Source organism: Pelmatolapia mariae, linkage group LG14 (assembly GCF_036321145.2).
Source record: "Pelmatolapia mariae isolate MD_Pm_ZW linkage group LG14, Pm_UMD_F_2, whole genome shotgun sequence".
NCBI lineage: Eukaryota > Metazoa > Chordata > Actinopteri > Cichliformes > Cichlidae > Pelmatolapia > Pelmatolapia mariae.
Window position 1 is genome coordinate 21261319 of NC_086239.1, and position 116117 is coordinate 21377435.

At 39.1% G+C, this 116117-nt stretch overlaps 2 protein-coding genes across 4 annotated transcripts; both read left to right on the forward strand.

The window, feature by feature from the left end:
• Window positions 1-4508: 4508 nt before the first annotated feature.
• On the forward strand, window positions 4509-16988 carry scn3b (sodium channel, voltage-gated, type III, beta). 3 transcript variants are annotated; one of them, XM_063493036.1, is made up of 7 exons: window positions 4514-4718; window positions 5076-5304; window positions 7444-7619; window positions 7722-7950; window positions 10495-10633; window positions 13378-13461; window positions 15973-16988. In XM_063493036.1, the coding sequence occupies exons 2-6, from the start codon at window positions 5250-5252 to the stop codon at window positions 13439-13441; spliced, it is 663 nt and encodes a 220-aa protein (XP_063349106.1). In that variant the 5' UTR covers window positions 4514-4718; window positions 5076-5249; the 3' UTR covers window positions 13442-13461; window positions 15973-16988. The 3 variants fall into 3 exon arrangements, with proteins under 3 accessions (XP_063349107.1, XP_063349106.1, XP_063349105.1); XM_063493035.1 differs by having other exon boundaries at window positions 4514-5304; XM_063493037.1 differs by lacking the exon at window positions 13378-13461 and having other exon boundaries at window positions 4509-5304.
• Window positions 16989-53374: 36386 nt separating this feature from the next.
• drd2a (dopamine receptor D2a) lies at window positions 53375-100331 on the forward strand. Its single transcript, XM_063492956.1, has 8 exons — window positions 53375-53790; window positions 79791-80101; window positions 88231-88340; window positions 94635-94771; window positions 96220-96428; window positions 97376-97462; window positions 97710-98097; window positions 98615-100331. The coding sequence occupies exons 2-8, from the start codon at window positions 79823-79825 to the stop codon at window positions 98809-98811; spliced, it is 1407 nt and encodes a 468-aa protein (XP_063349026.1). The 5' UTR covers window positions 53375-53790; window positions 79791-79822; the 3' UTR covers window positions 98812-100331.
• Window positions 100332-116117: the final 15786 nt, after the last annotated feature.

Here is a 116117-nt window from a genome sequence, read left to right on the forward strand (position 1 = left end):
GCTCAGCTGATTGAACACAAGGTGACACCGGTGCTTCTGTTCTACTTCCTGATCACAGCAGCTTCTCCCCCGTGTCGAGGTGACAACCCGCGTGTTTTTCATGAATATGTAATATTAAAATACAATAACTCTTCTCTCTCTTGCACACTTACAGGTTCTGAACTTTATTCCCCAAGCTGTCTCGTTCTAGTGAGATTTCTCTGTAACCAGCAGATTAACCGAGTGGAACTAAAAGTAGCTGCACAACTCGAAAGGCACCGATTTGATTTTGCTCCAAAAAGAGAAGTCTATGTTGCACAACTGCTGTCTTCTTCTGGTTCAATGATTTATTTGACGCATAGCGTTCTGGGTCTTATAATAGAAAGTCAGTATTCCTACAGGGGGCTGTGAGCCAAATCAGAAGGTCAGATGGAACAAGTCTTCACTTACTATCAGTGTTAGCTTAGAGGTCTGTGCCAAGTCCCCCTGGTTGAATCTGGCATTGCCCTGTGGCTCTGTGTATGTGTGTGTGTACACATGTGAGGTGTAGTTCAGTGACTCAATGACATTTCATGCCTTATCAATTAGATTGGCTCTGGTGCCACTGATTTTGCATTTGTGTCCAGAGTACCTCGCAGTGGGACATGGCAACATAAAACAACGTACTGGGCAGCTCTGAGTGTGTAAATCTTTGTGGTTATTTACTACATTAGGCTTGCTCTAGTTGGTTAGATGAAAACATGGGTTATTTTTAGGAAGAATGGCTTTGTGTGATGATTGTGTAAGTATCTGTGAGTCCATATGCATAGAGTAATGTGCCTGATCTCAAATTTGCTATTTTATCCCATCTTCCCACAACGATTTGGTAAAAAACTACCCAAATGCACATAAATTTATGCAACTTGGATTTTTTTCCTTTTAGTTTTGTATTTTTCTAGAAAATCAAATGCTCTCTGCAAAAAAGAACAAGGATCATACATGAGCCCACTTCAAAAGAACCATAAAATTCAAATTCAGATAGGTTGACTTCAAAAGTCCACAAATAATGTATGAATCAGCAAACAAACAACATTCAAAACTTGTTCCAAATAAGACCAAATCATCATGACCTGAGAGGAAGCCTAATGTTTAGCAAGCCGGCAGTGAGGAATGATGTAAAATATCACAGGATTACAGTGCCAGGAGTAAATGTGTGGAATAAATTGTGTAGATGAAGAGAAATACATAACTTTGCATGTCTGTTTAAAAACCAAATGCTAAGTGTTTAGATTACTTCATATTGAGTGTACTGTGAGGATTGTTACACCTTTCTTTGTTTCACTGGCCAGAATAATTGTCAGAATAAACTAAACTAAAGGTAATTTTCAACACAGTGATAGCATGTGAAATATACAGATATAGTCGCACACTGAGACTGAATAGAAATGACACATGAGTGATTTCAAACTGCAGTATTAAGAGGCTTTTCTAGCAAGGAGCACATTAGATATAGATCAGAATTTCTGGCATGTGTGATCCATGGCTGTCTGCTGTAATCACGTTATAATCTTGAAATCCTTCCAAATCCCTAGAAATCTGCTCTGTACAGTGCATCGTCGAGGATGCCTGCACGTACACACATGCACAAAGAGGCATAATTATTGTACAAACATGAGCATGCACATGTACTCTCAAACCCACTCATTTGCACATTCATTCCCTTGTGCAGGCTGTTGGTTAATGATGTCAGTACACGTACATAACTGTCTTTTTGAGTTATTGATTTGGAGCTCTACTGCCTCTCTGATGTGATCGTCATAAGCGTGCACCCATTTGGTAAAGTCTTTGGTCTGAACATAGAGAAAAAAAGACTCAATATGTATTCTTTCATTATGAAAACATATTTCCTCTCTATGGCTGACATTTTTCTGCAAACCCTTTTTGATCGCAAAGCCCATTGTTATAATCAAGATTTCTCCTCCCTGTCAGTCTGTCACACCTCATGTGGCTGCACACGGTTACCTGGGCTACTGCTGGACATTTTTCTTCTGCTTTTGCTCAGTCTCTGGACAGACCTCCTCCGCACTTGACTCCCGACCACTTACTCACTCTGCACAACTCCACCTGCTTTTTTTGATTCTGTAACTCCTCTTATAAGCTTAGCACCTCACACCTAAAGCTCAGCCTTTAAATGATGAAAGCTCTCAGAAGGCCGCAGCAAAAAAGAGGAAAAAACAATCAGGCATGCTTTGAATTGTTAAAGAAGTCGTCGGCAAATTATCAGCAGGTTGTCAGAGCAGCGAAAACAAAGTGACTTTTACAGACCTGGCGTTTCAATTAGGGCTATTAACGCTGCAATTATTTCCTCCTACCTCTGTGCCATTGTAGGGAGAAATGTGGGAGAAGTTCCTTAAATCTTTTTGTTGATTCCACATCAAGCCCCCGCCTAAACATACTCACTTGCCTTATTTGCCCCCATCTTTCAAATGCTTTTTGTAAGAAAATAATTAAATAAAAGAGAGCTCCCTTTTAGGCTTTCTATTGTCATCCTGACTCTGAGGCTGTCTAAGCGAGCCTCCTGTAGTCGCCATGGCAGTGCATTACTGTTGCTATGGTTTCCCTGTCTGCAGGATATGGTTCAACCGGGCCTGCCATATTAAGTCTGCTCCTCAATGAGCCAGCCTACTGCTAATGCTGACAGCAACACACGAGTACACTCAGCTGCCTCTCTGCTTTCTACATTAAAATCTTTACCAGTGAGAATCACAGCCCCACAGCGGCTGATTCACTCTCTGACTGTTTCAGAGTTCGACTAAAGGTGTAGTTATTTAATGGCGTGGCTGTTAACATAAATCTAAAAAAGAATAAAGTACAACATTACAATGACGTTAACATTCTCAAGCCCTTGATTTCTATTTTCCTTTGGCGGTAATCTTCTTATTGTTCCAGATGCAGTGGCTGCAAAATTAAATACTGTGATGTCACAGTGAGATTATTATGGCTCTTTCAGACTGTGCTGTATCATAGATTTATCTCAGTGCTTTTCTTTTAACGTCATAGCAACCCCGTTGTCTCGGTCAGTGCTTCAGAGGATTTGGTTTCTTTCGTGTGTACCAAAGCACAGAGGAAGCATGTCTGGTGATTTCAGTGACTGCCAATTTGATACTTGTTTACCATTTGTTATGGTGTGTGTGTGTGTGTGTGTGTGTGTGTGTGTGTGTGTGTGTGTGTGTGTGTCCATATAAGTGAGTAACTGAGTGTCTGTATGTGTTTGTGTGTATCTTTGCTGATTGATTTTTAATTGTATCTTACAGTTTTTTTTAACTGCCCAGGGACTGCAGATGGAAATTAGCTAAATCTGGTACAAAAATGTTTTCCCTTTATGCAAATATGTTAATGTTTTTTTTTACATAGTCCCTGAGAGAAATAAAGAATAAACAAATAAACAAGATGTATAAATCTTTTTCTAATTCTAATTATAATGGCTCGATTAGTAATGCAATTTGTAAGAGGTTTTTCTTTTGGTAAGTATTAACCAGCTGTTGGCACTTTTATGCTTAAGATAATACATGTGCAGTATATTAAAGTTTGCAATAGATTGCCCAATAGAAAGCACTTTATACATCCATCAGGCAAGTCTGTTGGTATTAATATTAGATGTTATTCAGGTCTGCAGAGCAGGAAAACATGTTTATCCTTGTCTCCTTGTCACCTCTTTTAGTTTTTACAGTTGAGTCAAATCCCTGCTGGTTTTTATTGACAGAAAAAAGTGCAATTTTTAAGCAGGTACTCGCGTACTCTCTCTGGTGCAGGTGGCGTGATGGACTGTTTTTTCCCTGCCTGAATCGAGTGAATCACTGCATCCTACTGACTAGGTTTTAAACTTCATTTTTAGCATTGTCAGTCCTGAAAATCACTACATTTTCTTTAGAATAAAAGCCATGAAAATAAAGTTTGATGTGGTGACAGACCTACATAGACTTATATTTATATAATAGGTACACATTTATCACCTTGACATTGGTTAAGCTGTTTGGTAGGTGCTTCTGTACACTTTGGAACAAAATCTTTCACTCTGGAACACTGACCAAGAAATCAGCATTGTTTTGATCCAAGATATTTCACTTTAAAAGACAAAAAAAACAATGACACAGCATCAGGACATATAAAAATCTTTGTGAGACTTCTTCACTGGTTGGGGTTTTGGGGGAGGGGGGGCAGCTTGGGAAACAGGAAATGCAAGTACTGATGTGTAACAAATGAAATGTCTTAAGAAGAAACTCTACTTCCAGCTTCTAAACAAGCTTATGTAACACATGACAAAGACAGCCTGGTGTCATCTTATTCCTTTATACAATGTGCATTCTTAGGACTGATTTGCATTTTTGGATTCTACGTGTGCACGCGGTGTTTCTGCACGCTGAGCTTTGTTTAGTCAATATTTAAGCAAATGCAAACAAGCTTACCGGCTGAGTTGGTTAGGCCTACCCAAGTGACAATAATGTGGTCCTGCACACTGTAGCGTAGGAGGGAGTGACTCACGCATGCGTATCAAACCCTCTGCCCCTGCCAGCGCTAAGTGACTGCTGAAAAACAAAGACATTGAGCCGCGGCTGGGAAATGTCATCAGTCATCTCTAATGGAGGAAACAGACTTCTGACAGTCAGTAGGCTTATTTTTTGAGGGGTGAAATGAGAGAACTGGCCTCGATGCTTTTTTCTGCATGTGTGCAATCAGGACTTCAGATATCGCAACAATAAGTGAGTACGTCGGCTTTTGAGAATCCACAGGTTCCAGATCCTATCCGCCTGCTTCTAGAAAGATTTCCGCGGTGTTTCTGGATGGGTCCGTACTCAGTGACAGCAGTTATGCGCGAAGAAACTGTGGGATCACTCATGTAGTCGTCTCACATCACGGACTTGTTTATTTCCCCAAGTCGAGGAAATGATGAACTTAGTTCTTACTGTGTAAATGATAATTGCGCATTAAGGGCTATATGAACGCTTCGGTTATTAGATGAGCGCATCAAAATAACGATTAAAATCCAAGAAGAACCCTTTTTGAATGTGTAAATCAGAAACGCGTCTTTTCTAAGAGTTCTTGGGGTGGATTTTCAGACACGAAGAGGAAAGTTACCTGCGCTCTTATCGGCCGAGAAGAGGCGCTGTCCGTGGTCCTGAAGTCTTTTCAACAACTCCTCTGTCTCACACCAGATCTCGTGTGAAGACTACTTGAGAAAAAGACCAAGTTAAAGCGATACTGTCCTCCTGCAGCTCCACAAAGAGCTGAATATGGTAACGCAATATAAGCTTCATCTGCAAACTTTGGTACTTTTGATTTCTCTTGGTAAGTATAATTCTGCAAGATGTCAAAATATCCTGTTTGACTGTGGACTTATCATTTTCTATTGTACGTTTTTATACAACAATGAGTAATCAGAGGCCTTGACAGTGGCTTGCGAACCAGACAGGAAGCTGTGAACTCAAAACCCAGTTTCAGAGCAGTCCCATTGGTCTGCAGAGCCCTTCACTGCTTAATGTTGTCAGCATTTAAGGGAAATGAATAGAATCATTGAAGAGAGGGCACTGGGGTTAAGTTTCTTCACTTTTTCTTTTCCCCATTTCCTCTGTCCCCTTCATGCCTTCCTCTCTATTTCTCTGCTCTGTTTCCATGTGTTTGTGTGAGCCCTCAGCTTAAAAAAAAAGAGAGAGAGAGCGATAGAATCAATGTTTGTCACTGTCAGCCCAGCGGGCTTTGGGTTATATAAGAGCACTGGGCCCAACACTGCAACAGTCACATAAACACAAGAAATGTGTCTTTGTGATTATAATCCACTGAATTTTTTTCTTGCATATGTTTGTTCACTTCCTACGCCTCTCCCAATATTCTTCTACCACTAATGCATTTATATTTCAATTAGCTCTTCCTCTTGTATTCTTTCCCTCTTCCTACACTACCCACAGTTTGTGCACTCCCTCTATCCATTTATTCCTCCCACTGCTAGTAAATACTAATGGGCAGAGGCCATCATTAGGGCTTGCTGGTCTTGAATTTGCTATCAGTATTGTGATTTAAGTGTCTCCAATGGCCTACAGAGCTGTATAAATCAGTTTATCTTTTTAATGCTCACTGACTTTTGCATCTGGTTCAACATGGGGTTCAGTGTGAGACCCGATGACCAAAGGATCACACATCAATGGGTCATTAAGTTATTAAAAAATATTAGAACTGTCCTTGCCACACTAGCGTGTGTTTATGAATAACTGAAAAATGATGCACTGTGGCAGATTCTACAGAATGCTTGGAATTTGATCAGTAATAAGTGCATCTTTAAAGGGACATTTGACACCTAAAAACAAATATACTATATACCCTTTGAGCATGCACCTGACCATGGGAAAAAAAACTCACTTTTAACAGGAAGAAGCCTTTGGCAAAACCAGACTCAAGGAAGGGGTGATGGGAACTGGGGCAACAATAACTTAAATAACTTCATTTTCTGTGTGACTATCAGCCTCCTTTTCTTTAGAAAGTTGCTTCAGTACATTGAGATTTGTGTTAATGCACAGCTCTCTGGGCCTCTGCAACACCTCGATTCTTTTTCTTTTTGGTCATTCTGTTCTAGATTTGTTGCTGTGCTTGGGATCATGTTGTGTGACATTATTTCAGACAAGTCTTAACTGTTGGACAGATGGCCTCACATTTGATTATAGAGTACTTTGGCATACAGATGAGTTACTGGTTGACTCAAGGACTGCAAGGTGCCCAGGTCCTGTAGCTACAAAACAAGTCCAAATCATCACCCCTCCACCTGCTGACATTTAGGATGAAGTGTTTGTGGTGATAAGCTGCATTTGGTTTTCTCCAAGTTCATTAAGGCCAGATATCTACACTTTGACCCCAAATGTCCAAAGAACATTGTTTCAGAAGTCTTGGGATTTGTTCAGATGCAACTTTGCAAACCTAAGCCATGTTAAAATAAATGTACTGTCTTAACATTTAATGATCGACTTCAGACTGTTTAGAAAAGAACTAATAACCCTGCCCAGATTGATGGACAGTAACAGTTGCTTCTCCATTGCCGATGTCTTTCTTCCTTGGCTTTGTGTTAACTCACGCCTGAATGCTCCAGATGATCAATTAATCAAGTATGTTTGATTTGGAGCACCTGGTCTTTTAATTCATATGGAGGCAGTAAGAGTGTATGTCGTTTTTCACATGTAGCTTCTGCATTTTGGATTAGTTTTTGTAAGGAAATAATGACACAGTGTAGGATGTCATGTTTTCTAGTTTATCTTGGTTGTATTGAATTTAAAGACCTGCTAAGGATGAGATTATTTTTAATTATATTCTTATGTGTGAAACCATAGAATTTAAAGAGGGTGTGCTTTCTTTTTTTCTACTCTTTTTCTCTCTCTCTTTTTTTTTTTTTTACAATTACATTGTGGTAAACTAAATATATGTAACCTTTCCATGCTTCTCAAGTCCACCTGTGCATGCCGGTATGTGTCGATATCCAGTCAGACACAGAAGCAATTGTGGGAAAAGCCATGAAGTTGACCTGCATCTCCTGTTTGAAGAGGGAGGAGGTCACCGTAAAGACATTTGTAAAATGGCTTTACACCCCAAGTCCAACAAAAGGCAAAAATATTTCATATCTTGTAAGTTGTTTCTACGTTATTGTAAATGATCTAGCACATTGTGATTTTGCTCACACTGTCTGTGTATTTAATTAATGCCTGCACACTTTTCCTTTCTTCTAGATATACGAACATAACACTAACAATTCCAATGTGGACGATAATCCATTTAAGGACCGTCTAAACTGGAACGGAAGCAAGGACTTACAAGAGGTCTCCATTGAAATCCGTAATGTCACCTATAATGACAGTGGTTTGTATACCTGTGAAATTCGTCGTGTGTTTGGCTTTGAGCTATACACTCCAGTCTTCGAAGTAAACAAGACCATCAACCTGACTGTGAAAGAGAAAGGTATGCCTAAATGTAAAATTCTTGCATGCTATCCACCTGTGTCCTGTGCTCAGGTTTAGCTCTTTTTTCCACATCAGTAACATGAAATAAGTCAAATATAAATGGAAACTAAAAAGCTAGTAATGATTGATATGATGAAAAATCTCTCTCTCAAATATCTACCCAGCATTAGTTTGTGTATGTTCCATTTTTCTCCACATGCTCTAATATTAACAGGGCAGATTTTTTTTTTGTAAAAGAGTATTCTCCAAACTCACTTAATGAAAAGAGTTTGCAGATGCAGGACGCCTTAAGTGATGATTCCACTGTAGACCTGCACAGTTAACACTGAGATGAGAGAAAGACTAGTCTGTGTTTTATGTTTATTTATGTTGCACAAATCACCAACAGTAGATAAAAAATAGTACATGTTATATATTTCCAACAGGTTTTTTTTGTGATGCATGAGTGTGAACGCAGTCTGCCACTAACAGCACCACTTTCCTTCTTTCTCCCTTTCTTGTGACTGTACTGGTTTAAAAGGAATAATTGTGTGTTGTTTTGTCTGCCTTTATTGTCCATCAAAGCTTTCTTCTGTTGTCAGTGAAGGTGTTAATTCAAACCAGCTACTTTGCTATCTATAATAAGGGGTAATGTATTCTGCTTCCTGAATGCTTGGCTTGCTGAATGTGTCATGTTCCACCTTAATCGAATATACCCTACGTATATTTGAAATTACTCAACTCTCCCCATTTCTCTAACTTTACATTTTCTATATATGCTTGCACATAACATATTGTGAGCTATCAGGCGATAGGCTAGTTTGATTTAAGGAGTTTGCACCCATAAAAAGAAAACTGAAGAATAGAGTACAGTTAGATTGTTTTTTATTATATTCACAGCCTGTCCTCCATATTTCACAGAACAGTTGTTTCAGATTTCACAAAGCCTGCAGCTAGTGCACTGTACACTAGACCATGGTTACATTAATGTTGCAGTAATGGCATCCATAGTGGTAGAATGGATTACTTCGTGGCCGACATATCCATGCTTTCCCATCAAAGGGATTATATTTCACTAATATTCTCCTTTTGCTGGGGCTGCTGAATCAAATCAGAAAAAGCTGTCAGCTGTCTGGTCAGCAGGCTTTCTGGAATTTGTTATACACTAAGTGACACAGTGGTTCACAGTCACTCATTATGAAAACAAATGAAGGACAATAAAAGGAAAACTTTCTTTAACAGCCGAAGATGCCCATGTGCACTTTGAAACAGCTTCCGCTTGCTTGTAATCCCTCTTTTTGTTCTTAATGGGTTGTTAATGGGATACTGTTCTAATGACCTTCCATTGTAAACAATGGAGAGAAAGCAATAAATGAGAAAGTATTTTCAATAGAATGTTGACAAGATATTTGTTTGATTTCACTGACTGGATATTGAATTATCAGCTAAATAAACTATCTGTTGAACCACAGTGACATTAAAACCACCTGTCAAGTACTTTGTAGGCCTGCTCTGGGGGTGTCTTTGGCTGTCTCGCGATAATAAATAGGCAGCAGATTCCTTAGTACCTGCAGGATGGTGCCTCCATAGGTGGGGCTTGTTCTCATTCATCCTCTGCATGGTTAATTTGGAGGGGGTTTGGAGGCAGTGCCTTGGGCTCGTTCTTAAGTAGTTTTGTTGTGTAGCCATGAGTTTATGTTCTATAATGTCTATGCTGGTGAAGAATGTCATAAGCGTATACAAGACTTGCAGAATTTAATCCCAGCAGGCATTGTGAATGGTTTTAATGTTGCAGCTAATCTCAGTGTATATTAAGTATGTAATATTTAGAATAGGACTGGATGATTTATGTGCTATTACTTACTCCAGAAGCATCTCAAAATGGCTAATGAGCAGAAGAGGATTGTTTACAAGGAGCAAAAGCTGTTCTGGTGTCAAAAACAGCATGCAATTATTTTTATGACAGATTCTAAAGTTAGAGTATGTTTCACGCTCTGAGAACCTCTGTGACATTGCATATTCATCCTATTTTCATACTTAAAGATACCCTGTGGAGTTTTAGTGTTTTTATATGCAGATTTAGGTTGAATTTTCGATAAAGATGTGTATACACACATGTAAGAACAAGATAAGCTCTGCAACAAAACAGTGCACACTGTTAGGAAACTGTGGCATAAAAGCAGCCTTGCAAAATCTCCACTGGGCACCTTTAACTCTGTAGGGTCTTTTTCATTATATTACAGGTATGGCCATAATATTATGAATGCAACATGAAGTAGTTTCTGCATCACTTTTTAAGTGTATCTACAGTCAGGATGCTCCTGAATAAAACACCTTTGTTTGCTTTTTGTTGTAGCCGCATAACCATATTTATTATTTGTTTAATTGGATTTGTTCTTCAGCGAAAGACATAAAATGTATTAAAAATTATGAATGACAGATGATTGTGGATCAGCAGTGTTGTACAAGCTCAGGTCTCTTCTGCTCTTTTCTGCTTGCAGTATTCCAAGGAAGTATGCATAATGAATAATACATGTGCCTTGCCACTGTTTTAACTCTGCAGCCAGTGACGACACCACAGCAATCTACTCTGAGATCATGATGTATGTGTTGCTGGTGTTCTTGACCTTCTGGCTGTTGGTTGAAATGGTCTACTGCTACAGGAAGATCTCCAAGTCTGATGAGCAGGCCCAGGACACAGCGTGAGTCTCATGTACAGATGCACAGACAGATAATGTTAGCAGGGATGTGACTGAACAGCTAATTTAAACAGCGTGTGTCCTGAACAGAACCCTGATGTCACATATTCAGATATTTATGCGTTATGAGTCAAAACTCGGCAGTGGGTTTACATTAATTTGAAAGTCTGAAGTCACCAAAGAAGTGCACAAATATCTGTAAGTGTTTATTTGCTTAGGATTTCTGGTTACATAATTGTAATTTAAAATCTAAAAAATATGGTGGATAGGGAAATGAGATTTAGGAGTCAGGGACAGAGAGTGAAGGAATGAGGCAGGGGGGCAAACACACAGACAGAGAAGTAATTCAGTCCATCAGTTTGTAACCCTCCTGGAACACTAATCTGTCTTTTTACCTAAACTGCTGACTGCTCTTTTTTTTCTAAACAACCTTTTAACATCCGTGATGGATTTTCAGCTCCATCAGTGACTGGCATTTTGCATCGCCTTGTCAGTAATGTCAAAGACCCAAATGCACCTTTGTAGTCAGCTCCCACTGGATTTTAGTGGTGCCGGCTAACCTTCACGACCCACAGTTACAACTTTTGTACAGGGACTTTATGTCCTGAAGAGAGCAATCATGCATGTGCTGATCCAGTTATTTTTATTTTGCAAACACTTACTGCTGACTACAAATCTGCTTCCTTCAGTGACAGATTAAGTCCACATACTGCACAACATGCACAACATTGCTGAATATTCACAAGACCCAATATCCAGGGTTTAGACATATTACAACATAATAAATAGTGAAGTGTTTCTGTGAGCTAATATATTTCAAAGAACTATATTTTCAACTAAATTTGAAACTAAACTTCTCTAAAAACATTCGGTTATTTATTGGCTTTCTATGTTACTATTAGCACTAGCAGGTAATTAAGAGTTATTGGAAGTGGCAGAATTAAAATGCAGAACTTTTCTCACAGTTTTCAAACTTTAGAAAACAGTCCTGTACTATCTCATATTTGTGTAGTGACAAATGTAATCAAGCACCAAATTAAAAATTACAGCATTATTGGCCAGTGAGTCCAATGTTTCAGGGTTGTCAGATAGACAGACACACAGACAGATAGACAGACTTTGGGGCTATTTTGTGATCAGTATTGTTTTTTAATGTGGTTTAATTTATATAGCAGTAAATCACTCCGACACTTCTTGGTCACTGAGTTTTACAAAGTAGGTATTACAATCTGTGTTTTCCTAAAGCATTTAGATTCAATTTTATGAACAGTAGACAGATTGACAGATAAATTAATAGTCCAATTATCAAAAAATAAAATGCTCCAAAAATTCAAAATATCAAGGCAACCTGATTCAAAGGCTTTTTGAGTTTTCTTATCTGTTGATTTTCTAAGATTTATGCATTTAGATAGCCTCACCAGCTTGAATTTTCTTCTTCTTTTGTGGCGTGCATTGTGTTTTCTCCTAGTTGCGAATTGGGGACCTTTTGTGTCTTAGGCAATCATGCTTTTAATTTCCAATTTAAAAAAATTTAATTTTTAAATTTTGTTTGGAAAATTAATTGCCCACCCCTGCCTTACAATATAGAAGCACATTAAATTTTAACTTTAAATATCTATGTTGCTATAACTATATTAAAAGAATTAAATAAACATGAATTAAATACAAGTGGCTCCACCGATTGTGGTGAACCCATCGGAAATATAGGAGAAACCAAAAGTTCCATCCATCCATTTTCTTCCGGCCCAGGTGTCTTAGGGCGAGAGCAAAGGGGACACGCTGAACCAAAGAGAGACATACAACCATTCGCACACTGGGCAATTTAGAATAACCAGTTAACCTAATGCCATGAACTACAAGTCGTTGGACTGTGGGAGGAAACACATAGACACAGAAAAGTCCCCGCCAGATGATGATTTCAAACCTAGGACCTTCTCATTATCAAGTAACAGTGCCACACCCCCAAAAACGAAAAGTTGTAAAGCTAAAAGAAAGAAGCTTTTTAATTTAAAGTCAACAGCAACAGTCAAAAGCTCAGAAATCTCAAAAATCTATTAGATCCGAGTTTTCTCAGCTGTATTACTGTACGCCTTGTCACTACCTGTAGCTGAAAGATTGCATAGGCTTTGGCCATTAGCCATTAGTGACCCTTATGACAACACAGAAGGTCTACCCACTCTAAGAATGCAATATGTAGCACAAGTAGGACATTTTGAGATTACATTTTGTGATGCATTAGTGGTTCAGAACGTATTAGTCATGTCCCTAAAGGAGAAGATAGGAGGCAACGATGTGATCTGTCAAAGAGTTAAATTAGGCTATTTCTGAAATGTGCTTACAGTCACAAAACTCGTTTCACTTGTATAAAGTGTTCTTCATCTACACACTTTCAGTGCAGCTCTTTTGAATTGGGAGCATATTCAGTGCAAGCACTGTGTTTTGTTTTTTTAAACATGCTGATGGTTGGCTGTAAAATGCTGAATTAGGATGTCACATCTTGCTGATGTGCTTTCCACGCAGTCCCTAGGCACTGCTCGGATTAGATATTTTTTATCTGGTAAAACTCATTCCTTAATTTCTGTGAATTAGAGTCACATTTTCACGCTTCAATAAACAAAATGGAAATTCAGAATTGTTGCACTGTCATGAGCACTGTGCAAACTAAGTAGCTGTGGTGTGTGGTGCTAGAGAGGCCCATAGCACCAGGTCTTAGACACTCCTCTGTTTTTCTGCCAATCTGCCCACAGGACAAACTACCTAGCCATTCCCTCTGAGCAGAAAGACAATCCAGCCGCTCCTGTTACAGAATAAAAGTGGTTTTCAATGACACGGTATTTTATATGTGATTCTCTCATCCCGATTCTAATCACTGAAATCATCCCTTGTCTTTCAATTCATGTGTTTGTACCTTTATCACTCATAATTGTGCAGCTCTGTGGAGGAGTCTGCTGCTTCAACACCCCTTGTGCCCTTCTTTCTCATCCCCTTCAAAGGAGCTTTCATTTCTGACATTAAAAAAAAACAAAAAAACGGCCTCACTTAATCACGAATCCTCCATTTTTATTCAGTCACCATTCAGTGTCCAATCTGTCCCACTTTCAATGATTTTCCATTAGGAACGATTGCACATAATTAATGCAAGCAGTGTTGAATGAAGTATTTGAAAGTGTGGGGAATGTAAGCATGTTAACTTTTAGATATATTGATTTCTAACACATTGAATGTTATGCACATTTGCATGTTTAGGATGTAGGACTTTTGGCTTATTAAAAAAGTGCACACTTATCTTGAAATAACTGGTGTAAGTAAGCAGACCCACAGTGCTGTGCAAAAGTCTTGAACCATTTATTTGCATTTTGCAAGAAAATTGGAAAATAGATACAGGTATTTACTTTACCTTTACTTGACCTGCTTGATCTTTACTCTTTAACAGCCTGAACTCTTAAACAAGCTTTCTTGTCATTTATTTAAGCAACTTTAGAAATAGTTCTCCAGGCTTCTTGAAGGACTTTCAAAGCTCTTCTTTGGACATTGGGTGCCTTTTGTTCTGTTTGCTGTCAAGATGATCCCACCCTGCTTTAATAATTTGGAGGTCCAGGGTCTGGGGAGGCGAATTCATGACTCAAAGTGTGCCATTGTGTGTTTTCCTATTCACGTATGCTTTTATTGTAGCATGTCTGGTATCATTTTCATGACAATTTCTTGATAGTATTGCATGTTGGATCAAACTCTGATGGTATTTTTCTGCATTCGTAATACCATCAAGTTTGACAAGATCCCGCTTGCTAAAATGCCTCCCCAAACATCGACAGAGCCTCCACTGTGCTTTACAGATAACTGCAATCTCTCATTGTTTCTCTTGACCTCCTCCATGCATACTGACATTGCCTTGAACCAAAAATGTCAAATTTGGATTCATGAAACCTGTTGCCAGTTCAGTACAGTTCTTTTGTAATTTGGCAAACCTCAGCCTTTTCTCCCCGTCCTTGACAGCAACCCTTCCACTGAGACCTCTTCTGATGAGGTTTCAGTGAACGGTAGATGGATCAACTGAATTTTGATCTCAGTTCCTGTGTCAGGTCTTTGCTGGATTTCTTCGTGTCATTTTATATGTAGACAAAACACAGACTGGTCCATCCCTTGAACTAGGGGTCTTTTTTAAGGATGATTCAAAGGTCATTGTTAAGTGGCTTAAGAAAACATTCCTCTGAAAATGTTGATGTTCAAGGACTGAATTAAAAATAGAATAGAATAGAATACCCCTTTATTGTCATTGTACATGTGCAACAAAATTATGGGTGCTCCACGCCAACTGTGAAGGAATAATATTATAAGTAAGACAGCAGGAATAAATTACAAACAGGAGAAATTTATACAATCAAGAGGAATGTACAATATACAAAATGATAGAAGAGAACATAGTGCTTGGAAGTACTGCAAAAGACCTGACCTCCAGAGGTGGCAGAGGGCAGCCAATGATTTTTGGGTGGTGTTAACTACCCTCTGTGCAGCCTTCCTGTTCTTAGTAGCCCCTGCGTTCCAAACACCAGCAGGAAGAGGGCACGCTGTCCACTGAGGAGCGGTAGAAGGCCAGCAGCAGCTTTCGTTTCAGGACATGGAAGAAGTGCAGGCGCTGCCGAGCCTTCTTTACCAGGGCGTTTGGGTTGTGTTTCCAGGTGAGGTCGACGGAGATGTGGGTGCCCAGAAACCTCAAGTTGGAGACATATTCCACCCACTCTCCATTTATAATGAGAGGGGAGTGGACCTGTCTCTGGGTTATCAGCTCATTCCTTGTACAGAGAACTGTCCCTCAGTCTGAAGGTTCAGTTACATGTTATAATCAGAGCCTGTAGTTTATCAAGGTTTTCATTTAGAAAAAACTCAGATGGTTTTGGACACTGTAACATTCTCTACATAGCAGTTAATATAGAAAAGGACAGACTGAAGAGAAGATGGACCAGTCTGTCAGATCAGAACAGTCCTGTAGCTGGAGGAGAGCATCATCTTTTACTGACCTGGGTACTTGGAGGAGTTTGTTTCCAGAGGGGGATGTAGGCAGAGATGAGGAGCAGAGAGAGGTGGTCAGATTGTCCCTAGTTGGGGAGAGGTGTTGCTTTGTAGGAATGAGAGACAAAGCACCTAACGTTGAAAGAAAAAACTTGAAAAACCTTCTGAAAGCCTGAAGAACTATTATTAAGGACCACTTTAAAAAGTTACAAGAAAATCTGGCTCCTTGGAGGAAAAACAATATAAAGAAATGAGAGGCAGCTCAAAGCTTTTGCACAGTACTGTGTAGTGTTGTAAAACTGGCTAAAGATAAACATGTTTTCTGTTCTCCTTAGGTATTGACCAATAACAGTGGGACATCGGTTTCATCAACCCTATCTGTGTCACTATGAAGATATCATTACTCCCAGGCAGCGATGGGAATCCTGCCAACTGACTGCCCCTGTGTATCGACTGTGTCTTGTGAGGAGCCAGTCAAAAATGTCCAAGTGCTCAGTTTTTCTCCTGCCTTTCCTCTCCTATGTTTTTTTTTTGTAACCTTTGTGCAAGGCGTCTCTAAAAATCAAGTGCTTTCACAGTTACATCAGGTTAATGAACACAAATGTCAGTATACTGCACTTTTTATCAGAGAATTACCAGCCATACTTCATTTGGACATAGCAGTGAGCGGACTAACTAAAGAATTTCTTGGTAGTTAGTAGTGCCTCTGTGATTTATATAACCTATAAACAGATGTGATCCCAAAAAATGTCCTAGTCTGTTATGTACATCTTGTATACTGAATATATACTACTTTTTCAGTTCTTTTTTTTTTTAGTCTTCTTACAATTTTATACCATGCTGAGATTTTTGGGTCACAGTTTTATTTGTATTGGCCAAAAGTCTTTTTAAGGAAACTAAAATGTGCAGCTTTTATATTGTATGGGGCCTGCATTTGTCTTTTTTTTTTTTTTTTTTGCTGTAACAAAATGAAATGTAATACAAAAATGGAGTATAAATATGCAGAAAATACTGTTTCAAATCACACACTTTTAGCTGGTCTGAACTGATAAATTTCTTATACTCTCCTATGTAAAAATCTCATAGCCACACTCAGCTCTGGTCTTGAAGTATATTCTATAGGTCAAGTCTTGCTTCATACAGTTAATCTGAAATTTATACTCAATGCTTTGACTGTTGCTGTTCTACAGTAGCATTGCTATTGAGACTAAATGTGTGCCTCTTTCTATAATACAGCACTGTAGAACTTTATATACTTTGTGATTCATTCCTACCATGTTGGTTTTGTCTGTTACACATATAAAATATGCCATGTTTCAGTGAGCTGCTTTTAAATATCAAATACAATGCATTCCACAATCTGTGTTAAAGCTTTTCTGTTGTTGCTGACTGAAAACCTTTACTAATACTGTGACATTTAAAGTTATTCATATTCAGGGGCCGGACTACTTTGACTGGTACCCAATTTCCAGAATAAGGGGGATGTGCAGGGCTGTAGTAAGTACAGAAAACAGGTCTGGCCCAGATCCGGCATCAAGCTGACACTTCTGACTGCCAGGTCTGGCAATGATGGCACTATTTATGTTCCTATTTTCCTATTTTAGTTAGAAGACCCAAATACCATGTTGCAATACTATACTGCTATGGTAGCCAACATTTCAAATTAACAGGTTTGTGAGTGTCCGCTTTATCCAAAACCTAGTGAGGGTTTACTCATTTTTACCATCGGGTGGCTGTACCTCAGGCGGTAGAGCAGGTCACCTGCTGATTGGAAGGTTAGTGGTTCGATCCCTGGCTCCCCCAGTTTGCATGTCAAGACTGTGAATGTGTATGAATGTAATTAGGAAGCACTCAGTTTAGAGAAAGTGTGTGATTAGGTGAATGTGGCATGTTGTATAGAGCACTTTGAGTAAGACGGGAGAGTAAAACAGTGCTATATAAGAATCAGTCCATTCACTGTCTGAACAGAGTTTTGACATGTTACTTTTGCACTATTATGTTCCGGCACATGTTGTTATTACATGGCTTGATTAAGGTACACATTAGGCTGACATCTGGGGCCAGAGCTGAGACTGGTCTGGATCATCACAGGCCCAGCTGTGTCTGCAACTGGCCCATGGCTGCACACAACTTAGACTTAGAGAGACTTAGACTTAGAGCTTTTTATTGTCATTGTGCAGTTTCTTGCACAGCGAAATTGGGTAGCTGGACCACAAAGGTGCTAAAGTAAGAAAAAGAGAAACCAATATACATCGAAGGTGGAAAAGAAATAAATAAATAAATAAATAGAATAAAATAAAATAAAAAGCAGTGTGTATATATATGTATATATGTATATATATATATATACACACATACATGTGTGAGTGGAACAATGTGACCTTATACATGGTATATTTGTAGGAAACACTGAAACAGACTGGGACCAAAATAATTGCACTTGAGCCAAAAATATTGCACAGAACATGGAAAGACTGAGATATTGCACATAGATGATCAACAGCAGTGTCAGGGTGGATGTGTTGGGGAAGTCTTTACACACTCTTAGTTACCATTAATAGTTCTGACAGCCCACGGGAAGAAGCTGTTCTTTAGTCTGTTGGTTTTGCACCTGATGGATCTGAGCCTTTTTCCAGAGGGCAGGATGTTGAAGAGGTGGTGGTTGGGATGGAGGTGGTTCTTTATAATTGTCCTGGCTCTGGAGAGACATCTTGAGCTGGCAATTAAGTCCAGGGAGGGGAGTGGACAGCCGATCACCTTCTCTGCAGTTCTGATGATCCTCTGTAGTCTCTTCTTGTCAGCTGTTGTGCAACCCGCGTACCACACAGGGATGGCGTGCACCAGCACACTCTCGATAGTAGCACGGTAGAAGGACACTAGGAGTTCAGTCTGCAGCCTGTTCCATCTCAGAACCCTCAAGAAATGGAGGCGTTGCTGGGCTTTCTTTACTAGGGCTGATGTGTTTGTGGACCAGGATAGGTCCTCGGATATGTGGGTGCCGAGGAACTTAAAGGAGGACACCCTCTCCACATAGTCACCTTTTATGAAGAGGGGGGGAGGATCAGTCCTTGTTTTGCGGAAGTCCATGATCACTTCCTTGGTTTTCTTGGTGTTTAGGGTGAGGTTATTGTAGTTACACCATTCTGACAGCTGCTGGACCTCATCCCTGTAGGCAGTGTCATCATCATTGACGATGAGCCCCATCAGAGTGGTGTCGTCTGCAAATTTGATGATGATGTTGCAGGGGTGCGTAGGGGTGCAGTCACTGGTGTAGATGGTGTATAATAGTGGACTCAGCACACATCCCTGTGGTGAGCCAGTGCTGAGCGACAGGGTGGATGATTGCTGGTTGCCAACCTTGACTGATTGTGAACGGTCTGTGAGAAAGTTTTTGATCCATGCACATGTGGAGGGGGGGGAAGTCCAAGTTTACCAGCTTGTCTATAAGAATGTCTGGGATGATAGTATTGAAGGCCGAGCTGAAATCAATGAAGAGCATCCTTACTGATGTCCCAGGATTCTCCAGGTGATGCAGAGCAGAGTGGAGAGCAGTGGAAATTGCATCCTCTGTGGACCTATTTGCCCTGTAGGCAAACTGGTGGGGGCCGAAGCTGGGTGGGAGGCAGTCCTTTATATGTTTTAGGACCAGCTTCTCAAAGCACTTTGCAACCACTGGAGTCAGTGCGATGGGTCTGTAGTCACTGAGGCTGCTGATGGTGGTGGACTTGGGGACTGGGACTATTGTTGATGATTTCAGGCAGTGAGGGACAGTGGCATGTGTCAGGGAGAGGTTGAATAGTCTGGTGAACACAGGAGCCAGCTGGTCGGCACAGGCTTTGAGCACTCTACCAGGTATTCCGTCGGGGCCAGCAGCTTTCCTCTGATTCACTGCTCTGAACACATTGCGGACCTGATGTTGTTGGAGGCTAAATGTGTGGGGGCTATGCTCAGAGGACGCTGTGGGCAGGGTGGTGTGCATGGTGGGGGTGACTGCAGTTTTCTCGAAGCGGGCAAAAAAGTGGTTAAGTTCCTCCGCTAACGAGATGTCCATGTTATCTATATTTGTCCCATTGGCTTTGTAATTGGTGATGAGTTTCAGGCCCTCCCATACCTTCCTGGAGTTGTTATCAGAGAGGTGATCTGATAACTTGTTTGAATAGTCCAGTTTTGCTGCTCTGATGCCTTTTTTAAGGTCTGCTCTTGCTCTGCTGTACATGTCCTGGTCCCCAGATTTGTATGCAGAGTTGCGTGCCTTTAACAGTGCCTGAACCTTGCTTGTCATCCAGGGTTTACGGTTGGGGTAGACCCGGACCCGCTTTTCTGTGGTATATCGCACAGAATGGCAGCCCTTTGGTGGCCCAGATCAGGTTCACCAGAGGTAATCCACACATGGGCCAGCACAGGACCACCAGTGTGTCTGCAACTGGCCTTGTGCTGGCCCATGTGTGGGCCACCTCTGGCAAACCTGATCCGGTGCAGGTGGAAGAGAGCCTATAGAGGTGGAGGTGTGCTCTGGAGAGAAGAGGAAAGAAAGTCAGTTGAAGCAAGACAGAATATATGTGTGTAAATGAGAGGGAGAAGGCTGGAAAGCTGAAGGTGCGTAGAGCAGCCGCAGTGAAGGTAGATGAGTTTAAATACCTGGGGTCAACTATTCAAAGAACAAACAGAGCACAAGGAAAATGAAGAGTGGTGGAGTGGGTGGAGACACGTGTTAGGGGTTATTTGTGACAGAAAGATAGCAGCCAGAGATAAGTCAAAAATTTCTAAAGCACATAAAAAAACAAAAACACTAAACAAACAACAAATATACACTAAAAACCCTAAATAAGACTGTGTTTGTTCAACTAGAATGGAAAACACCTGAGAATAAGTATTGTTTAAATCTGTTTTAAAATGACTGAGAGACTCTTGCATGAAAATGATGCATGGAATGGTGAAATTAATGCATTTGGCGATTAGACTCCAATGAACCATTGTGGCTGAACAAAATACCAACGGAGATAGGATATAGGACAGGAACCCCCAGAGTCTAGACACTGGTGGTGGTGAAGATGAAGAGTGAGGCTTGGCTGGAGCTCTGACTGAGGTGTCAGATTTGAGCCATGCAAAGTGGCAGCTGATTGGCCCAAGGAAAGGGAACTCATGCATAAGCTTCATTTGGTTCGTAAACCCCAGGAGTGGCAGGAGTGTAAGGTTGCAAAAGTTCAGTTAACTATGGTGGCAGCAAACTATTGAGACTCTTAAAAACAAGTAATAAAATTTTAACCTGGATCCAGAAATGGACTGGAAGCCAGGGTAAGGAGCCTAATAAAGTACTGTGATCACACCATTTCTTTCTCGCCAAAAAGCAAGCCGCTGCAGGCGACAAAGTAACGACTAATCAGAGCCAAAATAGAAATGACTGCAACAGTCTAAGTGAGAGGTAATAAAAGAGTGAACTGATCTCTCAAAGTTATGTTACAGGAAGCAGGCCTTGACTTTACTGAGGAGCCTTAGTTTAAAAACAAAACTCATCTTAACAGAGTTAATCTGTTTATCTCATTTTAAAGCACAGTCAAAAAAATTACACCACGTTTCCTTGCCATTAGGTAACAATAAGAAGCTAAACCACTAATGTGACTCTCATACTTATCTAAAAGAGTTAAAGGAAAGGTTTATAAGATGGTAGTGATTCCTGCTACCTCTGCCTCCTCCTGTCAAGTTGAACGTGGCAGAGTGAAAAATTTTCACTGGGAGTGACCAGAATGGACAGGATTAGAAATTCGTATATCGGAGGGACAGCTCGAGTTGAGTGGTTTGGAGACAAAATTATAGAGGCGAGGCTGAAATGGTTTGGACATGTTGAGAAGAGGGATAGTGGATATATTGGACAAAGGATATAGAAGATTGAGCTGCCAGGCAGGAGAAAAAGAGGAAGACCTCAGAGAGCATGGTTAGTGTGACAGAAGAAGGGATAGAGTGAAATTGGGGGAAGATGATCCGCTATGGTGACCTCTAAAGGCAGCAGCTGAAAGAAGTATGTTACTCAGCACTAATTCACAGGTATCTTTATCAGTGTTGGGTAAGTTACTTTAAATTAGTAACTTAGTTACATTACTAGTTACTTCTCTAAAAAAGTAACTCAGTTACTTCAAGTTACTCGTTACTTTCAAAGTAACTAGTTACTAGGGAAAGTAACTTTGGTTTTACTCAGAATTCTCTTGTTAATGTGTTGCTTCCGTAACTGGATACCCAGCAAGACTGCCAGTCTTCTAGCTTGCTTACTTGCCACAAGTTCACTGTGCCACCTACCAATAGAAAGGAAAAAATAATGTGCACATTTCCATGAGAGAAATCCCACGCCTGGACCGTTGTTGACCGCCACCATGATTCTAGCTTGCTTTTTACATCCAACACAAAAACTGCAGTCGTGGTGCTTTTGATTGTACTAAGAACTTGGAAATTCTGCCTTCTGAATAGGAAGATGTAGGTAACACCAGACTGCAGATGAGCTGCATACAGAGCTGGACTGGGACAAAAAAATCGTCCCGGGCATTTTGACTAGAGACCAGCCCACCATTATAGGAAAAATCATAAAGCCTTTGAATGAAAACAAACACTGTTGTGACAGTGATGTACACTGTTCTGATGGTATATATGTATCAATCTATCAATTGTTTGTTGTAAGACTCAGATAATTATTTTTTTAAAAGCGAGACATTTTAAATGGGAATAATAAAGAAAAGTATTTCCTTGCCCCCCCCCCCTTTCCCTGTTAATGCCCTACCTGGCCCCCTGGCAAAACTTTGCTAGACCCGCCCCTGCACAGTTACCAGCTGTCAGCTACTTAGAAAAGGATCCTGGTGTTATTTGTCTCTCAGAAACAGCTCATAACTTCCCTTCAACTCATTCATGTCACCTAAAAGGTAAACCTGTTTCTACATCACCTGTTCAGCTCTGATGATTCAGTAAGGACATCTCCTGGTTTCATCTTCATGTTTCCCTCTCACCAGATAACCAAACTGATATCATGAGCAGCAGCTTTACAGCTGTGGCTCCAGCAAACATCAGCTGATACTAGAAATTAATATTAAATAAATTCTAACAACAGCTGATCAAGCTTAAACGTGCTGCTGTTGTTTAACGCGACATCCGCTGGTTTCCTCTTTCTGGCGCAAAGTGGGCGATAAATAAACAAGAGAGAAAAGCCGATCAGCTGATCATTGATCAGTTTCATGATTGAAGTAGAAACGGGAGAGAATGAGAGAAGAAGAGGCAGCTGTGCAGCTCCAGCTTTGTGTCTTTTTCATTGTAGCTGAAGTCCGGGACAAACTGTGTTCCTTTTCACCTCAGTACGAAACGCGTAATATTTTCTCTGAATACAAGACGATTCTGTTTTTTAGGGGACGGTTGGCAACTCTAATATTTAACCGTATGAACAAAGTTCAACATCAGTAACGTAGCACCCACCCAGCTGTATAGAAACTCCGTCATGCTAGCTAGCACGCAGTACGAAAATGTCAGCATACCGAAAATAAACTGCACCTAAACTTGGTTTATATCTGACTCCGATAGACTGCAGGTCATAAGTTCAGTTCACCTGACACGCGGACCGGCGGCCGCTTCGGGTCTCTCCTCTTGCCTCCCTTTTCCTTCATCCACCTGCTTCCACCACTTGCTAATGTTACTGAATCTGTGGAAGCTCCGCGATATCCACCACACGAAGTAACGAATAACGAGCCTATCTAAATCCCAGTAACGAGTAACGCGTTCCTGGTTTTGGCATAATAACTAGTTACCGTGCTCGTTACCACAATAATAACGTAGTTACTGTAACGCGTTACTTAATAACGCGTTAGTCCCAACACTGATCTTTATATAGAATGGCCTGCTTACCAAGCTAGCTAGCATTAGCTGATAACGTAGCACTCCCACTGCTCGCCTAAATTTGTTCACTTCTGACTCCTAAAAAAGTAGTGTTGGGGTGGCAATGTAAAACGGAGGCTGTAAAGCAGGAGTTCATGTGGCTACGTCCGTCTTTCGGTGCCATGCAAACTGTATAATGAGTCCTCTGTTACTTTAACTCTACCAGGACACTGAGAAGAAAATGCAATATTGACCCTCAGCAGCTCTTAACTCATGTTCTCCTTATTATCTGTGACTGCAATGGTGATGAAAAGAAAGAAGTTGGCTTTAAATCAACCACAATAAGCCCCACTGGCATTCACAGCTCTCATTAACTCAGCAGAAAAGCAGCTAACAAAACGCCTTCCGATTAGTTTCGACTTGAAGTAAACTCGGTGTATTTTAATTGTCTGTCTTCACAGAGCTTAAACACATACGTACAGATGGGTTTTATTCCGTGGGAAGAGAGCTCCTTCAGATATGCAAACTCAGAGGGGCTGCGGAAGACAAAAAGACAGCAAAAGGCAAAGGTACTGGCAGGGAGAAATAGATGAAAACCGGCACTTAAGAGGGATGTGATGTATGTTGCTCTTTTAGCTAGCCGTGACCCACAGCAGTGACAGATATAGCAGCAGCTGTTGTTATAGCAACCCAGGCATGCCTGAAGCAAGGCAGATTCCCTGGAAAAGATATTACCAAGTGATAGTTGAGACACATTAAGTTTTGCACTAGAGAAAATCTGGAGTGCTTGTTATAGGCAAAGTATAAAGACGCCACCGGTCACATAACATCTGCTCCAGGTGGAAGTAAAAAGCCTTGGCAGATTATCCCAGAACATAAGTGAACACAAACCAAGGTCAGCTATACTGTCCGAATGGGAAACAGGTAATGTAACCAGTGTGGCCTTTATCCATCCATCAAGTTCACATAAATTGGTTATTGATTGTGGGACACATCCCATAAACTCTGTAACAATGTGCCATTATGGATTTGAGATACATTGTGAAAGTGCAATTCTGCCTCCTGCTCGCACCACCCCTCCTCACTCTGTCTTCCTCTCTCCTCGCCTCACCGTGTCTCTACCTCCGCCTGCTCTTTTGTTACAATGTGCCTCCCTGAGGATACAACCCAGTAATACGGCCCACATTCTACTAAAATATGTTTCAATTAAACTGCCATGCCCCGACTGCCTCAGTGCTCCGGTAAGCATTTCAAGTTGCATAGGTTTAAGAAGGCAGGACAAGCTGTGGCAACAAACACTCTTAATTTGGAGGTAATTTCCTTTAAAATCACATAAAGCATCACTAATAATGGAGAGGGAACTTGAAACTTAAAAGTCCATGGATGAAACAGGCTGTACACATGGCATTTAAAACATATAGAGTGGATGTCAGTGGATTCAAAGACTTTTTTTCATCTACACAAACATCATACAATGTGACCTTAAATCATTAATCATGCAAGTGCAGCTCAGTGCTTGTCATCTGTGAAGGGTCTTTGTCTCCCTCTAGTGTGAAGCATATTATGTAATAAAAAAAAGCAACGTAATGAATTTAGAGCTTTCTGTTCCTCTGTCAAGAAAGATTACAACGCCTAAAGCAACATCTGTTGGACACCTGCTTTGATTTTCAATATTATTGTAATATTTCACAATGAATTCAGACATTTATTTAATTAATTTATTCACTGATCAGAAAGGCTTGGCTGTGGCCTCTCTATTGATACAGCAGCAAGCTGTAGGCTACCAGACATTACAGTCGCCCAGAAACAAAGCCTATTGATTGCCGATCAATAGTCACTTTGGTGGATGTGAGCTCCTATCTGTTTTAGCATTACATTGTCATGATAGATGGGAACATGCTGAGTGAGTAAAGTGAGCAATTATTATGCTTTGATATTCTGGTTTTTAAACAGGATACAATTCCCCCCCAATTTCTCATTTCTTCTCTGAACAGTATGCTGCTTGTTTCTGGGAGAGATTTAACCTTTCCCCCTTTAACTGCTGTTTATAAACTCATTATAAAGCTTCTTTTGGGTCCTCAGTTACCCTCTCTTTCAGACATGGTTTCGATTCTTTTGGCTATTGAAGAAAAGATAAAAATATTACTTTGGGAACAGATAAAAGAAAAGGTAAAAATATTACTCGGGGCTCTCAGATAAACAGGCCCAAAGTAGCTTTCGTGAGAGAAGATAAGACCTGTTTGTCCTCCATGTGTTTGTATCACTGACATTTATTCTGAATGAGTTCACTGAAAACAATCCTATTTCAGAAATTGGTTTTCTTGGCGATTAAGTCCTGATTGTAGCACACTTAGTCTCTGCTATAAACTGTATCTAGGATGGATTTGGCAACCCTTTTACTTTGTCCATTTCAAAGCCCCCACATTAGTACTGGGCAGCGTTGTCGCCATCATGGTCTTTCAGAAATGACCGAATTTGGATGAGAAGGTGGAGTCCTAAGTTATCAGATGACTCTTGCAAGCTCAATCCATGGATTTTATGGGTTCAAGCAAAGTCAGTTGAATGCTTCAAATAAAATTCAAGATTCTGCTCCAAAGCTCAAGCACCTCTTGATGGCCTAACCCACCTGTACAGTTTATTAGTTATTTGTCAGACATTTACAAATTACTACAAAAACATCAGCGGCACATACACAGTTGAGTTCAGTGATTCAAATAAACTCAGTGAAGTCATTTTAACATAGGAACCAGCCCCAGATGGTCATTCGATGAACATCAGATACCTGCATCCCAATATGACCTCAACAGAGTGCAAGCTGAAGGTATAAAAAAAGGAGGAAAAAAATCACTTTCTTTTTGTAAAGAAGCACAAACGCATTGTGAAAAAAACATTTACATTTAACAAGCCACTGGAAATCAGAAGATGAAAAGCCTGAGATGCCTCGAGAAACATTAGGGCTGTTTCAGCAATATGTCTCACTTTTTCCACATTCACTCAGTCTACTGTCATTACAGAGAAACTCTGCTGTTGTAAATCATAGAAACATGCTGGCATGAGTCCTTGACTTCACCATTTTCAAAGTGGTATGACAAGCCATTGGTAATGTCTGTGTTACTAAGAAGGCAAAATGATGATGATTATCTCAGATAAGCTTTCTCGTGATGTGGTAGACTGGTGAAAAAAATGTCCAAACATTATATCCTCATTCTCTTTTATTTTCACATTTTTGTATTCATATAGTATTTTATGCTTTAAATGCAAGCTCTGGCAGCAATGACGTCACTTGAGGGCTGTGACATTGGGCTTGGATCATGTCCACAGGAGGAATAGGTAGCAGGGAGTAGCTCAGGTAAGCAACAGGTGACAGGTAACATGCGAAGCAGCAGACAGTGGAAGAGACCGTAGCCAGTGACCCGCAACCTGAAACCAGGAGCAATGCATCAAATGATGTAAAAGTAATAGAAAAATATAATGAGTGACAGGCCCCGGAGGGAAACAGAAGCAAACTGAGGAAGCTGGTGACACAGTGGCAGGTGAGGCTGTACGAGCTGCTGCAGCAGCACAAAGACAAATAAATAGGTGATGACATGCTGCCTCGTTTTCTGACATGTAGCACAAGATGATCAACAGTGCTATTCATTAAAAGACATAAATGATTTTCTGGATGACAGATACGGCTGACTAAATCTAGAATTACTTTTTCTTTTCTCTGACTTTCAGAAGCGGAGTGAGAGTTAGACGGACACCAGGATCTAAGGAAAGCAATCACATAAAGGAGACGAAGATGCCTCTAAATAAATATCACTGCTCTTTATAAAAACTTCCTGATGGGAGTTTTAACTGGAGGAATGTGTGCGTGTGTGACTTGGCCTCTGCTTGGAGGCTTCCAGCACATTACAAATGAATGTCAGTGACAGAGAGAAACTGTTTTAAGGAGCTAAAATGACAGATTATCTGCTAAAGAACAGGATCATCAAGAGCTAATGTAGTGGAAATAATTATGCTGCCTGAGCAGTTCTAAAAGAAACTGCTAACTATACAGTAGATGCGATACTGAAGGGTCTGCCTAAGTTGAGTGTGGCAGCTCTCTTATGGGGTTCTCTCGCCCCCCTGTCTTCTTTCCGCAGCTCATCTGTGACTGTGTTTCAAAAACCTAAGGACTTCCTGCAGATCTCTAAAGAAGATTGAGCTGGGAGAGGACCTGTACAGAGTTTTCAAGGACTTTTTAGACTCTGGGATGATGACATTGTGCTGTAAAGAAAGCTGCTCTTCTCATGCTGTTTCAAAAAAAAAAGAAAGAAAGGAAAAGAACTATTCAAAATTTGAGTACATTTCAGCTCATTTTCACATCGAATTCCTGTACACACAAGTATGGAAAATGTATGTATTGCATATTGTGATTTTGTGACATCAGTGGCTTGTCAAAAGAGCTGTCTGGATGTGACACTTGTCAGTAGCTCAAATGAAAGCTTTAAGTCGGGTTGATCGTGTGTATTTGTTTAGGAGACTTGAAGCATTTGACTATGTAAAATAAGTTCAGTTCATGGGCTAATTTGTTATGCTCAAAACACTGGAATCGCTTTGACGACAGGAGGAAGGCCTAGTTAACTCCACTTTATGCATTTGTAAGTAAGCAAGGAGGACAGTCTAAGTTGAGTAAATGTCCTCATCAGGAGGAGCAAGAAAGGCTGTCTGCAAAAGTCTGAGCGCGCACCTACTACAAGAGCACCAATTTTCGAGCTTTCACCTAGCAGGCTATAAGAGAAAGATACTTCTAATTATAAACTAAAGATACCTAGATAGGATCTCATGAGGTGAACTTTGCAGCAGATACCAAATACAGGTCAGCTCGTCTGCTTATGCTGCTAATGTTACAGCGTTTGTTACCAGCCAAAACTGATATTAACAGACCTGAGCAATAAATGGAAAAATATGAAAGCATGTATCCTCTGCAAGTGTTGGATAAAGTGTAAGGACATACTGTTAGCAGGCTGTAAAAATTAAACAGCAGGTAAAAGTTCCAGCTGTGCTGCAATGGAGCAGAGAGGGATGAGTGTTTGTAGTGAATGATATCAGTAAGAAAAAAAGCTATAAAAAAGAAATATTTTGAAGCACATCTTTACTAAATTAAGCATAAATAAAGGAATACATTAATGGTGTTTGTGTTTGGATTAATCTTGTCCCAGGTTTTAAATACATTTGTGAGGTTTTCACTGGTATTTTGCACCATGGCATTTGGTGCAAAATACATGGATGCAGCTGGTCCCCCATGATGCATCCATGTATATACGTTTATGTAATACCCAGAAATAAATCATTACGTGGACACAAATTAATCAGAATGTGCACACAAATTAAGCAGGCCATGCACAGGAGTTGTATTTTGTGAGCCATTTTATTATCATTGACTGTCTTTTTATAGGGACGATTAACTGGGAAAAACTGGGAATACGACAGGTGGTAAACTCAGTGCTCATATATCAGCTGCTCAGACAGGCCACCGAGAGTGAGGTGTGGATGACCGAGGGAAAACATGGAGTGAAATTAAAATGAATGAATATGATTTTTTGTTGCGGAAAAAAAGGAAAACACAAGCTAATTCACTTGTGCACAAACTTTAACTGGAGTGGTGTCTTTGATTCATTAGAAAATACAGGATGTTGGCCATGAGCTTTTGAAATGGTGCACTGGGCCAGATGGACCTTTTTCCTATTGGATGGGGTGTTTGTGAATAATAGCTGGCTCAATGCCCTGCCCAAATCAGCATCTGAAGTTGGAGAGCAAAAACCCCTGAATCTATATTTTCTGATGAGCATTCGTTTTGTTAATAAATACAGATCTAGACTGAAACAGCTTCTGTGTTCATGCATAAAGTAACAATCTTGGCTGTGAAAAACATCTGTTTATGCTGGAGCTGACTGGTTTGGACACATTCAAGACCACACCTCTCTACCCGTCTGTTGAAGGACCACAGTTTTAAATGCTAAGAGAGATTGTTCTGAATTATATGGTAATGTGTGCTGCTCCATAACAGTTAAAGGTCAAGTTCTCCTCCTCTCCTGAAAAGTCCACTCTGCACAATCATCTAAAAGGATTTTCAAACCATTGTATCACAGGCTAAAGTGAGAAAGGTGTTACCACTAATTCCACAGCCTACTGATTTCTTTTAGCTGTCGAAGAGGAACGCAAACATTTCAAATGGAGGGAAAGAAATTGAATTTTTCCCAAGATTATCGCCGGCAATCCACTTATAATTAAATCTTCACACATTTCATGCTGTATAGTTAGACAAGGCACTAGTGTTGACTTTTCCACACATAAAAAGTGCACAGTTATTAAGCCATTTCTAGAGTGTGCAGCTTGATTGACTTCTAGCCAAAGCACATAATTTGTTGGTCTATTTTAGCAGACATAAAGTAAAAAACTGGAATGTACAGCTTTAAACCAAATACAGAGTAAAAGCCAGACTCTCTGTTTAGGCTGTGTCGATAATAAATCAGTAACAACTAAACTCACTTTTGAAAACATGTAATGGCTTATTTTAAAAGGTAAATAAATGATTCAAAGGAACCTTGAAAACTATTTTTATTTTTTGACTCCAGATAAATATGTCTGGACCCACACCACATTATACCCCCCCCCCCCCCCCCCAAAAAAAAAAACATTTTGACTAATGTATGATGTATGTTGTAAGGCTTAGTCACAAGAGTGAAAATAGGAGGCAACCACTCTGCAACTCTGAAAAATAAGGGTTTTTTTGTTGCCTGAAACTGAGTGCAAGTAGCTGAGCATGCAACACCTTCAACTTCTGGTTGATGACTTTCAGTGACAAGGTAATTGCACAAGCTGCCTGGTGCAGGGGTGCAACCCATCTCCCAACAACTGCAGTCCAGCTTGGACTGAGTGCAGCCACTTGCAGACATATTGTAGTCCACCCTGGTTTCATGGCAAAGCATGCAATAGACACACTGGTCCACCGTGTGATTCTCACACTTTGATTTGCTTAAGTTGCATGTAGTAGTAGTATCTATTTAAACCTTTGTTTTCCTCTTGGCTTGAAATAAAATATTGGCAGCTGCTGGTACCGTAGCTTACTGTAGTTATATAAGGAGAGATCACTTTTAAGAGTTGAACATGTCTAGATGATGATGATGATGGTGGTGGTGAAGATGAAGACTAAGGCTTGAATAGAGCTCTGGCTGAGGTGTCTAAGGTGGAAATGGGGTGTCGTCTTTGACGTCTGTGTTTGCAATAGGGGAATCAAATTTCTGGTTGTATTCCTATATAAAAGCAAGGCTGCCATGTGCCATGCCATTTCTTAAACTACTAAGAAAAGTGATCTCTCCTACTAAGAAACTACTGTGCTGCAGCAAAATAATTACTATTTTTTGAGGAATTTCTCTTTTTTCAAATCTACTGTGTTCTGGCTGGACTCTGAATGCAATTTGTTAAGTGGAATTTCTGCAAATGTAGATTACAACAGATTTGCAAAAGACAGAAATAGATTTGCGATGTTCGCTGATTTATTACAGTTATTCACAAATGGCTTGCATGTTATTGCCATTCAGTGACAAACTGATAGCAGAACTAACTCCATCTTCTTGAGGCACCAAAGTTACTTCAAAATTGCAACAGACTGCGAGTTGCCGCAGGCCTGGTCTCTGTCTTCAAAGCGAGCATTTCAAAGGTGATAAGATGGGCAACTCGGCACATGGTCACAATATTTTAGTCCTTGTTGCGTGTCGCTGTTTTCATTCCTTTAGACATCACTTTGCTGGTTCTTATAAATTAATTCATTACACAGACTTTACCACTGTTGCTATCATAACTGATCGCATCATGGTCAATAAAAGTATTTATCTCATGTATTAACCCTTGCTTTGTGCACACATTCACACTACCTGTGACTGCACCCTAGTGTACAAAATGTGCATTACAGCAAAACAAATGCAAAGCGACACAAAAGGGAACACATGGCTCTCTGTGATCCTGAGAGAGATTAGTGCTCTCAGCTTGCAAACTTCTAATCGAACTCATGCTCAGAATAGTAAAAATAAGCAAATTCCCAATTATTAATGACTGAAATTAAAAATCAGTCTGAAAATATTAAAAATCTAAATAAAATGAAAAAAAAAATCAATTACTCTTAGACTTCTGTTCTTGAGAGGAAAAACTCAACAGCTTCTCACTGAGTTATTTCCGCTGATTTTGCTGATACACATTTTGTTGTAAGCCCGAGGAATAATTACAAAAATAAACAAACAAAACTCAATTTTTGCTTCTGAATGTGATGCTTTGTCATCAGTCAGGCTACCTGGCTGTGTTAATTGGCTATATAGGCACACTATTATTTGGTCAACATTTGATTAGAGGTTTAACTTTGTCCCCTGACTCATATATTCTTCAAAGTTAATGCCCATTATGGAAACAGAAAGCTGCTGGCACAACAAATCATTCAACAGTTTATAGCCTCTTTGACAGCAATTATATTACCTGAACAACTTTGAAGCACCTTTGGAGAATCTTTTCACTTAAGTTTAGCATAATCTAACTTTGGACAATGTACACAGTGCCCATGAATGAAACCTGAGTGCCTGTATAATTATATCTTTCTTGCAGTTACAGGGTTCTTATCATCACCTTGTGTGTCATTGGCATAAAGGGGAGCATGGAGGTGGAGGTTTTTAACAAACAGAGGGCTGCTCTGGACTACTCAATGAGCAGCCGGTTTTCTCAGGAATATTCATTTACTGTCATGCAATCCATCTAAGCTGCTTTTTAGCAGAAGTCCCCCACTGGGTATGTTATTTTGCTGAAATCTGGCTTTAGTAGCAGATTTCTGTCATGCATATATCTCACTTTGATCTCCTTGTAATTTCACACAGATGCATGATATTTCTATAGCAATATTCCTCAGCCCTGCATGCCTTTTTTGATATAGGAGTTAAGGAATTTTTTCAGCTTTGGTATGAATAAAGTATATTATATAACCACAAAGAGCTTGTGGATTATTTGTTTCCTTAAATACAACACACAGGGAAAAAAGCAGATGCAAAATCAGCAATAAACCACATGGAAAATTATTCTTGAGAGGCACATTGTCACCCTCTCCATCTCATCTGTTGTGTGTATTACAGGAAGCAGGTGCCGTGTTTACTTTCTCAGTGGCATTAATCTTATGGAGTAGCCGATATTGGTTGTTTCCTTTATCTTTAGTGCGTGTTCTCAAATAAATCACTGAGCTCAAGCCTTTCCATTGTCTTTGTTAGTCATTACACGATTGTCACAGCGGGCTGATACTGGGTAGGGGGAAAAAAGAGATAACATATCAAAACCCCCAGCTGTTTAAAACTTCTAAACAGACCTGAATCCATGAATTAAACAGGAGGCCTTTCACCGTGTACCTTAACCTTTCCTCTCTCCCATCCATCGCTCCTATCCATCATCCCATTCTTCATTTCATTCACCCGCTTTTTAAATAAGTGGCATCTTTGATTAGCAAAACAAAGGGGATGCCTTAAATAAAAAGACCATTTACAAGTCAGACTGGGAAGCGAGGCAGTAACTGGGCCCTGCTCTTTCATTCGTGATGAGAGGATGGAGCTGGCCCATAGTACAATGACGTTGCAGCGCCATTGTTAGTGAAATGAACACCTGGCTGCCAGAGAAGTGCTAAATCACTGCTGTGTTTAGCCACACCTGAGGTTGGCTGCACAGAGTGGCACAAAGCAGAACATTACATTGCAGGCTGGTTGAATTCAAAGATAATGAGCATGAGATGCAGAGTGTACTTTATTATTTAATCAATCATCTGCTGGTCTGTCAATTAGATTTCCTTTTTTTGTTGTTTTTTTACATATTGCTATACTATAACTGCAACATTATTTCCCGAGAGAAGAAGCACTGAACCAAACTTGATTATAAACACACAGTGGGCAAGGTAATTAATCCACTGGATTTGCAAAGATTTGGAATTATGCTACGAGGTCTAAAGTTAATATGGGGAGAGAAAAAAAAGAAGGTTTTAAAACACAACCGAGCATCTGACAAACCCGCTGATTTACTACTTCTGTGGTGCAGCCAAAGAAGCAGCTGACTGATATCCTTCCTAATACTACTAGTTAGAGAGAGCCAATATGTCTGATAAATGGTATTTTGGCCCCATGGCTACGAGTGCAAACACACGTGAGAAACCTCACACTCAGTCAGGGCAATTACTAAGAAATATATATATATCTCACAACCCAAGATTTGACTCACTATTCGACAGATAAAACCCAGATAATTAAACTCGCTTGCTTCTCACCCATACAGGTTTAACTTGTGGGGGATAACGTTATACACCGGCAGCGAGAAATAACAGCTGCTCTTTTTTTACTGCTATTTCATGCGATGTGGGAGACCGTCCTCTGGGATTACTTAACACAGGGTGCACGTAAACAGGAAATTTCCTCCACATCTTTAATCATATTTCAGGTGTTTTAGTTTTTACATAATTTGCAATATGCCCTCTGTACTTTAATTGAGCCTTCAAGCTTCCCTGGCAGAGATGAATGTGTGCATCCTCTGTGACTCAACTAATAATTTTGGGGCAGCAACTAATGAACACTTTGGATCAATAGGAAACCACATAGCATAGCCGGTTACTGAGGTATCCATGCTTTTAAATCCCTGCAGCGGTTTACTGCCAGTGAAAACAGCTGACGTTATCTGCCTCGACTTAGGTCAAAGGCCTGAAATCAGGAAAAATTGTGAGATGCAGGAAGGAGGGGAAAAAAGCAGATGCTGAAGCAGTTTTGTAGGCAAAACCTCAAAAACAAAACAAGCCACTTCGAATAAAATAGGATGAATGATTGAAGTATTTTGGTGTTAGACAGGGAAGGGAGCTGTTTACAAAAGTCACATTTTATTTTATGTGTTTATTTATTTATTTTCAGCTTCAGTCTTTTTTTTTGTGGGCTGTAATTTCCTACAGAACCATGAACCTATTTAATAATGTAGTCAGAGTAATAATACGAGGAAATTGTAGCGCTGCTGTTGTGTGCTTGTAACCAATCTGACCCCAGTGATCTTTTTTAGAAGCTCTGCCCTTCAAAGGTAGAGTGAAGTAAATACAGAAGCAGTGAAGTTTTAAAGAGCGCCTAGTAGATAATCTTTTATAGTATTTACCGAGGAAATTGGCCCTCTCAGTTTTCTCATTTTAACTACCCTGTGGAAGAACATTAACTTTCATTTGATTACTCAAACCTTGTGCGAAAAAGCTACGAAAACATGTGAAATGTCAATAAAAGCACAAAAAATTATTTTATAAATAATTGCATTGTACTGGCCCTGTGATAGACGCGTAACTGGACCAGGGTGCACCCTGCATCTCCCCCAAAGTAAGCTATGATTGGCTCCAGCCCTGCTGTGGACCTGAATTGGATAATTAGTTGAGAAAATGCATGGATTGATTGATGCATTCTTATATAAATATAAATATCAGTACTATTCGTAAATTTACAATCTGCTCTTAGTAGGTCAGCAATATAAAAGTATGAATATGTTTTGACTTGAAACCCAGTTACTCTCTGAGCCTTTCTTTTAAACATTGTTTTGTAGTTATAGCAAGATAGAAGTCCAATTACTACAGGAAATATAAATTAGCCCTCCATTAATATAGTGTCGTCATCCACCAAAGCATAGTGTAATTATTCATCTTTCTGTTGTACAAGTGCCCAGATTTCTGGAACTTAAACTAGGGACTTCAGCACCTGTGGACCATGGCTGAGGATGGTAATGGCAGGCACAGCGAGAACACTTATGAGAAGGATAGAAGAACACTGGAGCAAAAGCAGACGCTGACAATTGGCTGGCAGTACGCAATGTTCACACTTACCAAATGTGCTGGACTTCTGGCTTAAACATATTCGAACACCATCCAGATCTCCAAGTGTGAAAACAATCTTTATTTACATCACATAATCATGAGTGCTGGCTAGCTATGCTGCCATAAACCATTAGAAGAGAGCCTTTTCACATTGTTCTGTTCATTATTGCTAAAAAATCCAGCAATTTAGAATCAATTGTAGGAAAAACACTGACTCATCAGCAGATGTAATGTATGTATGCAAGTAGGCTAAATAAGTAAAAACTCAAACTTGAATCGAATTGTAAACTGGTTTAATGCCTCCTGAACTTGACTAGGTACAAAGCATTACAGAAACAGTACGTGTAAGATTTGCTTTTATTTTAAAATGGTAAGTCATGTCCTAAAAGTTCTCTTATACAACAATATCTGGACAGAAAACTGACGGTTCCACACAGAGTGTATGCAGTCTGAACAGGGGACTTAAGACAATTGAGTTTCCTAGATAACATAAGTGCATTTCTGGTGTCTTATTCATTTTTCTTTAAGCAGAACTGCTTCCCTTTAAAAAGCCACCTTAACTGAGTGTGCAGGGATCATGCACAAACACACACAGACACACAGACACAGACACACACACACACACACACAAACAGACATTTCACGGCACATATTTGTCCTGCAGTAAATTTGTTTCCTGGGGGAAAAAATGAGTTATGCAAGTGCTTTTCTTGTTTCAATCTTGTTGTAAAAGCTAGACTGAATATATTAGTCTCCACAGTCATACAATGAATTATACTATGTACCTTTCCTCTTCACCGCAAAAGCCAGAGGATAAACTAAATATTTCAAAGTAAAAATGACTAGGCTTTGATGCAGTATGTGTCACTGAACCAAATACCTTTAAAAGAATGGGGGGAAAAAAACCCAACAATAAAACGATGTGCTGCCACTTTTTCGCTGTTTGGGATTAGACAAAGCATCAAGTTTATCTCTTGGCTTTTTACTCCTCTTTATATTTATGCAGTGACGTCAACGTTCATCGGGGCGCTATGAAGTTTTCGTCCTTACAAAAGCTCTCGCTGTAACTCCTGACATGTGTTATTGATGACACAGGTAAACATACTTTTTACTTAAACACTTTTTTAAATATTTGGTTTTCCAATATGGAAAATAGCCAATGTCCATGGTTATTTGTCTTCTAATAGTTTGTGCAAATACATGCTCGTGGACATTCTGCGCAGTTTGAAATAAACTAATGCCAGAGTGCATATATAGATTTATGCACAAAGGATTCCAATCTACAGCCTTGAGGTCTCCAGGTTTTCCAACAAGAACTGCTGGAAATAAAGCAGGTAAAGCTTGGTGAGAAAGTGCAAAGCTTTTTGACCGTGCTCCTAATAGATCTACTTGATTGGTAACAGCTCTGCAGAACCAACAGTGGGGGTTGGTGGAGGCTTTCATGCTGGAAAACAAGACTGAGCAGCAGGGGAGCTGCGCATGGGTTCAAAATCACTGATGCACAAGAGAAATTAATGTGAAGGGGTGATTCTTATCATTCTCCTGTCGCCAAGCAACAAATATCCATGTGCCTATGAGCAAAGCATCTATCTCCAGCTACTAATGGAGCCACTCATGCTGCATTTGTGCTAAAAAGAGCATAAAAACATGCCTATCATGTTTTATTTTCCTATCTGTGTCTCTTTCTTTTGATTTATAGACAGATCTTACCTGCACAGCACTGCGATGCCTGAGTGCCACACACATACCAGTGTTTGTACGGTATCTAATTCCACTTGCCACATGCCTGTCTGTGTACACACAGCAACTCATGAGCAGCTCTTTCAGAAGGTGATGTTTGCACTGCTGGCTGTGAGACGTAAACCTGAAGTAGTTGCAGTAGATCAATATTAATATAGCCTCTGTACGAACATCACTCTGAACCGAACGCAATTCAAATCAGTGCAAGGGATCAGTTAGCAATCTACAGGGTGGGCCATTTATATGGATACACCGTAATAACATGGGAATGGTTGGTGATATTAAAGTCCTGTTTGTGGCACATTAGTATATGTGAGGGGGCAAACTCCTCAAGATGGGTGGCGACCATGGTGGCCATTTAGAAGTCGGCCATCTTGGATACAACTTTTGTTTTTTCAATAGCAAGAGGGCCATGTGACACATCAAACTTATTGGTAATGTCACAAGAAAAACAATGGTGTGCTTGGTTTCAATGTAACTTTGTTTTTCTTGTGTTATTTACAAGTTTCTCTTTGTTCACAGCCATTGACATGTCAAAGAGGTTAACACGTGAGGAGCGGATCGAAATCGTGTTGATATCTGGTGAACGCAGTAACCGGGTCATTGCAGCAGATTTCAATGCAAAACACCCTACGAGACCACCCATCTCCCATGCTACAGTTAGCAAACTGCTTGCTAAGTTTCGTGAAACTGGTTCAGTGTTGGATTTGCCAAAATGTGGACGCAAGAAAACCGTCACTAATGAAGAAACATCAGTGGCTGTCCTAGCTTCATTCAGCAAGAGCCCACAGCGTAGCACTCGCCGCATGTCACTGTAGAGTGGCATTAGTCGAACATCCCTTCGGCGGATATTAGCTACTCACAAATGGCACCCTTACAAACTCCAGCTACTGCAGCATCTCAACGAGGATGACCCAGATCGGCGCACAGAATTTGCAGAATGGGCAAAACAAAAATTGGAACAGGACCCTCAGTTCACGCAGAAGATTTTGTTCAGTGATGAGGCAAACTTTTATGTGAATGGTGAAGTTAACAAACTAAACCACCGCTATTGGTTTGACACTAACCCACATTGGATGGATCCCTCCAAGATTGTTGGAACAACAAAAGTGATGGTTTGGTGTGGTATATGGGGTACAATGATAGTGGGTCCATTCTTCATCAATGGAAACCTCAAGGCCACTGGATATTTGAAACTTCTACATGATGATGTGTGTCCCTCTTTATGCACTGAAGCTGGCACGTTCCCTGAGTTTTTCCAGCAAGATGGTGCACCACCACATTATGGGTGCCAGGTCCGAGCATTCCTAGATGAACAGTTTCCTGGAAAGTGGATTGGTCGTCGTGGGCCAGTTGAATGGCCCCCAAGGTCTCCCGATCTGACCCCCTTAGACTTTTATCTTTGGGGTCATCTGAAGGCAATTGTCTATGGTGTGAAGATACGAGATGTGCAGCACCTGAAACTACGGATACTGGATGCCTGTGCTGGCATTTCTCCTGCGGTGTTGCTATCAGTGTGTGAAGAGTGGGAGAAGAGGGTTGCATTGACAATCCAACACAATGGGCAGCACATTGAACACATTTTATAAGTGGTCAGAAACTTGTAAATAACTCATGAAAGAATAAAGTTACGTTGAAACCAAGCACACCATTGTTTTTCTTGTGACATTACCAATAAGTTTGATGTGTCACATGGCCCTCTTCCTATTGAAAAAACAAAAGTTGTATCCAAGATGGCCGACTTCTAAATGGCCACCGTGGTCACCACCCATCTTGAGGAGTTTGCCCCCTCACATATACTAATGTGCCACAAACAGGACTTTAATATCACCAACCATTCCCATGTTATTACGGTGTATCCATATAAATGGCCCACCCTGTAGTTTCAAGGTGTCTTACATTTTCATAAGTCTTGCTTTTTTTGGTGAATTCATTTTCCATTTCCAAGAGGAAATAACACACACAACTAATAACACTCACAATTATAATTGTGTGTTGAAATTGAGAAATCTACTAGAAAACAAAACAAAAGAGTGAAATTTAAAAGATACCTCAACATGTGGTCAACACATCATATTATGTGTTATTCAAGCAGCTGAGAGGCAACATCAAATGCTGACTTTACAATATGTCTTAGTATATGTCACTTTCGCAGTGTGTTTTTTTTAACTTCATTTCATGTGTTCTGATAGATCAGCCAGTTCTATTTGTGCTCCCTGGGCATGTCAAAAGTATAGACAAGGTGGCCTTTGGCATCTGTTCTATGACTCACCATCGGCCTTTGGCTAAAGTTATCAACAGTCTCTCACCAACTTGTCACAGATGGGTGATTGTTATGGGCCCAGTTTTCAAAGTGCAGGATTAATGTTGTTAAAGGGTCTGTTTTATACTTCATACTCCCACTAAACCAAGAAAAATGATGTATTAGTGAAAGTTTTAAAAAAAGAGACTGTGAAGGAGTAAGAGGATGATTGAAATGAAAGCGTAACAAATAACAAACGACAAAACTCCTAAACTGGATACAAACTGTAGTCTCATGATTGGCAAACTAATGACCTCAGACCATCATTTTACCACATTTTTAATCAAGCTTGCACTTTTAATCTGTTCATCTTTGAAATGGTCTCCCCTTCTGTGTCAATATAAAATGTTTTCCTAAATTAAATCCATGCAAACTAAACTTAATGCAGGTGTTAAAATAAATACAGATACATATGCTCATCATTTTTAACAGTGACTGATAAAAAATGACTCCTTCAGTTTTTAGGGTTTTCCATTAGGTACCATGTAATTTTTTCGTACTCAGGCTGGGATTCCAAGTGATCTGAGGCGATCTGAAAATGTAAGAGTAATGAGAGCTACTCCTTCACGAAAATCAAAAGTGCCATATTTGAAACCTGGCATCTTTGGAAACGGCTGCACTAAAAACAACACTGTGGTGCCCGAGTCTGACAAAAGCCACACACCGAGCTGCAGGTATGTCACTCCCTCGACTTCTTCCACTGTTGTGCTTGTGTCGCATACAAATGATGTCACGGGACTTTCAGCCACGTTGCGTTAATGGCCCTGCACACATTAGAGGGTCCTCAATTGTAACGGAAAGTGAGTTGAGTCAAACCAAGTAGGTACTTGTGGAAAAGGACTATAGCACGCCTGACTGGACTGGCCCTTTGTAATTTTTGGTTGTTTTAATCTTTTGAAGAAAAAAAACCCATTAACTATACATAGGTCTTGAAAAAATATTGTGCATTACAGATCAGGAGCTTGGTTCTAACACCAGCATCGGTGTGGTAGTTAGCATCATTGCCTCACAGCAAGAAGGTTCTGAGTTTGAATCCAGGCTTCCTCCCACAGTCCATAGGCATGGTGTTACTAACAAAGCAGCAAAAGCAAAACAACACGCTGACAACGTTTATCTAACTGAGCGGTTTCAAAAGAAAACTACTGCTCCAAAATGCACCTAGACATCTCAGCTGCTCTTTCTTTTTGTTTTAGCCATACAGCCTTTTCTTTGTACTACCTGGTGATTAAGGATGAGGAAGGAAAGACAGATTACTAATGAGCATTGACTGCTGAAAGTGGACACATACAACATAAGCAGCAGATTGAATGTCGTTAAATAATTCTCTTTTTCTTCTGTACGTGAAATTGATCCCCGTTACCCTCTTGTTTTTCTCCAAGTCTTATTTTGTTTTAAATGGACTTTCTGTCTTTGGCCGGCCTCCATGACAAACTGCGCGAGTGGATTACTCAGCTCATCTGTGTTGCCCTTGAAATCAACCCACCATAGAGACATTTCTACCCACTTCTTGGCTATATGATAAGACGTTAATTGATTGTGATGGTCATGAAGGTCTCGGTGAGTGACAGTCAATAACACATTGCATAGCGATGACTTCTGTCAGCAGTAATTCCACCAGATAAAGGCCACTCTCAAACACACAAACATATACAAACACAGCCACTCACTCACACGCACCCATGCCAATCAAGTGGCACTATCACAGAGGGACATCGTGAACAGGCAATGCCACAAACGCTCCAAATCATGTCGTTCCCTGTAGACCTTTGAGGCTGCAGTACCCTGTACAGTAAGTCTCCCTTTTAAGACTGCATCACTAAATATTTCAAAGGTTCTCGTTGCCCAGAGCCATTCGTTCAAACCTGCTGCTAAAAAAAGGAAAAAAAAGTTTGTTAATGCCCATAACCAGTAGAGTTTGTGCTGCAATGCTTACAGGATGAAATACCTGTGGACTATCGTGGTACTTGAATACAACTGAATAAATGCCTGAATAAAAATGATGTTTAAATGTTTATGGGAAATTTTTGAAACCACATGCCTCGTAGCTTTCGAGACAGCAGGGTACTTCTGATCTTTCCTTTGTGGTGTCATTTCATATTATTCATGGACTCCCCCCAGCCTCTATTGGTTCCTTGCCCATCCCATCTTCTTATCTTTCTCTTTTTCTTCTCCTCCTATCTCTCTGAATCCTCTTTCTGCATCCTCGTCCTATCCTCTCCTGCCTCACAGCATGGCAGCAGCAGCAAAGCAATGGCTTCTGTACCCCAATCAATCAGAACACTAAAGGATAATTAATAGACGACCTGCTGCCATACACATACAGGTTTATGGCAAAGAGGAATTTTCTGAGACAAGCAATCAATGAGCAGAATAGCTCCTCTGTAAGTTCCCCCAACAGATGCTGTGAATTCAGTCCAACACAAAATGCAAGGAGGAGGAAGAGAGAGAACAGAAAAGGCAGACACAAAACATTGACTTCCAGCTCCGAGATGACAGCGACAGTGTAAAGTGCACTTAGTGACGTGAGAGAAGACGGAAAGAGAGATTAAAACAAAAGAGTGAGGAAGAGAGAGACAGCATGACAGTTTTGAAGTTGACACACTCCATGGATCAACACAGGAAGTACATAGGTTGCCTGAGGATGCATGTCTAGAGTCAGAGGAGACGGCACTCGGGCACACCAACACACCCAGGGCAAGGAGACCTCTTGCCTGGTCCAGACTCCTTATGTAAATACAGATCACAGCTTCTCAGTGTTTGGGGCTCATGAATAATTGTAAAGATGCAGATGAGGACAGTGTTTGCACTGTAATTCCCCCCTCCCCATCATCGCTGCTGTAAGGCGATGAATAACACTGTCCCTGCCTGGACATGAAAAGAGAGAGTCTGAAAAGAGCAATGCTGCAATGGAAGCAGGTGAGGCTAAACTAGTGTGTACAGATATTACATGAAAATCATGGAAATTCATGTGTGGCCTTTGACTCAGACTGCATGCCTCACTTGCAAACCCCATGTCTCCAAGGCACCATTCTTTAGACATGGTTCATTTGTCCATCTTTAATGCATTTGTTGTTTGCTGACACATCTACAGAGGTCTGTGCTCCTGGACCATTCTCTTCATTATTTTTCTTAGAGTAATGCAAAATGATTCCTGTTTTGGTCACGCTGCCTGGCTTTGATAATTGCATAAATTAAGGCGTTTTCTTAAATCGCATCCTATACGGGGCTTCAACACGACCTTCACTGCAAGATAAAATATTTAGCTCGAGCGGTGGTTCTACTTGAAACTAATTAGAGGAGGGAGCTTGAGTCAGTTGGCAAGAGCAGGACAATCTATAGCTCGGTGCAGCGTTAAAGGATGGGAGATGCACTTTATGTGAGTGACAGATAGCAATGAATCAAGCTAAATAGAAAGGGCATTTCTTATACAGTAATTTTGTGGTCAGCTGTATTTAGGCACAATATATTAATGATTACAAAGATCAAAACAAATCAAGATGTTTCATTCAATAAAATATAATAGCAGCTAAAGCATTCTTTCTCAGGCCCATAACTGCAAGGTTAGTACCTAAGGTTTTACATGTCCATTTAAAACAGGTGATAATGACTCATTTACTACAACCATTGGTGTAGTGGCGTTAACGCTAATACCAGTGTTGTCACACTGCAAAAGCGAATGCCTTAATCCGCACGCTCTCCGTTACCTTTACCAAACCAATGCCAGGTATTACAAAGGAGCACCAACGTTCCCATTTTTCTTGTTGCCACACAGTCCAAGCACAAGAAGCTGCTCCCTGCTGCCTTTTTCTGACACAGATGTATTGTTTTACTCTGTGTTCAGTCCTCGCAGGTTGGTGGATGAAGTGTCAGCGGATGTCCTGGATGAGTGTGATTATTCTTGGGTATTTTCAACCTCTGTCAGGTCTGACTGTGAGCTTCCTTCCTCCTCCATCTCTCCATCAAGACACTTGCGGTTTTGCACTTTGGTGCCTGTTTTCTGTTCTAAAAAACAACAACAAAACCCAAAAGAAACCTTCCCCCCTTTGGCTTTACTAGTCTCTCTATCTCTGTTCATCGTCCTTTCTCTCCCCTCACTCACTACACAGGAGCCCTCCACACTTAGCCTAATGATCACATCATAGATTCACTTCTCAGCACTCACTAGCTTCCAATTATAGTCAAGAGTTGGGTTCTTTAAAATGAAGATCCTTATCCTCCTGCTACTGAGGGCATTTGAACTCTTTATGCCTTTATAACCTGAGGTTTTGTGTTTCTCTACTTGTCCGGCAGTCTTTGCAGCCCTACCATCTCTCATCCATCTGCCCTTCTGTTTGTGATCTTTTTCTCTCCCCCCCCTCCCAATCTTCTACTGTTTGTTTATCTGTTTCCTTATAATGAGCCAAAGTTTTCCTAAGAACTCGAAAAGTCTTGTTCAAAACTTTGCCCTTTTCATCGAGCGATGCTGAGCAAAGAAAATGCCCGGCTTTTGTCGACGTAGTCAGCTGTAATGGAAATAATTCTTCATTCCGAACAGAAGAAAAATGTCTTCTTTTGTACATCGCTGTAATTTTTACCAGCAAGATTGATAGTTCACTTAATAGAAAAGGATTTCGTCACACAATCCTTTGAAATGATGTACAGAATGCAAATGGGAATAAGCACGCTCACAGCTGGGAGCTGTGGAAATCAGAAAGAATTGACAAACTTTTCAATTTAATAATTTCTTTCGGCACAATCTATTTAACTGCATTATATTGTGTAGACTGTGCGAAAGAGCCTCTGGAATATTCCCGCCAGGCCCTGCAGCTATAAAAGAAAATGAGTGTCTTTCAGGCAAACTTTGAATATAATGAGCCAATCTGGGCATTAGCATGGAAATAGAGGGCAGTCGCAAGCTGTGCACTACTGGGGTTAAAATGTTCGAATTAAATATTCAGGAGAAACGATGTATGCATACATTATTTATTTATTTGTTTTTAAAAAATGACAAGGTTTTCTCAAACTAAACGAAGACACACGGCGGGCTGCATTCCAAATGCTGCTCAAACTCACCCTGGCCATTAGGCTCCAAAAGACTACAGAAGTAGCACAAGGTGCATTTGAGATTTTAAAGAAAAGCCCAAGTGTTCCTTTTATACTAAACAAGATTTGACTTGACGTTAGTGAAAAATGAATGCAGAAGCGGCGTTTCTGCAACAACAAAAAACGTGGTGGAATGAAGGTAGGAGAAAAACAGAGGCAAAACGGAATTTGAAAAATCTTCCTCTCACATTGTGTCGCTTTACGTCCTTTCATATGTCCTCTCCAGTCTTGCACACGCTGTGTTTTTAGTTGCGGCAGTCTATAAAGGCCGTAGGCCAATCTCTGGGATTCTGGGAAAACAAAACTGCTGGTTGTTTTCTCATCTTAACAAATGACAGTTGGTCTCAGCGGGAAGGTGAGACCATAGATGGTGACTGAATGCGGTTCGCTTTATGTTGGTAATAGCAGAAGCATCAGCAGCTATAATGTTAGTACACAGGCTGTAAAACACATGCTCAAACACAAGCCCACACTGGCAATTTATAGCAGCGTTTCTCAAACTTTTTTCAACAATGAACGCCCTCTAAAAAACCGAATGGTGCAAAACATGTTTTGGTAGAAAAAAAAATCTTGTAAAGGGTTATAATATGTGCCATCTGTGTCTGATTTATTACATTATGAAATGAACGACAAATCATTTCTGTAATGTGATGGCATTGTGGATGTGATGAGTTGAGCCTGCTTAATGTGCTGCACTTAAATCTTAGTGAAAAGAATTGGCTTATGCTTCACGAAGGGTCTTTTTTAGAGGGTTGGGCAATGGCTCCAGTCATCAAACTATTTCTCAGGTGCAGTCTTATTCTTTGTAACAACAGATTAGCTGGATTAGGCTTCTTATAGAAAAGAAGACGTCACCGAAACATAGAGATCCATTCTATATGTGTGTTTTTTACCATTAAATATTGTAAACTGACATTGGTTTTGTTTGTTTCTTCTCATTTTGTGAAGTTTTAAAGACATTAAAATCTCAGACTTTGCATGAAAGATTAATGCAGCTATTGGAAATCCTCTGTTGTTCCCTGGGTTTTAGCGTCAAGGCTAAAATTGATGCTGAGTCATAGTACCCATATTTGTACCAAAGTGTGGAGCACTAAGTAATGAAACTCATGTGTATGTTCAATAAGGAAGATCTGTAATCACTCATCAGCCTGCTTTCATGGGTGTTAGGCTGCTATTCTATTCATTATCCTACCACTACCATCACTACCACTTTCCCATGCTGTCAATCTTTATACTAATGCCAATCAGTGACCACTCTGCATGGTTTAAATCTATACTCTCGGTCATTCTCACTTTCAGACGCTCACTCTTGCAACCAACTTCCAAACCATCTCCACATCACCCAAGTCACTCAGAGCTCCTTCACCTTCACCACCACCAGCATGTGGACTCCAGGGGATCCTGTCCTAAATCCTATCACCACTGTGATTTCAATCTGCCATCGGATGGGTAATCTCCAAATACACTGAATAATTTCTCTATTTCAATAAATCATGATTTATCAAAATAATCTTTCCTTATTGAAATCGTGTTAGCATCCATACTTTTGGCTCATTGCACGTAGATACATGCTCATTAGGGTTAAAATAATGCTCAATAATAGATAAAAAAAAATTAATGTGACTATGCAATATAGCTATAGTAGTGTTCAGAGAGTCTTATGGAATGATTAAGCTGTTTAGTGAACACAGGGTTCTGGCCAGTTGTCCTTTGCTTTACTGGTGAAGGAGTTAGTAAACTTGACCATTTAACTAAAATGTTGGATTCGTTATTAATCTCAGGCCATGCTGAAGAAAACATCAGGAACACATGAGTGAGATTTATTGATGCCGGAAGGTTTTTCAATAGTTGCAACAGGAATATTTCGAAATGGGGATAATTTACTTGCAAATGTAATTAATATTCACAACATTTAATCAGGTAATTCATCTTACCCTCCCTCCTGGTTATGTAGAAGAAGCTGTTAATGACAGAGCTAAGAAACATCACATGCATCCCTCTGTGGCTCTGGGCCCACATAGAGCTGATTAAACTAGCAGTAAAGCCACTGGAGGAATCAGTGCTCAAGTCTGAGGCACACAAAAGAGCCAATACATGCAGTCACATGCCACAGCACAGCCGCCATTAATGCTGATATGGTGCGCAGCATTGGCTTGTTTATTTTCTAAAACCTTTTAATGCTTTTCTTTTTATCTGCTGCTTATTTAGCAGCTGTCTGCTCCAGGAGGTTTAATTATACCTCCTGGTCATCTATCTATCTATCTATCTATCTATCTATCTATCTATCTATCTATCTATCTATCTATCTATCTATCTATCTATCTATCTATCTATCTATCTATCTATCTGTCTGTCTGTCTGTCTGTCTGTCTGTCTGTCTTGGTACAAATTTCTTACTATGTCCCATCATTTAAAAAATGCCAAACTATACTGGAAGCAAAATAAATCTATACAAAAATACAGAAATATATAATTGTATAGAAACAAAATAAGCAATGCTGAATGTATACATGCTACAGGCAAGTGAAAAACAAAGACAAAAATGTAAATCGATTTTGGATTGAATCAAACTGTTAACAGCTACTTTGAAGCAAAAGCCCTTTCAATTTGAAATCAGTGTGCAATCAGTTCCCAGCAGCTGGAACGGGATAAATGAAAGCATCTTATCAAGTTCTTCACAGGCAAACACTCAAGTCACTTCCTTGCACTTACTCATAGTTGGCCATAAGGCTAACAAACTTGTTTGTGAATGCAGAGGCAACTCCACTGTGCCCCATCAGACTGTCCACATGCTGCTTGGCTTGGCAGCTACAGCGGCTATTGACCTTGAGCTTTACAATTACCAGACTGTTTTCTGTTCACCCTGCCTCTGTCTCTCTCTGTTCTACCAACCACAGTGTGAATCTGCGTTTACTTTGGAGAAACATGTATGGCTCAGTCATCATAAAGCAAAGTATGGCTCATTAGATGTTTTCTAGATTTCTGGAAATAATCATTAACATTGCTGTTTCTCCCACTACCTGCAGCACATCACTTCCTCTCCCATCCGTAGTTTCCTGTACTGCTCTAGCGTACCGTCCAATAAAATGTAACAATGATGCCGAGTTTGCTGTATAGCTCAATTCAAATGTAGTGAGGAAAGTTCAATTACACATTACACAGGAAATGGTGCAATTGAACATGGATGTGAAATAAACACAAATCCTGCCTGCAGAAAGTGGCTTCTTGTTTTTGTTTATGGCTACATCCTTCCCCATAATGTCCTCTAAAATGCATAATTACTTTGCCTGAGAGTACATGTTGAATCAGTATCAGTGAGGAGGAGACAAACTTAAGCAGCTCTGCAGTTTGTTTCTAGGGCAAGCTATGGCTTGCCTTCACATTAATTAAAATTTTTTCTAATGTAAATTCACTTAAAGCCTTTTTCCACATTGTTTTTGTGTCTTATGCATACTTCTGGGTTTCATGTTGTTAAACAGCTTTGCATTCAGTTTTCAGAAGTTAACAGTGCTTTCCTCATTAATGCATTTAACTGACTATCACCATTTCATCATTTCATTTACTATTGTTTTCTTCTCCTTTTTTAATTCTTTCACCCCTTTATGTTTTTATTTCTTTCGACCACCAGATTGTGGTACATTATGCAGGTCTAACACTATATTACAAGGAATTAGTGAGCCATCTAACTATTGGCTTAGTTTATCTTTTACAGTTTGTTCTTATTAAATGATAACGAGGGACTTATTATCAATATTTTGATAGTTGTCAAGGAATTAAAAAACCCCATAACCAACAATGTGTTGTTTAGTAGCACTGGAAGTGCATGGATGAGTGCAAGTGTTTGACGCTGTTGGATGAGACATTAAACGGTTGCTGCTGCTGCTGATGCGTGCCGATCTAAGAGTAGTGCAGGAAATAGAAGTCACAGTTAGCGAGTGGATGTGTTGTGTCCTGCCTCCTGCCTTCTCTGCCCAGGCAGTAACCTCATGTAAACTAAACTGAGCATTTCTAGTGAAGAGAATGCGACAGACACTGACTACATCCTTTTACATAAGAACTTCAGACAGGATCCCGAGTTTATTTGCTCACTTCCCGAGTGAGCCTTTAAAATTAGACTATAAGCGTTTAATTTATTTTTTAAAGATTCTTTTTTTTTTAAACAGGACTCAAGCAAATCTGACTTTGTGAGGCCCACATTGTTTTAGCTGATTTTGAAAATGAATTTGGTGGCATGACTGTACTGCCCATGAAGCTTCTGAAAGTAAAATGTATACGTACAAACTTAGCATGTTATCACACTGGCTGCTTCCACACTCACTTTCAGTCTAGTGCCTTTAAAGCTACTTTGCTCCCTTGTTACAAGGGGTTGCTGGAGCAGGTAGCACCACATGTATGTACTTGCTAAAGTACCCCAAATAGGATTTGTGCCTTCAGCTGGTGTTGAACAAGCAACCCTTCATTTGTTAGGTGAATGCATTAAGCTCCATTATGGAGCCACCTTTCAGTTTTGTACCTGACCATTTTCACAGGAATGTTTTATTAAACCACCACTGACCTATAAATCATTCAAGCATGAAAAAAACACCCAACTCAAGGAATGAACTGGTTTTGTGCAATTAAGCAAAGTATTAGTTTTACATTGTATCATTAGGGACTTTATTACCAGCAGCCTGTGACAAAAACACACAATTTCTTTAGCTGCATTCATAAAAAATGCCAAAGATAACATGGTGTAACAGGCATATGATAATATTTTCTGCAGCAGCATAGTGGTTTTCAAAGAGCTATTAGCCAAAAAAAAAACTTTGCATAACTCAGTTTCTTGTGAAGAGTGTACTTAAAAATTTTAAAGAAATTGGACAAGTGGGAGGACAAAAGATGAATAGCCAGGCCTAAAAAAATGTCTACAACAGATGAATAACATCTGAAAGTCTTGCCCTTGAGAAACAGGAGACAAAATGTTGGCTTTGCATCTGGCCCTTCAGTCGATTCATCTTACTGTTCACTGAAGATCACCAGAAATTATCTCATTGGAAAGCTTGTTGTCAATAAACCAGGAGAAAGAAGTTGAGTTATGCCAGATAAAACAAGAACTGCACCGAGAATCAGTGGTCCTATTGAGTGATATGAATGAGGTCAGGAGAGAGGTACAACAGCGAGTGTCTGCAGCCATCTGTAAAACATGGTGAAGGCTCTGTCATGGTTTGGGGCTGCATTTCCACCAGTGATGCTGTGGATCTTGTCAAAACTGATGGAATTATGAGCAAAGTAAAGTACCATCAGATTTTGATCCACCATGCAATACCATCTGGAAAGCATTGACAACAGCTTCATTTTTTAGCATGACAATAACCACAAACAGACAGTCATGCACTATACCTGGATAAAAAAAACACACAGTTGAACCTCCCCAGAGCTTAGACCTCAACATTACTGAAGCAGTTTGGGATCACACTGACTTTCGAGCTAGTTAAAATTAAATGTGTTCCCATTTATGTTTCCACATGTTTTGCACACCCACATGAGGGGTGGCTGAGACTTTTCTACAACACCATTAGGCTCTAAAACAAACTTATCAGAGCTTATGAATTTCGCATTTTGACATGTTGCAAGACTGAAGGTGAAGTGATCATCAAAAGAAATCATCCTTAAGTAATGCTTGTTGTTATACATTTTAGTTTGGGGCAAAGATGTGCACCATGTAACATCCTCATTTCTGGTGTTAGACTACTTGCATGACTAAAAAGATTAAATCATCAACAACTTGACTCTGCTGAGCAAATGTTACCTATACGGAAGTGGCAATGTCTATGTTTTGGATTCATTACAGCTGCAAGTTAATGCATATTTGATGCGCTTGTTAATGAACATAATTGCATTATTGGTCTTCATCATTATAAAGAAATACACAATGCTAATCCAAGGTTTGTGTTTTTCAGTTATGTCTGGCAGTGGATTGCATGAAGGTATTATTGCTTTCAGTCATACTGTGGGATATGTTGAAAACAGAATATTAACTTCTGTAATTTACATGCCTCAACCCTACTGCTGCGAGCACGTCTCCTATATCTGGATATCTCTAATCTCATGCTTCCTCATCATGCCTTAAGTCCTTTCTGCAGAGCAATTGCTGTCACTATTATCTTCCAAACAGATAGTCATGCCAACGCTGTCTCCCTCTTTGTCACTCTGTCTCGCTCAGCATACAGTGTGACAGGGTATAGTGCAAGTGTTAAACCAGGGAAAGAGCTCAGAAACAAGCACACAATGTCACACCAGTGTCACACCATATAAATTCTTTATAGGATGAGTTCAAGTTTAAAGCATTGACTGCTGGTGTGTAAAATATGATTCATTTTAAGGACTAGTGAATGGGAAATATGTGCATGCTTTTTGTGCTCATGTGAGTTAAATAGGGACTGAACGTCTTTTCTGTCACAGGGCCCTCCTTCATGCCAGGTCAATGTATTTTTTCCACAGCTCACCTAAAGCCAGCATCTGCTCACTGGCGGTGGCTCTGTGCTTGGCCAGGCTTAGAAAGGCGTGCATGTGTCTAGAATGTACAATATTTCTCCAAGCTCCATTCAAGGCTGAAAATGTGGGCTAGTTGGAGACGAGAACTTAGCGCCATGACATTAAGATTGTGCTTTGTGGTTCTCTTGTCTGGAAGAAATCCTTTTGTGGGTTGTGAGATGTTCATTAGCGTGACATGTGGGTGAAACTGGTTTGTAAATTACTCTGATTTGGGGGGCGTCAAAGTTGTTGTCATTTATTTTGCGATCTGCTGACATCCACTCATGGTCACAAATTAATAGAGACCGTATCAGGCACCATCAGGCTCCAGCGTTACCTTATGGCAGTTAGCAGTTAGATGTGTTTGCGCCTCCCACAGATAGCCTGGGGAGTGTGCATATTTGTGTGTGCGCAGTATGAGTTTATGTGCCTGTTTGTGTCTGTGTTTATGTGTGATTCAGACATAAAGTCAAAACTGGCTATCTGCCTCGGTACAGACGTCCCCACAAGAGTGCAAAAGCAAAAAAAAAAGCTGCTTCTTGTGAGGGCTGCCTCCAACAGAGGAGAATTTTAATGCTCTGGTTGTGTCACTAATATGTGACATTTCATCCGCTGTGAAGATTTGGGGTGTTGTAATCTAGCTTTTTTTTGTTGCTTTGTCTGTGTTCTCTCATCCATGTTGCCATGTTTTAGTCACACTTCAGTTACTTATTTCTTATAACTGAGTATGTAGATGACGTCTCTAAACTTTTCACTCAGCTCAACTGCCCACAGAAGCAATACAACCAAAACATTATTTTAATTACATTCGCAGCAAAGGGAAAACATCTATCTGGTAGTGGTTTGCCATTTCCTTTTTCTCTTGAATGTGTGTGAAATATGCACACACTTGCAAAATAATTACTTTTGGAACCATGTGAAAGCAGTCATAAAGCTTGATGTTAAACATTAAATGTATCTTCGTGGTGCACTTGAAATATATTTGCAAAATGTCAGGTTTGCTAATCAATGCAAAGAAATGTCACCCTGTAAAAAAGATAAAATTTGTGCATTCAAACAGTGTTAATAGTGAAGAAGTCCACTTAGGAAAACTGCACGTGAGAATTCCCAAGTCAAAGCATGCATGATGAGGAATTCATTTAGAAAAACATATTTAAAAACTGTAGGTGATTCGTCTACCACCACATATAACATACTGTTGGACTTATTCTACTTCCTCCTTTTTTAATGTATTTCTGTGCCTACAGGCTGTAATTAATATTTTATTTCGATGTCAAATGAGATATGAATATATTATCCAGGTCTGGCTTAAATGGAAGTTCTTATTTAAGTCACACGTGTAAAGGGTAGAGAGCAAGATGATATAAAAGCTGGATTTTAAGTGCTGCAGTTGGGCAGGACTGCACTTAATATAACTATTCATGTACTTCCTAAAGTGCCAAAACATTGCATTTCTAGTTGTAAAATAATGAATAAATGGATCATCAATGGATCATCAACAACTATATTTCTTTCCAGGAGGTTCTGTCTAACACACACACGGAGTCATTAAAAGAGAGCGACGGTCCAATGCCACTTACAAAGAGTCAAAAATTGATCCTGATGCAACATTTATATTTCTGGTTTGGACTTCCCTATATATGCACACACTGAGGAAGGTGGTTTGTGTCATTTGTACTGAATGGAACCAGCAGGTGCAAATAAATCTCAGTGGTGTAATATGAAATTGTACATTCTTTCTTTATTACTTGTCCCAAGGACAAACAAAACGGTTTGCTTCCTGTCCTTTCACTTGGTAGCATTCACTGTGTAATATTGCTGGGATGAAAGCCAACAGAGTCCTAAGAAATGCCAGCAATTAACAATAATGACAAGGTTTGGCAATAGATGAAAAAAAAAAATACATATATAAATAATAAAGATCATTATCTAAGAAAATGACAATGAGGAATGCGTGGGATGGATTTGTAAGTCCATGTGTTCGCTTATTTCTTTCATTACCATTTTTCACTGCTTGTGCTGATCCACCAACTCACATCCTAACAGAGCATGTGCCCACTTATTAACCAACTGTTTCTTTAGTGATCAAAAGATGTCCAAACATGTTTTAAATCACACACTGCCATTTTCCATTATTTACTTATAACACAAAAAGCGCAACCCGTGCCACGGAGAGAAGATTGAACTGTGGAAAATCTGAGGCAAACATAAGGGAATAAGGTTTCACTTACACCGGTGACATTACAAAAAAAAACCAAACCAAAAAAAAACCCAAAAAAAAAAAAACACGCATCCCTCTTAGGAATTAAACAGATGTAACCCCGCCTTGATTTTCCACAGTTCTTCACAGCCGCCGCGTCTCCCGTCTCCGTCAGTGCAGAAGGTAACTTAGCTCTCCGCGTAAAGCTCCTGGACACCAGAAGGGCACCGCACAGTTTCCGCTTCTGCTTCTCCGCTCTCTCAAGATCAGAACTGATTTAAAAATTAAAAAAAAAAAAAACACATCAAACCTCGAGGGTTTAATTAAACGACCGGAAAACAGCAAGTGATCTTAGGTGTTGTTTAATTCATTCGTTCACTGTTAGGCTATGTATTTTTGCTCCCAGTAGTGCGTTTATTTTTTTTTACCTACCAGCTTGAACTAATGCATCGCACCAGGGACGCGAAGAGACGGTTCCTTTTTTTAAAGAGTAAGCAATGAGTAAAGCACATAAAGGATACAGTGGGAGCTAACTGTGGATGATCTTGGATTTAACAGCCGCTTCCCGTGAAAACAAAGATTCTGAAACTTATGGCGTGAAGGTAAGACAGTTCTTACTGTTCTTTCCGTGTGATGTATTAAACTTGAGAAAAAAAAAGATAATACAGGGTATAGCTTATAATCTATGACATATCGCTCAAAGATACATACATTAACTAACACTGCAGGTAGTGCAAGCGGCTGTGCACTGTTTTATTTGTATGACAGGTCTACTGTTTACCTTATCGATCCTGGCTGGGCGTTAATATAAGACAGTTTTAACCACCCCAAGAAAGGGTGGGTGGCTGGGGGGCTATAAGTGAGTTATACCCTAGTTTCAGACTTGAGAGTGGCGATGTGTCCGTGTCACGGTGCCCTTCCCAACCCGCGGAGCGCTGATTTCAGATCTGTTCGTGCTTTCCAATTTGTAACTAGTGCTGGGTTTTCAGAGGCAGCGGGTTCTCGGCACAAGCTTCGTGCTGCGCAGGTGACTGCTGTAGAGGCTGCACACTCCGTCCTGTGTCAGCATCGCTAAGCAGCTTTAACAAGTTACCAACAACAGGGGAAATAAATAAAGTGGAAAATTTATCTAAACCTCTCTCGATAAGCCTGCGTGCCTCGAGAGCGCCTTTGATGGAGTTTATGTTACCCTTTTATGATCTATGTGAATATTAAAAAAAAAGATGTGTATATTATATGTATGTTCCGAGTTACTGCCATACTCCAACTAACACATAAACAGCATAACAAATAACTGAATAATGCTAATGATTGCGGTGATTTTGATTTAAGACTGATCTCTTTTGATTGAGTCAGTGCTAAAAGGGGAGAAAGAAAGGAAAGAAAAGTATGACTGCCTTCTGGAAAATATTAATAAGCCAACATAACAACAAAAACCTGCTTTGACATTTGGTCAGCAGCTGCTCTGTACCCAGCAGGTATGGATATCTGAATAGGTCAGGTGGTTATAACACCTGGTTGGCAAATTGGTGGTTTCTGTCAGGCTTTATTTGTCAAGGAAAATTGCTCATGTCAACTCCACTTGACTAGAATTAACTATTTAAATCTTCTTTAAAATAGAAACCAAACCAGTAATCCTTAGTGAACCCATCTTAGGTTAAATGGATAGAGGCTGAGCCTGGTTATTGAATTCCCTTGACACATTTTGAATTCTATACATTCCTGTATCTGATCTGCTGGATGCTTTTGTGTGGAAAACAGTCTGACCAGAGCTGCCTGTGGAGGCTTGTCCAGCCTAGCTGTTTGGCCACAAACAGATTTTCTGAATCAAATCTCCTGGATGCTATATAAAGAAATATAAGCACAAATTAATCCCTACACGGATTATTTGAATTAATACTAGGGGAAAAAAACACTAACAAGGGCTCAGATTCCATAAGATTCCTTAAGATGCATTGTGAGAGATTTGATTTCATGGCAACATTTACGTTAAGGTGGTGCACAGACTTTGAATGGATTAAGCGCATAATGACCTAAAAGGAAATTACTCGATGCTGCCGTTCGATCAATAAAATGTTCAGATTCAACACATTGCTCTCAAATGACATGCAGTGAACAGAAACGACACTGTGTCGCAGCTTGTGCTTGTTAAATCCAATTACCAACCCAAACAAAAGTTGTTTGGGTGCAGGGAGCTGCTGCTGTGAAACCACAGAGTCTTTTATTAATCAGACAGATTTGAAAGTCATTCACAGGAGAAATCTTACGTCGGACTGGCGTGGTGCAGTTGTTTTGTTTTGCAAAGTAGAAACTGTAAGGAATTTTAATGTAATTTTTTTGTCTGTATGTATTCATACTGTATTTATATATTTATATTTGTATAATGCTGTGTACCTTTTGTAATTCTGTTTGAAGTCTTGTATGGTTTAAGCCTTGCCATGCTCTGGAGGAACATTTAATTTCATGGTGTATAGTATTACCTGTACATTATATGGCTGAATGAAGCCGCTTGGCTTGCCACTTCAGAAATACACTTTAAAAAGTGACGTATTTTTTTTACTAATCAAGTCTTACATGACTTCATGCATCTTGCAAAGTGCAACTTCATAAATGTGTAGGTGCAAAAATTAAACCACATATATTCCAAGATCTATAAACACTTTTTAATCATTGTGTATAGAAGATGCAGCTCAGGCCCAGAATGTCATGGAGCACTTGATGATACTCAGTCGGGCCCCAAAAAACAGCACATCTGACCTTTGCGTGTGGTGCCATCTGACATCTAAGCAACCGAAGACGAAATATAAATAGTTTAGATTTTCAGCAGAACATAGAGCTTACTAACTGGATGCCTGAAATGGCCTCCGAATAGTGTAAACATGGACTCCTTCAAGAAAAAGCGGATGTGTTTTCCCAGTAATATCACAAAAGGATGCCCATCCACAAGCTACTATAACTAACTACAACACAATACTATAACACAAGCCCATAACTCAGCTACAGGGTTCTTCTTGTACGTCTCACAGATTTTATATCATGGTCATGAGCCACAAACATCCCTGTAAGTAAATCACTTAATTGTATTGGATCTCTGAGACTTGATCCAACTCGCTTACAGTCTCTCTCTCTCTCCTGAAACCCATTTCCCAGCATGTCAAATACATCAACACTCAAGGGACGCACACAATTACTGACAGGATGGACGAGCCAATTAGGTCCAAAACCAATATGAGATCTATTATGGTCGTGGTTCTACTGTTATATGCTGTGATAGTCAGGTTAGCTGGTTGGTCTATATATGCGTTAATGGTGTGTCCATATTACATATTGATCTAAACAGTTTAAACAGTATTTACAATCACTAGGCTTTGTTTGTTGTGAATAACTGGATATTGAATTTTTTATTACTCATTTAACACTTTGCAATCGCACATATTTTATTTTTAAATGTCACATGGAGAGGGGTACGCACACAGTACTATTTTTATTTTCTTTTGCAATTATAGTGCAGTTGATAACATTTTCAAATCACTAACACCTCCACAAATTCAATTTTATATTTAGAAGAGACGCACAAACATACAGAAAAAAGCTGCAAAACGTACTCTCTTGCATTTAGAAACAGACAAAAATAACTTATACACACTTACTGCTCTGCTGGATAGAAATCCACCATTGCACATTTTTAATTAAAAAAAAGAGCCTGTTGGTCTTGAGCAACAGGCAGTCAAAACTTAGCATACCTGGAAAACACACTGAACCTTTGAACAGCTCCCTATCTCACTAATTCACAGATATACACACACATGCAATGTTTTCCCAGAGGTATGATCCTGCTTTACCTGCAGTTAGAGAACAGTGTTAGAGAAAATTAGGCAGCACCCTCATTTCTGCATGATTGTACACACAAACGATCCACCTTTTCTTAGTTACACATTGCTAGTACCAGGTTCTAACCACCTTTGGAACTCAGAACTGTGGCATAGATTCAACAAGGTGCTGGAAACAATTCTCAGAGATTTAGGTCCATAATGACATGATATCATCACACAGTTAGTGCACATCTGTGTGATGTTAATTTTTCATTCAACCACATCGCAAAAGTGCTAGACTTGACTGAAATCTTTTGATTGTGGAATAGAGCCTGACCAGTATATTGGCAAGTGGATTTCATCTGCCAATATGAGCTATTTGCTGATCGATTAGTATCTGCTTTTATAACAGATTATGAATGAAAAAGAAAAAGTAAAGAAGAGATGGGAGAAGGACTCTTCAATCATGTTACGAGTGTTGATGTTGCATAGTTTTTCCTTGTTGGCAGCACATTTGTTTGTAAAGTGTAAACAAGTAAATAAATAAATAAGTCAATAAATGATAACCTATCTATTTGTGTTGTGTGTGTGTAAAATGTCCAAATATCAGTGTCAGTCTTACAAATCCTATATCAGTTGGGCTCTACTGTGGAGGCAGTTTAAGTAGACCACATAAATCTTCACGTTGAGGAAACCAGTTCCAAATCATTTGAACTTTGGGACATGGGGTGGTCATAAAGCAACCCGATATCACGCCAAAATGTATAATAGACACGCCGGTCCACTGTGTCTATTTCACACTTTGCCTCTCCAAAATGTGAAATGGACACACATGCAGAAGTTGCATTACCAGCAGGGGGAGATAATATATTAAAGACAAGAAGTAATTTCAGGGTTCTTAATCATCAGAAATGAATAAGATGGGTGGCTAATGTATATATACATGTAAATGGGTAATAATGTTTGTCTAGCACTTTCCTGGTTATTTTCATGTTGGCTTGAAATAATATATCTCCCTCTGCTGTTGTGGCAATTTACTGCAACTTCTGCATGCACATCGTTTTCATGCTTTGGAATGGCGAAGCGTGAAAAGGGTCAGATGGATCAATGCGTTCATGGTATTTATGCTAAGTTCTGACCCAACAATTTGCATATAGCAGTAGAAATGAAGACATACCAGAAAAGGCAATGTTTTTATGATCTTCTATTGTCCAATTTTGGTGATCCTGTGTAAACTATTCTTAGCTAGCAGGAGTGGCAATCCAGTGGTCTTCTGCTGCTATACCCAATGTTCTCGTACCTCTGGTATCAATAACGCATTTTCACTGACCAATTTATGTAAATTCTAGAGATGGTTGTGAGGGAAAATCCCAGTACATCACCACTTTCTGAAATACTCAAAACCATTTGTTCAAAGTCACGTTTCTTCCCCATTATCCTCTGTTTAAATTTCTGAAGGTTCTTTTGACCATGTCTACATGGTTAAATGCATTGAGACACAGCCATGTAAATAGCTGAGTAGAAATTTGCATTAATTAGCAGGTGAACAGATATACCTAATAAAGTGACCAGGGAATATGCGCACAACATATGTGCATGGATAGTAGACATCGTTGGCTAATTGGCTGTAGCTCCTATAGAGCTTCATAAAGTATAAGAGGCTTACAAATCTTGGCTCAAAATGCAGGAGAATTTTTTTCTAGTGAAAAACTGCATGAGACAGATGAAAGACTTTGGGTTGGTATTGACAGGATGACCATTATAAGACAAGGATTGAGGATTAATAGCAAAATAGAAATAAATAAATTATTTCTCAGGAGAAATGAACTTACTTCACCGTTCTCTTGTTGTGTGGACAGTTTGGTATGAAAAGCTTTTAAAAACCACAAATATGTGGTTCACCCAAGGGTTTCTCACTGTAGACTTTAAATTAGCGGCACTTGTTCGAAATCATTCCAACTTCTGCAGATGGTGCTTGACACCCAGAGACCCTCTAGGTGGTGTAGAAAGAAAAAAAATACTCTTCTTGGCTGTGAATGTCAACCTTAAAAAGGGCCAAAATTAAAAGGTGAAAATGAGATGAAGTAGGGCGATGTGTCAGTTTTGATACAGCACATGACTCATTCGTCTCTTTGAACTATTTCTTTTTAAGTTATGTCAAATGCCAAATGAAAGCTGGGTTTGTATTATGTTAAAGACTCTTTCATGGAAGTTCCCTTGACATTTTTCTCAACAGCTCGGGAGTCTTTTGTTTTAGAAAGCAAAACAAGCGTTTATTATGAATAACTTCAGTCTTACTCTTTGTGAACTTGATGCCCAGTCAAATATTATTTCATTAGAAAAGTGACATTTTTAGATGTTTTCCTCTAGTTAGGTATTCACAACCACAGTCAGGAGCATAGTATAAGAAAACTGAAGAAGTGATTTACTGCGGTTATAATAATTTAATTGATCAGTCCTGGTTATGTAAACGGTTGCTTGCAGTAACAATCTCACTGAAACCAGCCCTTTGATTTCATTATTCTTGCTGTTGCTTTGAACTCATTGTCTTTGTTTTCTGGTATGGATTTTTTGGTTGCTTGCCATAGTTTTCACCAGCTCTGAGCACAAAACCATAGGCAGCTATTTAAAACAGACGAGCTTAGATTAGCTTTGCGCCCAGCATGAAACTGCAGCAAAACAAAGGTATAACTGGTGGCTGGTAAAAAATGGGATCAGACACTGAGCATTTTAAGATTTTCTTTTAAAAAAGAAAAGAAAAAAGATCTAAGTTAAGGCGGGGATTAAAAATAAATGGATTACTGGACTGCTCTTGTTTTTGTTGTACTGTGTAAGCCTTAGAAAACTGATTCCTTAACAATGTGGGGACGTTGGGCGTCACTCAGTAATATTTCCATAGAAATGTTATCAGTTTGCGTACACAATAGGTTTGCACTCACTTCATTTAGTGAATCAGGTTTATTCTACCATAGATTAAATGATATATGACTGAGATTGTACTGGAAAGCCCCCATTTCACTGTATGAGAAATTATACTTGTCTACATGTGCATAACAGAAGGAGAAATCAACAAAGTAAAATAATATAAAGAGCACTGTGGAGGACGTACTCTAAAGTACTTTGAGGAGCGTGATGATAGCTATAAAAAGCAAGTGTTGCTTAGGTGTTTTGGCCCTCTGGAAAGACAGCTCATACGTTGTTCCTAGAATCCGCTTAAGCCTTTCTCCAATTACTTCCATGTAATTCATGTTACTAATGGGACCATTCTGGATTTCACCTTTCATGCCTTTCAGCAGACCAGGAGACTTTGCTCTAATTTTACTCTGTGCTTGCCTGTTCTGCTCTTTGTCAGTAACCACTGTGTTTGGTTGAACAACAGTTGCTAGTCAGACTGGAACTTGAACCCCTCAAGATAAGCAACATTTTGTTGTGCAACCCCTCAGAACTTGAGAACTTCTGACACATATTCCCATACACTATCACGGGTAATTGTTTGTGTTTCTCAGTAGGATTGCTTTGTTCTGCATTTTTCTGTGTCATCATTACACACCCTGTACCACTAGGCCTTATATGGAAGGAAACCCCCTGCCTATGTAGATTTGGTACTTAGGGGCCTGGTCTTGAGCTTCTCTGAACTAATACAATGTGCTTTCTTTCAGACTTGTTTTTCTTCTTTCTGCCAGTGAGACTTTCCAAGAGTCTGAGATACTCGTTTGTTAGTTCAATCAATGGATGGGTATCTTTTTAATTTATTCGTGAATGCAATAAATATGTGTAGTATATAGGAAGAAGTAAAATAAGTACCAACACTTTAATATTTCTTGTGTTTGAAACTGCAGATAGGGCTTTCATTCTTTCGCATCTCAGTGATCACAGAACAGCTTGAGAGTAAATAAATAAAGTGAAACCGCCACAAGACACTATTGTGGTTTCTGTTTTTACAGCCAATCCATCTGGCCACCTGACCTTTGGCAGACTTACACTTGTTGCACCTCATTTCCCACTGTGGAAATGTGAGAAGCAGCTGCTCAGAGTCCCCATTTAATGACACACAGTTAAAAATTCACCTTGAACCAAAGTGACATATTTTCATGTGTTTAATTAAACAATTCAGGAAAATCCAGGGAATCGTTGGTACTTTTCAAGTTTCTCGTACAATAAGACCTAAAGTGTGTGAGCAAAAAAGAAGGGGCAGATACTCAACATTACAGGTGCATGCACTTCTGTTCATCTGTTTCTGGCTCTGTGTTAAATGGGATGTAATGGAAAAGTAGTAAACGGTGTGTGTGTGTGTGTGTATGCAACCTCACAAGGGACTACACCAGTTGTTAGGTTGGAACTACCCTATCACCTAATGAGGTCAATGGAGGATTGTTACCAACCTCCGTTTCCTCTTTTGGCAGTGGGTGGATGTCCTTCCATTTTTACCCTTATGGCTTGATCTGAATAGAGAATAGCTCAAATCTTCACAACAGTAACCTTTATGTCTCACTGTATAAGCAACGTTGTAGCATAGGTAGAATTTTGTAACCTCTGAGGTTAAGCCTTCGCGGTTGACTCATCGGTGCTTTTTATTTAGCCCTTTATGTATCTCTTTCACTCTGTTTCAGTGTGCCGTGTCTTGACGCTTCCTGAATCTCCAGTATATCATTTGTTTTCACCTCCTTCAGACAGCATATTCACAGTGAAAGCTCCCTTGCCAGTGTTAAAACTCGTACTTTGATTTCCCTTGATATGGGTTATTGCATACTATATCTCAACCAAATAAATGGCTGGGTGGTCTCTTATGTAAGTCAAGTTGGCGCTTCTGCATCCTAATGCAAACTGCTGAGTGCCTTTCTTCTTTAACTCTGTTTGAACAGAGATATGCTAACCCGGTGCACACTGTGTGAGAAGGATGGATTTGATTTATTATGATACATATATAAATATAAATACAGCTTTCAAACTGCTCCAGCGTCTCTTCGTTATGAAATTTGATTGTCTCACTAAAACGAGAGAGCGTACCTCTGTCCACTTTCATTTGAACAGAAAACACAGCTTACCAATTATTTTTAGTAAACAAGCTCCACCTTTTCTTTTTTATATAAAATGTTTATTGCTTTTATGTCAGAGGTGTGCCTGATCAAAGCAAATGCACCCCATATGGCAGTTGTGAGAAAAACTTTTTATAATTGCAAGAGCCGAGAGAAAGGCGGCATAATTGCAACGACAAGATAATGACACACTAATTGCTACCCGAAATGAGCAGGTTTATTTTAGGCACAGTAAAAGTCATACCAGCTACCACCTACACAGCCAGTCCGTACAACGTGGCTTCACATTTGCAACGAGCTGCATTTTCACTCACACAGCAACAAAGGGGAGCTATTTTCTGAGAAAGCGAATTTACAACATAGTCACTGACTTCCCCAGCTTCGGTCATTCTGACCCAACAACAAACAGGGCTGTGCCAGATAGAAAACTAATTAGGATGAAGGTTATCACGGGCTTAAATCAAACATTTTGTTGGTATTGACAGACTGATATCAGTTTAAGCTTTTGTGTTCAGCTTGTATAGGCTGTTACTAAAAATTAGACAAAGATTTAACAATGAAGGGTCTGAAGAAGGTTAAATAAGACTAAATCCCTGTGTGCACATAAAACAGCATAAGCTTGTTAACTTATTACACGAAAAAGAAAAACAGGTGTGACTATTTGGCATAATCAGTTTAGAAACGGCAATTACCTTGATCCAACATCCACAAATTAGATTTATGTAACAGAAGAGAAAATGGGGGGAAAAGGCAAAAAGAGCCACAACAGACAATGTGTATCTCAAGAAGCATAATGATGGTTGTGTAGTACAGTGAGGGAAGTTATTTATTTATTTATTATCCTTCCTTTCTTCAAGTCAAAGTCTCATTGAGATTTAAATCTCATTTCCAGGAGAGACCTGGCCATCATGGCAGCAAAGGTTACAGCAAATACAACATATAACAAGTAAAAAATAAATACCGTATTTCACAATGGAAATAAATAAAATGGACCTAAACTCCCCCATGGTGACAATTTCAGTTCCTCCTGTAGACTATTCTAGGAAACAGGGACAGCCTTTTATTTAAATTCCTTTTTTCCCAGTTCTGTTCTGATTTTCAGGATAACTTATTTGCATGGCGTTGTGACAGCGAAGGCTATATTGGTTGTAGTTTTTACACATATAAACACACAGATAAGAGGGAACTAGCCCGAGGAGCGAGTTATAGATAAAAACCAACCAATGGGAACGTCTGCTTATATACAGAGATGGCCGATTTCCACATCCAATAATAACAAAAAAAAAAAAAGGCACAATGATAGACACTATCCAACCTCTTTATGTACTGGGCAGGTGCATTCATAAAAAGCAGATCACCATAATCTAATAACGGTAAAAAAAAAAAAAAAAAAGTTGCATAAATCAAGCGTTTTCTCACTTGGATAGAGAAACAAGATTTCTAAAAAAAACTTCACTTTTACTTTCAACTTGGACACAAGCCTTTCAATGTGAGTTTTAAATGACACAATAGATACATACAATACAATAGATAGAAAATAGATAGAAACACAGATAACAACTCTTTGCCATTTGAGAATAACGTGAACTTGGATTTATCTACATTTAACACCAATATAAATTGAGTTAAATGTTACTGAACAACATCAAAGGCAGACTGTAAAAACTCAAGGGGTTTGTGCTACTGAAGGAAATGAACAATAGGTGTATCATCTGCATAAAGATGGAATGCAGCATTAGATACATTTTCACAAAGGTTATTTATATAGAGAGAAACGATTATTTGATCTCATTCAGAATATGTAAGTTTGCTCACTTGTAAAGAAATGAACGGTCTCTGATTTTTAGGGTAGCTTCATTTAATGGAGAGAGACAAAATTTCAAGCCAAAATCCAGAAATCCAGAGTGACCAGCATTTGATCCCTAAGCAAATCATAATTTAGTACTTGGTGAAGAAACCCTTTACACATCTCAAGAGAGGTTTTGTTCCACTCTATAAATCCTTTTGGTTTCTTGGCTGCTGCTTGGTAACTCGAAGCTGCAGCTCCCTCCACAGATTTTCTATAGGATTGAGGTGTGAAGAACAACTAGGTTACTCCATTACCTTAATGTGTTACTTTTTTAGCCACTCTTTTGTTGCCTTGGTGGTATGTTTTGGGTCATTGTCATACTGGAAGATCCAACCACTGCACGGCCTCCGTTTATTGGCTTGTCATCGCAGTGAAGTCATACTGTACCCTCAGCAGAAAAATAGCCCCAAAGCATAACGTTTCCAGCTCCATGTTTTACTGTTTGGATGGTGTTCTTTGGGCCATGCTCAGTATTTCCCATCATACAAAAACATCAGGACAAATTGATACCCCTCAGCTTGATTTTGGTTTTATCTACCGCAGCACTTTCTCTGAAGCCCTCTCTGAATCATTTAGATGTTCACTAGTAAACTTAAGATTGGCCTGTGCATCTGCCTTCTGGATCAGGGGGACCTTCCAGACACTCCAACATATGCTTTAGTGTGTTACTATTGGTTATCTTGGTGACTGTGGCAAGATCTTCCATGGAGCTTTACACTGAGGGTGATAGATGGTCATTTTTTCTTCCATTTTCGAGTCATTGCACCAACAGTTTTACCTTATCGTCAAGCTTCTTGCCACTGCTCTTGTAGCACATTCCAGCATTGTACAGGTCTACACTCTCGTTCATAGAGGTAGAGAGGTTGGAATAGAAGAAACTGATTGAAAAATTAATTGATTCTGTGCTCAGGTGTGCTTTATACATCAATCTAATAAGTTGAGATCGGGAGTATCTGTAATTGACTGAATGATTGATTGACTGTAATCTGTGTGCTGAATGACTAAGTCCTATTTTGCTTTGGGATCAAATAGTTGTCACTCAGTGGCATGCAAATCAATTTGTAACTTTTATATAATGTGTTTTGTCTAAATTTTTGGTTGATTATGGTTGATGTCTCTCTCCATTAAAATGAAAATATCATCAAAATTAAAGACTGTTCGTTTCTATGTAAGTGACCACACTTACAAATTCAGCAAGGAATCAAATAATTATTTTTCCCCACTGTAAATGTTCGAGTTTGAGTGCTTCCTTGAGATTAATAATCAAGTTTAAAGGCTCTTAAATAGCAGCATTAATAATTTAATACAGCTGCTATTAAATGGGGCTTACTGTGAGATTAACAACGTAGTTGTGTGGTTTATTAAACTGAATTTTCACAACTGGTACTTAATGCCAACATTTGTTGTTGTTTAATGTCGTTTAATGCCAACAGAGTCGTTTGTTTTTCCTAATTAAAGTTGCAGGTTAGGTGTGCATTTATGAGAGGATTATAAAGTCATTATGCTTAAACTATTTTCAGATTATGAGGGATATTTATAATTACAGGGTGTGTTTTGTAAATGCTCTATTATTACAAAGTAATTACAACATAATTTGCTAATTTAATTTGCTAAAATTTAATCCAATAACACAGAAATTAGAAAACTACAAAAAATGACCAATATATATCAGTATCCATGCTTATGAGTCTATTCAATCTTTTATAATGCATGAATCAAAACCTGTCTGGGGGGAATAAAAATTCCTTATTTTATACGATTAAAGAAAGCGTCCAAAAGCCCAAAGTGAAGTTACTATCTGTTGTTTTTTTAGAGGGTCGGCTTGGCAATGTGCAGAGGAAAATCACATTCAAGATAGTTAGATAATGCCTTATGCTCCCATAGATCACTGCTGGGTCACCTGGGAATAAGAGGATGCAGTTAGATGTGAAACTGAGGGATTGTGGGTAGAAAGTGAGGTCAAGCTATTTAAAGATTTTATTCAGGACCGGTCAACTGCGCACAATTCAGAGGTCATCTGGTTGGATAGAATGCTACATAAAAGTTGAAACAGGCAACATGTTGTTAAAATCGCTGAATAATAAATTTGTAATTTCCTTTTAGCAAATTTGTTTGTTTTAGAGAAGATCACAAGCAAAGGGTGACTTTGGCAAGTTATAGGTGTTTTACAGCCAGATCTTGTGGGAAATGTGAAGCATTATCCAGAGCAAAGTGTGGTGGAGTGAGTGAAAAGGGACAGATGAAGCCAAATCTGAGCGCTGACTTATTTCAAATATACTTGGATAGAAAAAAAGAAGGACTGGTTTTGGGGGAATTGTTGAATTTCAAAATTTGGCCTTTTTTCCCCCTTTAGATTTTAGCACAGAGAGCTGGATACACTTCATCCGCTGTTCTGTGGTGCAGCTGTTCAATAATGCAAGCATGCCATATGCCTAAGACTGTGTAAGACGCTTTATAGCATGAATAGCTCTCAGTAGGTTGGCAATCTTAGCTGGTCTCTATGGATAGTGGTTGCACAGTGTGTGGGAGAAAAAAAAGGAATTTTCAAACTAACAGTGCTTCTATTGACCATGAATCTATTCAACTCACTCACTGTCTCCACATCAGTGCTGTAAATATATTTATGCATTGTCACCAGTCATTTTAGGAACATTCAGTTACCATTATTTTGTCAAATACAGTGCATTTAAAAACACCGCTTTCACTTTTGTCCAAACAATCACAAGTCAAGGTCTCCTGATAGAGTTACTGATGAGGATTAACAGATGGCTATTTTTGTTGTTGTTAAGTTTAATTGACAATTTGACAATATTTCTTACTTACTAAATCAACTTGTGGGTCATAATATACTGTAAAATCCCTCTTCTACTAAAACACATTGTTAAAAACACTTAAAGAAAATTCATCCTAAATGTTTAAGCCAAGTTTTATCTATGAATGCCACCATTTTTCTGTTGATGAAATTAATTGGTAGTACTCCAGAGCTATTGATACAAAGCAGCTGATTTTATTATTCCAGAGTAACAGAATATGAATAAAAAAGTTGCACTGAGTTTATTGTGGCTGTTTTTCGGTCGATAGTATTATAAAAAGGAAATTATATTGGTCTTCACAGCTTTCCTGTCAATAGGAAAAAGAGAGAGGTGTGGGGAAAGGTTTGAGGACAAAGAAATCTTCCGAAAGACTGTGCAGCTGTATTATTTACAGATCCATTTGATACATGTAGTCAGCTAAAGAGCTCAAAAATACCACTGCTTATAAGCAATGACCACATCATAATGTCAGCCTGCAATTTTCTCCCACAAGCAGTGAAAATGCCCTCAGGACATGAGTGAACACTACATGACACATGGGAAATATTAGATTTCCTGCAAGCTAGTAAGCCATCCTCTATGGCAGCTGCTGCCTCTAAAAGGGAACCAATGGTGATGACCCTTATCGCGGAGGAGCCTAACAATCTGCCTGTTCAGTCCGCTCAGTGTTCTCAAATGAAGGCCAATACACGCCGGACGCAGATGTACGGGAGTCAGCAGATGTGAGTGAGCTGGTAATTATGGAGCATGTTTACGAGTGTAAATAAGCAATTGACTGGGATTAAAAAGCAGAGGAGGACTACATTACAGACCTGCATGTTTATGTCTGAAATTAAGCTCTCCCTCCCAGTTAGTAAGCTGTTGCTGTTTGTTACCTGTGTCACAAAAATGGCAGCAGTTTGCCCCATTTTTGCCTTCTGGCCTCGCTCATGGTTTTCTTCTTTTATTTACTTGTAAAAAACATATACACAAAGATTAAAAATGGCTAAAAAGGCAGGTAGATAATAGAACAAACATCTTTTAATCATACACAAAGTAATATATCTACACCACAAGGAGCATTCTTGGGTTTTATTTATTAAGTTATTCTGTTTTGTGTACTTGTCCTCTTGGTTCTCTAACTCATTTGCTAGCTTGTAGCTCCCTTTCAAGAATCTGCTTTTTAATAGTGTCAATCCAAATAGAAGCTTTCAGTCAGCTCTTGGCCACATGTGAGCTCTTTCATGCAGGAACTTTGTTGTTTGAGCATGCAAATAATTCTTAGATTTTACTACGGAAGCACTGCTTGCCTTGAGCTAAAAGGCGAACTCTACCACTCAGTGTCAGATTGTCTTTAAAATCTTATGAAGTCCTGTCTGACTTTTCAATTAATCAGTTTACTGGCAGCACTGATCTCCAACAGACAAATGCACAATGCCCACAGTTCACACTTACGCCACACATAACACATCTTATAATAATAACTGATGCAACTGGTGCAACAATTTTCACATAATTTCATCTGTAATGGTCCACTTGATTCCTTTTTTATCCTTGCTTTGTTCTATGTTTACTGTTCTGGCTGTCAGCTTTGTTTCATAGGACACTCACAACACCCAGGGGGTTACTTCAGTTTTTATCTGTGACTGTAAACTCACACTTTAAAGTTAAAGCTCTTAGGCAAACCGTGGTCATTTTGTGTATCTGAGCGTGTGTGCAAGCGCTGTCCTACCAGCAGCTTTCTGACTGCTGCTTTCATTTACATGCCACAGACGCACAGAAGCTTGTGGGCTGAGAGGATAATAATGCAGAGGATTGTAACACCACTGACAGGTGTCTGGCGTCGCATGCTGTGGCCCCAGATAGACGTGACTAAAACAAAAGACATAAATTTAAGAGTAAAAAACAAAAAACAAAAGTAATGAAATGGACAGCTAATTAGTGGTGCGTCTCAATGGAATTAACACCATAATGGGCCGCAAAAAATCGCATAGTAACAGCTTGTTTTTAGCCGCATCTTCTTTTGTTAGAGGATCACAAAGTGCATGTTTTTGTTGGGAAACAGAAAACACGGTCTGAATGGTGGGTTTTTAAAAGCAGGAAACAGTTCGCCTATATAAGTAATTGCAAAGAAAAGTGATATTGATCAGCTTCACAGGCAAACCTTTGCAGATGTTGAAAGGAAAATTTGTGCTCAGAGAGAGAAAGCTCATTTATTGCAACTCTGACAGTGTCATTTGTATTGTAAAATAATATAGCAATCACAGTGATCATTTAAGTTAGTTTTGTACCCCTGTAAACATCTGACAAACTTCTAACACCAACAAGTATTATTTAAAAATTAACATGGACAAAAATCTATTTTTTAATTACTTTTTCCTCAAAAATGAAGGACAAATAATTGATATAGAGCATAAATTAACAATTTAAGTGAATACTGTGTACTGCATATTAAATAAAATCATCTGATATCTGTTAAGTCTGTGGCACTTCCCTACCTTTTGTATTATGTATGAAAATTTTCTAACTTTCTTAATGCAGCGTGTACTCAAATGTATCACTTTGTAGCCCAGAGACTTTTAGGGGCGCCATTTTATTTCTAATGTGCTTTTATTTTGGAGGGAGAGGTCAAGTGGGGGAAGAAGAAGAAAGCTGAGGATAGTGGATAGTTAACTAAGATATCGGACTTAGGTCCATTGGCAGACTCCACAAATTACAGCAAGGACTGCACAGGACCTAAGACTTTAGACCAGTGAGGATGGAGACTCGGCCTGTTAGATTTTCAGTGACGTAGGAGTATGCTTGCTGCTCTTCTTACTGTGCAGCAGTGCATATAAGGATACCTCTTCAATTTCAGTTGAATTTCCTCCACAGAATAGAGGCGCCATTTTTTTTTCAGGGCTGTTGGCTCCCCAGACCACAGGCAGCGATTCGGGCCTGCAACAATGGGATCTGGGCGATTTAGGGTTGGTGTGTGAGTGTGTGTGATTGGGGCCCATTAAGGTAAAGTAGTAAATCACATCATAAGTTAATTTGGGACTTGTGAGTTTTGATACTGTAAGTGACTGTTTGATTTCTTTTTGTTTGTTTTTCATTTGTCACTCAGTAAACAACTTTAGTTCAACTTGATGATCTTGTTGCATTTTAATGTGGAACACTGAATTTACAAGTGAAGTGCGAAACATGTTATGATCATGTAAAAATAAATAAATAAATAAATAAATTCCCCGCTCACCCCTGCGGGCGGTCTTTTCCTTCAAGCTCAGGTCCTCTACCAGAGGCCTGGGAGCTTGAGGGTCCTGCACAGTATCATAGCCGTTCCTAGGACTGCGCTCTTCTGGACAGAGATCTCCGATGTTGTTCACCACACCTAGTGCTCTGATTACCACTGGGACCACTGTTACCTTCACCCTCCACATTTTCTGAAGCTCTTCTCTGAGCCCTTGGTATTTCTCCAGCTTCCCGTGTTCCCACAGGATCTTAGCTCGGTCATTCTCCACCAACTAATAACAAATATAAAGTAAAACAAACTCAGGATGTGCCTGGTAATTTCAGAAGCCAGAGGTTCTACATATACTGCATGATGTGACCTCAGTTATATTCATTAAGCTGTAGTTTGTGATTATTACGAAGCAGTTTGCACTGTTTAAATTTTCTGTTAAAACCTCCATTGTTGCCTTAGTGCCTTTCAAATATTTGCAAGGGGAAAAAACACATGACATAACTAGACACTAAGCTAATTGCTCAGACACCCCCCGCTGTTGCCACAAAGTATTTGATGTCCACACAGCCCCAGATAGCACTGGCCATCCTGTCCAAGAGTTTTGCTTTCTGTGCTGTTTGTGTAATTCGGGCTTTTCATTAATTCAAAGTCCTTACTTATCCTGATCGTAACATGTTCTTTGCTTGAGATTAATGCAGTTATGCAGTGTGGCAAGAGCCTGATATTGAGACTAGGCCTAGTTCCAGAACAAAAATAAATTATGGCGCATCTGCGATAACTGCTTATCACAGTCATGTGGACACCTAAAAGCAATCCTCATCTGCCAAAAAGTGGTTATCGCTGACTTTATGTCTGCAGCTGCTTTTTTATTTTATTTTATTTTATTATCTAGAGCAAAGAGACATAATATTCACATACACATAACTTTATTTCTGTGGGAACAGGAAGGTTGTGTGTTTGTTAAATCTTAACACTTCTTTAACACTTCAAAGCCAAAGAAGCATTTTCAGTATACAGCTTAACAACATGTGGCATGTATGGGATTACAGGCGATACAGTAGTGCTACTTGAGTTAAATTTGTATGTACTCGATATTTCTAATCTTCTTTTTTAAGCCCATATATTTGAAAACTAGATCATAACTGATACGATTCACAGACTGGTTCATATATAACATGATATAAGCAATTATTTTAAGAAAATTTTATTGATGTTGCAAATTCACTGAGAGTGTAATGTGTGCGTTTGCATCCCCGTAAAACGTAACCTGATTGAGATTGAAACATTCATTTAGTAATTTGTGTGAAACTACTACCTGTTACCATGTGTGTCACGGGCCTCATTTACTTACATGTGCACAGAAATGTTCTTACCCTGTTCTTACCCTGCACAAAAAATAATAATAGCACATGCAAAAATTACCATCAGATTCATAAAACATTGCCCTCCAGCCAATTTTGTTCTTATCACAGTGCAAATGTTAGTGAATCAGAATCTGCATCCTGTCTACATGCTGCCATACTCTTTGTAAGGAAGCAGTTCCCTTCAAGGTGAAGTGGAGAAGGCGGGGAGGATGTTGTAAAAGATAAGTGTGTCTGAGGAGAAAGAAAGAAATGGCACACCTTTGCAAAGTGTTTTCTACAGAAGTGATGATAGTTTTAAAAAAACAAAAAAAGGGTAAGGCTCAGGTTGAAATAATAGTGCTGAATATCATTTGCCCTGAGACACTCACTGTGCTACAAGTAAAATACAAAAAAAAGTTTGACAAAAAAATGAAAAATACTGGACTGTAAGTGATAGCATCCAGCATGAATGATAATATAAAGTAAGTTAATGCTAATGAGATATGTTTAAAAAGGTTGAAGGTTATGGCTATTAGATGTCATTTAATATCTTACTTCTATACATTTCATTCTCATTATGAGGAGTTTTGGCTCATGGTGATTGGGAAAACTGTAACTAATAGCCAAAGGAAATAGAGAGAGATAATAATATCTCCCCATCCATCTATCAGTTATCTTCCACTTATCTGATGTCAGGTTGCACTGTAGAGGATATTGCAGACAACCTTCTCCCCAGCCACATTTTCAAGCTTTTGCTGGGGAATCTCATTGCATTCCCAGGCCAGATGAGAAATATCATCTCTAGCGGGTTCTGGGTCCGGGGTCTCTTCCCAGTTGGGCGTACCCGGCGCACTTCCAAAAGGGAAGGCATCCTCATGACTTCTGCTGGCTCTAGGGATCTGTGCGACTAGTCAACTCAACATTTAAACTAAATTCCTGCCCTTGCTTGTCATTACCAGAAATACTAGTCAGTTAAATATATTATTTTAGTTTATTATCTTATTAGTGTGCAGTGACAGTGATCAAAGATGTAACCATGCCATCGGTCACTTCCCAACACTGCAGCCCTGACAGGCAGTGGCAACTTGCCCGTCTCACTCTCTGTGTGAATAAAACTGAAGAAGCTTCTTGGATGAGAGGTTAAACATCTTCAAGCAACTTAAAGAAGTCCAGATGCTTTTCTTTCCAAGCTCCTTAGACTCAGTGAGTAATGGTTAGGTGAGGTCCTTATCAAAATTGATTTTGACCCACCATGCAATACAATCTCAGTGGCAACAGCTTTATTTTTCAGTATGACAATGATCCCAAAGACACTGCACATGCAGTAAAAGCACACCTGGATAGGAAAACACACAATGGAACACCATCAGCCCTGGATTGGTCTCTCCAGAGTCCAGACGTCAACATTACTAAAGCAGTGTGGGATCATCTTGACAGAGAACAGAACAAAAGGCAGCCAACATCCAAAGAAGAGCTGTGAATGTCCTTCAAGAATCCTGGAGGACTATTGCTGAAGACAGCTTAAACAAATGAAAAGGTAGTTGCCTAAGAGAGTTCAGTTGAAGGTGGATAAACCCCATAAATTGTTTTTGCTTTTTATTATGTTTTTCTATTTCTATTTGCATTTCTCAATAAATTGCTGCTATTTTCCATTTTCGTAACAAAATACAAAGAAATGAGAAGACTCACGAGTCTCAAGAGTATGTTCTAATTTTTGGATTAGTTACCCAGTTTATTTTATTTTCTCTTGTTTAAATTACTAGCAAATGAGTTCCCAGAAGCATCCAAAGCATTAACATGTGCGATATGGTAAGTTAAACTTTAAATTTCCAGAAGCTTCATGGACAAAAATAAAAGCATATGCCTTTTTTAAGGAATAAGTACATTCAAAAAATGCTTTAGGCCCTCACCTTTTATTTATTTTTTTCGGTGTACCAATTACAGAGCTGTTTTTTTATAGTCATTTTACAACAGCTATAAAAAGCTGCAGTGTTTGAATTCTATACTGAGACTGCTTGTTAATATTAATTGGTTGTTACCAATCCAAGATTTTACTGAACTGTGCAGAACCCTTAAGTCTCGTAATGAGTAACTTGCTGGTGAGATTATGTATCATATCGCTTTGCCTGCTTTACATGTAAAAGTTTAAATGTTAAAAAATGTTGTGAAAGCAAATCTCATGCAATCTGCTCAAAACAGAAACAGCACAGGACCAGAGGAACCTGAAAACCTACAGTGTTTGGGGCCAGGTAGCTGGCTGGGGATTGGCAAGAGCAATCTTACAGATGACAGCTGCTTTCACAAAGTTGAAAGGCTCTTTACAGTGTTGTTTGGTCAGAAGAACACACAAAATATCCTAAATACGTTCAAAGGTGTATTTCAATATTCTGTTAGATATTTTAATACAAACACTCAGCAGGTATTCTTTGGTGAAAACTTCCTGCGTGCATTGAATTTGAAATGTGTTTTTGACCACCTATAATGACTCTCTTACCTGTCTGAAAGATATACTTTATTTTATTAACCAAACAGGTCACAGAGGGTGGAATTTAAAGTATATGAGCTATTTAAGGCAGCACAGAGAGTGTGGATGTTTTTGTTTATAAGCAAGCACCAACTATCAGGCCAGCAGTGGGAACAGTCTCACGTACTGTATCTAAGTAAGTAGAGTGGGAAAATAAATAAGATTAGACAGCACAGGGCATCTGCAGGGTACACACACAGACTGGTGCCCTAGAGCACTGCTTACACATCCTAACGGGAGCATGCTTCCCTCCCTTCTACTTCTCTCACTGCTTCTCACTTAATCCTTCTTTACCCTCTCCCTGGCTTTTGGTTTTCCTCTGCCCTCCGCTGGTAACTTTTCTTAATAATTCAGCTGACTTCTGAGCTCAAGAAATAGAAAAACAGAAAGAAAGAGGCCTAGTTTTTGGTGTTGTTTTTCACTGTACTTGGTTGCATAAATATGATCACAATGTGGGGATAGTATAGTTCCATCTCCAAGGTCAATAATAATTGAGGCCAGAACCAGTGTGTGAACCTCTCAAAAATATAAATAATCTAATAATTGCAATGACAAGACCCTATTAAAATTCCTAACAGTGTGTCCTTTGCAATGTCCTGATCACTAAAGATTTTCAAGGATGTCAAAATAAGAAACTTATTTGAAGGGCACAAAAAGCATCTGCAAAAAGATATGTCCTTTACACATCAATTGTTGCAAGCAGGTGTTAAAAGTCTGTAGAGAAACCTGATGAAGAAACTAGATTCAGTAAAGACACTATAAAGAACACAAGCCTGAAAAAGAAAACATTGGCTGACATGTCCGCTTTGCTACAGGTGACCTGTATGGATGTTTCACCATTTTGTCAGGGCAAGCAAGGCGAGCACTGCTTGCCAAAACTCCACCTTCTTTTTTCATTGATATTTTCACCATGTCTAACACTGCTCAAGGCTTTCAATTCAGCTGTTTTGTTTTTAGATTTTTTTGTATTATTTATATATTTAATATGCTAAAAAAAAAAAATCAGGATGTAGGCCTGTGTTTTTAAACTCATGAACAACTGTTTTTTTTTTTTCATAGATATGTGGTTCTGAATGGACAGCAACTACAATCTGTGATTTGTAGAATATGATGCTGGACACTGAACAGATATTATAATATTATATTAAATATATAAAGTATTTAAAATTAATTCAACCAAAAGATATGTATTAATAATGGGGAACATTTTTCTGCACAATAACATATGTACTAAATGTTTTCATGGTGTTTTATTGCCTTTTATCCTAATGGAATAGTTTGAAAAATTCCTCAACCACTTATCATTGTCAGCTAATAAGAAATAATAGGAAAACATTTATGTAAGATTAGATTGCAGAAAGGTTAAAACGTCCATGAACAGTGTAGACAGTCAGCATAAATAGTATGTTTTAATCTGATCTAATTTATCTTGAATTGCTAAATATTAGAGAAAAACGTTTTTGTTTGTGGTTGTGGATGGGAGGGTGGTTAGTCTCTGCTTGGCTATCTGCAAAAGTAACTGCATGCCACTTGGTTTCATGTTGTATTATTGTGAAGGCAACTTCACAGCAACACTTGAACATAGAGTAGATTCACATTTTCACATTCTCATTAAATATTCTGTTCATCAAAATAATGTTGAAGTAAAATATTGAATTATAGATCACACACCTAAAATTATTTTAAATTTAAAAGTAATTTTTCCTGTAAGTAATGTTACATAAAATCAGTAAACATGCAGAAAAGAAAACAACAGTAGAAACAGTAGCAGTTTCCACACAAAACCTCCATTTGAAAATAACACCGAACCAGATATGCAGCTTTGCCTTTGGCCGTAAGCAAGGGGGTAACACTGACTGATGACAGTCATAACCCAGCAACAAAGCAAAAACAAAAACAACCTACCAAAACAATTAAAGGACAAGACAATAATTGTTGGCTTTAGAAATGAAATTAGCTGAAGAGATAAAGCGAGTTAGATCCAGATGGGGGTTTGAAGTAGATTTCTGTCAGCAGAAGTGGCAGCTTGAAAGGCTGTAGAACCAATTAGTGTGTGAGTGAGGAGGAAAGAGGGAGTGAAAATGGAGCTTAGAAAGTGGAGGATGACATAAACATTAATCTAGACAGGTATGTGGGGGTAAAAACACTGCTGAGGATATTGTAAAATAGGATGCGCTTTGCAGTGGATGTGTTTATTTTGTGACTATGACAAATCTGAAGGCAAGATAATATTTAGTGTAAATTTCACTGAGAAGTAGCAATATTGTAGTCAACCAAAGATGAATGCAAAGCACACATCAGAGTAAACAGACTTTCATATCCCAGAACCATCTGGGGTTCAGTCATATTCCCTACAGCATGATTTTTAGCAAGCTGCAATTTTTGCTTATAGCACAAGCGCTCTAAATCAGTTTAATAGATAAGGGAATGTTTCATAAACTGTAACATATCAAGTGTTACAACTGGACTTAAATGACAGAGAAAAATAAAGTTGCTTACACATGATAATGAATTGTGGCTTGTTTATGATTGCGTCTATATTACAGCTTTGTGGAAATTGAACCATACCCCATTACTGAAGACACTTCATTGCCTCCAAGTACAATATTCACTTACCTTTAAAATTGTTTTATTACTTGATAAGGCCCTCGATATACCGAGGGCCATAAGCCCCATATATATATGTGTGTGTGTGTGTGTGTATATGTACATGCATATATATGGATATAGATATATAGATATATATAAAATAAACATTTAGTCTATATATTATATAGACTTTAAATGTAATAATAAGTCTTTTGTGTGTTTTCCTAGTGTATTATTATTTATTTATTTATTTTATTGAGGTGCATGATATATAACATTAACAGGTTAGTAGAATTGTACTATCAGACAGGATTGTGTAAAGGCACACAAATAAGGAGGGACACATGGAAATTTATGCAGCATTAAAAGCACCCAAAGGTACAGGTCAGATTTTAGACTTTGGAACTACCGATGAATCCAGTGAGATTTGGAGCTCCTTTGTGGAGACTGGAGAACCTTACAGAAGTACAACCTTCAGTGCATCACTTCAACCATCAGGCCTTTTTGTTAGAGTTGGCAGAAAACCCATTCTTCACTAAAAGGCACATAACAGCCCCCAGGGAGTTAGCTAAAAGACATCTGAACAGCTCTCAGACCATGAAAAGCCAAAGCCTCAGGTTTGATGAAACAAAGGTGGCCTTTGGTCACAGTTCCCAAGGGCATGTGTAGAGGACAATCAGGCACCAAGAATCAGCTCATAGGATTTTTTTCCCCCCACAATTGCTTTGTCTCATTCTGAAAGCTTTTTAAGTACAATTGTCAGAGCTGTATCATGGGACATAGCAAGTCTATTGTGTGTCTGCAAGCAGTAGTCGATCTAGTTATTGTTTCACCGAACTGAAAAATGCCTCTAATTGTTTTTCAGTGCTTTAACAAAAATAAGCTTTGTTCTGCTTGCTGATACTGATTGCTTATTGTACTATATACGGGTGAGTTTTGTCCAGCTGAATGACATTCAGTATCACACTGGGATTTTTAGATTCTCATTTTAAACTGGGAGACAATTCATGAGAAAATTCCTAGCTCCTAGCTCGGATAATCGCTAATAGTTAAACGGCTAACATTAACATTTGCACCGGCCTGGTTAATAACTGTTTAATACTTTAATCTTGTTGAAACATGAGCTCCACTGACCTCTGGAAATTCCTCAAAGTGTCCTTCAGTGTTGTGAATGGTGACTACTTCAGCTGCTAGTGAGGGGAGGGGCTTCGTGCGTCCTGTCTGCAGATGCTGTGTGAAATTGTGTCAACTGGAGAAGGTGAAGATGGCACTGTTGGTGTGTTACTGCTGCAAATAAGTAAGCCAAGAAAATAAGCCAAGATTTTTTATTTACTTATTTATTTATTTTTGCACTGATTAGTATCCGAGTGTTGGCTTCTTTCTTTGACAACCATGATTTACAGTGAAAATCATGGTTGTCAGAATCAGTCATCCATATGTAACACGTGCAAAAATCAACAGCAAAAATCAACAGATTGCACCTCCAAATAGCTTAAAATTCCACAATTTGTCATATTTTTGATAGACATCTCTTTCTCTTATTAATAATGCATATATGATGTCTTCCCTCACAGTGGACCAGGGAAGAAGTCTTCTTCCATGGTGCAACCATACCCTAAAATAACTTTTCAGTGTCCTCATGGCTAGCATTCATGGTGTATAACAAATGATGTTGTGGCTGGTGGTTGCATACTTACCAACATCATGCTAAAAAGAGCTCCTCTCTCATATTTTATTCAGAACAGTGGAAGGAACTTGGTGGAAGTTAACATTATCCAACACAGTTACATAATTTTGTATCTAGTTTTCTCCCACTAGGGTCTCTTTAGGTCAGGTTGGGTGTTATAGGGACCAATGTGTAGAAGTACCAGTCATAAACATGGCAGAATACATTGGTTTGATATGTCAGTCAAAATGGTATCCATCAAAGCTCAGCTGAGAGGATGCAGTAATGTTCCTTTATGTCTGTATGTCTGTCGCTAGCATGAGCCTTTTGTCACTGGAAAATGGATGGATGCAGACTGAAGAGGTCGATCGATATAGTTCAATATATAGAAAATAGTTCATGCTCACAACAAGGTTTGCGGATTTTTTTTATATCTACTTTTATTTCTGTGTGAATGGTCCTGTTAACTTTTACACCGATAAACAGTTCTTAGTGCCATTAGTCACTTGTCAGATGCAGCACTTATTCCACTTCAGCCGTCAGGGCCTCTACTCCAAACACTACCAAGACGATGTTGTGTGATCTGGTAGAAAGGCTTCTGTCCCCCTTGTAGCCTGAAAGATTGTCGCATTTGAGGGTTTATCATAGATCACCATGTCCTTCTCACATCATGTCAGTAGGCTACAATCTAAAGATAAACCTAATGATGTAGTATTCCCAAACAGATTGTTCTCCACCTTAGCTTTGATGGATAAACTGACCATTCTCGTGTTAGACTAATGCCGGTCAGCACACAACGGTGAACTATGGAGACAGATATTCTTACTTTTCATATTCTGTATTTCTCTGGTAAGTGGTTAACCTTATGAACCTGTTGTAATATGCATTAGTTCGTGCTCTTCATACCTTTACCGTGTCACTGAGATCACTGCTCTTCTTTCTCTTTAAATTTTAAAAAACTGTTAACTGAACAAAGTCATTCTCAACTAAAGTAATAGGGATCACTCCATATATTGCCACATTTGCAGCTGTTTCCCAACCTGCCAGTACCCCCTAACTTTTTCTGCTAATGTTTTTGCATTTTGTTCTTTTGGTGTGTGTTTTTTTCCTATTTATCTGCTTCTCTGATGTCTTTCTGTTGTTTATCTTGATGATGTTGCCTCTTAATTACATGCATTATGTTTATATAATGCCCATATGCTTGTATGTGTGTTCTTATGGCACATAACTAGTGGTTAGTTAAAATGGTTTCAAATTTGTGCAGGTGCCCTTTTAGCTTTTGATATTTCTGCCATCAAATGTTCTTAACATCTTGTCAGGTTTTTTTTTTTTTTAAAAAAGGTAAATAAATATAATAGTTAAAAAACACAAAAGAAACCAAAAAAATCTACCTGGAGAGAGTTGAAAAAGGCTGTCCATCCAACCAATCAGGTTAAGCTTTGAACGATTCTACCAAGAACATCGATGTGTCAGACTTGTTAGATAATTCCACACGAGATTTGATGCTCTAACTGCAGCCAAAGATGCCTAAGTACCTACTAAGGAATGCACTTAGCAAAACACTTCGAAGGTCTGTTTTTGCTTTGAACTGGAGTACAGTGTCTGAGGAAAGATATTAATTTTACATTTCCATTACAAGATAAACCTGTATCAAAATCTTGAAAACTTAACCCCAGATGTCATCCTGTAGCTTTTTATTTCTCAGTCGGGAAACCCTAAATGTATACAACATTAATAAAGTATTTCTTTCCTTTTGCATATTTTGCAGGGCCCATTCTTGGCCTTTGTCACTCACAGCTAATGGATGTCTTTACCCAGTATGCCTACAATGACAGTTTCTATGATAATGGAACATGGAGCTTCAACGATACAGACCAAGAGCAGAAGCACCCCTACAACTACTACGCCATGCTGCTTACTTTGCTCATCTTCGTCATCGTCTTCGGCAACGTGCTGGTGTGTATGGCTGTGTCCAGGGAAAAGGCTCTGCAGACCACCACAAACTACCTGATCGTCAGCTTGGCTGTCGCTGACCTTCTGGTGGCCACACTTGTTATGCCCTGGGTCGTCTACTTAGAGGTAGGATTGTAGAAATGCACGCACACACACTCTCTTTGCTCATATTCGAAGAGACATATAGCCTGACATGACCTATGCAGCAGACATGCTCTTTTATTTCTTTTTCTTAAACTTTTTTTTCCCCTCTGTGTCTCAGGTTTTCAGAAAGCAGAAAATTGCCATCTTAAAAAGCAGTATTTAGTTTTCTTTTTAAATCATTCTTTTTAGAAAGGGGTTAAAAAACTGGAAAGGGCAGGACTTTAAGTGAAATTGCATGCCAGTAAAATAATCTTGGTGAAAAGGGTTTGAGCCAAACAGTCACCCACAGTTAACTACAGGTCACAGGCTCAAGGTGATACAAAGGTGAAGACTAATGTGTTCACATCAGTCCTGCAGTGGATAAAGGCCTGTAATGTAGTCCCACTATGTGACAACAGCAAAATGTCAGAGCAGCCTATTTGAACAAGAGCTGGATGTTAGGCTATAATTCACCCAAATACTGGGCTACATCCTTTTGCATTCAGAGAACTGCTGCATTTGTTTTTTAAATGAATTCTGATAATCATTTAAATATGACACATCGGAATCACATTTTTAAAGAGAAGGCAGACTTCGATGTTTCATAATGTCAAGCACATCCTGCCAAATCACTAGTGAGTGGGATGTGGTCGGTCTTTTTAAAAAATCTTTGCCCATCTCTTGAAGCTGTCTCCTTCATCCTGCGGTTATTTTTGACCATTAGGCTTTAGGTCACGCTGTCTGATGTAGAAAAAAAAGCAATCTAAGACTGCAGGGACTTTAATCCCCCCCCATGTTTCTCAGAAACTCTTGATGATTATCACTTTAACCAGATTATAGTGCATTTAAAGAATTTCATAGCACAACTCTGTCCGTATGCCTGGGCATATTTTTTCAAATAAACAAAAGAATATTTTTGTGGTCATTGCCAAAAACGATCAGATTAAAGCTTGTTCATGCATAAAGTATCCAACCTGCGCATTCTGTTTGTTTTTATCCAAATTATTTACTTGTTGTCTCTGTTGATTTGGCTAGCTGGATACACGCTGAGGGAGCCTACATCAAAGCGGATCGCATAAGTGGGAGATGAATTGTAATGAGCAACGTATCAAAGCCCACAAATTACAGCATAAAACTTTATCAATAAAAGATAGCATTTGATATCAGAAAAGTAAGTCTTTGATGGTGTAAAGGGATTTAACTGAACAAGTGTGTGTTACTAACTGTAACACATTTGAAGTACGGCGAACACTAAAACTACTCCAGATCTTTCCTCAAATATAAGTCACAGCATGCTTTTGGACAGAAATCTGACTGTTTGCTATTCCTCTATAGGATCGGTTGTGTGCAAACATAACATCAGATTACAAAACACTCACCGAGTAGGTGGCTGCTCTTGTTTCTCCTGATGCCCCACACTTTTTTCTGGCTCTGCACATCATAAATGTAGTTTGGCAAAATTATTCATGTAAATCTATAGGAATCAAAGTCTAGCTCTATAGGATTATTATTATTTTATTTAGCTAAATGTTTGGTGTCTGTGTTTCCCATTCAGTCTACATCTCTTACAGTTAAATGGGGGGAAAAAAGACCCACATGAGCAGTTTGGTGCATTAAGAAACTGATTTTATCAGTTTTATAGCCATTTAATCCAAACAGGCTAATAACAGCAATTTGGAGAGTGAAGTCCTCCTTAGAATAATATGCTGGGAAGCAAGTGCTGGCTGTTTGTCAAAGTCAAAAGGGATTACTTCCCAGCATGTGTTTAGAGTGGGATGCTCATCTGATTCTGGTGTGTCCCTCCAAGGCTGTCAGGCCTCCTACTAATGTGAGATGGGATAAAGTGAGACGCTAGTAGTTGGTCTGCTAGAAATCCTTACAAATAGGAAATTATTTGGAACTGCTGCACAGTTCACATCATTTTGAAGTAAACACCTGACAGTTTCATAATCTCTGGATTTGCGTGTTGAGTGAAGATGGCCTTATATGTTCAGAGCTCACAACGGAGGAATTTAGGCAGAGATTTGTTAATTATTCAACTCATGTTCTTCATAACATCTTTCTTCCATCACGGACACTATCTGAAAATAGGCTTCATTTCAGATGATTAAAACAAACAAACTTCATGACAATACTTACAATATTGTGTTTGTTTTGTTTTGTTTTTTGCTGAACTCAGGGAGGCCTTTCTTCAAGTCACATCTTTCCTTTTCGTTCCTGTTTTTCTGTATTCATGTGTAGGCACTGAATTTTTTTATAATGCCACTGACTGAGGTCATCATGTAACTCGTGTATTAACTCGTGTTAAGGATGTAACAGCATGAACTACAGTGGGAACATAGTCACAGAGTGTGGGCAGGTTATTCAACTTGCCCTTTATTATTAAATACTAAATTTGCATTAATTAGTGCAGGTTTTGCTTTCTGCCTAGTGTGACTGATTTAGAAAGCATACGGAGGGAACATTTTGCGTAACTAGAAGTTGAGAGTTAGTTTAAAGTAAGGTGAATAAAAAGTGTATATAGTAGAATATTTGCTTTCAAGGTGCTGCCACATATGTCTTTATAGCATCCACACAGCAGGTAGATGTTTGAAAAACTACTGCAAACCAAATGGGTCATAAATGTAATCACTGAAAAATATTTATCATGCCAAGAACTAAACCTGTCAGTCTATTACCTTGGAGTGCATAATTGGTGATCAGCTGCAGTGACCTGGTCAGAGCCATGAATTTAATGAAGGCTATGAACAGTGTTGCACAAAAACTGCAGAAATAAACACCCGCCTTACCTGCGGAGGCAGCTAATGCTGTAGTTTAAATCCTGTTTAAGGCTTTGTAAAGAATATGCTGTCAGGCGCTGTGGCTGACATGTGTACAGAATTTCAATTTGGAAACCAGAGAAAGTTGGTAGAGTAGACTGATGGCTCCTGTTGTATTTACTGCTTTTGACATTTTCAGGGAAAAATCTCATCTGACTGATGAGTGACATAACCCCATTTTTGTAGTAAAGCTCTACATGTGTACATTACAGGGTCAAATTTCCATTTTTACCAATATGATTATTTATTCATGTATGTATTTATTGGGTATTTGCCTATTTACTTACACTATATTGCCAAAAGTTTTCCCTTGCCTGCCTTCACTCACATGTGAACTAGAATGACATCCTATTCTTATTCTTTATGGTTTAAATGACATCTACCCATCCTTTGCAGACAACAGTGTCAACTCTCCTGCGAAGGCTTTCCACGAGGAATTTTTTTTACTATTCTTCTTGAAGCATATTTGTGAGGTCAGACACTGTTGTTGGACGAGAAGGCCTTGCTCGCAGTGTCTGCTCTAATTTATCCCAAAGGTGTTATATCAGGTTGAGGTCAGGACTGTGTAGGCCAGTCAAGTTCTTCCACACCAAACTCGCTCATCCATGTCTTTATGGTCCTTTCCTTTCTTTGTGCACTGGTGCACAGTCATGTTGGAACATCAAGGGGCCACCCCCAAACCGTTTCCGCAAAGTTAGGAGCATGTGTAAAATGTCTTGGTATGCTGAAGATGAAAATGTTCCTTTCACTAGAACTAAAGGGCCGAGCACAACTCCTGAAAACCAACCCCACACCACACCAACAAACTTTTACTTGGCACAATGCCGTGAGATAGGTACCATTCTCCTGACAACTTCCTAACCCAGACTCCTCCATCAGATTGCCAGACGGGGAAGCATGATTCATCGCTCAAGATAACATGTCTCCATTGCTCTAGAGTCCAGTTTTAACCCAACTGCATCAGACGCTGCATCGCATTTCATAATGTGGATACAGCTGCTCTGATGAGCCCCTTGAGGAAACTGTTGTTGTGATTTAGTGCTATATAAATAAATTTAATTGAGGTAATCTGAAAGCCACATAACATTTGGAGATCTGTAGCTACTGATTCTGCAGAAATTTGTTGATGTCTGCACACTATGCACCTCAGCATCTACTGACCCGGCTCTGTGATTTTAGCTGGCCTACCACTTCATGGCTGAGTTGCTGCTGTTGTTGTCATAATACCAATAAGAGTTGACTTATGTTTAGTTGTGAGGAAATTTCAAGACTGGACTTGTTGCACATCCTATCACATTACTACGTTGGAATTTACTGAGCTGCTGAGGGCGACACATTAGTTCGAAAATGTTTGTAGAAGCTGTCCGCATGCCTAGGTGCTTGATGTAATACACCAATGATCATTAAAGTGATCCAAACACCTGAATTCAATTATTTGGACGGGCATGAGAATCCTTTTGGAAATATTCTGATTTCCTTTAATGTACCACACTCATCAGACACTTTTTAAGGTACAGAAGTTCAGCTGCTTGTAAATGAAAATAATCTAATCAGCCATCACATGGGAGCATCTCAATGCATTCAGGGAAGTAGACATGGTCAATACAACCTGCTTTATGTCAAACTGAGCATCAGAATGGGAAAGAAAGCAATTTAAATGATTTGAATGTGTCATGTTTGTTGTTAAAAGTCTAAGCATATCAGAAACTTAAAATACTGGGATTTTTCCACTTGATCATGTGTAGGGTTTGCAAAGATCCTAAAAGACAAAGTTTCCAGTGAGTGTCAGTTCTATATTTAAAAATCTGCTTAATACCAGAGGTCAGAGGAGAATTGCCAGCCTGCTCCCAGCTTAAGGCAATGGTGTCTCAAACTCATTACAACCATAGTATGCAGAAGAGCATCTCTGAATGCGTAACACATTGAACCTCAAAGCAGATGGGCTACAGAAGCAGAAGAGCACACCAGGTGCCACTCTTGTCATATAAGAACAAAAAAACAAGGCTAAAATTCTTACCATTCATCAAAGCTGGAAAAATATTGCCTATATTATTTTTGGTAGGATCAGAATTTGGTGTAAACAACATCATATCAGGAGTTCAGGCTGCTACTGCTGCTGGTGTAATGGTGTGGGGGATATTTTTGTGGTACTCACTGGGTTTCTTTGTATTACTTCAAGCATACCTGAATACAGTCATGATAAAAGAAAGTCTTGTTTTAAATATCAGGACATAATAAACAATTGTCCAGTTCTTATAGAATTCAAATGAGGTGAACACAAACTTAGATGAATTACAACACATGACATATTAGACTGTTTCATTATTTTTTTTATATAAAAACTAAGCCAAAATGCAGAAGCATGTTGTGAAAAACTAAGTACGCTCCATGATTCTGTAGCTTGTAGCAGCAATAATTTGCAGTAATCAAATTTTCTGTATGACTTTAGTCTCAGTCTGTCACCCGATGCAGGAGGAATTTCAGCCCTCTCTTATTTACAGTGTTGTTTCAGTTCAATGAAGTTTGCAGGAATTTGCTTATGCACAGGTTTCAGTCGGATTGAGTTCTGGACTTTGACTCGGCCATTGTAACATCCTTTTTTACTAATTCTATTGTAGACTCGCCGCTGTGCATGGAATCATTTGCATGACAATATTTTGGCAAAGCTTTAACTCTCTGACTGATAGACTTAGATTTGGCTCTACAATGCTTTGATATACAGAGGAGTTCATAGTCAACTCAATGACTGCAAAGTCCCTGGATCCTGTAGCTGCAAAACAAGCCCAAATCACCCTCCATCACTGTGCTTGACACCTGGTATGAGGTGTTTGCGCTGATGTGTTTATGCTGTGTTTTCACCAAATGTGGTAGTGTGTATTACAGCCAGATTTATAGCCAGATATCTCCACCTTGCTCTTTCCTGCCCAAAGGACATTATTCCAGAAGTCTTGTAGCTCAAAACCTGATCTTATGAATCTTACAATAAGAATCAAACTGCTTTGCAAAGTAGACACCACAAGTCAAAACATGCACAAACATTGTTAATTGTAGTAAAGGTGGGAAGAAAAGCACATTGTGCATTGTACATTGCTGTTCAAAGACATGTAGCACTTCTGTCAGTAAAACACAGATACTGATGCTCCACCCTGAGCAAAAATAGCATTTCTAAAATAATACATTTTCCTTCTTTTTAGTTATAAAACACTAATAAAAGATAAAAATTAATAAAACAGCACATTATTTTGACTGTCAAAGGAATGACTCATTTAAATCCAAATCAGCTGATCCTTTCTTCAGTTGACATGCTTCAGAATTCATTTGCTAGACTAGTAAATGATGTATCTCATATAACATCCTTATTTCTACTTTTTCCCAGCATTGTAGATTGAAATCAAATGCTAATACCCTCTAAGTGATATGCATATGCATAAGTGATATGCATAATATGAATTATAGATGACGATTCACAAAAAAATAAGCTTGGCAAATAAAAATGACACTGCAGTATTACAAGAAAACCCATTATGGGAATGGAAAGTTCTGCAAACAATCTACTAATTTGCAAACAAAGATGCAGTCAATTCATTTCAATAATGAAGTGCAGGATTTAAGGAGAAACAAATAAGCCCATCATTAAAATTCAATAATATAATAGCACTGTTGTGTGTTGTTGATGGACAACATTAGTAAACTTGTCAGAATTTTATCCTTTTACTGCCTACATTTTTCATTTGTTGCCGGAAGCATAATGCCGTTGGGTTAATCATCCCATTCCCATTCTCATGAATGAAATATTTCTGAACATGCTGAGGTAATATCTTCAAATTTGGCACAAATGACTCAAAATTAACAGATTTGAATAAATTGCACGAAAGTAAAGACCTCATAACGCAAAGTTTTCAACTGAAGCACTTATAATGACAGACATCTACATAAATATTTCACAGCATAAAATGATGATGTGTCATAATTTAACTTTAAAAGATTAAAGTCATCTTCACTTTAACAGAAAAATGCAAACGGTGGGATAACTCAGAAGGACAGATCGATGTTTCCTGACAGGGGATCACGCCAGTTTTGGCACACATGCATTTATTATGACTGTCTTGTAAAAAGCTGTTTAATATCCACAAAAGGTGTTTCACTACATAGACTGAACAGACCTCTGTTACAGCCACAAGGACATGAAATGGCTTTCAGCTCTTGTGGGCCTTTTAAATTTTAACACTAAAATTTGTTCGGAGCTCCAGCAGGACGGAAACTTGTGTTGGAGTAGCTTTGCCGGAAAAATAAAAGTCAAGTGCAAGGAGCAAAATGATGATAGCAAAGAGAGAAACAGTCAAGATGAAAGCATACTATCGTAGTGGTGCTTAGCCACAGTGAAGAGAAATGTCAAGAGTTAAAGGTTGGAAAATTGGGGAAAAGAGAAGAGAGGAGAGGAGAGGTGAAATCAGTTTTCAGGGCAAATGAAAACTGGCTATAACGGCCTTGTAGACACCAGCAAAAACTTACAGCTCTTTAATGATGGGAGCTTAATTTTAAGAAGACACATCCTCAAGACAAAGATTAATCAGCCAGGCAGGAGTTGCCCCTGAACAAACACATCTCCCTTACCCTTGATAGAGCTGTGGGAGGAAGCAGGCAGGCTTCAGTGTCAGACAAGCTGGGCGGCTTCAGACCTGTCACAACATCACTGATGTTGGTTTCATCATGAGCTTAGATCATACAGCTGAGAGCAACGGTGGCATGAATTCAAACAGGTTTCGATCTCGTCTATGATCAAACGCTTCCTCGAGCTAAAGAGTAGGATACATGGTAAAGAATACTTGTCTTGCTAAGGAGGATGTCTATATGTTTTCAAAGCATTTACTTCTTACCACTGTCAGTGGAGAGATAAGATAATCTGTCAAATTTCAACAAGTCACTTGTAAAATTCTTCATAAAAAAAGAAACTGACATATTATTTGGATTTGGATCTCTTGCAAAATGTTTATGACAGCGTTATATTGCCTGCAAGAAATCTCTTCATGTGATAGAGCGGATGCTTTTTTATACTTACTCATTCATAATTCATTTTAATGTCATCCATTCTTTCCTCTTATGTCTCAGTTTTGTTCCTTTGCTTCTCTCTTTGTGTTGCCAAGTTTGAAATGATATGGGAAATTATGCAAGAAGGCTTTAGTGTCAGGTTTGCTTTTTATTGCTGAACGCAAACACAGTATTTCTGCCAAGAAGCTTCCATTGCTAGCATATTGACTTTTTTCTGTTGACTCTGGCAGTAAACTGTCATTTGTGGATGTTTTCCTCTTCTAGGTGGTGGGAGAGTGGCGCTTTAGCAAGATCCACTGTGACATCTTTGTCACTCTGGATGTGATGATGTGTACAGCCAGCATCCTCAATCTCTGTGCCATCAGCATTGATCGGTGAGTTTGCCACCTCGCAGATTGTTTAGTCCTGCCTGTTATGATTCCAGCATGGATTTCTGATGGAAATCTTTATCTGCTGAATAATATGAAACAGAGAACTGGTGTCTTTTAACTGCATGACCATCAAAGCACACACAGCTATTAACAAACAAAATGAGATTTTTAAGCCAAGAATACACAATAAGCAACACATTCAGTTTCTGTTAATCTGCAATCCTGATTACCAGCCACCAGATGTTCAGGACAGAAATATGTATGCACATCAATATGGCATATTGATGCAATTTTGGAACTAAAATGAGCGCATTATCCAAGGACCACCTGTAAGACAGGTGCAGTGGAGAGTGAAATCTAATAGCATATTTGTGGGTGCCTGCACACTGTCAGCAGCAACTTTTTCATAGACATATGCCAGGGTTAAAAATTTAAAAAATAGATGAACTTTAGCAAAGGTTTAACTACCGGGTACAAAAATTAGCAAATCACTGAAAAGGATTTCATCTTGAGTAATTAATTCTTAATTGAATATGTAAAAATAAATATATTTTGTAATATAAATATACACCAAATTAAAAGAAGAGCTTTAATTAATTAAGTCTTAATTTAAGAAAAAAATTAATTAAAAAATAAATATTTGCTGAACCCAGTTTCTCAAATAAATATTGTTTGTAATAAACATCTTAATGCCTAGTGTGTCATGTTTAATACATATAGTTTTTTGTGTGGTTTGGGGATTTCTGCATAATCAGTGTAATTTTTTAAATCCTGAAAAACCTAAATAAATTGCACGATGCATTTTTAAGCATTTTTTAATGTCAGATGTAGCAAATTAAAGGACATCTAAATGTAATTTAATCAATTTTTTAAGCAGATTTGTTAGATGGTTCAATAAGCTCAATAAATGGTTCAGAATATGTGAATTTCCTGGCAGTTATTTCATAGGTTGTGCTTTAAAGGGTTAAGTCAATGTGATGACTTATCAGCTGGTGTTTTGGCTTAGTCGTTAATTTTTAGTTAACTGCTGAGTAAACACCAAACACCATTTACAAAAAAGTTGCGAAATTGCAATGGACGAGGCCGAGAATCAACACTGGATGCCTGTGATCTTAAGATCCTCAGATGGCAGTGCAATAAAACAGGAATCATCCTGTCATAAGAATTCCTGCATGGGCTCAGGATCACTTCCGGATAATATTGTCTGTAAGAAGAAGTTGTATAAGTTTCATGATCCATAAATGCTGCCATCTTCTGTGACCCAAAGCTCATTTAAAATGGACTGAAGCAAAGAGGGAAACGGTTCTGTGGTCAGACAAATCGAAATTTCTCATATTTTTTGGAAAATATGAATGCCACATCATCCACACTACAGGAGAGGGAGAGAGACCATCCTTGTTGTTAAGCCTGCATCGCTGATGGTATAGGGGTGCATTAGTGCATGTAGAAATGGCTCATTGCAGGTGTAGAAAGGCACCATCAGTGCAACATATAGAGCAAAATAGACGTCACTTTTTCAGGGAAGGCCTTTCATATTTTTGTAGGACAGTGTTAAAGAGCATGCCGCTAATATTACAACAGCATGGCTTTGTAATGGAAGAGTCCGAGTGCTGAAACAGCCTGTCAGCAGACCAGACCTTTCACCAACTGAAAACATTTGGCACATCATGAAACAAAAAATAGGACAAAGAAGTCCAGCAGCAGCCCCCCTCGGTTCCCAGACATTTACAGAGTGTTGTTAAATGAATAGAGGACACTTAATTGTGGTAAACATGGCCCTGTAACAACTTTTTAGAGAGCTGCTTCTGCCATCAAATAAAAATTAACCTTTTTTTGTTTTAAAATCATGAAATTTTCTCATTTTGCTGCCTTTTTCTATAATCTTTTGTGAATGGAATATGGGTCTATCAGTTTGTATTTACATTTTGGAGCTGGGGTTATAAATATTAAATCCTGTAATTAAGTTCCAGTGATGCCATGCCATAATGTGTGAATTGTCCCCCTGCAGTCTAGACCTGCCTCACAACACAGGGTGTTTCTTGGAATATTAAGTATGAAAAAGGCACCACTTAGTTTCTAAATGCTAACATAACATAACACAGTGCTAAACATGCCCCTGACCTAAAGTTTGTGAAATTTTTTAAAACTCAGACAGAGTTTCAGACACATTTGGCATTTTCTTCACCACATCATTGTCATTCATACTATTCAGCAACCCATATTTTGGGGGGGAAATAGGTTTGTGTACACTATGTTATAATAGGTCTAAGTGGTTCCATTAACATATAATAATGACACACTAAAATGTCAAAATGCTAGAATAAAGATAAACTTTATATATAACCAATTTTTACTATACTTATTGCATAAATTTTATTATTTAAAAAAACATATATATTAAATGCAAATTTGTTTTCTGTCTTTCCTTTAAAGTTGTCATCCTGAATCATTAGTCATTTGTTTTTTATGCAATTTACTCACGACATATTTTCTGCGCGAGAGTGGAGACAAAGCAAACAATCTACATAGTCATTTAGACTGCAGAGCTTGCTGGCTTTTCAACCAAACTAGCTGCAAAAATCCTTAAAATAATCTAAGAGCGGAGGACTTTGACTGTGGTTTAGTACTAAACTTGTAGCAAACAGTCAGGTTTATAGAGCATATTTGCTGAAAAAGGTTTTTGCTGCAGCTGAGACCACAAAGAGAGCAAGGAGTGCATCAAAATAATAACACTAGTGGAAAACTAAAAGAGTGAGCTGAGGGATGCTGAAATGTTCCACAGACCTGAGTCATATTTGAAGGTTTCTTTAGTAGAGGTGGCAACTGCATTTACACAGCAGCTTAATAATGCCATTATTAAAGATATTCGATACATTAATAAAAAGCGTAATTTAAAAATAACAGTGAATAATATCACTTTAGATTAATTACAGTATCTCAATTAAAGTAGATTACAAACATCTAACATCTTACACTGTAAAACTTTGACTATCAGTATTAAAGCTATGTGATATATAACTGTGTAAATCTGAATGCTAAATAATGTACTAAAAGCAAGAAAGTTTCAGTGAGTATAGGTTATTAAGCATTCATTTTACACAATTCTCTCATATATCCTAAATAAGTGTCAGTAGTAAAACAAAGTTTGAATTTTTATGTTACTCACATAAATTATCCTCCTGTAAAGATGTACAGATGATCAAAATACCAAAGAGCCTCTCACATCCAAAAAGGGTGTAAAATTAAGATTTAGAAGAAAGTATTAAATAAAACAAAAGGTTCAGTTTTGAATATTAAACTGAGCTAGAGGCATTCTTTTCCTCATAATTCAGATTAATGATTGCATATTACACAGTATGTGTTACAAACAGCATATGCATCAATATTATTTAATAACAACATGAAATATTGGTATAATAAAGAATTAATATAGATTATTTTAACAGAAGTCAAAATAGCTTAAATGTAGCACTTCAGTGTTATATTTTTCTAGCATCAGTTTTTAACTGTCTGCTCAGATACAGTCTTTCTGAACGCCCATTACATACACAGTAGTTTGATTCATTGTTTAAATATTGATCAGAACTGCTTCAAATCAATAGTCTCTGTTTAATTCAAAATAACAGTGCAAGAACACTGCTTCTTGTCTTGTCAATAAACCTGGATTCTTTAAAAACTAAATTCTCTCATTTTGTTCTGTGATTTAAAAAAAAACTGTTTAACGATAGTGCTGTGATTAAAATTTATGTAATTTTTTGAAACTTACACTTGAAGGCTGTTAATAGGAATATCGAGGATATATTTACCACATTTACCATCCATCTTTTCTCTTCCATCTTCATTTAATTTAATTTAATTCTTTCACGATTAATTTAAAGATACGCTAAAGGAGCATATCCAGTGACACTGATTTATTTCTCCATTTTAAAGAAGTGATCTGCATCCACAGCAAAATTAAATGGGTTCTTCTTTTGCCAGTGTTACACCTTTCCACCTATGGTCCTATAATTACACTTGGTAGATATCGCATAGTCTTGCTGACTAGTAAACAAACACAATAATCTCATAACTCCACACGGGCTTTCACTTTAGTGTAGTAATAAATATTCACCCTTTTCACATTTTCAGCTCTTATTGAGGTGAATGAATTAGAATACAGATGACTTTCATGTGGGGAAAATCTTATTAATCTGAATAATGTGATCGTATATCGTTGTTTTTGTATGTAAATGAATGTTACAAGCACACTAGAGAGGACTCTCATCTGAATTTACATTTAGATATCAGTGATATGGCCTTTGCTTGTTTGCTGCATATCTGTGAATACCAAATACGTGAATCATTGTGACAGAATCAAGAATCACTTCACCTGGCTTTGGCACAGTTAAGGATCCACTCACATGATGGCGATTTATTTGCAAAGATTCATATAACAGTCACAGATAAATGTGTTTCCTTTTATTACTTCAGCAGCTCTAGGCAGCACAGTAATTTATACATCAAAGGATTGCTTCCTGCTGTGCTAACTTTGTTCTTATTCTCTAATGTGGAGCAAATTGGGGTGTGATGAAATTATGGGGTCTATTTCTGTGTGCAAATGTAAGTATTCACTCTTGTTAGAAGGATGACTAGATTAATTGCAATTGGAGTTGGGGCGCCCTCCAACAATGGCCAATCAATTTAACCACTCACTTCCTCTTTAGAAGCAGAAGACTAATGGGACTAAGACAAAACTGCTTATGTGTAGGAGGTAATACGAATGTACGCGTGGACTCCAATCTCCAATTATGCTCGCCAAAAAGCAGGCGGTTTTATGGCTGAAAACACTTCTCTGTAATAATGCTCTCAGTGAGTCATAATATGCAATAGAATAAATTAATTTAGCGTTATTTGAATGTGTTTATATACAGCACGTTGCTCCAATTACTGTGAGAAAAACTAATGTCTGTTTACATAAATGGTTTACACAGTTACCTAAAGCTACAGCTCCCCAGAACAATCTTATTAATGTAATATCAAGCACATGACAAAAAAAAGGTTGGAAGAAAACATGCATCCCATGTCTCCAGGTGTTTGAGCTGCTTTACCTTAGCGCAGGTGCTTATTTAGTGGCTACATATTTTGCTAGAGCTTGATAGTGTCTCACAAGTTTTCAGACTATTGACCTGATGCACACTGGTCCTATTTTTGTGTGTAAGTACAACGACAAGCTTGAAGTGACAGGTCTTTTGTGTGCAGGCTGCGTGGGTTTCTGCGAGGCTGCCACTGGCACAAATAGCCAAAGAGCTTGATTAATACTAAGTGAGCTATTAATCAAGGGTGTGGTGATTATTACATGTTCACTGAGTGAGTCATATTGCCGTGCTCAATGTTCTGAAGCAATTGTGCTAACTACACTGATGAATGCCATCAACAGCTCAAAAATAGGACGAAAAAACACTTAAAATGGTTATTATTGTTTGAATGATTCATGTCATGTATGCCAAAAAAAAAAATACTAATAACTGTTACTGAACTGTCTGACACTTATTACACTTCAACTTCTTTGCAACCACCTTCCTAACCTGTGTTTTCCACCAGCCACCAAAAATAATTGTAAGGTAATGTTACAAAAATCCCCTATGAGCAAGCAGTTGGCTTCTTGCTCATAGGAGGAAAAACTTTTACTGGAAGAAATCTCTGCCAATATCATCGTAAACATTAGATTGGTAGTCAGTAACCACTGATTTTCTTTCACAAAGACACTCAGTCATGCGATTAAAGGCTTTCCCAAGCTGACTTTCTGAGTAAAGCACTTCAAAACCCAAAAAAATCAATGAATGAGAAATCTGGGCATTTCCTGGTGATTACTCCAAGCTCACTAATAAGGTCAACTAATGTATCAGGGTTAAATGATAAGGCCTTTCCTGCAAGAGACTGGGGTAAAAACAGCCTTCCTACTAATATCTCATGTTATGGGCACTGCAGCTTACAGCACCTGTTTCCACAGGCCAGTTCATCTTGGAAAAGGATCTGATTAAAAATGACAGGCAGCATTTCTTGTTTCACCCTTTTCTGGCTTCATGCTCTCTGTTGTTCTTTGAGCTAAAAATTTCAACTGATGGAGAAAGAGAACTGGAAATAGAAGTGGTGTGATGATTTAATGAAAAAAATACAATAAAATGAAATTTTATTAAAAGCATATGTGTGTATATAAATATTTCAAACCTGCCTTACTCCCTATGTATAACTATAAAAATGTGCCATGTTTTTTACCAATTATAACTATGACAACTATGTTTCCTTTACCCCTTACAGCTACACGGCAGTTGCAATGCCAATGCTGTACAATACCCGCTACAGTTCTAGGAGACGGGTCACGGTGATGATCTCTGTGGTTTGGGTACTATCTTTCGCCATATCCTGTCCCCTGTTGTTTGGCCTAAATAACACAGGTAAGAGAGAGAACAATACACACATGATCTTCAGTCTGTGAATCAGAAATGCTTTTGTGATGGTGCAAGACAGAGTGATAGCAGAGGTAACAGACGTTTGCCATTGTACTTAAGCAGACCGTCTGTGTCAGCACCCAGTTACAGCTACAATACTGCACTGTAAATGTTCTATGGAGCTATTTGCGCCATTAAAGAACTCCTTCATACCCATGTGTATCTACTTTTAGTGAGCCTTTGGCCTTTAGGTTGGTTATTCCACGGAACAGGGGCTTAAAGGAGGATTACTAGTAAAGCAGTTTTGATTAAGTGCTTTTTGCGAGGCGCCACCTTGTTGTTGACCAACTCCAGTGGCCTGTCACTTTGAAGCTCCACTCATCCCTTTGAGTTCTTCATTTAATGCTGGTTCAGCTCAGACTCAAACCCTGAGAAATAAACACTGACTGCAGATCGAGTCGGCATATTTGATAGAAAGCATGAAAGAAGGAATTACAAAAAAACAAAATAAGCAGCTCAGCTTATATTTAAATGCTAACACAGCTTTGTGTGCCTGTATATGTAACTGTGAACAAGATCACTGCTAACCATCTAAATTGCAGTTCAGTGTATTCAAATCTCTGGGTTCAGTGACTCAACACTTCAATAAAAGATGTCCCTAGCAATTTAGTAATTGACTTCTGTGAAGCAGTTCAAAAGACATTTAAAAATGGAGAAAAGTGAAGCAGCAGATAGCCAGACTTCTAGCCCAGAGTGTGAACTGAGCTTTAAAAACACTGGATCCTACATTTCTCTGAAGACTTCCTGCATCTGTCTTGAACCTTGTTAGTGGAAAGATAATTCTATGTGTAAAATTGGTGAAGTCCTCCTTAAATAGACTACTTTCTCTAGCCTTCAGTGTGACAGTTGGACAGGTTTAACTTGAAATGCTGCATTTTATAATTCTTTATAATTTTTGGTTTTGGTTTGTCCAAAAAGCTGGAAATACAAGCCCAGAGAACCATCGCCTCAGTTTCTAAACTAGTTTGTAGGGAATTTTAAAAATGAGGGCAATTCATCTAGTAAATTATTAAAATCTAAACTTAACAAACAACCATTGCAGAGTCTAAAACTGGGGTGATATGATCTCTGCATTTAGCTCCACAGCTATAAGGCAGTCCACATGGGCAGTGAGAAGTGGGAGTACAGTCAATGTGAGTGGAGGTGAGGTAGAAAGAGTGCTGTGTAAATAACCTCAGAGTGAGGGGAATGTAGAAGTGGTGACATTTTTGGATCTACTTGCGATCAAAAAGCAATTATTGGTTCAATCAAATCTAAGGTTCCAGATTTTTCTGGTTTAACAGACTTTTAAAAGTGGAAGTAAAATAAGATTAAACACACACATGCACAAAAGCAGCAAGTCTTGGGAGAAAGAGAACACGCAGTCTTAATTCACGTTGTGCTTATCTCCACAGCTACTCGTGATGAGTCTCTCTGTGTGATCGCCAATCCAGCCTTTGTGGTGTACTCTTCCATTGTGTCCTTTTATGTACCCTTCATCATCACTCTGCTCGTTTATGTCCAAATTTATGTGGTCCTGAGGAAGCGCAGAAAACGCGTCAACACAAAACCCAAGCAGCGTGTCTCTCAGGCTGCTGACCCTGATATGGCCACCTCACTAAAGGTGAGCTGCTATAGCTGGCTCGTGTTTTTATGGCTTAATTTGCACATTTATTTTACCAAAGCTCCTTTATCTTTCTGTACTGTCTTAATATTTTAGAGTAATACATTAAACTAAAAAACATCATAAAAGACATCATTTGCTGTTTGATTTTGTTTGTTTCTTTAGAAAACTGCATTCAATCTTTTCAGTCCAGCTATTCTTGTTGGTTTTACAAGCAGACATTGTATTACAGAGCAACACATTATTAAAATAAAAACACAGACTGCGATTGATTTTCTTTGAATACACAATGGATTAAGATAAGGGGCTGAATTGAGCAAGACTCTGTTAAAAAAAGGCTTTTCAGCTGTTTTAGTTTTTAACACCTTACATGAAAATAAGATATTTAATATCAGGTTTAATCCAGGACACAAATTTGAATCTTAAATGACACATTTCCCTGTAAAAATGTGACATTCAACACTAATTGTGACGGCCCTCAAATGACCTTTTGCTTTTCTGGGTATTGATTTGCCTGTCATAGCACAACTTATTGATGTCTGTACAGAAAGTAAGCAACACTCTCGATCCAGTGCAGTACATTACTCATGTTTATGCATGGCTTCGCGCTGTGGTTTTGGTCAATATATGGCAGCATATTGACAGATAGCTATAATCTTTATGGAGTAACGGAGCATAATTTTTCACTTCTTATCTTGATTATCAAATTAAGGTTGGTGAAATAATTTCACACAACAATATATTACATGGTCACATTGATGGATTGGATTTTCAGCGGGTATAGAAGCTGCAGATCAGAGTGCTGCTAAACAGCCTTTCCGTGCTCAGTGTAGCCTCATTTGACCGTGTAGGAAGCGGGAACTGTTCCTCCATGCTTAGACGGCCCTTTTGTCAGCTGCTTTGACATTGTACTCTCTCCTTGCCTGACACAGCTGTTTTCATTTCAGGATAAGTGCACTCATCCAGAGGATGTGAGGCTGTGCACCATGATTGTTAAAACTAATGGGAGTTTTCCTGTCAACAAGAAGAAAGTGGTGTGTATTCATTTTTGTTCTTTTGTTTTTATGCTTTTCCCTAAAAGTTTAATTGATGGAAAAAAAAAAGGTTTTGCCTACAGAGATTTCGAAAGATGTCACCTTGAAGTTTTCCCCATCTGCTAGAATAAATTACATTTATTCTAGCAGATATTCTTTATTTAACTTTTCAAAGTTAAATAAAGAAAAGTTTTATACTCATTACCCCCTATCCAAATGAACCTTTACTAAATTTGTCTTCATTCAGATATTCATCAAAGATGTGGTCAATGAGGGAGAAGATCTGGAGCTGGATGAGCTGAATAACAGTGGAAGCAGTGTGAAGCAGAAGCAGCAGATACAAGGTGCTCTTGGAGACACTCCAGCCACAAGCCATCAGCTATTGATGCCCAACAAGGCCAGTGCTAGCCCCATCTCGACACCCCCCACGCCCCACAAGGAGGGCCAGAAAGCAGAAAAGAACGGCGATCCTGCCAAGGAGACCTTGGGCGATCCGGCACCCATCGTAGCCAAAGCCTTCCAGACACAGGCCTTACCTAATGGCAAGACTCAGACTTCTGTGAAAACCATGAGCAAGAGAAAGATCTCCCAGCAAAAGGAAAAGAAGGCTACCCAGATGTTAGCCATCGTCCTTGGTAAGTTAGTCCCCTTATTATTATTATTAGTTTTTAAATTATTCATTTGATTTTAAAAGAAGTCATAAAAATGAATACAAGCTCAATTAAAAGCCATTTTATGTGATTCTGCACATCAAAGTTAAAGTGACACTGGAAAATTAAGCATTTCTAGAACCAAATGTTATCTTTGAACATGCAAAGAAGCGTGTGGCATTCACAGCACGAAACCACTGGGGAAGCTAACAAATCCGTTTTTGTTTTAAGTTATTTTTGCAATGTACATATCTTTTTTTTTTCCACTGCTCTATCATAGGTATTTGGCTGTCTTTACGTTTGTTTTTGTTTTCATTTCAATCAATTTTTTCAGTAGGACCTAAAAAAAGAGTTTGAAAAACAAGTCAGACAGTGATGCAACAAAAAGAAATTGTACTGATACTTTAGAATCCAACTCCTCAGTAGGGCCACCCATATTTGGGCTTTATTTCCTCATTCTCTGTGTCTTATTCTAATACCTAATTTTTTTTTCTTTCCTCAGGTGTATTCATTATATGCTGGCTGCCGTTTTTCATCACACATATCTTGAACACCCACTGCACCAAATGCAAGGTTCCTGCCGAGATGTATAACGCTTTCACCTGGCTGGGCTATGTGAATAGTGCTGTAAATCCCATCATATACACCACCTTTAATGTTGAGTTCAGAAAGGCATTCATTAAGATCTTGCACTGCTGAGCTGCAACATCACTTATCTGATCAGACTGAAGGAGAAGTGATGAATGAAAGCATATCCTGTGGCAAATACCTCATCCTCTTAAGGAAAATACACCACATGGGGAAACTGCGATCTGCTCATTTAAAGTTAGTTAAGTGACTGAAAAAAACCAACAAAAAAACTGGCTTTGTCTTCTTGAAAGGCGTCTTGGATCTATATGTTAAATTTCGTGTGGAGTCCCGTTCTCCAAATCACTGAATGTAAAACAAGAAATGTCTGTAACGATGACCTGTTTTATGGAGAGAGAAAAAAAATGACATTGTTCTCTGACATCATTGTGCTTGTCATGTAAGGAGCCATCTGTGTATACCACACACATGCAAACTGCTATTTATTGTATGTGTACTTTATGTTTTAATCATAGATGTTTTCTGCAAATCTTAAAGATATCGAGTCAGTGTTCATTGCAGTGTTAAAATGGAAAACAATTCACTGATTAGATTCACTGATTGTCTGAAAGACACGGTATAATTTACTTGCTGTATGATGCGGCCATGCCAATATCTGCATTTTAGCAATTTTATAAATAAATATCTATTATAATTACTAATGCTATTATTATTATTATTTGCTGTACATAGTTTTTCTTAATACATTTATTGTGATTATATGGCTGCAATAGAAATGTGATGCATGCTACACTGCTCCTCTACTTGAAATGCATGTTTAACAATAAATTGCAAAAGATCTCGAATAAATGAAGTTAAGATACCGTGTGAAGTGCCACATGAATATCACCGCTCACTGTGTGTATACAAATACACTTATAACTGACTGGTCATTATTCAAAAGCTTCTCTGTTATTCCTAGGACTGATCTGCAGTTTGAGTACTGTTGTTTACTGGAACCAACACCAAGCTCTGCTGCAGAGGAGTTGTTCCATTAAAACTAATGACTAGTATGTGGACTTTGCAGCTTCCAGGTATAATCATGTGGATATGTGCAACCCAGCCCTGAAGCCACTCCCTGGGGCCTTTGCTGAGCAAGAATGGGGTGAAACTGAAATAATAGCTACCGCAATAGATCTATACAACTAATACAACTACAGTGTTTGGAGTGATGATCTCATTTTATATTTTCAGTATATACGCACACACAGAGGTACCGGACTGACTCGCTATGTGCCACTGTTTGAATAGCCTCAGTCCTAATGAACAGGTGGGAAAAGGGAGTTCACGTCTGAAGATGAGATCAAAATGAAGCGTAAACAACACTCCAGCTTATTCTTTAGTAATGAACACTGACTGAATTTACTTGTTATTACTGTGTGTTATTCTTTTCATTGTTGTTATTCATGTTTAGTTATTTAAAACACAACTTTGAGTCAGTTTGATGCCTCTGTGCGTCTGCTACAGATCTCATTTTTGAATATTTCTTTTTCTTTAAAGGGCACGCTGTGTTACAAGTCATTGGGAAACTAAATATTTGTGGGCGCCATGGTTTGCCACTAAACCGTGGTATCTATGTGTGACAAACTGACAAGTGGAAATAAATATTTGAAATAAAGATTTGTGTGTTGTGCATGGGTAAAAATACAGTGTCAATGGATGCATATCACCATGTCTGGGTCAAGAGGGGGATGGCATAATTCCTTTGTTGTGGCTGTGAAATGCACTCTTTACTCTCATGAGTAGCTGACATCATTTATACTTTTGTTCAAGCTCAACATCAGTCTTCGTGATGGCCAAAGATGGTTGAGCATTGCATCATTTCAGAAAAAAAAGAACAACAAGGGGATGAGCCAGAAACAACATATTAAAGCATTTCTACCGCTGTTAGCAATCCCCAAGTCTGACTAAGGCAACCGAATGAAAAATAGTTGCTGTTCAAGGTAATTCATCACTTGTGTTGAGTGCTGCAGTTGCAGTCTGAATACACGATGCTCTGGAAATGCAGCTTTCACCTTTTTTTGTTGTCATGTCATCTCAGAAGACTAAACCTTTCCTTAAAATATATCTGAGCAGCGCTAGTAAAGGTGATTATTCATGCTTGATTTTATTCTGAGGAGTTGACATTTAACTGCAGATTGTACTGGCTTTACATCAGTAAACTGGGAGTTAAAATGATATCCATACACCATAAAGTATCCAAAATCAATATCTTAAAGAAGAGCCAGGGAAGTTAGTGTATCTTAGCCTTATCAAGGGAAACAGATGAGAGCAATTTATAACACCAGCAAAAACCAAAATTATGAAACTGAGTTGTATTTCTATAGGAGTTTGATTATTGAGACGAGTGTTTCTTTCTTAGTAATTAAGATCTAAGAGCAAATAAGCACACTTCCAAAATGATAAAAGTCCCATATCATAAAATATAAAAACTGTAAAAATATGAAACCCCAGTTAAACATAACCATGATCATCGTCCCTCAATTGTCCCTTTCTTCTGAGGTGAGGTGAATGTGATGGGGTGGGCATATTGCTAACGTTACACTGCTTTTTCTTGCATGCAGGCAAAATGTACTGTTGTTGACTGCAACAGAAAACAAGAATTTTTACTGAGTCTTCATGAGAGTCCGTGTTTTGTCTTAAGTGACTAAAGCTGTCCATTAAAAACACCAGACTCCAATGACAAAAAACTTAATTTAACATGCAGCTTTGTTAGCTTGCTTTGATTGGTTGATTTATGGTTTTGTGTGATTTTTTTTTATGTTTTCATAACTTAACACCAAAGTCACCCAGCTGTGAATTTGTGTATGAGGCATTTTTATTGATCATATGCCCACAGAACAAAGCTGTAAGGCAAAAGTTGGTTAGAAACTGTGGAAACCTTTAAAATAAATGTAAATTTAAAACCTGTAAAAAAGGGCTTCTGGTGGTCAGCTTTGATTTTTGCCTTCTGTGCTTCTCTGCAAACTAAACTCAGCTGGCGCTTTTGCAAAGATAATGCAATTAATGTTATTATATTTCATAACTGAAGTATTCACTCAGCAGTACTTACATTTTATTCATTAGTTTATCAAACCCTACAATCACAACAAGCAGAATTAAAACTGTGATTGTTGCTCAAGAGTTTGTTACATTTCCTTGTTTCTTTTATAAAACAGCAGAATCCATAAGGAGGCTGTCAGTTTCAGTGAATACCTTCATTCAGCAGCTGACTTGTGAAATAGTTGGTGACACAACTTAATGGACTTCTGCAATCTATAGGGACTTGAATTTTACTTGCCCCTTGAGCAAAGCTGTTGTAGAAGGGCTGTGACTTATGACATAGGCTGTGTGTGTGTGTGTGTGTGTGTGTGTGTGTGTGTGTGTGTGTGTGTGTGTGTGTGTGTGTGTGTGTGTGTGTGTGTGTGTGTGTGTGTGTGTGTGAGAGAGCCTCACAAAGAAGCTATGTAAGGCTCATGAGTCCCAGTCGACTGTGTATAAAGGTTTCTTCCTTTAAATCTTCCGTTGGTATTTGTTTATGGATCTTTCTGCCTTTAGCTTTTAGCTCATTCAGCCGAAGGACCATTAAGTTCATGCCTTCTGTCGAGACATCCATCTACAATTCACAAAACTACAGTAATCAAACATACACACACTAATCGCCCAATGGGTTTTCTCCCAAACATGTCTTCAAGGTCAAAATCTAAGGCATGTTTGTTTTCTTACTGCATTGAGGCAACTGTTGCCTGAAGGCACTTTATATTATAAGGTAAATGCCCTACAATAATACAAAGAAAACAGAGAAAACCCCAACAATCATATATCCCCCTATAAGCAAGCGCTTTGGTGACAGTGGGAAGGAAAAACTCCCTTTTAACAGGAAGATACCTCAGCAGAACCAGGCTCAGGGAGGGGCGGCCATCTGCTGCGACTGGTTGTGGGTGAGCGATGAAGACAAGACAAAAGACAGGACATGCTGTGGAAGACAGCCAGAGATTTATTATGGTATTATAAGTCATTGTGATTTAACCACCGCAAATGAATCCATTACTGATTACACAGCAAATAGGGGTTTTCGGGAAGCACTTTTAAATGTTCAGTTTCTATGCCATATGTCAAAAAAAGATTTAGAATGTGATTAAAGTGGTGGGTGGGTTCTTTTACATGTTCAAAGAAGCCAATTGAGTCTAATAATAGATTAAATGCCGTGTTGAGGATATCTACATGGATGTTAAAATTACACACAGTTATTTTATCTAAGCTGAGCCCTAAATCAGGTAAAAAGTCTGAGAATTCAGACAAAAAAAGGCCCAGGTCGGCGATAGATAACAACAAATAAAAATGTTTTTCTTTTAGTTTTCCAGCTAGGGTGGACAAGGCAAAGCATCAATTAGTGTAACTCAGGGGTTATTTAAACTAACATAATCATCCTACTGTAATTATTAATTCATTAACTAACAAGAACTTAGAGGAGAGAGACCTAATGTTTAACAATCCACATTTCACAGTTTTATTTGTTGTAGATACAATATTGTTCTTTTTGGGGGATTTTTTGTGTTTAAATTATTTTAGCTGATTTTGGTTTGTTTTTTGTCAGGGAGCAGACAGAGTCTCTAAGGGTATGAGGAGGTAACAGGAGGAGAGAAGCTGCAGAGAGTGAGAGCTGCTCCATCCAAAGTGGGATGGATGCCATCTCTCTCCTAACAAGTACAGGTTTCGCCCAGAAGGTTACGCAGTTATCTATAAAGCCCACATCGTTTTTTGTTCCACCATCACCATCCACCTCTCGTTTCTGAATGCACAAAACGTATTTTAGTTTTTCAAAATATATCAGAATCAACATCTTTTGTGTTATATTTTGTTTTGGAGACTAAGGATGGTCACTTTTGCTTACTTTGAAGGCCCCTTGTGAGTTCTTTCGGAAGAAATACAACAGAAATATCCCACATCTCTTCATGAAACAGCTTTTAGGGAATTGCCTCTGAAAAATAGGGGTGTCATGATCAGTGCGTAGGAGTGGAGGAGCCGAATGCAGAGCACTGCAGGCGGAATTCAACACAAAAGGCTTTTATTGTGGCTGATCAAAGTTACAAACAAAACACAAAAGTCCAAACAAAGACATAATCTAAAGAACAAGGACATACCAGGAGATACAGAGGAAGGAGAGCAACATAGCTCAGCTATTAATAAGAACTTCAGCAATCCCAGATATGTATATAATATATTTAATATGCCATGGTATTGAGAAAAAACTGTCAAGTTTCAGCCTGTGGCTTTTGAAAGCCATCTGTTAAGCTACTGAGAGTACCATGACAAAGGAAAAAGGGAGGCTGTGCAAAAAAAGACAAGCGAGAAAACTGGCTATCAGGATAAAAGAGGAACTAAACTACAACAGAAGAAAACACCTGAATGAAGGAACTCTGAGGGAGAACACAGAGAGATAAGAGAGAGAAGGGAATTATTAGGAAAACTCCAAATGAAAATACAAAGAACTTGCAACTGTTACCAGAAGAGTATATCATATAATCAGCTTTACACAGCTCCATGAAAACTAGACAGGAACTACCAGCTTCTGAAGATAACGATGAAGTCATCAACCAAAACACAGGATTTAGACATTTCTCACTTGAAAAGTAAAGAAAGAAATCAGACTTAACAATGCCACAATAAACCAAACTCACATTTAGAATAATGAAGAGATCAAAACTTGAATCCAGAAATTCCAAAATTTCAAACACTAGAATAATAAAAACCAAAGTCAAATACTGTATAATTCCCTGAAAAAGGTAAACTCAGATGCAGATACAGATGAACTGCATATAAAAATGCTTGTCACTTTAAATTCATCAAATAACTGTAATCTGTTTTGGTAGCAAGCTAAAATATTAAAATAATGTCACCGTCCAATCATATATGGGACTAACCATAAACCGTTTGGACATCTACATTGGAGCTGTGGTGTATATTTATGTAGTCAGAATGAATTTGCTACAAAACTGCCATACATATCTGATATTCATTTTTAAGGCTGCAATGCAAGATTAACATAAAGTAATTCACGGTGACAGACTCAGGAATGAGAAAGCCACACAGCCACAATTATAGGTATCGTAAATGGGAATTCCTCACAATGCAATCTTTTTGTATTCATTCTTTTTTTTTTTGGTCATTTATGAACAACTATGGTTTTGATCCCTCCTTTTTTTATTGTTGCTACAGGGCACCGCCATGTCTCTGAATAAATTTCTGATTATATCAGGAGGAAAATGTTGGAATGCTGGACAGCCTGTCCCCAGTGTCATTCCTTATGCACTGCCTTAGGGCTCCAGTTCAAGGATTACTGATATGCTGAAGCACCATTGTACCCAGTGTTCCCCAACACAGGCAATACAATAGGAAAGATAGAGCGATACAGCCTCTCGAGTTCTGTCCAGTCCTCTCAGTAATGTATTTCACATGTCATGTGACCAAGCAGTGATTTACATTTGGCTCTAAAGGTGGTTGGATATATGCTTTCACACAATATGTCTTTGATATTGCAATACAATATCAAATATCATATCAGCAATAAACTAAATAACACTGGCAGTCAGCTGTACCATAGAGTCTCTGAGGAGAGTTTTTGTTGTGTCTGTTCTCCCCACCCTCTTACTTTCTTCAATCTCTAGTGTATGTTTTCCCTCATCACCTCTGTACAGTTTCTATCTTTGCAGAAATAATTGACAGGCGTGTCCAAAAATAGCCCCAGGGGTTGGAGAAGTAGGATTCAGACAGCACTGTTGTTGTGTAGACAATAAAGAACCTAAGGTAATGATTGGATAATGATAGCGTTCCTATATAGCTGAAATCTTCTCATGCCTATGAAATGAGTCCTATCGAGTGCCTGTGCTGGCCCATTAACAATTAGAAAAATGTATTATCTGCTAAGACCCCAAAAGGCCCTAAAGGCCATACGCTTACTAAGAACATGTGGTGCAAAATGATAATACCTTCAGAGAAAGTTAAATACTTACAAAAAACCTGACAAATTTCCTTGCTCTGTACCTGATAGAGATTAAATGTAAACATGTAAAATTTCATATGGCACACCAAGATAGTTTCTTGCACATGGCTGTGTTCTAGCCTAATCCTAAAGCAAGCATTACCATAGTGGATGCACAGTGACTGAGCAGATTGGAGGGAAACTGCCAAGAATGTATTTGATGATCAGTGGTGGAATGAGGAAGTACAGAAAAGTATTCAAAGGAAGAGGGTAGCAAATTTAAAGTGGAATAGTAATAACAGAGAGGAGTACTAGGAGTACTGAAAGGCTAGGTGTATGAGTTGTATGTGAGGCTGGACACCAAGGAAGGAGAAGAGGACTGAAAAGTACTGGTTGATTTGGCCGGGAGAGCAAGCGTGAAAGGATGTGCAGCAGGTTAGAGGTATACAGATGGAAGGGGTACTTCGAGAAGCTGATGAATGAAGAAATATATGAGAGAGAGATGTGGTATGTGGTTGTATGAAGATGTCTAGGAGAGAGGTCAGGGGAACTTGTGACCAAGTTATTTAACACAAACCTGGAAAGAACAGGGCTGTAGTAACTACAGAGGGACAAAGCTGAAGAGTCATACCATGAAGATATGAAAAAGACTTGATGAAGCTTTGTTAAGAGAGGTGATGATCATTGAGCAGTAGTTTATCCTAATGCTGAGAAAGAGCATTAAAGATGCAATTATGGCTTTGAGAGTGTTCTTGGAGTAGTATAGAAAAGGTCAGTCGGACCTTAACTGTGTCTTTGTGAATCTAGAGAAACCATTTGATAGGGTGCAAAGAGAGGAACTGTGAGGGCAGTGACACAGTGGTGAGGTGTGCAGTAGGAGTGACAGATGGAGGTTTAAGGAGGGAGCATGAATGCATCAGGGCCCCTTTTTGTTTTCTATGGTGATGAACAGCCTGATAGTTGAGATCAAGTAGGAGTCTCCATAGACTGTAACAGTTACGGATGATATTATGATCTGTAGTGAGAGTATGCAGAAGGAGTAACCTGGAGAGGTGGAGGTATGCTCTGGAGAGAAGAGGAATGAAAGCCATAAGAAGCACAACCGAGGGTGTAACACAGTAAGATGTAGATAAAAGGAGTAGATGCAATGAAGGTGGATGAGCTTAAATACCCAGGGTCAGCTCAGATGTGGTCAGATGGCCAAATCACTGGGTTCTGTGTTTAACCTTCTAGAGTAAGCGTTGCATGAAGACTGTCTTAAGTTAGTCAACTAGCAGCAACAACTTGCAGATTCAGCAGATACTAAAAATGGAAAATGGGGGTAGTAAAATAAACCTAATAAATACAGTATCTTGGCCTGCGTTGAGGGTTTGTGTTGCTCTGAATTCTGTGTGGCAAAATGAGCACCTGGAATAAGAACAGACTATTCAGATACAGGAAGAGATTAATTGTGTGTGTGTGTGTGTGTGTGTGTGTGTGTGTGTGTGTGTGTGTGTGTGTGTGTGTGTGTGTGTGTGTGTGTGTGTGTGTGTGTGTGTGTGTGTGCGAGCGAGCGAGAGAGAGAGAGAGAGAGAGTCTCATCCAGGTAAGAAAATCCCCCACACACTGTGTGTGTCTGAGGTTAAACTAAATCTCAGTGATAAGGAGCATTACAAGGTAATTTTGATGTGTGGTAATAGCTCTGATCCTTTAGCAGTTAAGGAGTTAAAAGTTGGTTGAGGGAATATGTTTTAAAAGTTTTGTGACTCTTTCAAGTTTGAAGTTCATTCAAGAGGTTGATTAAAACACTACATGGAGTGATTCAGAGCAGAGAGATAAATCTCCCACTTGTTGGTGATTTCCTTGTAGTAGCTCTTCCTTCAGCCATCCAAGTGAGTGATTCTACTTTTAAGCCCAGCAGCTAAGTGGTGCAAAAGGGTTTTAGTCTGATAAACTTTTTCTGTCTGTCAGCCACTAATCAGAAGGTCGGTGGTTCAATCCCGGGCTACCTCCTGGCTGCATGCCAAATATCCTTGGGCAAGATACTAACCCCATGTTTGCCTACTGGTGGTGGTCAGAGGGCCCGGTGGCGCCAGTGTCCGGCAGCCTCGCCTCTGTCAGTGCGCCCCAGGGCAGCTGTGGCTACAATGTAGCTTGCCATCACCAGTGTGTGAATGTGTGTATGAATGGGTGAATGACTGAATGTAGTGTAAAGCGCTTTGGGGTCCTTAGGGACTAAGTAAAGCGCTATACAAAATGCAGGCCATTTACCATTTACATAAAGATTGAGGAAGGTGCAGACCTCTCCTTCTGATAAACCAGATATATGTATTATGCAAGGCCCACTCAAAATTTAGACACTAGTAACATTGTTGGGTTATTTGCCTGATGAGGACGAATTCTCTAACCCCTTTTTGACATTTGTATCTTTAAACACAAGACACTGGAGTCAATTTGACAAGTTTTCTCATAACAAGAGATGCAATTTATGCTGGAGGAAGCAAATCAGGTCAAACCTCTAGATTATGCATTATTTTGCAAGTGTAATAATATCATCATGTTAAGTTATCTCTATTCTGTGCTTTGACTTTCCACCTTCAAAGCTAAATGTAGCTTACACTATGAACTTTAACAAAAAAAGAAAGGTGTCACATTTCATGACTTTCCTGAAGTTTCTCATGAGTAATTATCCCCTTTTTGTTAAAGAACAATTTAGAAACAAATAAAAAAGTAAAATAATTCACAGTCTAACAAGCTAGTCATGCCATGTGCTCTGTCTTGCCTGACTGTAACTGCCTGCACTTTCTTAGTGCCAGAAGGTGGCAGTGTGGTTCATATCGCATTTATACACTCTTCTAATGAGAGCACAGGTCAGACTCGGAGGTTGTGTTTTGTAGACATTTCCCCCGTTGCCAAGTTTCAAAAATGGAGGTTTGTGTGGAAACAAGTGTGGGTCAAAGTTGGCAGTGGATGCCATTAGAGTGCTTGACCTCTGATTAAAAAACATAGCTGGAGTGAGAACAGTTGCACAGGTGGTTTTGCATTAGTTACTGCCATAACTTCTGCCTTGAATGTACTCAGCATTCACAGCAGAAGTGTTGGTTGTGTGTATGCAAACTGAAGAAGCACTGCATCCAAAATCTGTTTAGCAGTGCCGATAAGTATCTCCTAAGAACCACTCATGTGTGAGGAATGGGGATGGATTAAACGCCCATGTGGAGCCTTTTTCCTTTAAGTAGCTGGTTAATGTTGCATCACTGTGATCGATTTTCAATTCATTACAAGTTCCTGAGGAATTTGTGTCTCTGTCAGACCACAGAGGTTTTGGAGGTCAGTAAATGGAGTAACATCTTCTTAGTGCATTGATGAAGCTTTGTGTTGGCATTGATTCTATACAGTAAGCTCAGTGCATGTCTGTGCTACCTCCAAGAGCAGAGGTGTCAAACATTAGGCTGGGGGGCCATAATCAGCCTGGCAAAGACTCCAATTTGGCCAGCTGGACAGCTTTGGATGGACAGCATAAATTTTGGACTTCTAACTGTAATTTCGATAAATTAGTTAAATTAGATAATTAAGTTTTTCCTGCTGATAAAGTTCTCCCCACATACTGCACCAAAGTAGTCACGTAACAGATTTTACATATTTATCATGTAAGAAAACTGAGATGTTCTGCTGAAATTGCACTTTTTTATTTTATATTAAGATAAGATAAGATAAGATAAGATGACCTTTATTAGTCCCACACGTGGGAAATTTGTTTTGTCACAGCAGGAAGTGGACAGTGCAAAAGTTATGAAGGACAATTAGAATAAAATAAAATAAGAATAAATACAGTACACAACTGTACAGAATAGAATAAAAATAGAATACTATATACAGTAGAATAAAATAGAATAAAATATACAATAGGATAAAAATAGAATACAAATGCTATATACAACAGAGTGAAAAATACAACGGTGCCAGAAAGATTATTGCACATTTGTGTTATTGCACATTTGTGGATGTGTGTGTTTGATCAGTTAAAGTCTTTGTTGTGGAGTCTGACAGCAGTGGGGAGGAAAGACCTGCGAAATCTCTCCGTCCCACACCGTGGGTGCCGCAGTCTCCCACTGAAGGAGCTGCTCAGTGCTGTCACAGTCTCATGCATGGGGTGGGAGATGTTGTCCAGCAGGGATGACAGCTTAGCCACCATTCTCCTGTCACTCACAACCTCCACTGGGTCCAGAGGGCATCCTAGAACAGAGCTGGCCCTTCGGATCAGCCTGTTCAGTCTCTTCCTGTCCCCAGCAGAGATGCTGCCACCCCAGCAGACCACACCATAAAAGATGGCTGAGGCCACCACAGAGTCATAGAAGGTCTTCAGGAGTGGGCCCTCCACTCCAAACGACCTGAGTCTCCGCAGCAGGTACAGCCTGCTCTGCCCTTTCCTGTAGAGGGCGTCTAAGTTATGAGTCCAGTCCAGTTTGTTGTTCAGATGAACACCAAGGTACCTGTAGCTGTCCACAGTCTCAATGTCCATACCTTGGATGTTCAGTGGTTGCAGTGGAGGATGTTTGTGCCTGCGGAAGTCTACCACCAGCTCCTTGGTTTTACTGGCATTGATCTGGAGGTAGTTCAGCTGGCACCAGTCCACAAAGTCCTGAGTCAGTCCTCTGTACTCCTTGTCGTCCCCATCAGTGATGAGGCCGACTATAGCAGAGTCATCAGAGAACTTCTGCAGGAAGCACTGGGTGGAGTTGTGGGAGAAGTCTGCAGTGTAGATGGTGAAGAGGAACGGAGCCAGAACCGTTCCCTGTGGGGCCCCCGTACTGCAGACCACCCTGTCCGACACACAGCCCTGAGTCCTCACATACTGTGGTCGGTCGGTGAGGTAGTCCAAAATCCAGGTAGTGAGGTGATGGTCCACTCCAGAGTTCTCCAGCTTGTCCTTCTGAACCGAGGGAAGAATAGTGTTGAAGGCACTGGAGAAATCAAAGAACATGATTCTCACAGTGCTCCCAGCGGTCTCCAGGTGAGCGAGGGAGCGATGTAGGAGGTGAATGACGGCATCATCCGCTCCAATGCCAGGCTGGTAGGCAAACTGAAGTGGGTCCAGTGATGAGCTCACAAAGCACCGAAGCTGAGCCAGGACCAGCCGCTCCAGGGTCTTCATCAGGTGGGATGTCAGAGCCACCGGCCTGTAGCTGTTGAGGTCCTTGGGGCGTGAAGTCTTTGGCACTGGTACAACACAGGAGGTTTTTCAGAGCTGTGGGACTCTTCCCAGCCTCAGGCTCAGGTTGAAGAGGTGCTCCATCACACCACACAGTTGGTCCGTGCAGGACCTGACGACCCTCGAGCTGATGCCATCTGGACCCGCTGCCTTCTTGCCATTAATCCTCCTCAGTTCCCTCCTAACCTGGGTGGTTGAGAGAGACAGTCTGGAGCCTTGTGTTGATTGTGTATTGGATGCTGTTGTTGGGGGTGGGGAGGAGTGAGCAGGGTGAATAGAGGAGGTGTGAAGTGTCTGAGGTGTCAGAGGTGGAACAGCAGAAGAATGTGTAACATCTTTACACTAACACTCATCCAGCCCACTGAAGATCAAAGTGGGCTGCATGTGGCCCATCCCTGTCTTTGACTCTTGTTTAAATCAGGATCCCTCAGCAGAACTTTGTTCAGGGACGAGCCTTCACCACTAGCACTCTGATCAAATACCACTTGCAACTGATGGGGGTTTTAAGGATGATATGCTCAGAAGGATGGAAAATATCAGTGGTCCTTATGTCCCTTAAGCGGAAGAGCCCTTTGTGTCAGAGTTCTTATCCAACATTTTCCCGAGAGATCAATGCAAGACAGTAGTGCAGTTTAGAGGCAGTGTAAGGTCATTGGGAGCTCCTTAATCACAATTTTGCTGGGACATAGATTAAAAACTATGCATGGCCATTGTGCAGCGCATGTGTTTTCAAAACACTGACATTTGGCAGCTTATGGGCTGTCCCCAGGCAGGGATCACCCACGGTGACCCATCCTAGATCTAGCCGTTGTGCAGAAGGCGCACTGTGAGGGCCATTGATTTGTTCCCTCACCTTGTCAACCCACAGGATATCTCTACCCAAGAGCAGGAGGAAGGAGCATCTGGCTCTTTAGGGGGAATTTTATCTGCAACTCGCTGTAAGTGTCGGTGATGTTGTGCCATTACAAGGGATGGGCTCTCTTTCCTGTTGTCAGGGATCACGTCACGTTTAACCAAATTTGGAAGTGGAGGTTGATTTTGCCATCCACAGACTCTCTAGCAAAGTTTCTTCCCATAATTGTCATTACCCCAGAGCAGGTCTTGAGTGTGTGTTGAAAAGGTCAAAAACACTGATTTGCAAGAGACTCATTGCTCTCTTCATTGTCTTTGCCTCCTTTGAGCTGGAATGTAGACTTTATTCATTACCACAAACTCTGTGCATTTGCATGAAACTGGATTTTATACATTATAATTTTTGGGTACGTGTTTTCCACTTCCACAGTCCATACATTTGATCGCCAGTCAGCAGTCTTTGATTATATGTTAAGTTGATCTGCGACAAATGCGATTATCCTACAGAACTAATTTGCATGCTTCAAAAAGTTTTCAATATTTTTGCTGTCTTACAAAGATGAAAGATGTTCCTCCTTACACTTGGATCTCACTGAAACTGACTTCTCATGCAAACTGAGGTAGCTTCTCCATAAGGGGATTTACTCCTCTAGCGTCCAAGTATAACAGTCCCGGAAGACAGTCACTAGCTTTTGCAGACTATCTCTGGAAGAATGCCACAAAAATCTTTTGACTTCAAGTTGTCTTTGTTGCTGAGTTTAGGGAAATTTTCAAACTTTTTCAGCAGTGAGTGTTACACCATTTTTGTGCATCCCCACAACATTCCTGGAAGTCTTTGCCAGCTTAGGTTAAGTTGTGCTGTAGGGTTGAACATGTGCAGAAAAAATTCTCCTTGCATGCTGTTCAGACTTTACATTCAGCCACGTTATCAATCAAAATCCATCTTCTTGAGGTGAGAGGTGGCAATCTATACTTACATATGACCAATAATTTTCTGGGCTGCCTGCACTCAACAATTCCCTCCAAATGAGGTGTTTTGTGAAGTCTTATATACCTTGAGGTTCAGATGACACCTCTCATTGGGAATAAAATTGTGGCTGTGATAATCCAGAGGGATTCATTCCACTTCTGCCTTAGCTCGTGCCTTGATTGCTGAGGAACTGGCTGATGACTTGACTGCCTGGATGAATGGCCGTGTGCCTGTGCCTGTGCATTAGCCCCTTAGCTGTCCCTCCTTTCCATCCCGGTCCTGGGAAACTAGCTAATACTGTTTGCCTTACCTTGTAGTGACCAGAACTTACTGACAGTCTTAGATTCAAAACAGGATTCAAATCAATGTGTTATCATTGATTTATTTATTTATTTATTTTAATTTTAGACATTAATTGTGTAAAAGGTTGTGACTGATGCTGTCACAGACATCGCCTATTTAAAGGTCTGTCTTGGAAGGCGCAAATTTATGTCTTCTGACAAACTGCTCCCCTTCTCCTCATCACACTTTGATTCTTACTGGTACCAAAGAGACTGAGTGAGATTGTGTGGAGTGGTTGACTTGAATGGCAAATGGATTGTTAAAAATATTAACTCAGTTTAAATTTGATGACAGCAACACATCATAAAAAAGACAGAAAAGCCTGGAAAAGTAAGTGACACTAAAAGGAAGTAACTGAGGGAACATTTTGTAACTAATTAACAAATTACTGGCAACAGATGTATAAAAGTTAGAGACCCTCCTAGAGAGGCAGAGTTTCTCAGAAGTGCAGATGGTCAGAGGTTCACCAATCTACAAAAAAAAAGGTGTAAAAAATTGTGAGGTCTTATGAATATCATTGTCATTATCTACAGTATACAAAATCATCAAAAGATTATAAAAATCAGGAGAAGTCTCTGTGTGCAAGAGACAAGGTTGAAAATCAATATTGGAGACAGCGCTGCATTAAATTAGGCATGATTCTGTGTATTCACTCACTGTACTTCTCATGCTGTAGTTTTTGATCTTTCATGTTTTTTTTCTCATTTCTGGTGAACTCCACTGTTGCTCCCTTCCCTGTTCTGGCTCACTTGTTAACCAATCAGCATTCAACCAACAGCATCATACACATCAAGCAGCATGCAGCTGGGATTTTGCAGGACTGCACATGAGTGCACACTCTTCGTAGGCAAATACCTTTACAAACAGACATAACCATAGTAGGTCAGTCAGGCATGTTATCATTCAAATACATTTCCACACAATATAAAAGACTACACTCCAGGTAGAGTTGTCAGTTTCTCACCAGTGCCTCCAGCTCATCACACTTGTTGGCTAGTGACTTTACATTTCCCATTAGAATCAAAACTAGAAATGCCCCATACCTCCACATGCTAGCCTTTAGCTCAGCCTTTATTTAGGTTATTGCTCTGGATCATCAGAACGGTTTCCACAGCTCTGTGTTTTACCCCACAATTGTTCCTTTCCTGCTGGAAGGTCATCCCTCATTCATGTTGCTTTACCCAAACTTGTCGACATCACAATGAAATGCTTACCAAGAAAGTAAAAGGAGTAAAAATAGCCTCAGAGGTATGATGAGTGCTAAAACAATATCCAGGATGATTGAGCAGCTAAAATTCTGTATCAGCCAAAAAAGGGACAACAGTCCTCTCCCAAAAGTCCATAAGCTGGTCTCTTCAGTTTTTGGATTGTTGCTAAAAGAAGAGTAGATCCTAGACAGTGGTAAACACAAACAAACACTGTCCCAACTAAGTGGTATATTTCCTCAGTTTAAACACTTGATCTGTCTGCTATGTTCTATTGTCAATGAAATGTGGGTTTAAGAGATGTGCAGATCATTCAGTTTTAATTTACATTTTGCAGGGCATTACAGATTTTTAGGATTGGGGTTGCACTTCCCGAGTTATTAAACTTATTTTAGTAATTCATTAGTGTGGACTATCATTGGCTCAAGTATCTAGCGATATTTAATCATTCATCTGTTATTAATGTAATTTACACAATTTAAATTGTTTCCCTAACATATTGCTAGTAGTGATGCATTCATTCATCTCACAAAATTTGTCAGGCAGATAATGCGTTATTTAGGAGGAGAAAAAAAAACATTTGAATCAGAGAGAAGTCTGTGTCATCATCTCGTGCTACAGTGAGAAAAAACACTCAGTTTCTGTCTGACCTTTTTGAAATGTGTTTTTACTGGTAGCTGTCCAACAGCTCAATCACCACTCAAGGAAATAAGCAGTTATTAAATAGTTGCATTGATTTTAAGGTTCAATTAAATTCCCATTAAAATATGAATATTGCTCTTCTTGTCTAAACTCTTGACTCTAGTATAGCATTAATGTCATGATTTCCACGCATTTTTATTGTTTTCTTTTTTCTTTTTCTTTTTTTTTTTGCACTTTGCTCACTAAAGTGATGTTTTAAAATGTCAGCAATGTGTAACTGCTGCCAGAGCGCAAGAGGAGGAGAGATACTTGTTCAGTCAAAGAAAAGTTACTCAGTCTTTTCTTCAGTAGCATTACCTAGGCACAGGTTAGCTACAATATGCACCCCTTAGTGGTATTTTTTTGCATTCCCATTTATCTATATCAATAGTTGGTGTAAAGATCCACTCCTGTTATTGTCAGGGACCTGGGTCCATGAGCAGTTGTGGGCCTTTTTATATTTTGTGAAGATGTGTGTGCACTGTTCTGCTGTCTGGGGTTTTTCCATGTGTGTATGTATAGGGAGGTGTGTGGGTGGTTGTGATTGTAGCCAGGAGGCTGGGCTACAAGCACTGTCAGGCCTGAGGATGGCTGGCCATGCCCGAGGAGGATGCCACACACCTGCAACGGATCAGCGTCGGCGGAGGAGACTACTTAATGGTGTGGTGAAGCCTCCACCGACGCGGGATTATTGCGTGAGACTTCACATCAGTCTTCTAGCTTAGTTTGAAGTTCAGTGAGTGTATGCCTGCTGGAATTAAGTGTTTTGACGGCTGCCTCTATTGTTTCCCCCAGGAGGAGCGTGGGACGAGACAGAGCAGTGAGCACGGGGAGTGCAGAGACACAGGAGCAGAGAGCACTAAACAAGGACTTTTTGGGAAGAAGACACAGCACGGGAGTCAGGGGAGAGCACGGGGTTTTGTGTGAACTGTTTACATCACTGTAAATAAACGCACCGCTCATCATTAAGAGTCCTGCATCTGGGTCCTCCTTCCCCACTTCCCACGGTCTGCCACGCAATTATATAATACACGGTATGTTTTGGGAAATTATTTAATAAAAGATAAAGGACAGGTGATACTTTAGAAAAAGGTCAAACTCCAACAGTACAACCCGCAGCTACCCTGCCTGTCTCAGTTGCGCCTCTGTTTGTCATGGTGCAACCAGTCCTCCACG

Excerpts from the sequence above, each read along its gene's own strand:
- scn3b (XM_063493035.1), top strand. The coding sequence starts at position 5,250 with ATGGTAACGCAATATAAGCTTCATCTGCAAACTTTGGTACTTTTGATT. Across the intron at positions 5,305-7,443 it reads GGTACTTTTGATTTCTCTTG|TCCACCTGTGCATGCCGGTA; the intron begins GTAAGTATAATT and ends ATGCTTCTCAAG. Across the intron at positions 7,620-7,721 it reads GCAAAAATATTTCATATCTT|ATATACGAACATAACACTAA; the intron begins GTAAGTTGTTTC and ends CCTTTCTTCTAG.
- drd2a (XM_063492956.1), top strand. The coding sequence starts at position 79,823 with ATGGATGTCTTTACCCAGTATGCCTACAATGACAGTTTCTATGATAAT. Across the intron at positions 88,341-94,634 it reads TGTGCCATCAGCATTGATCG|CTACACGGCAGTTGCAATGC; the intron begins GTGAGTTTGCCA and ends TACCCCTTACAG. Across the intron at positions 97,463-97,709 it reads CTGTCAACAAGAAGAAAGTG|ATATTCATCAAAGATGTGGT; the intron begins GTGTGTATTCAT and ends GTCTTCATTCAG.